The 116,611-nt window shown below is 43.3% G+C and overlaps 3 protein-coding genes and 3 long non-coding RNA genes across 7 annotated transcripts; 1 reads left to right on the top strand and 5 right to left on the bottom strand.

Annotated features, from left to right (window-relative positions):
• Positions 1-7,190: 7,190 nt before the first annotated feature.
• Positions 7,191-8,333, bottom strand: LOC120905666. The gene is made up of 2 exons (XM_040316661.1): positions 7,613-8,333; positions 7,191-7,198 (listed from the first exon to the last, which is right to left on the bottom strand). The coding sequence occupies exons 1-2, from the start codon at positions 8,331-8,333 to the stop codon at positions 7,191-7,193; spliced, it is 729 nt and encodes a 242-aa protein (XP_040172595.1).
• A 45,358-nt stretch (positions 8,334-53,691) lies between these two features.
• Positions 53,692-83,162, top strand: LOC120906557. Of its 2 annotated transcripts, none has more exons than XM_040318316.1 (5): positions 53,692-53,868; positions 54,157-54,220; positions 80,958-81,230; positions 81,297-82,071; positions 82,579-83,162. In XM_040318316.1, the coding sequence occupies exons 1-5, from the start codon at positions 53,699-53,701 to the stop codon at positions 82,962-82,964; spliced, it is 1,668 nt and encodes a 555-aa protein (XP_040174250.1). In that variant the 5' UTR covers positions 53,692-53,698; the 3' UTR covers positions 82,965-83,162. The 2 variants fall into 2 exon arrangements, with proteins under 2 accessions (XP_040174250.1, XP_040174251.1); XM_040318317.1 differs by having other exon boundaries at positions 53,781-53,868; positions 54,135-54,220.
• Positions 83,163-89,581: 6,419 nt separating this feature from the next.
• On the bottom strand, positions 89,582-90,081 carry LOC120906422. Its single transcript, XR_005740087.1, has 3 exons — positions 90,011-90,081; positions 89,847-89,944; positions 89,582-89,768 (listed from the first exon to the last, which is right to left on the bottom strand). It is a non-coding gene; the product is annotated as an uncharacterized LOC120906422 (long non-coding RNA).
• Positions 90,082-90,607: 526 nt separating this feature from the next.
• Positions 90,608-91,294, bottom strand: LOC120906200. Its single transcript, XR_005740058.1, has 2 exons — positions 91,169-91,294; positions 90,608-91,097 (listed from the first exon to the last, which is right to left on the bottom strand). It is a non-coding gene; the product is annotated as an uncharacterized LOC120906200 (long non-coding RNA).
• Positions 91,295-92,952: 1,658 nt separating this feature from the next.
• On the bottom strand, positions 92,953-93,486 carry LOC120906411. Its single transcript, XR_005740085.1, has 3 exons — positions 93,370-93,486; positions 93,173-93,263; positions 92,953-93,107 (listed from the first exon to the last, which is right to left on the bottom strand). It is a non-coding gene; the product is annotated as an uncharacterized LOC120906411 (long non-coding RNA).
• A 6,186-nt stretch (positions 93,487-99,672) lies between these two features.
• On the bottom strand, positions 99,673-100,785 carry LOC120905673. The gene is made up of 2 exons (XM_040316675.1): positions 100,617-100,785; positions 99,673-100,552 (listed from the first exon to the last, which is right to left on the bottom strand). Exon 2 carries the CDS (start codon positions 100,540-100,542, stop codon positions 99,673-99,675), a length of 870 nt encoding a protein of 289 aa, XP_040172609.1. The 5' UTR covers positions 100,543-100,552; positions 100,617-100,785.
• Between the last annotated feature and the right edge of the window lie 15,826 nt (positions 100,786-116,611).

The raw sequence follows: 116,611 nt of genomic DNA on the forward strand, positions 1-116,611 counted from the left end.
GGCCTCGTGCTTGGGTATATAATATCAATTGGTTTCCGTGCATATTCCTTGCTCCCTCTGGTTGTTATTTTCCATGCCTACATCTAGCTTGGCCAATTTATGTGCTGGTCGTATGTATGTGCTGTTCACTGTTTGCACCGTAGCTTGCCTAACCTGTCCGTCTTTAGCTACAACCGTCGATACAAAACGGCCCTTTGGCCAGCAGTTCCTAGGTAAGTTACTACAAGCCTGTAACTTGTGCACCGGACATATGTGCACACGATTGCCAAGACGGTAGATCGTTCTACGGCCCTTCCTAACCGAGTGTTTATCAGTTTCCTCGCAGTTGCTATACGGTGGTCCCACCGACGGATAGAAGCTACACTTATTCGCTGGTTTACTAAATCGCTCCACGGGCGCCTCGTCTTGCGGTTTCTCGTGTTTCACGGAAGGATCGGACCATTTTGTCACCGGATAGAACCGACGATCGGTCGAAGCATTGTTGCCCACTCTTCCGCGGCGTTCTTCAGCTAAGTGTGCCTTTACATTTCCGTAAGCCTGGTCGTCTACAACGGGATTAAATATGTTATTTCTTTTTAGACATACATACCGCTGCGTCACCGCAGCCTTGCAAGGCGTTCCCGGGTCGACGGAAAGATCGATCTTCGGTCGAGCGCTTTGTCGCTTGGTGTCCCACTGTTGTCCAGCTTTCGGCATGGTCCGTTGCTTGCTGCAGGTGGGTGTCTTCATGGAGGTGGCATGTTGATCGTCTCCACCAACGCAAGGACCGTAAATGACTCAACCCAAGCTGGTGTTCCAAGCGACCGGTTCACTGTGTTTACCCTTCACGGTCTTCAACGGTTGTCCCAAATGGCAGTTATCTGCTCCGATGAGTATGCGCGGTTCAGCCCGCGAATATAGCCTCACAGGTTGTAGAGATGGAAAACTTTAAACACCTTTGTAATAGCACACTTTTGTTTATTCGTGACGCTTTAAAAATTGATGCTGCCCACGTTGCTCTTTCCTATCTCAAAAAGATCGTCTCTTTTCCGGAAACTCCTCTCTTCCTTTTTTCACTCGGTCGGGCGAAACAACAATGCGTTTTCTCTCCTGCGTTGCCCATTTCGCTTAGTGTGTTTCGCTCGATGCGTTTTCTATTTCGCCTGACCGTTACCCAAATAGCAAATCTGTAGCAACATCCCCCCGCCCATGAACCGCTTGCGTTCACTCCTATTTTAGTGTTGTACGTCTATCAATGCCAGTTTAACTGCAGGCCTTCTCACCAACCCGGTGCTGGTTTTTACCCATGCTTGTCGAACATGATCGTCTTTTCCCTTTATCAGCTTTGTTACAAGCCCCCTCCTCCACGTATTTCTATTACCACTTTCTATTACAAATACCACATCGCCTTCTTTGATATCTTTTATATTAGTGAACCATTTATCTTGTCGTGTTATAACGGGCAGATATTCCCTCAACCACCTTCTCCAGAAACTATCCAACAAATGTTGTGCCAGCTTCCAGCTGCTCCTCAATGTGCTTTTGATATCGGTAGGGTGTACTTCTATCTGTTTAATGCCTGATGAGCTCCCCAGCAAAAAGTGATTTGGAGTCAACGCTTCGTGGTCTGCTGACTCAAGAGGAATATAAGTAAGGGGTCTAGTGTTGATCATTGATAGTATTATCGTTTCTAAAGTTTCGTCGTCGGGTTTTCTAGGTGAATCTATAACTGTGCCTACTGCCGATTTCACGGACCTAACCATTCTTTCCCACACTCCTCCCATGTGAGGTGCACCCGGTGGATTAAAGTTCCAACGCGTGTTTGCGTTGGTAAAAACGGATGATAATTCTTTGTAGCGTTGCCTCTCTTCCAAATACAGCTGTCTACTAGCACCTTGGAAGTTTGTACCATTATCGCTGAAGATTTCCGCTGGTGCTCCCCTTCGCGCAACGAATCTTCGCACTGCCATTACACTCGATTCTGTCGATAAACTATGTACTACTTCCATATGAATGGCTCTTATACTTAGACAGGTAAAAAGAGCGATCCAGCGTTTTGCGTTGCTACGACCTACTTTTACATACACCGGACCAAAATAGTCGATTCCTACGTATGTAAAAGGCCGAACAAAAGGTGTAACTCTTTCTATAGGTAATGGTGCCATAGGGGGTGTACACGATTTAGCGTGTTTTATCCTGCAAAATATGCATTCGCGAAGTACACGTGCTATCAGCGCCCGCAGTTTTGGCACATAGTATTGTTGTCGTAATTCGTTCACAACTGTCTCTCGATTACCATGCTTGTATCTTCTGTGGAATTTGTCTACCAGTAAAAACGTTATTCGGGACTTTTGTGAAAGGATTATGGGATATTTTGTTCCGTATGGTACGTATGGTGAGGCTCCTATTCTTCCTCGCATTCTCATAACACTTTGTTCGTCCAAAAAGGGACACAATTTATATATCGTACTAGATCTTGGTATCTGCTTCAAACTAAGCATTTGTTTGATCTCCGCCTCGTAGTGTTCTTTTTGTGCCCATATACAAAGTGTTATCTCCGCTTTTACATATTGTTCTTGATTCAGTGCATCTTCACATTTTATATTTCCTTGAAATTTATGCTTCAAGTATTTTATAAGCCAATGTATTCGTGCTATACTTCCTACAAGCTTTTCCCACCTTGAGAATCGTTCGATCACTACCATTTGTTGCTGTTCTGCATGGATGTTAACTCCTCTTAGCTCGTTGTTTGTTGTATATGGTTCTATCTTTTGTGCTGGCCAACATTCTTCTGTTTGTTTTAAAAATGACGGTCCTTTGAACCATGGTGAATTTTCATCGAAACTAGGCTCCTTGCTCCATTTGGTCGCTAAATCTGCCACATTTAGTTTGGACTCCACCTTTCGCCATTCACTTACATCGGTTGAAGTAAGTATCTCAGCAACTCGAAAGCCTACGAACTGTTGGTATCTTCTATGGTCGGATCTTAACCAGGCTAAAACTATTTCGGAATCGGTCCATAGCACACGTCGTTTGACTTTCAGCCGGTGATTCGCTTCTACGTTGTTTAGAAGTCGTACGCCCAGTACCGCGCCTTGAAGCTCCAACCGCGGCACGGACATCAGCTTTAAAGGCGCTACTTTCGCCTTTGCTGTGACAAGTGCAACCATGGGCTCGTCTCCAGTAATCACTCGGAAATATGCTACAGCTGCATAAGCGGATTTGCTGGCATCTACAAATATATGAACTTCTAGATTGTTATAGCTTTCGTAGTTACCTCCATTAAAGTAGCACCGTGGAATATTTACTTCGGATAATCGGGGTAACATGTCGATCCAACGCCTCCACTGTTGGTTTTCACTTTCGTGTATCATTTCATCCCAGTCAATTCCAGCAGCCCATATCTCTTGCAGCAGTATTCTTCCATGTATAAGGAAAAAGGATAGCAGTCCAAGAGGATCGAACAAGCTCATTACAATTCTCAATGCCTCTCTCTTTGTGGGGATATGTGTTTTCAGCAGTATTCTTTCCATTTCCGGCCTTATTACAAACGAGTAAGTTAAAACGTCTTTGTCCGGTTTCCACTTCATACCCAGAACAGATTCTACTCCTTTGTCGATCTCTATAGCCTTATCTATGTCCGTTGCCTCTTGACTCACACCTTTCACTATTGCCTGATTGTTCGATAAAAAACGACGTATTTCGAATCCTCCCTCAGCATGGATTCTTTTCACTTCCTGTCCTACATCAATGGCCTCTTCCACCGTCGCAAAACTGTCGAGGTAATCGTCCACATAGTGATAATCTAATATGGCGGTCAGCGCGCGCTTAGAATCGTTACCTACTTCCCATGCATTACGATTTTTAATATATTGCGCTGAAGTTGGAGAACAGGCTGCTCCAAACATAGCCACATCCAGTACGTATACAGAAACGTCTTCTGTTGGGTTTTCTCTCCATAAAAAACGCTGGTATTGCCGATCAGCAGGCCGAATTAGTAATCGATGAAACATCTCTTTTATGTCTCCCGTTAAAGCGTATGCGTATTTTCTAAAGTTGTATAGTACAGATATCAGCGAATTTAAAAGGTCGGGGCCTTTCAAAAGCGCAGCATTCAGAGATACTCCATGTGAGGCAGCTGCTGCATCCCAAATAAGTCTCACTTTGCTCGGTTTTCTCGGATTGATCACTAATCCTAGTGGCAAATACCAACATTCGTCGATTTTCGTATCTTGTAGCTCATTAATTGTAGCTTGGTGCGCATATTCTTTATCGACATATTCCCTTAACAAGCTGCGAACTCTCTCATATAACTTTTGATCCTTTTGTAATCGTCTCTCCAGTCCAAGCAACCTTATAAATGCCATATCGTAGCTTGGTGGAAATTTTGGTTCATCGGTTTTCCACAGTAGTCCGGTCTCGAACCGCTTTCCTACTCTTTTAGTAGTACTATTTAAAAGTGTTCGAGCTCTTATTTCTTCTTCTCCCTCAATTATTACTGTTGGGGGTGTAATGTTCATTTTATCATGAATAATAAAGTCTCGCACTAGTTGCGTTAAGTCGTCGGAACCTTCTTCACTATGGTACCCTATGACACCTAGTCCTGGTGATGATTGTGTACGACCATATATTCCCCAGCCTAATTTACATTTCGATGCTATTGGTTCGTTCCAAGCCCCCTCTCGAATTTTTAATGGGACTATTAGGCTTAAATCATTTAATCCAATCAGCATTCTTGGCACTATCCTTTTGTAATCTTTAATCGGTAGGCCACTTAAATGGGGGTATTTTGTTTTTAGTTCTTGATAGCACAACGTTTGTTCATGGAGTTTTAAGCTCGATACTGTTCGTACGTCTTTAACTTGGTATTTATTTTTTTGTTGGCCGTAAATTGTTAAACTGTTAATCTTCATGGAATATCGCTCTGTCCTTGCTACTTGTCCCGTCCACATCATTTTTAACTCGTGTTGAGTTTCGCTTATCTGCATTTGTTGAGCTATTTCTTCATCTAGTAACGTCAAGTCTGATCCTTCATCCAACAGCGCATAAATGCTCACTGTATGACCGCTTTTCTCGAGCGTAATAGGTATAATTCTAAATAAGGACAAACTTGTTCTTCCTATATTCGAATGAGTACCACAATATCCGCTATTGCTCGTCGTTTGCCGTGGAGATTCATTATTTTGTTGATCATCTATTAAATTTGTTCGATGTAGTAACGTGTGATGTCGGAGGCGACAGCCCGATATTTCGCATTCAGAAAAGCTTCTACATGGATAGTTACTATGTTTGTTGAGGCACATTCGACACAATGACAAACTGTTTACTCGCCTCCACCGCTCGTTATTTGTTAATGATCTAAATGTGGCACAGATCGATACTCCATGGCCTCCTCCATTACATACCGCACATGTCCTCTGTGACCATATTTGCGTATTATTGTTATGGACATTGACGTGTCCTCTTCCAGTGACCGTTTTATCATCTACTATTTCGAAAGCTAAATCCAACAGATGATTCATGAAGCATCCGAACATACCGATGTCTTCTTCTTTACGTTCCTTTAATTTATATTCTGCCCATTTCAATTGGTACTCTGTAGGAAGCTTGTGCACTACATCGTGCAACAGTGTAGGGTTGTTATGGTGATTTTTCATTCTTGCTGCCTCGATATGCTGTACCAAACCATCGACTACGCTTCCGAACCTAATTAGACTCTGCAGGTCATCTCTTCTTGGAGAAGGTGTCATCCTAACCCTGTCGATCAACGATCGTATCAAACCATTCGGTTGGCCGAACCGTTTTTTTAAGAGGTTAATCACGCAAGGAACATTGTCAGGTATCAACAAGCGGCCTTGCACTAATTCTAGAGCTTGCCCTTTTAAACACCGTTGCATCCTAATAAGGTTTTCGTCTAATGAAAAACCGCATGTTTTGGTGGTTCTTTCGTAGCCGGCGTACCATATGGCCCATTCTTTGGGGTCACCCGAAAACATCGGCAAATCCTTGCCGATTATATGTCGCGCTGCAATCTGTTTGTTTGTTGGTTCACTTTCTTCCTTAACGTCATTTTATCTTGGCTTGTTACTTTTTCTAGACGCATCATCTAACCATTCTTCTACTTTACTTTCTGTCGTCATAGATCGCACACTGTCTTTATCCAACCCATATCTTGCATTTCTAGTGGCACGCAATTCATCCAACTCTCTCTCTTGCTTCTCTTTCTCCGCACGTAAACGCTTACTCAATTGCAACCTGAGCAATGCAATCTCATTTATCAGTAATTTCTCTTGCAATTCTTCTTCTTCGTCGTCTCCCCTGCGCACTGTCTCATTCGTATACCGTGAGAGTACATCGTCCTCACACCTTCGTTGGCTTGTACCATCTCGTCTCCGCCTTGCCTCACCCTCATGTATTGACCGCGTGTCATTACCCTCGGGGCGAGTACCGGCTTCGAACGACGAAATCCGTTCGACGCTCATGAGAGAATGAGAATCATGAGATACAACTGTCAAGCATTTAAAGACGTTTATATCTACGATTCAAGGATGGTCATGTTTTGAATTTTGATTTTTTTGCCGTTGGTATTGGATTTCATTCGTTACATCATTATTGGATGATTTGTTATCAATAAGAAGGCAGCTTGACACACTTTCTTGAAATTTGAATTTAACTTGGACAGGATTGGATTTACTTTTTAAAAATGTGTAAAAATACTGATTGATTTTATTTTAAAGAGTTATAAACGTTATTTATGGTGAAAATGGTGAAACTGTTTTGCGATATTTTTCTATAAATTTTTCAGACATTTCAAATGAAAAACATAAAATTTGACCTTTACACGAATATATACATATATATATATATATATAAATATAAATATATATATATAAAATATAAATATATAAATATATGTATATAAATATATATACATATATATATATATATATATATATATATATATATATATATATATATATATATATATATATATATATATATATATATATATATATATATATATATATATATATATATATATATATATATATATAATATAATTATATAACTTTATTATTATAGATATTGGTATGTTTATATATATTTCGATATATTTTATGTCTTTAATATAAAATTTCAAAACTAATGAAAACTTTTTTTTATTTGGAATAGATAACAAAACATTTTCAAAATGTTACATATCTCTAAGTTCAGTTCACTTCAATCATTTTAAGCAAAAATTAAAGCAAAACGTTACATTGAAAACAACATTCGTTCCAAATCCGCAGCGCAAAACCTCGCGGATTTCTCCCCATACAAACGGGAACGTTCGACCCCGGCAGGTAGAACTCATTCTTTCGCGCGCTTCTTACGGTCTCTCAATGGTACGTTATTTTAAAATTGAGCGCCAAGTGAGCGCCTTCTGACAGCCGCGGCGAACGGATCTCGTCGTTCGAGGCCCATAGTCGCCCCGCCTGTCTTCGTCCCGTTATACCACTACACACCGACCGCGCGTCGTCACTAGGTATTCTCTCTCTCGTTCCACGACCTATCGACCGATCGTTGAAATGATCCTGCTGTCCTATCACTTCGCTACGCATAGACCGCATGTCGTCACCACGCTTCCGCTCACCCGTTCCACAAACTATCGACCGTCCGCCGATTTCCTCTCGCCACTCCGTTACGCCGCTATTCTTCGTTAGCGTATCGACATCACGCCGTCGAACCGCTGCACTACGCACGATCGACCGCCCGTCGATTACCTCCAGCCGCTCCGTTCCATCACTACGCATCGACCGCGTGTCGTCACCACGCATCCGCTCACCTGTTTCACGAACTATCGACCGTCCGCCGATTTCCTCTCGCCGCTCCGCTACGCCGCTATTCTTCGACAACGTATCCTCATCACGCCGTCGAACCGCTGCATTACGCTCGATCGACCGCCCGTCGATTACCGTTGGCCGCTCTTCTACACCACTTGTCGATAATAGCTTCTCGTCCTTGTACCGCTTCTTTGTCGCACCAGTACTACTCGCCACAGCGGAGTTAGAAACGCTTTGCTCCTCTTTCAGAGAGCGCTTATCATCGTCGTACGATCGTTCCTTTGCCGACCGCGTGGCGCTCCTACTCTTAAACTCTCCTTTAACGTTTCCGCCGACCTGCTCTGCGTGATTCGTAACTTCCATCGAATCAACTGTGGTCTTCACTCCAGAATTGCACTTTTCACACATCCACGGGTTGTGCTTAATTTCATCGTCGACTCCTGCACACCCATAATGTTGCCACTCTCCACACTTGTCACATGACACCATATCCTCCGCTTCGTCAGGGTGATTGCAAGCAACGCAGTTCATCTTTCCCAATTCTTGATGCTGATCAATTTTTAAAGAAATTTGTAAAGATGGAAAACTTTAAACACCTTTGTAATAGCACACTTTTGTTTATTCGTGACGCTTTAAAAATTGATGCTGCCCACGTTGCTCTTTCCTATCTCAAAAAGATCGTCTCTTTTCCGGAAACTCCTCTCTTCCTTTTTTCACTCGGTCGGGCGAAACAACAATGCGTTTTCTCTCCTGCGTTGCCCATTTCGCTTAGTGCGTTTCGCTCGATGCGTTTTCTATTTCGCCTGACCGTTACCCAAATAGCAAATCTGTAGCAACACAGGTAGTCCCCTCAGGTGGGGGTACTTGGCGGCCAGTTGAACCACGTCGACTGACTGTGCTGGTAGCGCGAGTTGCTTCACGGTGTGCACGTGTGTCAATTCATCCGTCGGTGACTCGTCGTAGCCGCACAGACGTATTTGCAGCCTTTCCGAATCATCCTCTTCTCTGGTCACTCCTCCCGTCCATTTTAGACTCAGCGGATGAGGTGTGCCAGTTAGATCAAGTTCGTCCCTCAGTCCTTCATCCATGAGTCTCGATGTAGACCCATCATCAAGAAAGGCGTACGTATCTACACGTCCAGCTGGTCCATGAAGAGACACCGGCACGTATTTGAGGATCGCCCCATCATTTGTTCCTGCATGGGTTAGAACGTTAGCGAAAGACCCCGGGATGTTACCTGTTGGCTCAGTTTGTTGATCCTGGTGGCGGCTGATACCGGATGATGTGTCCTCCGCGTGCAACAGCTCGTGATGTTGAACGCTGCATCCATCTACTCCACACTGTGGAGCACGGCATTTGCCAGCGTGGTAACCGAGGCATTTCCTGCACATCCTTCGCTCGTTCACAAATGCTCTCCTTGCTGCTACTGTAGTTCCCAGGAACTTCTCGCACTGTGACAGCGATCCGCAGCTCTCACCGCAGACAACGCACGCTGACATCGACACAGGTATGTCGATCTCTGGCGTCCGGCCACTAACGTTCATCTCTTGCAAGACTGTCACGTTGCAGTAGGCCGGATGTGCTCGCCCCGTGCCGTTCGATTCCATCTGGATTGGTCGAGAGATCAGGCGGACTTCGACGATTCTGGAACGGTTGGGGTTGGAACTGCTGTCGTTTTGGGAGCGGGTCAGGATGTCGAGGTGCCGCATCGTGTCCCCCCAGGACGGGCGTCATATCAATGACACGGCACAAATCGCTCGCCAGCTCACCAATCCACCTTCCTAACTCCATCAACGTTACCTCACGCATCCTTCTTGTGGTCCTCGCCCAATCGATACAGATGACCGGTGGCAGCTTCTTCACAAGTTCCTTCAACAACGTTACGTCGTACATATAGGCATGCAGCCCCGACGCCCTAACTGCTCCGAGCAAACGTTTCACAGCGAACCCAAACTCCACCAAGCTGGGCAAATCGTTCATCTTGGGAGCAGCCATACACCTTATTTTCCGTATGACGGACTCAACAATCAAGTCGGGCCTTCCATAGCGAGGCTTGAGGGTCTCGATCGCTTCGTTCAACCTGTCCGGGAAGGATAAGAGGTGTCCAACCGCCTCCAACGCGGGCCGTTTAAACGCGTGTTGCAGCCGGATTACGTTCTCATCATCCGTATAGCCACAAGCAGTGGTAGTGCGTTCATACGCGGTGATAAAAACCGCCCAATCATCCACATTCCCAGAGAAGGGTGGCAAATCTCGAGATACAGGTTGGCGTGTTGCTATCTGGCTCTGACTTAAGAAAGTGCCGTGTATCTGTGGTCGTGTGTTGTGCAGTGTCGTGTGACCCAAGTGCTCCGTATTCCCAAATTGCAGAGAGTTTTCCGGGCGGTTCGCGTACGCTTGATGCGTAATGACCCGTACTGTGTCGCATTCGGTTGTGTCTCGTACGATGCAATGTCTCGCGGATGCGTCGCGTATGCATGCTGCATGTGTGTCGCGTACCCTGCATCCTGTTGTGTTGCGTACATGCCATGGCCATATTGTATCGTGTGAGGATTTAGTGTGCGTGTGATTCTCGCGTCGGGGTGTTGAACCACAGGATGTTGACCCCGCGAACGGCCTCCCTTGTCGCGAATGGGCTGGCGCATGGAATTCTCCATGTCGCGGACCCACTCTTGAAATTCTTTCTCTTTTCGTCCCAAAGTGTTCGGGGGCTGCGCGATGGCGGTCTCGCCAGTTTGCGCTTCCGCAATATCGAGCTTTAGCAGCTCGCGTTCAAGCACAATACGCCGTCTGTGCCGCTCCTCACTTTCCCATCGTGCACTTTCAGACGCTGACAGCGTCTCTTCCTCGTCGCGATCTGGATTTGCCGGACCGTTACCACTAGCCTCACCTGTCTTCCTCGATGCTCGTTGTTGAGGGGTCTTACTTCCTTCTTGAGGAACGCGCCTCCGGGCGTCATCTTTTGACGAGGTTGGCTGGTACTGCTGCAATTTTTCCGCCTTACTTGCTGCCCACTCGTACACATATTCCACAGTGGAACCTTCCGACGGGGAGAGAGTCTCGCGCAATGCTCCTGGGGTGGACTATGCTCCGCGGGGGCTAGTGTAAACGTTGACACGTTCTGTCCCTTGGACAGTCCCTGCGGTAGCCGGCTCTGCCCTTGGCATACCACGCAATTGCTGCTGCTCCATTGCACTTTTTGGTCACAGGCACTTCGACACACACCGCGCGTGATTTATTTTTTCGACTCGCGAAACTACACGACGAACGAGGAATGCCGTACACGAAATCGTTTGACGAATTTCCAAATCCAATTTATTTTGGATTTATCGAACCAAAATGTGTTTGGATTTATCGAACAAAATTTTTTGGAATGTTGGGAACCAAGGCGCATTAAATTTCTTGCCAAAACGATTTATTATAGTAATATTACGCGATGAAAAATTTGTCCGTTTTTCCGCGATTGGTTTAGAAAAGGGCTCGTTCCTATCTTGCGGCCCTTTTTAACGCTTTTTTCTGTTACGCTTCGGGCCTTGTTCGTGTACTGGTCGCTCGTTTTGAAACGTCCCGTTTATGACAGGTAGTTGGAACGCGAGATTCCAACACTCTCTTTAGTGCATCGGTATCCGTTATGTTACCCTGAGTAGGTTCCGCTTCTCCAGAACACCCAATTAAAAAATGGCTCGGAGTGAGGGGTTCGTCATCCTCGTGATCGAGGGGAATGTGGGTTAGAGGTCTATTATTTATCATAAATTCGATCTCTATCAGAGCACTTCTTAAAATATGCTCAGGGTATGGCTCATGACTAATCGAAAGCAAACTCTTCACTTCTTGTACCATGCGTTCCCATGCTCCGCCAAGATGTGGTGACGCGGGTGGATTGAAATGAAATTCTATTCCATCCGTAGCGCATTTTTCTTGCAAAATTCCTATTTCACGGCATGCTCCCACAAAATTCGTTCCGTTATCGCAATACAAGTAGCCGAGCTTTCCCCGTCTATGTTTCATTGAGCGCAGGCATATAAGAAACGAACTTGTGCTAAGATCATTTGCAAGTTCCAAGTGCACGGCTCTAGTAGTGAGGCATGTGTGGTGATCTTGGGTTTGACATCCCTGATTTGCGCGACGAAACACTCAATCGAGTTCGACACCTCAGCGCGAACAGTATAAATATAAGCGAATTTTAGTTTGTAAGAGGACTCTGGAAAATACACTTGATCAAAGCAGAACGCTCGGACACATCCCATCACTTGCTCCACCACTGAAAGAAATAAAATACGCAGAATCATACATTGGTGACCCCGACGTGATCGCCTGGAGCTCGACACAAACGTTCTGAGTTCGGCGAAATTTCAGTGCGCAAGTAATAAAACGGTCGAGTATAACGGAGCACATACATTACGTTTTTGTTTGACTCCAGTGACATTCAAGTGCACTAGTTCGAAACGCCGAAAGATAGCAAACTAGAATGGTTTGACTATCACGTGAGTTCGGCAAGCTACTTTTGTGCAGTGTCTATTGCTTGTGCCAGTGTCCATTCAAAGATCCACACTAACAGCCTTCAAACCATTAGAAGAAAGGCTCTCGCAACAACGGTTAACCAAACAGCCACCGTGCGCATAACGTCCACCCGTGTGTGCACAAACGCAACGGTGCAGAATATAACGCGCCGCAGTCGTTCGTGATTTTTCAGAATCGATGCGCAAGCTGTGCGTGGTAGAGTGCGTAGCGGATTTACTGTTATTGTGTGTGTATGCGTGTGACGTTACGTCTATTCAAACGTTGTCACAAATCGTTCACGTGTAGCTCTACTCAATGTTACATAGAGAGTGCAGTGACACGAGTTCATCAGAGAGCGGTTCTTTAAAAAAAAATAATTTAACTGATTTTACCTGTGAAGACACTTTTGCACCGCGATCATCACACACCAAAAGTGTAAAAAAGCAACAGTGTTTCCCATCAATGTCCCTTTTCCACACAAGTATCCACCGGGTGTCGAGATTTTTCACGGACAACATACTGCAAAAGCGAGGAAATTTTCATCGATGCAGTCATCAGTTGCAGCCAACGCAAATTTCATTCCATCGTGAGTTTCGTGTCACATCACAAAATTCCCAACGGTCAAAAGCCGAAGATTTTATATTGACCTTTCGTTTTTTCTATCTGTCTCTCGCTCTAATTTGAGTGATTTTCCCTTCGTGAGTATCCACGAGCTCCCTCGTGTGGTTGTTGTTGTTGGAAGTTGAAACCGAAACCCCCTCGTGCGCTGCCAAAATCAGCGAAGAACGAAATCGAATGGCTCAAGCGAAAAAACGAAAAAAAAAAATGATGAACGAGTGTGCTGTGACAATAACACACACGCACGCACAAGGCGACACCCGAAATCTGGTGCGATACCGGCTTTCAGTGGAGCAAGTACACACATGCACACATTAGGCCACACCAGCGCTCTGTTCTAGTGCAGGTAGTTTTCTGCAGTCCACGGTGATACTACACACAGCCACGCACTTGGCGATACACGCTGTGTGGTGGACGTTCAGAATTCAGTGGTGCAAATACACACATGCATACATTTGGCGACACACGCTCTGCGGTGCGGTGAGATTTGTGTTCTGTGTCCAGTGGTGCAAATATACACACACACGCACTACACACGCAGTACGGCGCGGCTGGCTTGGCAGAAGCGCATACACACATACAGGGTTTCGAATCATATAAGGGAATAGTTCTATCACTTAGGGGAATGTTGCAAATCGGTAGGGGAATATTGCATGCAAGCTGTGGATGTTTGCAATCACTTAGGGGAGTTGTGCAATCGATTAGGGGAATGTTGCAAGCGTACTGTGGAGCTGTCATCAGATTGTGGGTGCCGCTGTAAATACCTTAAAATATTTTCGTCAATCTTACTAACTTATCATGTTTAATTATGGCTCCACAGCAGGATTTATTTAGTTTCTCATGTGTACAGCAGAATCCCACACGAAAACAACTCCAAACGATGTTTAAAAAAAAAAACATCATCGGTATCAATTCGTAGCTTTTTACACCGGCACCCACAATCTGATGACAGCTCCACAGTACGCTTGCAACATTCCCCTTAACGATTGCACAACTCCCCTAAGTGATTACAAACATCCACAGCTTGCTTGCAACATTCCCCTACCGATTTGCAACATTCCCCTAAGTGGTTGAACTATTCCCTTATATGATTCGAAACCCTGTAAACGCAGTAGGCTTTACTTTCAGTCTAGTGAGGTTGGTCCTTCTGTGGTGTTTCAGCGCTTGGTGGTCAGCGAATAAACCCCGTAAAAAATGGAGTTTTGTTTAATTTGAGGTAAGTAAAAGTGATCAAAATTATCAACCAACATCCCCCCTTCTAATTAATATCATTTTTCTTCCATTTCATGAGTGTTTCACGGCGAACAGAGACAACAAGACCTGTGGCTGTGTCGTGGTGTTGGAGATGGTGGCCCGTAGAGTGCAGCGAGAGGAACCAGGAGCAACAGTGAGGAAGAGCAGTAAATGGCAATTTTATTTTTTTATTCGTTGTGCGAGTGTTAAAAGTGTTTTTTTTTAACAATGTGCGTTAATTTGGAATTAAGTTCAAAGTTTATAGTGAAAGTGATTTTGATTTTTGTTAGTCAATAAATCGTATTGTGTTGATGTAATTGTGTGCACAGTGTAATTTCAGAAAGAAAATCTGCGAAAAAGGGGAGGGGGCTTCTAAAACGAATATTCGTGCAGACCCCCGTTCGGGTTTTCCTTCGGCTTCGGGTTTGCTTCGGTTTCGGGACCCGACGGATCACTTGAATAATTTCGCCAATTCAAGTTCTTATTCAAGCGCGTATTCAAAGGATCTCTGAGTGCTGGTGACCGGTGGGTTGCAACCACCGAAGCAAACCTTACGGGTGACAACATCAACGACAGAACGAATGAGAGAAAAGGAGACAATCATCGCAGTATTCTTCCCGTGGCGCAAGCAGCAGCGCATCGGAAGCCGTGTTCCCGTGCGCCCCCCTCGCACCCCCTCATCACAACAGCATCGACTCATCGGCACGCGCCAGCGTTGATCCATTCCCGTCCGGCAAAATGAGTGTATTTTTTGAGCAATTTGAGTGACGCTGTCGAAATACAGTGTCTTTTCGACGAATGAGTTACACCCTCGCGCGAGCCCTCCCCCTCCCCACCCGTAACGCACGGTGCGCTCTGCAGTTCTCAATGTGTTTGTGTTCTTTCGAGCCATGCTACCAACACATCAAAAGCTTCTTGTTTTTCGCTTTCTTTCATGCACTTATTCTAAAACTAAACACAAACACGGTCATTTTTTATTACATTAAACACTTTATTGAAACATAAAGTACACACTAAAGTACACATTTAGAATCCTTCATACTCACGAATGACGTCATACCGGGTCGAGCCAGGCTGCGGGAAACTTGTCGACAATCTGCGTTGACTCTGTTCAGCAAATTCTTACCTGTCGATCCACGCACTGCATGTGCGTCTGTGTACACTGTTTATTCACTGCACACTTCACCAAAACACACCAGCGCACGAGACTTTGAACGAAATGCGCACCAACGCACAAACACTGCGCGCGGGACTTTGAACAAAACCCGCACAACCATCTCCGGCAAAGCGTCGCGCTGTACTGGTGGTGTTGTACGCGTAGGAGGGGGGGGACATACGGAGCGATGGTTCGATGCTGTAGTGTAAGCGAGACAACACGATGTGACGAGCAGATCCAAGTTGGTGAGCTCGCTGAAAGAAGACACACACACATTCACAGACGGCTCGTCAAAGCACGGTATTTGTATTGGTGTTAGTGAAGCGCGCGTGTAAAACAGAATGCGAACTCTCATCGCAGCGCGCTTCTCCGTGCTTCCTCAAGCTTCCTCATACCCCTCGGCCTGAATCACTCAAAATTTGGGGTCTCATTGTTTGCGTGGTTGTCTTCTGCAAGTGTTCTTTGATGAAGAACAGAATTCAGCGAATCGACGTCAACAGGCAACCCAGTCCGCAAAAGCCGAAGTTTTGTATGGGATCGTGTCGTACACATATGAACCCACTTACGTACCCACTTGCAGAAGAAGTGTAAATGTGGTTTCACGCACACATAGACACATTCGACCCGAACGATCGCGTTCACACATACTATAACGCTCCGATTTCTTCTGCACCTCACGCATAAAAATGTGTTTGCTCCACCCCCTTTTCGGATTGCTTACAGAAATGATGAGGCACACATGTTTACATTTGCTGTATGCACACATTCGCATGCGGTTTATTCCACACTTTTTCTCTCCCTTCCAACACGTGCTTTGGCATACTCACACTGTGTAGACGGCAGAACGGTCTCCTCCTTCCAAATTTACCGTTCTTCCTCCCCTCGATCTTTTTTCTTCTTACCGCGTCCTGGGTACCATCAGAGCAGCGCGCTGGCTTTAGTTTTTCCTCCTCTCGTTCTTCCTTTCTCCTACCGCGCCCGGGGGCTGCGCGCGTTTCGACAGGTTCTTAGCGTAATCCAGTGCGTTGTTTTGTGGCTGAGTTGTGCTGAGCGCTTGTTGGAACCTTATAACAGCAGTTTAGGATGGTTCCAACGACCTGTCAATATTATCGTTAGGAAGAGAGAAAATAGGAAAATAGAGGAGGAAAAGAGAGAGAATATGCAACAAAATAGCATAAAAAGGGCTCGAAAGACAATCCGCGAGATTATTACCAAATAACCAGCGGAATAAAGAGACCAATTTTTTGGCAACATCTTACGATTAAAACTAAAACTATCGAAGTGTTCGGCATTAAATTATTTTTCCACTTCGTTTTCTAAAAGCGCTGTCAAGAAAAGTAAAGCAATAATTAATGTATGTAGTACGTATTACTTTGGATAGTTTTGCGTATATGATGAGAGCAACACTTACCTTAATATTTTAAAACTGGAAAACAATTTCTTTCCGTCAACCACTTTGAAGATTGTTGATGATGCCAACAGGTAGGCGTTGATGAATGGTGCATGCATCTGTAACTTTGAAGACGATAAGCATTAGTTTAATTAGTACATTGAAGCACATATGAGATCAAGAAACTTACCTCAACAAGTTAGCTAGGATGAATCATTCCACAATGGAAGAAGAAGCAACACTGCGCAAAACGTAAACAAGGAAAGTAGGGGACACAAGAAATCGCACATCACTCCCACACATCCTTCCACAACGAAAGTTCTGGACAGACTGAGGATGCCTAACAACCGGATGAGTGCGATAGCAGAACAATCATGGTAGAACGAGAGATATGGGTAGACTCGGTGTAGCACAATCCAACGGTAGATGTGATGATGAAAGCGACGCGGGTGATCGAGACAGATATTCGGCCAGAGCATGGACTCCGTTCGACGAAATCCGTTTCGGTGCTCAGTGCAAAAAGCACTCTCTCTCTCTCTTGTTGGCTTGCTCACAATAGAGCTGGTCGATGTGACATGGCCCGGTCGACAATATTTGTCCAGGATGCTCGGTTCCTGGCTGCAGCCTCCCATCCATGCAGACACCCGATCTCTGTCAGGTCTCGCTTCACCTGGTCCAGTCATCGAGTTCGCTGTGATCCCCTGCGCCTTATGCCGAACTAGGGATCGCTGTCGAACACCTTCATGGTGGGGCATGAGTCCGGCATCCTCATGACATGCCCCAGCCATTGTATCCTGCCAGCCTTTGCCACCGGATGGTCGGTTCGTCATACAGCTCAGCAAGCTCGTGGTTCATCTTTCTCCTCCACGCTCCAAGCACAAACACACCGCCAAAGATGGTCCGGAGGATGCGTCGCTCAAAAACGCCCAGAGCGTTTGCATCCTCCGCTCGGATGGTCCAGGACTCCGTAGAGGACCACCGGGCGAATCAATGTTCGATATATATCACATTTCGTGCGGGCTCGAAGTCTTCTGGATCTCAGCAGTCGGTAAAGCCCATAGTATGCATGATTCCCCTGCACAATGCGTCTCCGGATTTCGCTGATGATGTCGTTGTTCGAAGTAACGACCGTCCCGAGATAGCAAAACTCCTTTACTACCTCGAGACTGTCGCCGTCACGCCGAATACACTGCTTCCTAGATGGTCTGAGTCACCGGCAATCAGGGACTTCGTCTTCGTCGCATTGATTCTCAATTCAATTCTCGCTGCTTCGCGTTTGAGTCGGGTATACGCCTCACACACCTTCTCTGTTGTAATGCCGATGATGTCGATGTCATCCGCGAAGCCAAGAAATTGGAGAGACCGGTAGAGGATCGTGTCACGGATGTCGTTGTCTAGCCCCGCGCCTCGAATGACACCTTCCAGGGCGATGTTGAAGAGCAGACAGGAGAGTCCGTCACCTTGCCTCAGACCCCTGTGAGATTCGAGCGATTCCGACGTCAAGTTCGATACTCTCACCTTCCACTGCACCCCGTTCATGGTGGCCTCTAACAGCTGGATCAACTTCTCAGGGAAGTGGTATTGCTGCATGATGCTCCATAGCTCCTTCTGGTCTATGGTGTCGTAGGCCGCCTTGAAGTCGATGAACAGGTGGTGTGTTGGGATCTGGCGCTCTCGGCACTTCTGGAGGATCTGCCATAGAGTGAAAATTTGGTCGGTGGTGGATTTGCCTCCAACAAACCCAGCTTGGTAGCTGCCGACAAAATTTGTAGCAAGGGGCGCAAGTCAGCAGAACAGGATCTGGGACAGGATGTTGTAGGCGGCATTCAGGACTGTGATGGCTCGGAAATTAGAACAATCCAACCTGTCGCCCTTTTTGTAGACTGGGTGAATAACACCCAACTTCCATTCCTCCGGTAGTTCCTCCTGTTCCCAGATTTTCACGATCAGTTGATACATTTTGACGGTAAGCCTCTCCGGCCCCATCTTGAAGAGCTCGGCCGCCAGACCATCGCTGCCGGCAGACTTATTGCTCTTAACCTGCTTGATGGCGCTGGCAATCTCATCCAGAGATGGCGAGGGCACCTCGTCGTCTGCACCGATGTTGTCGCTGTTGTTACTGCTGTGCTGCTGCTGTGGTGATTGCCTTGTTCTGCCACTTGCGCGAGCCTCTCCTGCCTCTGCTCCATTCAGATGTCCTTCGTAGTAGTACTTCCACCTTTCGATCACCTCCCGCTCGTCCGTCAGGAGATTTCTTTCCGCATTCCGGCACATTGCGGTTTTAGGAGCAAACCCGCTCCGTGCCTTTTTCACTCTCCTGTAGAACAAACGGGTGTCCCCCGACTGAGAAAGCTGCTCCAGCAGCTGTTCGTCTGACTCTTCAAAACGGCGTTGCTTGGCCTGGAAGAGCAGGGTTTGCTGTTTCCTCAGTCGTCTGTAGATCTCCACGTTCTGAAGGGTTTCATGCCGTAGCATGCGGGTGCGCGCTGCATTCTTCTCGGATAGTGCTCGTCTGTACTCTTCGTCGAATCATTCCTTTTTCTCTCTACGTGGTTAGCGGCCGATCTTGTGTTCGGCTGCAGTGGTGATGGCTCGTTCCACCATACGCCTGTGGTCTGGGCATCGCCTGTGAGGGGCATCGCGGCGATGTTGTTGTCGGCCGGTAGCGCTTCCCCGAGCGCTGTCGCATACCCCTTTGCCACATCAGCACACTTCAACCGGTTCAGGTTGAGTCATGTGCTTGGAGGAAGCAAAGTTTATTAGCCTGGGGCCGTTGTCATTAGTCAGCTGGTGGGCGCAGAAGCTTCCAATCGTTGGTTTATATGCCTCCTGCTGTCCGACCTGAGCATTAAGGTCTCCGATGACGACCTTTTCGTCATGTTTTGGGCAGCGGTCGAACTCCCTCTCCAGCTGCGTATAGATGGCCTCCTTCTCGTCATCGGTGCTCGTAAGGTGCGGACTATGCACATTTATAATGCTCAGATTGAAGAATCTTCCACGAATTCTCAACCTGCACATCCGTTCGTTGACCGGCCACCACCCGATCTCTCTCTGCTGCATCGCACCCAGCACCATGAACGCAGTACCGAGCTCGCGCGGCTCTTCGCCGCTCGAAGAACACGGTTGCAAGTGAACCGCGGAGTCATGTTCCAACGGGAACCGCACTAGAAGCAGGGTTCCACTACAACCGGCGCCGATCGCGTACGGAACCTCCACGTGCGGTGTCATATTGATTGAACACCTACCAGCACCGAGACACTTATCTAACAAATTAGTTTTGGTCCAGGCTTTCGCGAATAAAGATCCTCAGTTTAGTTAACCTTTTTTTAACTTACTCTGACAACCACTCACATTATTCTTGTTTTACATGTTCATCTCTTAGTTTAACGTAAAAGCTAGGGTTTGGTTATGTTACATTTTTTAAAAATTGCTATCGTAATCAGACGTAGTCCGCCAAATAATTGTTAGTTTTGTTTTCCTATTTTTTCCAAAAAAAATCCAGTTAACTTTGAAAAGCTATAACTAAAAAATGGTAGTGAGCTGAAACAATCTATGCACAGTTGTAGAATCTGCGTCAGGTGATGCAATTTGCAGTAAAATATTGCATCGATTTTGGATAACGCATTCTAAAGTTATAACCTTATCAATAAACGATGCGCAATCTCAGATTGCGCATAATTTATCTGTCAAACGGATCGGTTTGACATATTTATCTGTCAAAAAAAAATTATATAAGGTAACTGTACCAGTTTTCGGCAGTGTACCTATTTTCGGCAGAGTAGCTAAAAACGTGAAATTCTGCACAAATGCGGTAAAAAATTTCACAAAACACAATTTTGTAGTGAAAGTGTATATATTTGATATTCACATACGAAGTTTCACACCATTTCATTACATATTTTTCAAAATATCAAATAAATTGTGCTTTTTTTCGGCATCTTTGCTGTCAGAAAATGGTTCGGCAGGTTTTGTGATTAAGAGAATCAGAACAGTAAAACAATGAAAAAGTGGTGTATATTAAAGATTTTATGCTTATTTAATTTACTCTAGCTTGTTCGGAATTTTAAAATCACGATAAACAAGTTAATTTTCACTTTAAATGCTGCCGAAAATAGGTACACAGTTAATGTTCATTTTTGACACCTCAATGTTGTGGGCTCCTGCCGAAACTCGAAACAATAACATACCTTGGATTTGGCTGAATATTTCTTTAAAAATTGATCAGAACACTACAATGCGTATATCGACACATAATATGACCTTTCTTGTACCAAATATCACCAATTTTACGACAAACAATCCACTAACTTAAAAGAAAAATAAATATTTGTAAGCCAATTCGCACCGTACGCTATAACCATCAAACTGTCAATGACTGCTCTGTTTAAATGACGCATCAAAATGGCTGTCAAAACGGGCCAAAATAAGCAACAAAGTGCTTTTTAACATCAGTATTAGGAAAGTAAGAGTGTTAAATTGCTTTAAACATTTTTTTTGTACATATTTACATTGATAATAACATTTTCTGACCCGTATTCGCGCTGCCGAAAATAGGAACACAACCTGCCGAAAATAGGAACACAACCTGCCGAAAATAGGAACAAACTGCCAAAAATAGGAGCAAAAGCAATGTTTGCATTTTTACGAATATTTATGAATAAGGGCTTTGAACCGGCAAATAAAAAATAGTGTAACATACTATGATAGTTTATCAACCAGAATAACATCATTTTCATGAAAAATAATAAAAAAAATGTTTATTTGTTAGCAGTTTTTGTGAAACTGCTGCATTAGCGTGCCGAAAACTGGTACAGTTACCCTATCTCGGACATATTTACTTACTTACTTTACTTATCCGGCACTTTACTTATCCGGCATGCTCTGTAATGGGATGGGATCCGAAGCCCCTTTGAGGGATAATACAGGCTCTCCTAACCAACTTCTATTCCGACACGTCCTCGTCGTGCAGAGTGGTAACATGTGTCACCACATATCCAAGCTTGGGTACACGGGCTTGACCCAACCCCTTGGGCGGATGGTGGCATATGGCGAACCAGGAGGGGGGTGGGTATCCCGGGAAACCGGGTGCCTGAACATCGGGGGGGCAACCCGACGCAAAAAAAAACAGTCACGTGGGCGCGGAGCCAGTCACCCAGTCCCATGAATATACGACTACGGAAAGCTACAGAAGATTTCGAAACGGATCTCGGACATATAATCTTGAAAATTTATGCGCAATTTTGGCGCAATCTGAAATTGTATGGAGATGACGTTTATAGCTCAGGGTTGGCTACGCGAAATGACTTATGTTTTGATAAAACGAATATATTATCGCAATCTGAGATTGTGCATCGTGTATTAATACGGCAAGCCTCTAAAGTCGTTGGCTACCCGGGAAGCCCGGTTGCCTGGAATAGGGGTTTTCCAAAAATTATTCTAAAACACAGTGTTGTGAACACCGTTTGTTTACAAACAGAAAGCCTGACAAATCTTTTACGCTCGTGACTGTTGTAGGGTTTTTCTGACGGCTTACCAGGATAGGGCATAGGGCTAAGCTGCCCTCCATTTGTAACCGCGGTTTACGATGGTGGTGGGGAGAGAGAGAGAATATAAATAGAGCCGAAGGATGCGTCTTCGGCCTCTTATAACCACAAAAGTCAAAGGAAGGAATAAAAACTAATTTTGTGATTTTTCCCCAGCAGAAATATCCACATTTTTTTCCTTTTCTTAAGTGACTTTCGCAACATTTCACAAAATTAGTTCTTCACAGTGATAAATACACAAACTTTGGACTCGTTTACCACACTGAAACGTATATAAATCTTCAACCGAAGTAGTACGAACAAACGCGCGAAATAACTCGTAAATCTTTCCGTTGAAAGTATAGTGAAGACGCCGCGAACGTGCAGTGACGAGTAATCGTTTATAGTATTCCGAAGTTACGCGCGCGATACGATCGTATATAAATCTCGCCACCGGGAGTAGTGCGAATCCGCGAGCGACAAAAACCGTGAAGGAACGTCGTTTGGTTGCGATGATGGACGAAAGAGCAGTACAGGACGCAAGCTGTGTGGTGGTGGAGACACAGCAGCAGCTAGGTGAAACGTCCAACATCTCCCCGGAGAGGCGCGTGAGCGTCGTGGAAGATGCTGCAAACAAAGACGAGTCAGCCTCGCAGCCCGCGGGACTACCCCGCGACCTGGAGGTGAGGAGGAAGCGGCTTGAGATCCGTAGGAAACAGTTCGAGCTCGAGAAGGTTCAGAAGGAGCTCGAACTCGAACTATGCGAACTGGAACTCGAGGAAGAGATTTCAGATCGAGGCAGCCATGTAAGCGATTTTGTGCGGAAAACAGAAGTCTGGATGCAAAAGACGAAGGATATTGGCACAAACTCGATGGTTCATCGCGATGGCGGCGATCGCATCGGTCATTCACCTTCGACCACGGTGAGACATAACTTAGCAACAGCGAGTGCTATGCAGTTAGCCGATGAAGCGACACCAACCTCATCACGAGAGGAATGCGCGATGGCGGGCGCAAGCCGGTGTCATCAACCGTCGTCCCCAGCGATGTCCAGCTTCCCCCCGGATTACGACCGGACCTTGGCAGAAGACCAAGCCGCTGCCATGGAACGGGAATATGCACAATGGAGACGCGCGGTGGAAGACTCCATCAAAACGCATCGTACCAAGCACTTTGGCCAGCCAAACCAGGCTGGCGCGATGGCGATGGCGGCGCCACACGGCGTCAACTCGACGTTGAAGCCGACACCCGCGAATCAAAATGCCGTAATGGGGAACCTTTTGACACCAAGTCAAAAGGCCGCGCGGGATAGCACACCCAAGGAGCTCCCTGTGTTCTCAGGGTCTGTGGAGCAGTGGCCGCTGTTCATAGCCGTTTACGAACGATCCACCAAGGCTTGTGGTTTCACTGATGACGAAAATCTCATCCGACTCCAGCAGGCACTACGCGGACCAGCTCTAGAGTCCGTGGATCATCTGCTCTTGCTACCGGATGGACTAGCGGAAGTGCTAGACATTTTACGAACGGAGTATGGTCGGCCCGATCTAATAGTGGATAGCCTGGTGGAAAAGGTGAGAAGTTTGCCTCAAATTAGAACCGATCGCCTTGAAACGTTAGCAATCTTCGGGAAGGCGGTGCGTAAGATGTGCGCCACCATAAAAGCTTCCGGACTGAAAGAGTACGACTGCAACGTGACGCTGTTAAAGGAGTTGGTAGCAAAACTGCCGGCCGAACGACGATTAGAGTGGGCCCGCCACAAGGCGAAACTATCGAAGAGAACTGTAGGAGAATTCGGTAAATGGTTCACGGAGATCGCGGTAGCGGCAAGCACTGAAGTGAATCCCTTCGAAAAACACTCGCACCACAATGATTTGTCGCGATCACTACCAGCCCGAAGGACACTAGCAAACAACCATCACGTGAATGTTCACAGCACTAGGACTTGCAACCTGTGTCACGACTCATGCCGCACACTGGTCGACTGCGCCCGTTTCCGCGAGCTTACTGTGCAGGAACGCCGCGCACACGTAAATAGACATCGTTTGTGTTGCACATGTCTTGGGGCACATAGAGGCACATGCTTCGTACGAACACCTTGCGGTACTGAGGGATGTCGGGCGATTCACCACAGTTTACTGCACGCTGAAGAGGAAACACCGCGGCCCATCACTTCAAAACACCATACACAGCACTCGGTTAACACTCATTTTAGCACTAGCACTCGCCACCTTTTCCGATATGTCCCGGTAATAATCCACAACCGAGAGAAAACCGTAAACACCTTCGCTTTCTTGGATGAGGGTTCATCGGCAACGTTTGTTGATCGAGAGTTGATCGAAGAGTTGGGCATGGAAGGTACTGCCCATCCACTTAGCCTAAAATGGACTGATGGCACAACTCGTAAAGAAAGCGACTCGCTGATGTTGTCGCTTCGTGTATCAGGCGTACACAAAGGTGCTACTACGTACGAGCTACCCACCACGTACAGCCTAAAAAAGCTTGCGCTGCCACCACAGACGCTATCGTTTGACGAGCTTACCAGAGAGTTTCCGTACCTGCAAGGACTCCCAATTGCTTCCTACACTGATGTTGTGCCACGTATCCTCATCGGCGTGGACAATATATATTTAGGAAAACCATCGCGGTGCGTCGAGGGTACATTCGACGAACCAATTGCCGTAAAGTCAAGGCTCGGATGGTCGGTGTACGGTACCTGCTCTGCATCCGCGCCCGTTAAACCCGAGGTGTACAGCAATTTTCATCTCTGCACCTACAACAAAGAGGAGAATGAGATGCGAAACATCGAGGTAATGGAAATCTCTCCATCTGACGCCAGCAATATCAACGCTTCTGACCAGCCGGTTCCTGAACGGGGTGAGCGTATAAATTGGGCGATTTGTGCCACTGAACCGCGGGAGGATCGTCGCCAGCTGGAGGTATGTGATGCGGTGCCGTTTCCTCCAAATCGCGTGCTGGATGTAGTACCTCTACAAGGAGAAAAGACGGATGAGAGATCGCAGCGGGTAGTGGACCTGTTTTCCAGCCGTAAAAGGAAGGTATCTTATGTGACCTTGTTAATCCGCAGCCTTGTTGCGCTGTTCGAAATATTTTCTCGATTTTTTAAGAATGTTTTGCAGGACCGTACATTTTCCCATATGCATCTACGCAGTTTCGACTTAAACAAGGCAGCAACTGATGATAATTCATCACGGCCGATACGACCATCGTACGATGATGTATTTGTGAATACGGACACGGCCTGGAAGAGATGGAGAGGAAGAGATAATCTTCAACACTTAGACGCAAGGTTGCATGGTATCACCGGGAGCCAAACAACAAGGGAAAAGTTGCGCGAAAACTTACCATGGAACGTTAACCCTACTAGAGAAATGTGTGAGGAACCGTTTAATACTCGCAAATCTGGGCAGCAACGTAACTTCGCGGCATAAGACGACCGTATAGGGCACAAACAAAAGAAGTAGAACCGCGTGGGTTGACAATGACAAACATTACGGGCAAGACAGGAAACAAACGTCAGGGAAGTGTAACGCTCGGGAGCGTTACACTGGTGGGGAGAATGTTGTGAACAGCGTTTGTTTACAAACAGAAAGCCTGACAAATCTTTTACGCTCGTGACTGTTGTAGGGTTTTTCTGACGGCTTACCAGGATAGGGCATAGGGCTAAGCTGCCCTCCATTTGTAACCGCGGTTTACGATGGTGGTGGGGAGAGAGAGAGAATATAAATAGAGCCGAAGGATGCGTCTTCCGCCTCTTATAACCACAAAAGTCAAAGGAAGGAATAAAAACTAATTTTGTGATTTTTCCCCAGCAGAAATATCCACATTTTTTTCCTTTTCTTAAGTGACTTTCGCAACACACAGGTTAATTATACTCAAAACATTCCAGAGAAAGATGGTTGTGGATTACACACATATTCCAAATCTCAAGTCAATCGAATTTCGAGAAACAGAGAAATAAGCAATCAAAATCGAATTGGCTACCCGTGTAGACGGTTGTCTGGAAAAGGGTTAATAGGGTAGGGGAAGCTTCGGCAAAATTTCAAGTGCTGAGCATAAACGAAGAAGTGCCACATAGGGGTAAGCAATGATATGCTGTATTTTGTATGTGAACACTTCATTTTGGATGGAATAATCGTATGTTCAAATGGAACATAATTCATTTTGTACTGAGCGCCGAAACGGATTTCGTCGAACGGAGTCCATGCTCTGGCCGATTGCTTTGCAATACAGTGAGCTCAAGAAAGGGTTTCATTTATTGTGGCACCTAAAATTACCAGTGAGCAATCTTTGAACACTTTTCAATTGTCAAAGCAGGTAATTCTGAGAGATTTGAAATTGGCGGATCCCGGATTCTACAAGCGTAGTGGAATTAATATCCTTGTAGCAGCCCACTGTGCAGTTCGCGTGGCTCGTACGCAGAGTACGAGCTGTCATCAAGAGAACTGTCAGAATTCCATAACGTGAACGACCATTCTGTTTGGCGCCCATTTTGAGAGCAGACCGATTTGGAAAAGTAAAAATAAAGAAAATTGAACTAAACGCTAAAGTGGTGACCCCGACGTGATCCGTCAATATTTTTCACAATTACGAACGAATACAAACAATGGAGAACGAGAACGCAGCTGTACCGTGTGCTCAGCATGTTTATGCTGGTGAAAGTGTAGCATCATCATCATCATCATCCGCGGCTGTTGCAGCAATTGCTACACCGCGTCTTAACCCACCAGTTATGGCCGACACCAACATTGACGCATATTTTATGTCCCTCGAGTTTTGGTTTGCTGCATCTGGAATCACCGCCCAACATGACTCTCAACGGTACAATATCGTCATGGTTCAGGTTCCCCCGCAGAAACTTGGTGAACTTCGCACAATTGTCGAGAATACTTCAACTAGTGGAAAATACGCATATATCAAATCAAAGCTGACGGAACATTTCGCTGACAGCCAGTAGCGGCGTTTGCATTGTGTGTTGTCTGAAATGCCCCTTGGAGATTTAAAGCCTAGCCATCTTTTTAACGAAATGAAGCGAGTTGCCGGCGATTCTCTAGGGGATACCTTGCTGCTAGACTTATGGGCAGCTCGACTTCCTGCTCACGCCCAAGCAGCAGTAATCGCTTCGCGTGGTGATGCCGCTGACAAGACGACTATAGCTGATGCTATTGTCGAATCTATGAGCCTGCGAAATATTAGCTCTCGATTCGACAAGATCCATCCTAATAACCCCCAAGGTCGTTCCCGTTCTCGCGCACGTAGTACGGATGCTGATCGCGCTAGAGACACATCAAATGGGCCATGCTGGTATCATCGTACTTACGGAAGTAATGCTAGAGTATGTCGCGCACCTTACTCTGTAGGTAATTGGCCTTCTTCCAGCCAGCAATGACGCCACTCTGCTGATGCTGTGGAGAAAAATGGCGAACTTTCCTCGGCAGCCACAATCTGTCGACTAAAAATTGCAGATTGTTCTACTCATATGCAATTTCTTATCGATACTGGAGCGGATGTTTCCGTTGTTCCAAAAGGATTAAAATCAGCCAGAGTAAAGCCTTCGTCCATCCAATTGTTCGCCGCTAATGGAACTGCTATTAAAGTATACGGTGAAGTGTTACTGAAAGTAAACCTCGGCCTTCGTCGTGAATTTGTGTGGTCGTTTCTCATTGCTGATGTCTCAACGGGTATCATCGGAGCAGATTTTTTACGGAAGTTTGATCTTCTTATTGACTGAAAACGTGGCCACCTCATAGACAACACTACCAATTTAGAGTCACGCGGTTTTCTTATCAGAGATATTGACATTTCGGTGAAAACTTTTTCCGCGGCGTCGCCATTTGTAGATCTACTAACTGAATTTCCACAAATAACACACCTCGCCCCTATGGGTACAACAACTAAGTCTTCTGTTATGCATAGAATTGAAACGACTGGCCAACCTGTATATGCTAGACCTCGAAGACTTTCACCAGAAAAATTCGAAGCAGCCCGTAACGAATTCGAACTTTTGATGAAATTGGGAATATGTCGTCCATCAAGCAGCAATTGGGCTAGCCCTCTCCACATAGTCAAGAAAGCAGATGGAACATGGCGACCATGTGGAGACTATCGTGCTCTTAATGCTCAAACTGTTCCGCACCGATATCCGTTGTCGTATCTCCAGGATTTTACATCAATGTTACAAGGTAAATGCATATTTTCTAAAATTGATCTTCAAAAAGCATTTCATCAAGTTCCTATACATCCGGATGATATTCCGAAAACAGCTATTACGACGCCGTTCGGAATGTACGAATTTTTATTCATGACGTTCGGTTTGCGTATCGCGGCTCAAACCTTTCAGCGATTGATACATGAAGTTGTGCGTGGCTTAGAGTTTGTGTTCCCTTATGTCGACGACCTTTTTGTAGCGTCCAATTCTCCCGATGAACATAAACAACATCTGAGACAGTTGTTTGAGAGTCTAAATGAACACAACCTGACCATTAATGTAGCGAAATGTGAATTTGAATTCGCCCATTACCTGATCGTGTACTAGACATCCAAAACTTTAACCTTCCGTCGACAGTAAAGGAACTTAAACGATTCCTGGCAATTATCAATTTTTATCGAAGGTTCATTCCGCATGCCATTGAAGCTCAAATTCCATTATTGAACATGATCCCGGGAAATAAACGAAACGACTGCTCTCCTTTGTCCTGGACTGACAACACTCTTGCAGCTTTCGATCAATGTAAACAACAACTGGCACAAGCCACTATTAACAAGCCATTATCTCATCCTGCTAAATCTGCTGAGCTTTCTCTTTGGGTTGATGCCTCAGACATTGCCGCTGGTGCTGTAATACATAATAGTGGAGAGAAACGTTCAACCCCTGGGATTCTTTTTTCAAAATATTTGATAAAGCGCAGCTGCGGTATAGTACTTACGATCGAGAATTATCAGCAATATATTTGGCAGTGCGTCACTTTAAGTATATGCTGGAAGGGCGCAGCTGTCATATTTACACTGATCATAAACCCATTATATATGCATTTCGCCAAAAACTCGACTAGATTTCATAGGCCAAATAACTACTGACATACGCCACATAAATGGTACAGAAAATATCGTCGCCGATCTGCTGTCTCGCATATCAGCTATACACACATTGCCTTTGATGGATTTTGTTGCGCTGGCAAATGATCAAAAAAATGACGAGGAACTCCGCAAGATATTTCAAGGTACAACTGAATCGTCGCTGCAATTAAAATTAATTGAGATTCTAGGCAGCAACACACAATTATATTGTGATTGCTCAACTAATCGTATTCGACTGTATGTCACACCATCATTTTGAAATATTGCGCTGCGAGCGGTACATAATTTATCGCATCCTGGGACACGAAGCACAGCCAAATTGATGACCGAAAGATTCGTTTGGCCAAATATTCGAAAAGATAGCATTGCCTTTGCGAGAAGTTGCATACAATGCCAACGTTCAAAAATATGAAGGCATACTCAATCACCATTATCCCAATACCCTTCTCCAGACGATCGATTTTCCCATATTAACATCGACATAGTCGGTCCTTTTCCAATCAGCAAAGGAAATAGGTACTGCTTGACTATAATCGATAGATTTACTCGATGGCCAGAGGCTTTACCTATTCTGGACATGACTGCTTCTACAATACCTGATGCTCTAGTTTCGGGATGGATTGCGCGTTTTGGCGTACCCAAATATATTACTTCTGATCAAGGTACACAATTTGAGTCATCACTCTTCTTGGAATTAAACCGCCTGTTAGGTTCAACTCACCTGCGTACAACTGCATACCATCCTCAAAGCAATGGAATCATCGAAAGATTCCATAGAACATTTAAAGCAGCTCTTCTCTGCCACGATAATGAACACTGGTGTGGAAATCTCGCAGTGATACTACTTGGCTTAAGAACAACATACAAAGAAGATATTAAAGCATCACCAGCTGAGATGGTTTATGGTACCACACTTCGTATCCCCTCTGAATTTTTCAACGATATTGGCGAAACAACAAATGAAGCTGAGTTTGTAGCTAATTTACGAAATGCCATGTGATCATTACGCCCCAGACAAACCTCATGGCATGGTTCTCGGAACATTTTTATTCCCACCGAACTAAAATCATGTAAATTCGTCTTTATTCGCAATGATTCCATACGACCAACACTTTCACCACCGTACGAAGGGCCTTATGAGGTTATGGATCGAACAGAAAAAATCTTCAAGGTCAACGTGAAAGGTCGTACAGTAGCTATATCAATAGACCGCCTCAAACCAGCTCACATCCTACAAGAATCTTCTGCAAGTGTTCCTGCTCCACCTACCAGTTCTTCTGAGTTACCACCGACTAGGACCACTCGTTCAGGCCGAAGAGTGGTGTTTCCTATCCATCTTCAACAGTACGTATCCTAGTCTCGAAGGGGAGTACTGTAGCAGCCTACTGTGCAGTTCGCGTGGCTCGTACGCAGAGTACGAACTGTCATCAAGAGAGCTGTCAGAATTCCTTGGCGCGAACGACCATTCTGTTTGGCGCCCATTTTGAGAGCAGACCGATTTGGAAAAGTAAAAATAAAGAAAATTGAACTAAACGCTAAATCCTATTGGGACAAGAAGTGTTTTACGAACTGCATAAAACAAACCAAACAATAAAGTTTTGCGAAGTGGACGGTTTGAAATTTGTGTTAATTCAGTTGGGATGGGTACCTTTCGGACAATTGGGTTATTGTGAGCAAACAAAAGGTGTTCATAGTGTATTGATTTGAAACAGCCTAACGGTGGCGATGGAGAAGTTTTGGTAACTAGAGGAGGTAAAGGATGCGTCGAAGCCTTCCTTCTCGGTAGTGAGTGTAAGTGTAATGTAATGGGTAATGGTGTGTGAAACCAGTTTCGAACAAAGTGTTTCGCGAGATGCTAGTGATCGTTGCGTGGTTAAACTTCCATATGAATAGCTATTATTATTAATTCCATGAATAGTTTTGCGGCGTTTGAAGCAATTTCAAAGAAAAAGTTGAAGTAGGCATGTATTGTGTATGCCCAGGATACATCACTGCAGAGCAAAAGGAGAAGGAAATGCCCACCGCTGAAAAATATCAAAGTCTGGTGGGAACTTTGCTCTACATTGCCGCATGCACACGTCCTGATCTGACAATCACAGCCTCCATCCTTGGTCGGAAAGTTAACAACCCAACGGCGATTTATTGGACCGAAGCCAAGCGAGCGTTGCGGTATTTGAGAGGCACCGCAGGGTTAAAGCTGAAGCTAGGAAGAGTCGGTTATCTCGAAAGCTACGCCGACGCCGACTGGGCTGATGATCGTTCGGACCGAAAATTTTGGATTCTGGTTTAAGCTTAGCGGCAGTAGAATTAGTTGGATAGCAAAGATGCAGGAGTGTGTTACATTATCTTCAACTCAAGCAGAATATGTCGCGCTTGCTGAAGCTAGCAAGGAGCTGTTGTGGCTGTTGGAGTTCATGCAGGACTAGAAGAAGATATATAGCACCCTGTGAGGATATATGAGGATAATCAGAGTTGTATAAGTATGCTCCGCGCTGAAGGAGGAACCAGAACCAGGAACCAGCACGAAGCAATTATTATACACACGAGATATAACTTCATTCAAAATTTGTTCAGGTCAGGAGTTTATGATGTGAACTATTGTCCGACAGAGGATATGTTATCAGATATGTTGACAAAACCTCTGGCAAGGATAAAGCTACAGAATATGAGAGAAGGGGTAAATTTACAGAAGAAAAAAATGTCCTTGAGGAGGAGTGTTGAAGTAGGCAAGTACAGGCGGTCCCCGAGATACACGGTACCTCTTATACGCGGAATCGGAGATACGCGGTTTTCTAAATTGGATAATTCTTTGAGCAATTTGTGCTGATTTGACACATTGCCTAATAATTTCGAATTGCCGTTTTGATCGAATGTTAAAAACTATTTCAAAAGCTTTGAAACTGTTATATTCAGTCAGAATCATATCAAATAATTCATAAAGTGACTAAAACCGCACCTACTTAAAATTACACGAAAACTAGTGATATTTTAGCTGGAAATCACGAGATTCAACTTACGCGGAAATTCGAGATATACGGTATTTTGTGGCCGTTTTCGGACCCCATTAACCGTGTATCTTGGGGACCGCCTGTATTGTGTATGCTATACCAAAAGGGGAAGCACGATATATAGCAGGCTATTAATAAGTTACGAGAAAATATAGTTCAGTTACTAATTTCCCTCAGAACAAGAAGGTTGACTTATATTTATTCTATCAGAAAATTGAGCTGTGACGTTCAATTAAAATTCGGCTACGGTGAAGTGTTACGAGAATATTGCGCGAATGGTTATTTGAAGAGGGTAGCAAGTGTAGATTCGAGAGTGGTTTCGCAAGAGTAGTACTTCCAAAAAAATTCAACCCATTTTCAATGGATCAGCGAAAACCGCAAGTGAATATGCGTTGAACGATCTATTGCTTAGTGGACTAGTGATACAGTTATCATTATTTGCGATAATGTTGTGCTTCCATATACATGCGATAGCATTATCAGCCGAAATCGATAAAATATATTTGCAAGTGCAAGTGCATCCAGACCATACACCATTGCAAAGAGTCCTGCGGCGATCGTCAGTGGAAATGCAGCCTAAAGAATACGAGCTTCAAATGGTGACGTTCGGTTTGGCTCCCTCTTCTTTTCTTGCAACGCGGATTTTGCAGCAACTGGCAGAAGATGATGGTGCAAGGTATCCTAATGCGCAGCGTGTCCTCAGAGAAGTTTTTATTTAGACGATCTTCTTAGTGGCTCGAACAGCCTTCAGGAAGCAAAAAACCTTCGTGCAGAGTTGAGTGCATTGTTGCGTGAAAGAGGTTTTCAATTGCGTAGGTTTGAAAGGTTTCAAAGTGGGTGTCAAATGTGGGTGATTGTGAAAACCTCAGGTTTGTTGTGGCGACCGTGTTCAGATGACATAAGTGTGGAGATCAGGAAACCGAAAGAAAGTGAATTTCTAACAAGAACAGCAATTTGTTCGCAAATTGAGCGTCTCTTTGATTCGCGGGGAATCATTGCGCCTGTGATTCTATGGGCTAACATTCCGTTGCAGCAGTTGTGGATCTCAACAAGAGATTGGGACGAACCGGTTAACAAAAAGATCGAGAGCAAATGGAAATGTTTTGCGGAGCAATTGTCTTGTATGCAGTGTATACGTGTTCCGCGATTTGTGCTTTTGTCTGGTCAGTGTAAACTCCAACTCCAAACATCTCGGATGCGTCGGAAAAAGTTTATGGTGCATGCCCTTATGCTCCAACGGTGGATGATGGCGGTTGTGTGAAGGTGTCTTTGGTGGCAGCTAAATCCAAAGTAGCACCGTTGAATCGTGTAAGTTTAGCGAAACTCGAGCTGTGTGGTGCTTTGCTAGCAGCAAAGCTGTGGAAATCGGTTTACAGGGCCTTCAAGCAACCGAAAATTCCGTGTTTTTTTTTTTTTTTGACAGATTCCTCAGTGGTATTGTGTTGGCTCCAATCTGCATCTTATGTTTAGGCTACCTTGGTCATGAGTATCACGAGATTTTCACCAAAGAAAATAATGAACATATCCTTGGTAGCTTGATGCTCATTACTGATATGAATAAAAGTGCGCTAATAAAAATGCTGAACACGACATGTGAATTCTTGAGTCCAACGCGATACTCTGACTGACAAGCTTAGCTTAATGCCAGCGCAAGCATAATCATGTTTTTTTCTGGCTGTGAACAGTGCTGCCAAATGCCACTGTTTCGATCTTCAACACTCATGACTGAAACGAAGTTCAAATCAGTTCACGTACACAACTGAGATGATCAGTAACGATACTCAAAGTCAGCGCCTACACGCACGGTACAAAACAGCCGAACTCATACAAAATCATGAAAAAGTCTGCGCCCTTTTGTTCCGGCGTCCTCGTGAAGTTTACCGAGCCGAACCGAATAGTTGTGTTCGATAAACATGTCCCATATAACAATGGGGAATTATTTCTATGGCAAACGGGGTATGAGGTAGCGAGAAACAGGTTGCGACGAGCGAGAGGCTCTGTTAATTCAGAGAGAGAGGAATGAAATAACGGGGGAAGCGAAGAGCAACACATAAGGAGAGCGAGAATGCCATGGCGAGGAGTAACAAAAGATGAGGAAGAAATAGAAGAAGCTATGTAGGAAGCAAACAGCAACATATACGGAGAGCGATGATGCTATCGGTGACAAAGAAAGAGAAAGAGTGATATAAAACAAGGAGCGTGACAACACATGAAGAGAGTGTAGCTAAGGGGATAAGAGAAGAGCCACATATACGAAGAGCAAGAATATTTGCGCTTGCTATAGCTTGCTCAATTTTCATCCATGCCGCTCTCATTAAAAAGCCGGTAGGTCTTCGCTGATGATCGTTTGAATCAATTAAAAAACTTTTTGCGCAACGGTACCGTTTGTATTTACGGCCGTTTTGTACGTAAAATCGGAAAGTTTGAATGACTACCTTTGTCCATCGACGCATTCGCCTGGAACCGTCCGAAGCCATCCGCAACCGTCACGAGCTGTTTGGAATCGGCTTCGGATGGATCCAACGAATACGACGGCTGAAGTTACCGACTAACGCAACCGGCCAGTCCTGGTCGGCTACAACAGATGACACCAAACATTACCGAGATTGCATCTACCTTTCACAACTTGCGATTATTGTGGAGTAATTCGGCAGCGATTCCGGTGTTTTTTTTTCAAATTTATCCATCGCTAGTAGCTTGGCCCTAAATAGCCACATTCATGATTCTCAGATAGAGAAGAAAACAAAGTCAAATTCGACAAAGACTTGCGAGCGCGCTAGGGTTTTTCTTCTCGAGACCTTCTAGCGAACTCAAAGAATCCTTTCGATCTCCAAGACTCGCTCGGCCACTTATTTTGCGTAGAGATTGATGGCAAGAAACAAGAACGCATTGAATAGTATTTCGTTCACTCATAGCGTAGGCAGGTACACTGGTGTACATAAAAATAGGAACTTTTTTCTGTGACCGAAAGACATAGTTCTTGTCAGAAATATTTGGTAGCCCTGAAAAGGACTGTTTAAGTGGTTGTTGGGAGGAGGTGTTGCGGTGTTCCACAGAGCGAAAACACATTCTAACGGTCAATGTGGTGACCGTTATTCGCTATCACTTCCTGACAGCGTTTGGCCATATCGCCGATGAGCTTACGGCATTCGCTACTGGGTATGTTTTCCCACATAACCTTGCAGCGTGTCCATAAATCATCGGCTGAACGAGCAGGCTTGTTCTTACAGGGTTTCCCACGATTTATTGGTCAGTTCCCATGATTTTTTGGTGCGTTCTCACGATTTTTTGGTCGTATCCCATAGATTTTTGGTTCGTTCCCATAATTTATTGGTATTTTCCGATTGGACATCAATACAATTGCACCAAAAAATTCTGGGAAACGACCAAAAAATCGTGGGAACGCACCAAACAAACATGGGAACCCACCAAAAATTGATGGGAACCAACCAATAAATCGTGAGAAACCCTGTAAGCTGATGCTTGAGAGTTGACCACAGATTTTCAATCGGGTTGAGGTCAGGACTCAACGCAGGCCACGGTAGAACTTGCACATCCTGGTTTGCCAAATAACATTTAACTGTTCGCGATGTGTGCTTAGAGTCGTTATCATGCTGAAAGATGTAATGCTCTTCGTCTCCGAATTTTTGTCGGGCGTATGGCAACATCTTACGACTAAGTATTTTTCTATACCCTTCCGAGTTCAGTGTCCCGTTGATACGGAACAAAGGACCCGGGCCGTGCCAGGAGAAGCAACCCCACACCATTACGTGGCCGCCTCCGTGACTTAGGGTTTTTATCGTATTTTTCGGATGATACGCCTGATTAGGAAGGCGCCAGACGTATTTAATGCCGTCCGAACCATCCAGATTGATTCTGGACTCATCCGAAAAAATGATTTTGCTCCACCAAAAGATGGATGCAGCTAAATGTTCTTCGGCAAACCGAATGCGCGCTTTTACGTGGTGCGGCTGCAGCTTACGAACCTTCCGCGGTCTCCGGGCACAGAACCCAGCGGCGTGTAAACAGCGAGACACCGTTTTTGCCGAAACTTGCAAACCAAGCTCCTGCTTGATTTGAGCGCAAGTTTTGAAAGGATCCGCCCTGATCATCTCAACAATCTGCGCGTCAACGTCGGCCGTTGTTTTTCGCGGACGACCTGTCGATTTACCCGTAGCCTCGCTACGAATGGCGTTGTCCACAAACGTCCGCGAACGGCCGAACGCCTTGCAGATTGTCTTGATCGGCACGTTCTCACGATATAGCCCCTGAATGTGTTTTCGCTCCTCTGGTGTGCAGTGTTTTCCGCGACCCATGATGATTTTGTGGAATTTTTAAATAGCAACCTTTCACCTTGACCACTGATGCAAGAATGAAGCGCAACACGGTTTGGCTCTCCTTTTATACTGCCGCAAAACGCTGCCGGCACTCAAAACTCAGGATAAGTAGCGCACCAAAAATGAGAGTATAAAAGCCAAAATTCGGCTATTGCAAATTCAGTACGCATCGAACTGTTGGCGATGACACACCTAGTGAACACAAAAAAAACACACAAATTTTTTTTCCTATTTTTATGTCCACCAGTGTACGTGCAACCAAGATAGCCGAAAACATTGACGATGGATCCAACACAACGCCGGTAAAGTATTAAAACCTAAATGATTACGTTCTTCTTCCAATATTCTCTTCAATCACAGCAAAGAAACGCAGCGAAAAAACACGTGCGAGAGAAACGAAGATCCGCCCTCAGATTAAAAGCCACAACGCACCAAGAACAGCTGTGCACAATACACTCATAAATACAAATACAGAGCGAACAGAGCGGATACAGGTACAAGCCACGCACGGCCGTGGCCCCATCCCCTTTTTTCGCAAACCGCCGTTTGCATATGACGTCATATTCACCAAACCTCTTGTTTTGCTGAAATCAAGAGGTTATGAGGTGAATTGGTGGTGAAAATTGTTATATGGGTTCTGTGGCATGTTGAAATCAAATAATCAAAGTTATTTATGAAAGTTCGACACATAGCTGACATAGGATCAGACTGGCCAAAACGAGTTCTATAACGAGGGACGGATATGAATTGACGTGTACGTAGATTCCTAGATGGCGCGTTAAATTCTATCGTAGCTAATAGAGTAGGAGCATCAATGTGGTGGTTAAGTAGTCCTGATATAAAAAGGCATTTAGGTTGCTCACGGCGCTTTTTCAACGACTGAATCCCTAAAAGCAGACACCGGGAATGGTATGACGGTAACACATCGCCCTGTCGCCATGGTAAGAGTCTTACAGCATATCTAGTCGCTTTTCTTTGGATGGCCTCGATTCGATTACTCCATTGTTCGGTACAGGGGTCACTAACAATACTGCCATATTCTAACACAGATCGAACGTAGGCACAGTAGATGGTTTTTACGGTCATAGGATTACGGAAACCTTGCGTTGATCGAATAATCCAACCCAGTAGTTGGTTCCCTCTAGACACTATATTCTCTAGGTGATCGTTAAATGTTAAACGTGTGTCGAGAATGATCCCAAGGTCGCGGAACCCGTACCCCTGAGGTGCCAAACACCTCTCTAGATGTATGATCGTTTACCTTGATCTTGTATGAGCGTTCTGTGAGGTAGGAATGCAACCACTTAACTATTTGTTCCGAAAACCCCAATTTGTGCAATTTGGCAATTAAAGTGTCGTGTGAGATGAGGTCGAAAGCAGCTTTGAGATCGGTGTAAATAGCATCCACTTGACCTCCGGAGTCGAGATTACGTTTGCAGAAACTAACGAATTCAGTGAGGTTCGTTAATGTTGAACGTTTGGGTACGACCCCGTGTTGGTTATCCATAATGTAATTCGATGTAGTGGAGAGCATAGGGCTGTAAAGCAGAAGCTCAAAAGCTTTTGAAACCGCACAAAGTGATGTGATACCGCGATAGTTTGAAGCACATAAGCGATCCCCTTTTTTAAATATTGGTACCATGCACGAGGCCTTCCATAAGCGAGGGAAAATACCGGAACTCAGTGACGTGTTGTATATGTTTGTTAATACAGGTGCTAGGGACTGATAGCATTTACTGATGATGAAACTCGGAATGCCATCGGGACCAGGAGCTGTAGATGGTTTAAGGCTTTTGAGGCACTTTTCTACTGTGCGTATATCAAACGTAGGAATGGTGTAATCAATCATGTTTAGAGGTGTGTAAGACGTGGCCCTTGAGATCACCGTTTGATCTACAAGTGGTGTAGAGAAGGCATCGGAAAATCGTTCAGCAAAAATGTTGCAAATATCATCGGGTGACGTGCCCACGGAATCATTATATTTGATTGTGCTTGGAACTACGTTTGAGCGTCGTCTGCTGTCCATGAAGCGCCAAAATTTTCGGGGATGTCGGAGAAGGTACCTTTCGATTGAAGATATATATTGCTTATATCTTGATCGGTTATACTGACGGTATGCATGTATAGCGTTGTTACGATTTTCCCCAGTTATATTACTTCTCAAAAAACGGTGTCGACTAATGGCTTTGTTTTTGGCTCGTTTGAGGATGATAAGACTGTTATTACTCCATGCTGGAGAGCGTTTCTGGTGCATAATTGGCATACAGGATTGTAGTTTGCATCTTTCATGAAAATCGTAAAGGCATGAAGAGCGTCGTCAACAGATGGAAAGTTGGAGCAGTTAAAAGTAGAACCGAATAGAAATATTCTTTCCTCCAGTTCGACGATATTAGCCTTTGAGTAATTTAATCGTTGCTGATATGTGTTGCTTGGATGGGAGCTAGACTCATGAGGATCATAGTGACGTATTGTCGATTCGAGTGCAGGATGATAATTGTCGAGCTTGAGCAGGGCCGGTTCGGATTTAGACATGGCAGAACAGATCTCAGCGGCGTTGGAGTTAGCAAAAATTAGATCGAGTTGTCGGTCCATGGAGTTTCTAACGTTGCTTAATTCATAAAGGCCGTTTGCTGCCATACCATCGATGAAAATATGATTATTTCGAGACTTAGATGACGGTTTATAGTGCATGAAAGTGGAGCGCAATGGTACATCCTCGACATCGGCTGGATTGAGTTTGGACCACGTAATGTCCCATTTGTTAAAATCTCCAGCGACAAGCAGAAGATTGTTATCTCTCATGCGTGATGAAATTTCGCGTATACTTTCCAGATGTTTGTTAACAATTATGTCGTTATATGCGTTGTACGGTGGAATATACATGGCACCGATATAAACAAAAATATTGCCCAATCGAATTTTGACCCATAACTGTTCCATAGTTCGATCCGTCGGTGTAATTTCGCAAGATGAGAGAGAGCGAGAGCAGGCTATTAGAACACCACCACTGATGGAGAAAGTGCTGTTGGTGGTGGTTCTATCGCATCGGTAAATAGAATAGCGATCGTCGTTGAATAACTCATTGTTTATGTTATTGTTCAACCAGGTTTCAGTTAATATTACGATTTTGTATTCAGTTTCTGAAAGTACTAGTCTAAGATCATTCAGTTTTTTACGCAAGCCTCGAACATTTTGGTAATAAATTGGTAGGTATGTTGTTGTTGTGTTGTTGATATTCAATTGCTATTCATCTGACGGACCGACTTCTGCAGAATCATCAGTCCGTTTAGTGTTAACTCGTCGCGGTCTTTTTTTAGGAGCGGCTAAACATTCAGGAGGAGATCTGATAGGTGTAGTGGTGACAAGCATTCGCTCGTTAAGATCCTGCTGTGGTTCAGTTGTAAACAAACCTGCATCTGTAGTAACCCCATATAACAATTTTCACCACAAATTCACCTCAAAACCTCTTGATTTCAGCAAAACAAGAGGTTTGGTGAATATGACGTCATATGCAAACGGCGGTTTGCGAAAAAAGGGGGTGGGGCCTCGGCCGTGCGTGGCTTGTACCTGTATCCGCTCTGTTCGCTCTGTATTTGTATTTATGAGTGTATTGTGCACAGCTGTTCTTGGTGCGTTGTGGCTTTTAATCTGAGGGCGGATCTTCGTTTCTCTCGCACGTTTTTTTTCGCTGCGTTTCTTTGCTGTGATTGAAGAGAATATTGGAAGAAGAACGTAATCATTTAGGTTTTGATACTTTAACGGCGTTGTGTTGGATCCATCGTCAATGTTTTCGGCTATCTTGGTTGCTCGTACCTGCCTACGCTACGAGCGAACAAAGTACTATTCAATGCGTTCTTGTCCTTGAGATCGAAAGGATTCTTTGAGTTCGCTAGAAGGTCTCGAGAAGAAAAACCCTAGCGCGCTCGCAAGTCAATTTGTCTGCGTTTTCTTCTCCATCTGAGAATCATGAATGTGGCTATTTAGGGTCAAGCTACTAGCGATGGATAAATTTGAAGAAAACACCGGAATCGCTGCCGAATTACTCCACAATAATCGCAAGTTGTGAAAGGTAGATGCAATCTCGGTAATGTTTGGTGTCATCTGTTGTAGCCGACCAGGACTGGCCGGTTGCGTTAGTCGGTAACTTCAGCCGTCGTATTCGTTGGATCCATCCGAAGCCGATTCCAAACAGCTCGTGACGGTTGCGGATGGCTTCGGACGGTTCCAGGCGAATGCGTCGATGGACAAAGGTAGTCATTCAAACTTTCCGATTTTACGTACAAAACGGCCGTAAATACAAACGGTACCGTTGCGCAAAAAGTTTTTTAATTGATTCAAACGATCATCAGCGAAGACCTACCGGCTTTTTAATAAGAGCGGCATTTATGAAAATTGAGCAAGCTATAGCAAGCGCAAATATTCTTGCTCTTCGTATGTGTGGCTCTTCTCTTATCCATGTGTTGTCACGCTCCTTGTTTTATATCACTCTTTCTCTTTCTTTGTCACCGCTCATTATAGCATCCTCGCTCTCCGTATGTGTTGCTGTTTGCTTCCTACATAGCTTCTTCTATTTCTTCCTCATCTTTTGTTACTCCTCGCCATGGCATTCGCGCTCTCCTTATGTGTTGCTCTTCGCTTCCCCCTTTATTTCATTCCCCTCTCTCTGAATTGACAGAGCCTCTCGCTCGTCGCAACCTGTTTCTCGCTACCTCATACCCCGTTTGCCATAGAAATAATTCCCCATTGTTATATGGGACATGTGTGCGTATCAGGTAGCAGCATTTGTACTGCTTACCTGCCGTATGCCGCTTTGATACCGAGTGAGACGCATAGACAACGTGTCTAGAGGATATGTGTAGCCGTGAGGAAACTTTTCTGTGTCTCTTTAGCCTTGTCGTTGCCTTTAGATCCTGATGAGTGAAGCATACATACCTTACGGGTACGTTCGGGGTATAAGCCCTGTCCCTCTCATGTTAATGGTAAAAAAAGAATCGTATGCAATCGGCTCTGCATTCGGGCGTGGGCAGGCCCGTGGGCGTCATGTGGATGCTCGCAAACAGTTGCAGAATCAATCTCATGGTTGGTGACATTTAGTTTAGCACCCAACTTTTGGTCACTCACTTGGTCACGACATTTTTGTTGGCGATAATCCCGACATTCTTGGAAAATACTTGGCGCGTGGGCTCTAGCAACAACATGAGCACGCTTTTTCCCTCTTTCTGTTTTGATTATCGGTCGGGTCAAGCAGAGCGAGAAAACATGCTCATTTTGTTTCTTGGAACCACTCGCTTGCACTGCATATCTCACATGACCATTGCGATGATCACCGACTGAAAATGTCGCGACCAAGTGACTGACCAAGAGATGGTTGCACACAATGTCACCAAGCATGTGATGGTCGCACCAACTGTTTGAGACTCGCCTCTGATCATCACAGTAGAGCTCGTGACGCTGACATGATTTTGTTTCAGCCGGAATTTGGCATGACTATGACAGTAACATTTTGCAAAACTAATCACAGTAAAAAAAAGTCGTGACATAGTGACTGACCAAGCGATGGTCGCAAACATTTCATGATCAGGTATTGGTCACACCAATCGTTCTGAGTATCACCTCTGATTATCACAATTGAGTACGTGACGCTGATATGGATTTTGTTTCAGTCAGATTTTTTTATGATATTGACAGTGACATTTTGCAGCACTGTTCGAACTGCATTTCTTGCTGGATAAGTTTTCTTCGTATTGGAAAACCGTTCGTGTTGCTGCGTATTGTTTCCGATTTGTGAAAACACGTCTTGGAAAGGAACACGATCAAGGAAATTGTTCTAATAAGGAGTTTTGTGATGCGGCCATATTATTAGTGAAAATTCTGCAATGGGAAGAATTTAATGATGAGTTGCTAGCATTACAGAACAGTGACAAAGTGTCTTCGACTTCGCGCTTGAAGTACTTGCGACCGTTTTTGAATCCAAAAGGTGTACTCCGTGTTGGTGGCCACTTTAAACATGCTACCATTGGGTATGGTGCGAAGCATTATTTGATTCTTCCTACGAAGACGAACTTCACTAGAATCTTGGTGAAGGCGTATCATCAGTTGGCGATGCATTCTGGTTCTCGTCAAACTCTGGCTTTGGTGTGGCAGGAGTTTTGGATCCTAAATGGAAAAGCAGTTGCGAATGCTATTTGTCGCAGCTGTGTGACGTGCTTCAAGGCAGACCCTTTGGCTATCGTGCTGCCTCTAGAACAACTTCCGGCTGAGAGGATAACTCCATTTAGGCCATTTCTTTCGTCGGAAAGGACTACTGTCGACCGGTGTTTCTAAAGCCAACGCACCGTAAGGCTGCGGCTTTAAAATTTTTATTCCATTTTTGTTCGTTTTAGCACCAAAGCTGTTCATATCGAACTGAGGAAAGAATTTTCGACGGGAGCTTTCATCTAGGCTTTTCGTCGGTTCATTTCTCGGCGCGGGCTTCCGATTCATGTGTACTCGGACAATGGATTTAACTTTCAAGGCGCGTAGAAGGAACTGTTGGCTTGGCGATTGACAGCTATCATTTGGAAATTTCGTTGCAGTATTGACTCAAATTGAATCGCAACTCAATTTAAGACCCCTTACACCATTATCAGAAGATTCTCGCGAACTGGATGTTCTTACTCCAGGCCATTTTCTTATAGGGATGTCATTGCTAGCACTACCCGATCAGAATGTGTTAGAAGTTCCTATGAATAGGTTGAAACTAAAAGAACAGTTGCATCAAATTGGCAAGATCATTGGCGAAGATGGGGTGTAGAATATATGGGAGAATTGCATAATTCTTATCAGAAGAATAGGGCAGTGCACCAGCTGAGTAAGAGACAAATGGTAATGCTGAAGGAAGAGGATAAGGTTAGCGGAGAGTGGTCTTTGGCGAGAATCGTAGACACTCATCTACTAGACATGGGCAAATTGAATCAGAACTGAATGATGCATTCCAATCCTTACACTGAGTGAACGAGTACCGCACCGCCAGATAAATGGAAATGATTCTTCCGCACGCTAGCGGTGCGGTATTGATTCTCCGTGCGGACGCTCTCCCTGTCGACTTTGAAAGTGTGCGATACATCTTCGTACACTAGTGCGATATTGATTCTTCGTGCGGACATTCTCCGCGCGCACTATGAATGTGTGTGATACATCTCCGCACGCTAGCGGTGCGGTATTGATTCTCCGTGCGAAAACTCAACGAAGGAACAACAACAACGAAGGAAACAGAACAACAAAGGAAAACAGAAAACAGACCCAAATATTTTTGGTCCCAACATATACCTTCGCGCGCTCCTTACGATCTCTAAATGATATGTTTTTATAATTGATCGCCAAGTGAGCGCCTTCACACATTCGCGGCGAACTGATTTCAGTCGTCAGAAGTAGCTACGCACCCCGAACATTGTTTGTTAAGAAAAATAAGCATCCCAAACTAAAATCTTTTTTAGTGCAGTTCAGTTAAAAAATACTGAATTTTCAGTTATCGTTTCAGTAAAAAAAGTTTACTGAATTTTTTTTTATAAAATGTTTTATTGAAAACGTGCTTAGGTTCTAATCAACATTAATATTTACAAAGAACAACGCAGAACTTCTATGTCAATCACAGCATCATTGTTTCCAATGATGTGGATGACGTAGTTCGCAAACAAACTTAGGATATAGTTACGTTTACCTGCACTAATGCCATTTAGTACAGGCAAACGCAACAAACCGAACAGTAACGTTGATGAAGACGGACATCCTGAAATTACAACGCTAATTCGCTGGTGCAGAATCTGCCAAGCATCAGCAACTCTTTTGCAGCCAGTGAATTTGTGTTCCAGGGTGTCTATTGCAGGACAAAACGAACATGACGAAGATGAGACGCGGTTCATTCGATGCAGCAGCTCTCCATGGCTGATCTTGCCGTTTACCAGCAAGAAGAGCGTGCTGCGTTGAAGGGACGATAGACAGGAACGATGAATATGGCGCCAGAGTAGCCGCCAATTCACTGACGGATTTTCCAAGACTACCTTCGGCTCAAGTAGCACTTCCGTCAGTGTTTGGCGAATCCAGCGTGTCCTGATGGCGTCTGATGGTGGTTGGTAGCCAAGTTGCTGTATGACGATACGCAGACACGGGTACGTTGACGAAACAGCGGCGATGTTCGGAGGATTCCCAGCACAAGAAATGTGCTGACCTCCGACTCGTAGACAATCCTGTTCCGTAACATACCGGTTCGTCAACAGCGCCTTGGCCATGATGGCAGGAAGGTGAAGGTTAAGCCCACCACGGTTGCGAGGCAGCGCCAGTTGCTGCAGTGGGACTCGGAAGCCTCCGGATCTATCCCAGAGGAACGTGTTCACGGTGCAGGTCACCTTCGCTATGTCCATTGCACGGGCGCCACAAACCGATGCAACAAACCACAGCTTGGGGAGTAGGAAGGTGTTCAGCAGAACAACCTTCTGCACCACGTTTAAGTCCCTCACGCGATGAAGCCACACCAGCTGTCGGAAATGGTGGATCAACAGGTCCCAGTTGAGGCTCATAGCCTCTCGTACATTGTTGGTAAACAATATACCGAGGAGCCTAAGCCTCTCCACGGTACGGAACCAAGGGACCTGAATGGCATTTGATGTGGTGTATCCCACGTCGAGCGCGATGGTTTTGTCGACGTTGAGGCGGGCTCCGGAGACTCTGCCAAACGCTTCAAAAGCCTCACGCACCAACTCGATTTTTTGGGATGAGGTAGTCACCACCGAGATGTCGTCGGCGTACGCATTGACCAGGTCATCCTGGTCGCAGCATATGCCTTCTAGTCTGGTGATGAGGGGATGAAGGTATAGGATGAAAAGATGCATGGAAAGTGGATCCCCCTGACGAACGGATCGTCGGATGGAAATAGGGGGAGATAGGGATCTGTTGACTAGGATACGGGAGGAGGACTGATCACCAAACCTTCTCAAAAGCCCCACCAGCCCAGGATTGAAACCCATAGAAACCATGTTATTAAAGAGGAAGCCTCTATCGACGCGATCGAACGCCTGCGAGAGATCAAAAGAGACTAGTTTACCACACTTGCGTTTCATCTTCAAATCAACCACCCTCTCCTTAACAGAGAGTACAGCTTGAAAAATGTTGCAAGGTTTGTTGCAACACTTTTGCGCTGTCGAGATTATCCCCCATTTCTCGATTATACAATCGAGACGGGGTTTAATAACCTTCGACAAAAGCTTGTAGTCTGTGTTAAAGAGTGATATAGGTCGAATTGAAGACATGGCATCCCCACCCCCCTTTTTCCTCACCAGCACTATGACCCCGTCGACGAAGCTTCGAGGAATTTCTCCGCGGAGTGCCTCATTGAGCACGAGCCCAAGCTCGCGCTCGATGACGTCGAACGCGCGGAGATAAAACTCTTTGGGTATTCCATCTGGGCCAGGGGACTTTCGAGACTGGGAGTTTTTGATCGCATAGAGGATCTCACCAGAAGTGATTTCCTCCATGCAATCATTATTGATCTCAAAATCCTCAGGAATGACGCGTGTGCATGTAAATGTGTCGTCTGTTTGTGTGTTGTCTGTTTTGTCTGTGGTGTATAGCTCTGAAGAGAAGCTCCTAATGTGAACATTTATCGCGTCTTTATCAGTTAAGGATGTCCCGTCTTCAATGTTTAGTTTTTCGATCACAGTTCGCCTCCTCCTCCTTTCCTCAAGCTGGAAGGTCGAAATGTTTTCGCCACATACGCGGGTTTCATTGATACGTTGAAAGTCCTCGGAAAAACGTCTCTGAAGGAGAAGCATTTTACCTTTTATACGATTAATATTCGTCAACTCGTTAGGGTCGGACAGATATCGCTCGTATGAGGACTTCAACCCTCTGTAGAGGAGTTCGTAGTGCAAGTGGAAACTTCGGAATCTCTCATTTGTTTTCCAGCGGAAAAATGATTTTATTTTAGGCTTCGCGAACTCCATCCACCACGAGATCCACGTGCCGTAGTTTCGACGCTGTTTAGTCCAGTTATTCCACTTGCATCTGAACTCCTCCAGGTTTCCTTCTGTTAAAACGTGTGGCCTCAGCTGCCAATAATCGTTGTAGGTCAAACGATTAGGCGGGGTTGGGAGGCAGAGGCGCACTGTGAGTGCCTTGTGATCCGAAAAAGAGAGCACATGCATATCGGTAGTCCTTAACTGTGTTACCAGCGAAGAGGAGACATAACAACGATCGATGGGTGACCCCGAACCACTAGTGATGTAGGAAAACTCCACAGAGTTGCCTCTGAGAGCCTCCCAGCTATCATATCCATGCTGTTTACAGCATTTTGCTGAGCAAGGCTGAAATTCCCCCCACCCGTGACATCCTTCGACTTCAACACATAGTTGAAATCGCCCGCAAAAATGACATGAGGACATGCATTCCGCAGGTAGAACGCCACGGTACGGTTGAAAAATTCCTCCCGCTCCGCCCTACGCTGGCTTCCTGAAGGAGCATAAACATTACACAGAGTGGCTATATTCTCCAATCGTGGGCAGATCAGACGTGAGTCTAAGCTGCGCTCGACGTGAGAAAATTTTAAATTGTCCCGTAAAGCGATCGCCGTACCCCTCCTCGACGCGTCAACATTAGACAAAACATTGAATCCTGGAAGCGCTAGGTCTGTATGATATACTTCCTGCAGAAATATAACATCCAGATCCATCGTCCTGATAAATGTCTTAAGAGCTTCTAATTTCGTTGCGCTGGATATGGTGTTGATGTTAATAGTAGCTATATTATACCTACTAACAACTACTAACACTACTAACAACTGATCCTAAATTATTGGTCACCGTATCCATCGCAACGAAATTCAGAGGTTGTTAGTGGTAGTGGCCTTTTTGGATGGTCGACCAGGCTTACGCTTGGCGACCATCGTAAAGCTGTTCATGGATGAACTTGAGGCGTCACTCTCGACATCTGACTCAGTGGTTCGCTTACGTGTTACCGTTCGCGGTTCATCTGTAGAAGGGCCAGGAAAGGGGGCAGGAAGGACATCGAGCGGTACCTTAAAGGCCAGTGGAGCACTTGTTGCCGCTGGGTTAGCGACGACAGCACCAGGGACTTCGGCAGTAGCAGGAGCGGCGGCAGCAGCAGGATCATCCGTGTCTCTAGGAGTGGAGAAAGCCGCAGGAGCGCCGGCAGCGGGTGCGGCGTTAGCTGCATGAGCGTCGGCAGCCACAGGAACGGCGGTAGCCACAGGAGCGGCGGTAGCCGCATGAGCGGCGGCAGCAGCAGGAGCAGCAGCAGCGGATGCGGCGGTAGCCGCAGGAGCGGTGATAGCTGCAGGATCGGCGTTAGCTACAGGAGCAGCGATAGCCGCAGGAGCGGCGGTGGCCACAGGAGCGGCAGGAACGGCAGGTGATAACGCATCATCGATGCGCCGATCATCCGCGGAGACGACAGCATCCGTTGTGGGAGCGAGAGAGAGAGCTGGAGGGACGTGCTTATTGTTTGCATTGCTTATCTCCCCCTCGGCTCGGCTTCGGGCTGGAAGGCCAAACGGTCACCGGCACGAGCGGAATGATCAGTCGTGCGGCGATCTTCGATGCGTCGCGTGGGTGCTTATCTTCCACGTTTGCGTGTGTAGGTGTCGCCGCCGATAGGAACCTTGAGCGGCTCTTCTTCTTTTTATTCTGGCCACTATTGCCTGCTGCAGTGTGTGACGCTGCTTGTGGTGTGGGTGCAACTGTTTTTGCACTAACGGTACTGGCGTACGTGGCCTTTACTTGTGCAACGTTCGCAAACCGATTTTGCCGGTTCTGCACACAATTCAGACCGTGGTGCACCGGTGCAGCACAGTTTCGGCAAGTTTGTGCCTGTCCACGATAGGACACACCTGTGACTTCCCCACAGAGTGTTACGTAGGAGAGGATGGGCTTTAACAGCTTCATCCTCAACACACGCACACCGTTGAGCGCACCAGCTAACGGTGAATCGGGGGCCCATGCGCCCTTGGTGATCGATAAGACTTCACCGTATTGTGCCATCTCGGCAACAATTTCATCGTCCGCGATTAGATGAGGCAGATCGCGCTCGGACACGCCTAGCGCCCCATCTACCATCTCAATGTTGATGGGAAAGTCTTTTCCTCGTGCGTGATGGAGTGCTTTGCTCTGTGTTCCTTGACGATGGCCTCCGCAGCCTCCACCCTTTCCATCGTCACAAACACACAGCTCTTCGCACTATTTAGCTGGGCGACTTGCACTTTTTTTCCGCCGATTCCCAGCCGCTCGCACATGAAATCGACGGTCTCCGAAGGAGACGGTCGCTTTGGCACCAGCGAGAAATCGATGCGGAACGTTCCGTGCGCATATTGCGATCGCTTATTCGCCATCGCGGGGGCTTGCAAAACTAGATCAAAACACTACTGCACTCGTTGACATTTGCAGCCGAACTGCGAATCGTTCAGTAATGTTGGGTGCTCTCCTCTCTCAATATGAAGCTGTTAAAAGGTGACGGAATATTTCTTTCAACCTGAGTTTTTCATTGATGCGAAGAGGTTGCCAGTCCTTCAGTTCATATTTATCCATGTTTTATGTTGATTGAAACAGTTTTCAGACTGTATTTTTCTGCAACAAAATTTTATGGTTCAGTAAGCGCTCTCAGACATAATTTCACATAATTTCAGCAACCATAGCAAAGATTTTACACACTAACACAAATTAATACCGCAAGCCAAAATCACTGATTTTCCGCGAGCCGAAATTTGAAATTCTACCGAGTTGCCTGTAAGCGCATATCAAATCAAATTTGTGGACATCACGAGTAAGCGGGCACCGAAAGTTTTGAAGTTTTGACTTAGAGGTCAATTTCACAGAATGAATTGCAGCATTTTCAGTCATTTGTTTTACTGATATCCAGTCAAAAGACTGATACTGAGACTGATACTGACTGTGAAAATTTTCAGTAAAATGCGTATTACTGAAAGTCATTCCGCGAATTGTTTTACTGAAAATCAGTAAAAATATGATGAATATGCTGAAAATCATCAAAATATTCTACTACTGAACCGTTTGAATAAAACACATTACTGAAGCAAACTTTGACAATTTTTCGGTGTACAGTGGTCGGAAACATACATTCCTCACTACGTACGATTCAAAATTTTTTTCGTGAAAAATTAGGTTATCGTACTGCTTTATTTTTTTTAAACATTATTCGTTATATGCTTATAAATGTGCAGTACCAGACTATGGAAAAATGAAAAATTTGCTTCAATAAAATAATACTTTTTCCGAAATTGATTAAAATCACTAAAAAAATAATTCGTCCACTTCAGTCATTAGAAAGAAAATATGTTTTGAACAAATATAACACCAATATAATAATTTATATGCATTCCTCTGGCATTCCATAAAATTATCTAGATAGCGGACAGGGCAAGCATGTGTTTTGTTATACAAGCATACAAGCATGTGTTTTGTTATAATCATCGTACCACCAGAAGATATCGTCGACTCAAGGAGTATGTTTTCCTTGAGTATTTTAAGATTGATATTGTTTGCAAGGCAGCGTTTTGTACAATACCATGAACGTTGGTTCAAAATTATGATATATTTGTGTTATTATTCGTTTATGTCTGTAACACCGGGAAATATGAGTCAATGTAGCTTGTGGAAACCAGTTACGTTTACCATAAATTTTAATGAAACAGGTTGAATAGTTTTTATCGAACCGGTAACAGTGCAAGTGTGCTCCAGCATAACTTGTTTTGAATCATCACTGGTGCCATCTGGTAGGAGTGTGTGTGAATCTGAGAGAGAGTGTAGAGGAACCTGGGGCATTACGGCCTGCTGGAGCAAAATGGTTACTTGCGATATTGGCAAATCCGCACGCTCAAATGCACTAATATGGGTGATTTTACGATACATACCAGCTTTTTCATACTTTTTTTTATCAAGGGCCTGCAAAACCTTCTCGAAATTGCTTAAATTATGTTATAGATAAAAGTTTACATACAATAAGACTGATACGGTAAAAACAAAAATTCAAATTTCATTAAGATTCGGCGCATTTTGAATATGTATTCAATTCCGCTGCCGTGGTTTTGGGCTCGTTTTTATATGAATATTGGCCGTTGGCTATTAAAATCATGTCAACACTGCATAAACAGCCAAACAACCAAATTCACTAAATTCATTAGGAAATTTCAACCTATATTATTTTGGCTTGAAAGATATGTTTAAAAGAAAAACAATTCATGGCAGACTCGAACAAGTTAGCTCATGACCCGTTGAATTTTTTAGCCCAAGCATGACTATTTTATCAAGAATGGCTAAACATTTCGTGAAAAGGTTAACATTTTAAACTTTTAGATTTTGTAATCCGTAAACGTAGAATGTTTCCATTTTGCCAAAAAGCTGAACTCTGCACTTTAGAATTTTATTGAGCAGGTACGATTTACATTAATCCTGCCCTGGAGCATCATGTTCAGCCAAAATTGAAGACGATTACAAGAATAATCAAGAAATGGAAGACCTGAAATTTTGATGCCTTAGATATGATTCTCAATCACTCGCCTTTTCCTAATTATCTAATTGATGGTCTCCAACTTATGGGCGGCAGACCACTTATGGTCGGTGGCGCAAATAGACGTGGTCTGCGAAAGACTTTAACATAAAACATAAAACTTGTCCACTTGTATTCTATCAGAGAGTTTAAGCTGGGACTCGAACCATATCCTTGTTGATGGCCATTTTCCTTTTTTGATTGATGGTTCTTATTTTATGTACAGCAATTGTTTATCCGCAAGCTCCGCGAGTTGAAATCTCATCCGAAATCTTTTTTAAAGCAGCACGGAAACTCAAAATGACCGCTTGATGGAACTCAAATCGCGGCTACACGACCCGAAATCTTTTAGACGTAAAGATTTCAGATTTTTGGGTTTACGCCTCCACTTTTCGGGTTCTGTACCGGTTCCTTAAGAATCGTCCATGATGCTGCTGGCGGAAGTGTTGCTCCGTGGCAGCGCTCAACGCCGGTGCTTTACACCGAGTCGGGTATATTTTTCCTTCGTCGACCGGAGAGTGCCTCCGACTATTAAGAAACGAGCAATTCTGAGGTTAGTGTTCGAATGCGCTTACTTTATTTAGGTTCTCATCTCTTATATGCTATTTACTTGCTGACCGCATATAGGTCAGCTAACTGTAATTATAACTTTTTTGATAACAAGTTTTATTTATACTTAATGCGACATGTACCTATGGTTTATGAATTGCGTAAAGTTACTTCCTCGTTTGAACCGTGAGAACGGTTGACTACCTGTTTATGTTTGTTACGTTTCTGAAGCGCGCGCTATTGCTTGAACTCTGTTTTAACTTGAAGTGTTTTAATTTGAAGTGTTTTACTTCGCTACATCCGCATATATGCTTTCACTTCAAAATGAGGTCGTACGCAACAGTTCAAGTTTTCCTGGTTTTGGACATACCGTTCTGATTCAAATTACGGACCGCTTGATATTCCGGATATTCATTGCGTTATTATTTAATTTCTTTACATTTTGACCCTGGCCATGGCATTTTTACAAGTTTAGATGATTACCATGATGTACTAGTTTCAATAAGAATGGTTTTTGACTCCTAGTAGGGCTTGATGACACAGTAAATAAATTTATTTTCTCATTCAGTTCATCACTACAGGCATTATTATCAGTTTTACTTCAAACCGATGCGATCGTTACTTCTTCGATAAGTCATTGAAAAACAATCCCATAAGTGGTACAGGCAGGCCTTGACCAACAACGGTTGTTGAGCCAAGAAGAAGAAGAAGAAGAAGAAGAAGTAGACGAAATTTTGAAGCTGTCTAGAATTTGAATAGAAACGTTCGTAATTTGAAACATGAGCTCGATACTGTCCGGAATATGAATCAAAATATCGCTGTAAATTCATGATTTTTTGCAATGTTTGGAGTAAGATTGAAAAGTTTTTTTTTTCAAATGTAGAAAGTTTGTATAAGTAAAGTTAGTTATATAGAGGTTTGACCGATAAAAATTTTATTAATAAGGAAATATTACACGCCTTAAATCTCTGTTATTCAAAGCAATACCGTACATGAAATGTGTCATAACATGATTGTTTTTCAGAAAAGTTTAATTAATCGATTATAATCTAAGATCAAAGTTAAGTTTTTTACACATTTGTTCAATAAGTCAACAACTACAAGACGCTTACTTTTGGCTTTGAAAATATAATGCTCGTTATATTGCCGTGTTTTGCGAGCATTATTCTCACCAACTCTTTCAAATGCACCTTACCCTCTAGATTGCGCTCCTCTTTTTTTCTATTCGTAGCAAGGGTGTTTTTTCCTTCATCCTCTATTTCTTGAATTTAGCGCAATGCACTTGACATGATCCAAGTAGTCATGCTCAGAAAACCATGAACGTTACGTACAATTTCTGGAGATACGTTTAGTAAGATGAGTCTATTTAACGAAATACCTAACGTAGTTAAGTATTAAGAAATACGAAAAAAAGCATATAAAAAAATAAAAACACTTTTTCTATGCACTAAAACCAAAATAAAATTTCATTGAAAATGTGCAAATTTTTCATTTTATTTTTTACTATGTGAAATATAGAGCAGCATCTTTATCATGGGCATCTTGCTTCACATTCTTGTAGCTATTTATGTCGTTGAATAGAAACGGAAAGAGATAAACAGCTTGGAAACATGGTTTCATGAAGCTAGTGCTATTCACTCAAGATAAAAAAGAAACGACGAAAACATAACAAGAAAACACAGAAAGAAGAGGCAAAAATGCTGAGAAACCATAAATGAAAAAAATATGAAAGGAAAAGGCGAAATAAGTGCACGAAACGGCAAAATCTTATGAGTTTAAAAAATTTAAAGTAGTCTCACAATTTTCAATCGTTTACCGGTTTGTATCCTAGAGCTCATGATCGAGAAAACGAGGGTAGTTGAGTGCGAGCATATTGTAGAAGAAACAGGAAAAAAATGACGAGTAATAATAACATTGATTTGGTAGGTTGAATAGGAAATGGTTAGCAGAACGGGTAAGCAATATGGAAGCAAGGCTATAAAACCGATCGGAAGTGCGGGAAAAAGCTTAGTTTTGGTCAGTTTACCATTCCAAGCAGTACAGGTGTCGGAAGTGTGGTCGTTAACGCTGAAGCATACAGTGCATACGGTGTTGAAATCAGTGCATCAGTGAGTAAAATCAATACTATTTGTGTGAAATGAATAAAGTCTTCAACGAACATGTTATTAAAAAAGTGGTGCAAAGTTCTCAATATATATAAATAAATATATATATATATAGACGTATACAAATATATAAATATATATATATATATAGACGTATACATAGATATATAAATATATATATATATATATATATATATATATATATATATATATATATATATATATATATATATATATATATATATATATATATATATATATACTTACAGTCTACAAATTCAAAATCAACAGGCTTTCTTCAATCAACGCTATATCAAAATTGCGGCGTATCGTCAAATTTACGCCACCAACAAAGGTTCGTGTTAGACAACTATAACTATAGTGTTGGAAAAATCATACAGTTCAAGGAGAATGACTTTGTGATTAAAGCGTTGTGAAAATATTATTATGTTCCTGTATTGTGAGAGTTTTTTTTATTTTTACTTTTAGAATCACTTTAATTATGTTTGTTTCAATTATTTTTATAAGTACCATTATTTTTAATGTATAAAATTATGTAATAATGTTTCTGGAGGAAATAAGAATCATGATTTTATTATATTATAATTTAAAAATAGCTTTTTTGTAAAATTAATATAAGGATAATAATCTTAATATTTTATTATTATTTCTCTAATTTTTATTATTTTATTTTACTATTTCAATTATCTGTTTTTTAAATATCTCATGATTTTATTTGTTTTGAAAATTTCAATTATTATGAATATTTTTACTATATTTCTTACTTTTATTGTAACCATAACAACATCTTAGACCCTTTTCGACAACTTGCTTGTGCTTGTGCTCATGAAAGCTTGCTTGAAATCTTACAAATAATTATTTTGTGAGAAAAAATATTGCTTAACAGTGGAATGTCCCTCGTAACTTGTATCACTAACGTTTTTTTTTTTCAAAAACAAGCATATCTAAATGATCTCGCATAATAAGCAACATCATTTCTCTTCTTGATTCACTTGATAATGTTTATCCAAATCACGTTCGGTTATCTATGAGAATTTCTTTATTTTTGGTCTAGGCTGAGACAGATGGGAGTTTGGTTAGTAGAAATCTATTTTAAATCGTTATCACATCACAATATATCTACAGTACGATAAATCTCACTTCTGAATAAGATACTTTTCCTTAACATTAGCCGATGAAAGGCGATTTAACATTATTATTTTGAGGTGCAGCGATTTCAAACTGTTTTCTGATGTGTCTCATGACTTGAACGACAAAATGAATTTACACATTTGCGAGATATGCTGAAAAAAATCAAAACAATTGACATTTCGACAATTTTTCAAAAATGGATGAATAATTATGGCAAACAAAAATTGAAGTGCATATACAGTCCCAGTTTGATAACTGCTTATTATGTCCTTTAGCTCATATATATTCCTTACTTATATACTTTTTATACCAACACATTTGTTGTCCTGGAACCAATTATTAATCTTTTCATAGAAGCTATATGGAAAATAACTTCCCGCTTAATTAGAATTTGCATATAACGAGCAAGTCACTGCAACGGATCAATCTCGATGATTTCTGGAATATTGAAAAGCAAATATTTTAATAAATCAACCTTCTTATCAATTTCAAGAAATTAATTTACTGCTTTTCAAAGAGTAAGCAAAGTCTCCTTAGAATACCAACTACAATGCGTAATAACTTTTATATAAAATCAAAGCTTACTTTTTACACAGTAGTGTGAGAAACATCTGAAAGAGGTAAAAATATTTATTGTGTTTTATAAGTATATTATCTACTTTCTACTTCGCAATAATAGGCAAAAAAAGATATTTGTCATGTGTGCAACACATGTACTGAGTAAATACAAATCAATGAAAAGTAGGTTAACATGAGTAACGATTCTCAACTTAGTAATCCATCGGCTCCATCCAGCTTCAAGCTATGTAAATCAAATACTTATAGTTTAAAAAACGTTTGGAATATGATAAAGATGGCAAAATTAGATAAGAAAAGTTTCAAAACATAATGGAAAAGGCCTATGCTAATCATTTGTGCTAGTTACATTGTTTGCTGTAATGGCGAAGACACCATAAATTGATAGAAAATGGAATCAACAATGAGCTAAGAAGAAAGTGCAGAGTGCGAGTTACCTGCATCTTCTTCAGTTGTTTTTTATCGACCATCATATTTACTATAACCTTCCCCGAGTGCGTATTGTTCCCTCTTTGATTTCGTTTTTGAAGAGGAACGATTAATTAGAGGAGGGTTTCTGGGTCACTAGTAACATCCATTTATTTTGATTTTTTCTGCCTATTTGGGAAAAGTGTTTCACGTCGACGTTTTTGGGTCATCATGCAGTACAAGGTTTTGTGTAAAACTTTCCTTTTCTACAATTCCTCTTTCGGAAAAAGCATTATTGCCGAGTAACTATACACATTGAGGAATGCGTTATTTTTAGCGCACTTGTGCCTATCTGTAAAAGTGGAACAGGTAAACAAGCAAAACAATGACTGTCTTACTGAACCATTCTCTGGTCCGTAAAATGTGAATAAGTATGTATATGGCCGGAAGAAATAGGAAGTGGAAGAATGTTTTTACTATCAATGAAATTTCGGTTGATTTTGAATTAACCTTGAGTAATACGATTATCATTGACAACACATACAGTGCCTACCACAACTATATGGACAGTCGTTTTTCGCGATGTTTGTAGTAAAACCTTTGTAGACTTTTATATTTATATTTTGGATCGATTTTTCAATACGTTAGTTAGCACAACAAAAAACATTATTTCGAGGTGTCTTTATAGTTATGGTACGACCAAAACTGTTTTTTCGTAATAAGTCGTGTAAAAACGTTTTAAAAACTTAAAAAAAATACACGAAAATGTGAAATAGTATTCTACACATCTCATACATTAACTGTTTTTATTTTTTTTTAATCTCTTACGGATTTATATATATATATATATATATATATATATATATATATATATATATATATATATATATATATATATATATATATATATATATATATATATACAGTGGCCGGCAATATAAAGTGGCCACTACTTACAATTTTACATTTTTTACATTTTTTCCGTGAAAAATGAAGTTATTGTACTGCTTTACTTTTTGAAACATTGCTCGTGATATGCTTAAGTATGCGCAGTACCATAGCATGACAAAAATGAGAAGTTTGCTCCAAGAAAAAATATTTTTTCCAAAATTGATCAAAATCACTGTGCCAAAATAAAGTGCCCACTTTATTCATTCTACAGAAAATATTTTTCTGAACAAATATAACACCAAACTTATAATTTATATGCGTTCCTCTCGCATTCTTTACATGTTCGAGGATCTTTAGCGTATTTTTTTTCTATTTTTTAAAGGTTTATCTAGTTCTGCATCTTGTTTTTGCATCTGGTTCTTCTCAAGCGTTATCAAGAGCTTAAAATTTAAAATTATTTGTTTGTGACACCAGTTTTATCCACCTTCGCACATAGAATCTGCCACAAATTCTCGATGGAACCAAGATTTAGACTTCATGGAGGACATGCAAGGTGTTTTATACGATACTAGTTAAGGAAAGATTTTTTGTGTTTTGTGATTATTGATTGTGTGTGTTGAGATGTTAGCCTGTAGGAACATGTTTTTAGTTTTCAAACCCCATTTTTTTAAAGAAATATCCCAAAGTATTGATGAAGAATGTTAAAAAAGGTATCAGCCATAGTTGTACTTTCGATTCACACCAGTTTTCCCGCTACTCCTAAAGATAAACACCCCCTAGCTATCACATTGCAATTTTCGTAATTTACTGCTCGTTAGATGTGGCGTCCTTCAAGTTCCTCGCCCGAGCTGCAGCAAGACTAACAAAGCCAATTGGCTTCAATACGATCAAGAACATGCAGATGTATCGTTAGATTGTTGAAAAACTGATATTTGGACAGTTGAGTCCAAATTAGAACTGATGTTCAAAAATATCTAGACGCGATCCAACAAACCAATATGTATGAAGAGTGCAATGTGATGACCAGGGAGGGGATTTTTATACGAGAAGTGGGGAGCATGGTTTGAATCGACGGCATAATGAAAGCTAATACCTATATAAGCATCCTGTGTGAATTTATCTGTTTTCTGTGAAAAATACGGAGTTAGTAAATAAATTGATGTTACAACAGGAAGACGACTCAAGTTATACACGAAGAATTATTTTTTTCAATCAAATCGAATAAAACTTCTTTAATGGCTCCCACTTAGACTTAACTTTAATCCTATCGAGATTTCGTGTGCAAATTTTGATGCAAATGTGGTGAGAATGACGTGATTATGAAAAACAAAATATGTTAAAGCTCTGAAATACTCCTAGGAAGAACAAATGCCAAATACGTGCAAATAAAACAAAATAAATTATGTCAAAGGTCCTCGAACACGTGAAGAATGCGAGAGGAACGCATATAAATTATAAGTTTGGTGTTATATTTGTTCAGAAAAATATTTTCTGTAGAATGAATAAAGTGGGCACTTTATTTTGGCACAGTGATTTTGATCAATTTTGGAAAAATATTTTTCTTGGAGCAAACTTCTCATTTTTGTCATGCTATGGTACTGCGCATACTTAAGCATATCACGAGCAATGTTTCAAAAAGTAAAGCAGTACAATAACTTCATTTTTCACGGAAAAATGTAAAAATGTAAATTGTAAGTAGTGGCCACTTTATATTGCCGGCCACTGTATATATATATATATATATATATATATATATATATATATATATATATATATATATATATATATATATATATATATATATATATATATATATATATATATATATATATATATATATATATATATATATATATATATATATATATATATATATATATATATATATATATATATATATATATATATATATATATATAGTGAGTAAAGGCTCGATGAGGTCTTTATTCGTTCACAGTTTGCACAAAAGAGAGCGTGGCTAACGGTTACGACGAACGGCCGAACCGATGTTAGCTAACACGCACGTACACACGTTCGCTTAACAGTGTCGTACGTAGTGGCGGATTCAACGGTACGCGGACTGAGCGGCCGCGGGGGGCCCGTCTATTTACGGGCCTTGAGGATGGTAATTTCAGCATATACAACAATGCGTACAGTAGTCTCATCGAGAACTTTTGTGCCCAATAGGGGCCCCATGGACGAAGAAGCTCATACTTGGTGTTTGGTACATGGTGTCTAAAAATGATATCGAGCTAGCCCTTGTTTTTTTTTATTATATCGTTTCATAGACTTGAACAAACGATCAAGCTTAATTCGTAATTCGTTGTTAGGCAGTGTGTTTGTGATCTAGGCGTTACTGTGAACTTTAGTTTAAATTTCCGTTTACACGTTGACAATACTGTTAAGAAGGCATACAAGATGCTAGGTTTTATTTTTCGACAATTCCAATAATGTAGTCATGTCTTAAGTCTTATGTCGTTGTTTATTTGTCTTGTGCGCAAGTGGGTGAAGTACTGCTCAGTACTTTGGTTCCCGAATTGTCTGATTGATGAACTGACATCATTTGGAGTCAATTTAGTAGATGAATGAATAGTATCATTATATAACGCTACTGCTATTCTTATAGTGGATTTTATGTCATAGCCTTCATATTTGTGTTTGTTGGTATTGTGAATTTCGGTAATTGTACTATGTGTTTTTTCGATCGATTCTGAACATGAAGCTTATTTTAATACTACACATAGTTTTTCAGTTGGGTTGATCTGAAAGCTGTTTCGTGGTCAGTTATAATCTCTTTCGGTATATCGTATTGAGCATAATATTGGGAAAGCTTTCTCTGTACCTGTATAATATTTTTGTTCTTTATATGAAACATTTGAAGATGTTTCGAAAACGAGTCTATCAAAGACAAAAAGTTCACATTGCTAGTAATCTAAATATACATTTGAATCCTTTCTAAGGATTTACTAGTTATTGGTCGCGGAAATATCTTTATGTTGTATGGTTTGCGCTCATACTTTAAATTGTTTATAAATTGTTTGATCTGCTTTTGCATACTCGAAGAAATAAGCACGCCTAAGTTTACTTTCTTACTTACTTACTTATCCGGCGCTACAACCGCTTTGCGGTCTTGGCCTGCTTTAGTTTACTTTCAACTTCTTAAATTCCGCGATGTGTTCTTTCTTGTTCTGTAAATGTAAGAAAATCTTGCCTTTGAACATCAGATTCATATTCGACTATAGTTTGTGTCATTACAAATTGTGGCCTTTGACTGAGAAATTATTTTTAAACGTTTCTTGAATTAGCTGAATCATTGTTTCTGGTGCTACAATCGCGTTTGTTTGCCAATATGGATATTTTATAAATGAAATAAGATACCTTCTGTTTCAAATCTACTTTTAGTTACTATTGTTCTTTGAAAATTTCGGAATGGTGTTTCCGTTACCATCGATGCGCCTGTATCGGACATTTTGAAAATCATCTGATTTCTTTTATAGTGAACAGGCCTTTCTGATATATGGATGAAATGATCGCTTGACTCGGCTGAATGATTGGTCCCATCCGAAACGGTGCTTTCAGGTCTATTAGTTTTAAAGGAGTGCCTCTGAACCAACAAAGAATTTTGTGTTGATGTTTCATTAGCGTTGATTTCTTGTGGTATTCGACTAAGCGCGTCAGCTACAATGTTAGTTTTTCCTTGTCTGTACTTCACTTCATAATCGTAATCCTCTAACTCTAATCGCAAGTTGAGTATTTTTGAGTTTTTAAACGACGTTTTAATGAACACTAAAGGTTTATGATCGGATACTAAAGTAAACTTGTTTCCATATAAATATGGTTTGTACTTCCTTATTGCCCAAATTATAGCCCAAATTATAGCCCAAGTAAGGATGCTCCTTCTCCGTAGTTGAATAATTACATTATGTTTTATTTAGCGTTCTGCTGGCAAAACGGTCACTATCAAGCATTTCTTGAATGTGTTTATCTACTACTGATTTGTGTGGGAAATGATGAGTAAATTGGTAAGATTGGTTCGTTATCTTTTGTAACTGTTTTGTGTTGGATTACACTTGTAGAGGAAAGCTTCTCGCCTTTTTTCAATAACACCCAAGAAGTTTGAATAATTGTGTTCAACAAACATTTTTTCCAATATTGTAAGATGTTCTGTTCGGATTAAAGATGTTATTATGTGTTTATCTAATTTTTTACAATCACGTATTGGAATAGGAGTGATAGTTTCGTAATTGTTTACTTTAAGATCGAATGTTCTTATTTCTTGAGGGTGTTTTTTACGTAAACTTAAAACGTTTATCGTTGATTTTCCCTTTTCGGCTTTATATATACCTGGCTTAATTAAACACCCTTTGTAAATAATTTGAAATGATGGTACAAACCATTCACCATTCTGTATTGTATTGATTGTAATTAAATGATTGTACATTTTTTGTGATGGAAAATATTTACTGAAAGGAATTGTACTGGCATGAATAGTAATAGCTTCCTTTGGATAATCGATAACAGTATTATTTTCTGCAACATATTTGGACCCTATAATTCCATTCAAATTATGGAAATTCACTAAGTAATATGTTTGATTAGGTAAGCCAAAACCAAGGATGTGTCCCATATTGTAAACATGATGTTCACTAGTTATATTTTTGAAACTTGTATTATTTATGAGTACCAACAAGTGCCCTGGGATTATGCCATTCCTCGAAATGTTTTTGTTTGATCCACTGTCTTTTAGAATATTTAAACTTCTATTTGATTTCAATTTTTTACAAGTTGAATATGGAAGAAAGTCTAGGCTGGATTGGTTGTTTTGGTGACTTCCCAAAAATTGTCAAAATGTCATCTTCTTCATACTCTGAAGCTTAAGCAACAAGTGAAGGTATTTCATTATTGTACATAATATTCCTGTAAATGTTCCTTTTAGTTGATAGATCAACTTCATTTTTTTCTGTAAAAGTTTGGTATTTTATGTCTTTGCACGAAGCCGTAATTTCTTTCGACGAAAGAACCCGTACACGAAGCACTTACACACGGATAAAGATAAACACGTTTTATTTGCAATTAAAGTATACTTGCGGTGATCTCCGTTCACGTTGAGATCAATATGATAAGAGAGCGATCGATCCGCTGATCGATCGCTTTATAGATGCTTCTCGCAGGAAGCAGGATAGCGCATTCTCTCGTTGCCACGTGCCAAACGATAACGTGTCGGCCCGTGATTGGTCGAGCTGGTGCGTGGGAGAAACGCATTCTCCTAGACGTATGCGGGAGAAACGCATGCGAGAATTCGCATGCCGACGTGTCGGAGTCGACATCAGGATTACAATTCGATTTGACCGTTTATTGCGACAACCATCCTCCCCCCTTTGGGAAGAAGACTTCCTTCCCAAATATTTCACGCTATTAGGTGGTCGTGTTTGTGTCCTGACTGTGTTGCGTTAGCTCCCCCCGTGGGGAGGGCGCACGCACGATAGACGAGAGGCCACCACGCTGGATGCCACAGTGCGATCACGGAGCGACACGAAGCAGGAACGTAGCACCGCTCAGGAACGATGAGGACCGGAGCAGGTGCGAGGTCGCACGGTGCAGTCACTGGACGGTACAGTGCGATCACGGAGCGACACGAAGCAGGAACGTAGCACCGCTCAGGAACGATGAGGACTGGAGCAGGTGCAATCACGGAGCGGCACGAAGCAGGAACATAGCACCGTTCAGGCACGATGAGGACCGGAGCAGGTGCGAGGTCACACGGTGCAGTCACTGGACGGCACAGTGCGATCACGGAGCGACGTGAAGCAGGAACGTAGCACCGCTCAGGAACGATGAGGACCGGAGCAGGTGCGAGGTCGCACGGTGCAGTCACTGGACGGCACAGTGCGATCACGGAGCGACACGAAGCAGGAACGTAGCACCGCTCAGGAACGATGAGGACTGGAGCAGGTGCAATCACGGAGCAGCACGAAGCAGGAACATAGCACCGTTCAGGCACGATGAGGACCGGAGCAGGTGCGAGGTCACACGGTGCAGTCACTGGACGGCACAGTGCGATCACGGAGCGACACGAAGCAGGAGCGTAGCACCGCTCAGGAACGATGAGGACTGGAGCAGGTGCAATCACGGAGCGGCACGAAGCAGGAACATAGCTCCGCTCAGGAACGATGAGGACCGGAGCAGGTGCGAGGTCACACGGTGCAGTCACTGGACGGCACAGTGCGATCACGGAGCGACACGAAGCAGGAACGTAGCACCGCTCAGGAACGATGAGGACTGGAGCAGGTGCAATCACGGAGCGGCACGAAGCAGGAACATAGCACCGTTCAGGCACGATGAGGACCGGAGCAGGTGCGAGGTCACACGGTGCAGTCACTGGACGGCACAGTGCGATCACGGAGCGACACGAAGCAGGAGCGTAGCACCGCTCAGGAACGATGAGGACTGGAGCAGGTGCAATCACGGAGCGGCACGAAGCAGGAACATAGCTCCGCTCAGGAACGATGAGGACCGGAGCAGGTGCGAGGTCGCACGGTGCAGTCACTGGACGGCACAGTGCGATCACGGAGCGACACGAAGCAGGAACATAGCACCGCTCAGGAACGATGAGGACTGGAGCAGGTGCAATCACGGAGCGGCACGAAGCAGGAACGAATGGGCATGGTGAATGGGGTGCGATGATAACCTGATAGTTACTTCTCACTCCCATTGCTTTCGACGTGCAGCATCGTATGGTGTTTCTTGGAGCATACTTGGCATCGTTTCTCGCAAGGGCATTTTGCTGCAGCATGTTGTCGGGAGAAGCAATTGATGCACTTACCTAAGGCCATTATGTAATTGGTACGCTCCAAAAACGACCGCACGCGCAGTTCCGGACACAACGTGGACCCGTGCCCTGTTTTATCGCACGCATAACACCGTCGCACCGCCATCCATGATTGGTTTCTATTGCCTACTGTTCCGATATTCGCATGTCGGCCTTCTGCGAGCACAGTAGCGGACAGCATCGCGCGCTCCGTCCGCGCCGGTGGGTGGTTCGTAGCGGGACGTTCCGTCCGGAAGTTGTTTTCTGGCTTGGCCTTTGGTTCGTAGTAGAGGGTGTTGGCCAGCTGATCTAGCTCGTTGCGGAGTACTTTCCACGTAGGGATCTGCTGAGAATCCAGGCGGCGAATGATCTGAGCAGCGGTTTCCTCGTCCAACTTGCTCAAAACGAAGCTCACTATCATTCCGTCTTCCACTGCTGACGCGGCTTGATCCATTTTGCCAGCAATCTGGCGCGCTGACGATGTCGATGTTTCAACGGCGTCGATAAGCCGCATCAATGCCGTTGAAGACGCTGCTGTTAATTTGGGTAACGCGTACAGCTGCTGAAAGTGGCCGAGAAATGCCACGCGCTTCTTGTAGAAGCGTTCCTCAAGACGTTTCCACGCGTCTTGGAAGGTCATCCCAGCATTTTCAAATGCTTCGCAGCTGTCACGGGCTATTTCACACCGTTCAAAGCATTGGATAAGGAAGGCGTAGCGGTCTGCATCTTCTTCCAATCCAGCCACGCGTTTGTTGAACCGCCCCGCGAACGCGGGCCACTCCGATGGCGATCCCGAAAATTTGGGTAGATCTAGCCGTGGGAGATGGTTCTTTTTTGCAACGGCCGGCAGCATCGTCGTGTCGAGTGCTGGCGTCGTGACTATGTTCCCCGGGTGCAGCTCGGCCAAGGCGCACTTTGCCGTCGCGTACGCCTCGGTGAAGGGGACCCGTCTTGGATGCGGTCCCGCGAGACCCTCGAGCTGCAGGAGAGCGTTTCTACCGTCGCTCCATAGCGACTCTAATATTTCGGCCTTTATAGAAGCCATGGTTTTGGAAAGCTTTCCTTCGCGAGCCTCATCGAGTATCGCTTTAACTGCACCTTCTAGTGCAGTTAGCTGGCGCGCTACCTCGATGCTGTGCTCGCTGTCACCCGGCGTCGTCATGACTGAAGCACTTGTAATATTTTATACACTTACACGAAGCACTACACTCGCGTTGAATCACGTCGGGGTCACCAAATGTTTTTGCACGAAGCCGTAATTTCTTTCGACGAAAGAACCCGTACACGAAGCACTTACACACGGATAAAGATAAACACGTTTTATTTGCAATTAAAGTATACTTGCGGTGATCTCCGTTCACGTTGAGATCAATATGATAAGAGAGCGATCGATCCGCTGATCGATCGCTTTATAGATGCTTCTCGCAGGAAGCAGGATAGCGCATTCTCTCGTTGCCACGTGCCAAACGATAACGTGTCGGCCCGTGATTGGTCGAGCTGGTGCGTGGGAGAAACGCATTCTCCTAGACGTATGCGGGAGAAACGCATGCGAGAATTCGCATGCCGACGTGTCGGAGTCGACATCAGGATTACAATTCGATTTGACCGTTTATTGCGACAACCATTTTATTTGTTCAACAGGATTGACTGGTGAATATGTTTGTCCTGTCCTATGAATATTTGTATAAGTTTTTTTGTATTCACGTTGATTGGAAAGTTGTTCGATGCTTTGTTAAAGGTCCCTGTCTTTTGAAATTTTGGTTGTGTTAATTGTGACGATATTTTTTCGTTTGCGGTGAATTTGCAAAGGAATGCGTAAGCACTTTCAATTGTACCTGGCTTAGCAGCTTGCGCATAACGTTACGATTGACGTTTCCTCAAAGAGCAAGTCACAGTCTGATCGCACTCCAAAATTTCGACCGTTTTTGCGCGTGTTTTTCAATCTCATATCGCTTCTGCACGCGCTCAACTAGTCCATCTCTGGTCGATTTATCATCCAGTGATAAGGTTTTCATCAAGTGTACAAACCCCGCAGCATAATTTCCATTCGAAGATTGTATCAAAACCGCATCGTGCCGGGATCACATACTCTCAACCTCGCGTGTGTTAGTGTGTTGTCGTTCTTTTTCTTTCTTCATCATGGCAGAATCCTGCCCCTCCTGTGCTGCTTCTGTAACAAGTGATGACTCCTATAAGTGTGTTGGCTTCTGTAATACCACTTACCACTTTGGCTGCTTGAGTGTGTGTGAGGTGGTTATGTCCGAGCTGAAACGTCCTGACTCACAAACTCTTTGGATCTGCACTAGCTGCAATGAATCACGCGCCAGTAAGGGTTTTTCACTTAATGGAATGCTAGCTGCTCTTTCAAACCTGAAGCTGGAGCTTCTTGGAGAATTTGATTGTCGTCTCACGGATACCTTGGACGCAGTCAAGAAAGATGTTCTAGCCGCGTTCCACGCAACAAATGCTAACACGCACACTACATTACTTACTGCTCCCCCTGGCTTACCGCTTCTAATGAATAATTCTGTGGCCACTCCTATAAGCTCTCGCCCCCCGGTGAGCTCGATCGTAACTCACAAAAAGCACCATCCCGAAATCCACCTAAGCGGAGGCTTGTTGATTTTACGCCGCCGGTTACCAACCCTAATGCCCCACTGCTCACGGGTACAGCGCCTATATCAACATGACGTCATCATAAATAAGCTGTTTCCCCGCAACCGCGATCCTAGCACTCTCACTTTTATCTCATTTAAAGTAGGGATGTCGCTTGAGTTTCGAGAAAGGGCACTCTCCCCTCATACCTGGCACAAAGGAATAATATTCAGAGAATTGCGCACAAAACTAGACGAGTTACGCCTCTCTCTATCTGAGCTTGATATGGATGTGTTGGTGTTAACTGAAACATGGCTCGATGGCTCAATTCCGTCCTCTCTTATCTCGGAGGATGCGTATGTCATCTATCGCTGCGACCGAAATTCTCTCAACAGTAACCGTCGCCGTGGTGGTGGTGTACTCTTTGCCTGCTCTTCCGTGCTGAACACGTCAACTTTATCACTGCCGTTCGACTCGCTGGAGTCTGTTTGGACAATTGTTAAGCTTCAAAACCTTGCAATCTATATCGGCGCCGTTTACATCCCACCCGATTTGCGTTCTTCCGAAGTAGTCCTTGACGTTTTACATGAGAGTGTTAGTTTCGTTGCTGGCAAACTTAAACCAAATGATCTTATGGTGTTACTTGGTGATTTTAATTCACCATCACTCTCCTGGCAACCGTCGGCATCGTGCGTTAATCAGTTCATTCCTACTGGTGTATCTCATGAAAATGTTTCTCTGCTTGATGGAATGTCGGTAAACGGTTTGCTGCAATTATCCGGCATAAAAAATATACGCGGAAGACAATTAGATCTTCTATTTGCCAATGCTGCCTTCTTGGAGTGCTGCTCCCCCGTCATAGCTTCACCTGTTCCACTCGTCGCGCTAGACAATCATCATCCTGCTCTTGAGACAAGCGTGCTCCTTACGCACTCTCGCCCTGCATCCTCCCATCGAATACCTACGGCTCGTATGTTCAATTTTAGGAAAATGGACTACCAAAAGCTTCATCGTATATTAGCCGATACCGATTGGTCCTTTATTGATGCTGACTGTGACATAAATCAAGCTGTAGCAGCGTTTACTAATGTAATCACTTCCGCCTTCCCTTCCTGCTGTCCTCACCTTAAACCCGCTCCTAATCCTAAGTGGTCGAACAGAGCTTTACGTCTATTAAAATCGGACAAAAACCGCGCTCAACGCGCCTACCGTTTAAATAATACTTACACAATCTTTGTGTATATAAATATGCGGCTAAGGCTTATCGTCTTCTTAATCGCCATCTGTATCGTCGCTACGTTAGGCGTCTTCAAATGCGCTTCACTATTGATCCTGGGTCATTCTTTCGTTTTGCGAACTCTCGGCGAGGCTCTGCTAGCCTTCCATCCACCCTGTTTCTTGATCTGTCCTCTGCTACGTCCAATCCTGATATATGTAACCTGTTTGCCAAACATTTCTCTAGTGTATTTGTCGATCCTAGTACTTTTAAGGTTCCTTTGGACGTAGGCTTGTCTTACACGCCCTCTGATGTGATATCATGTAATTCAGTCGTTGTAAGTGAAAGCCTAGTAAAATCCGCTTTATCCAAACTTAAAACTTCGTTTTCACCAGGCCCCGATGGCATCCCTGCCTGTGTTTTGAAAAAATGTGGCAATACCCTCACTCCTATTCTCACTCGTCTTTTTTCTCGCTCGCTTAGTGTAGGGATTTTTCCTAGTCAATGGAAACTAGCTTGGCTTGTTCCCATTTATAAGGAAGGTGACCGCACACTAGCATCAAACTACAGAGGCATCTCTATTATTTGTGCGTGTTCTAAAATCCTCGAGTCAATTGTCCATTTATCTGTAATGCCTTGTGTAAAAAATTATATTTCTACGGAACAACACGGCTTTATGCCCAATCGCTCAGTGTCCACCAACCTAATGTGTTTTTTGTCTTCTCTATATCACTATCTGTCTAGTGGTAAGCAAGTAGACACTATCTATACCGATTTCAAAGCGGCATTTGACAGTATACCTCTATCATTACTTGTTGCTAAGCTTCGAAAACTAGGTTTCGGTGGCTCTATATTGCCGTGGTTCAACTCCTATCTTGAGAATCGTTCATATGCAGTTAAAATCTGTGGCTCTTTCTCTGAATGTTTTCTTAGTTCTTCGGGTGTCCCTCAAGGTAGTGTCCTTAGTCCCTTACTGTTCATTCTCTTCCTCAATGACTGTACTTCGATCCTTCCTCCTAACGGCTTCTTGCTATATGCGGATGACGTTAAAAATTTTCTTCCTGTATCTTCTACAGCTGATTGTCTAGTCCTTCAATCCTGGCTCTGTAAATTCTCTACATGGTGTGCTTCTAACGGTTTAGTCCTGTGTCCTGAAAAATGTTCTGTCTTGTCTTTCTTCCGATCTTCTACAAGTATAACTCATGCTTATAGTGTCTGTGATGCCCCTATTCCCCGTGCGTCCTTGTCTAAGGATCTTGGCGTCTTCTTTGACCCGAGTCTTTCTTTCAAGGAGCACACGGACTATGTCATCAACAAGGCCAACAAAAGTCTTGGTTATATTTGTCGCATGTCCACTGAAATTCGAGATCCTTTTTGTCTTAAGTCCCTTTATTGTTGTTGGGTCCGTTCCGTACTGGAATATGCCTGTGTCATCTGGTCTCCTGTTCAACTATCTCTGCTCCAAAGGGTTGAGAGGATCCAGAGACGTTTTACAAGGATCGTATTTCGTAGGTCGCTGGGTCATCACTCTATTCCGCTTCCTTCGTATGACGATAGATGCACTCTATTAGGCCTTGCCAAGTTGGAGCACCGCCTCTCGGTCGCTCAGGCTTCTTTCGTCGCTGGCATATTGCTCAATACGATTGATACTCCTTCACTTCTGTCGCGCTTACATTTGTATGCACCTTGTCGCACCTTACGTTATCGTTTTCGTCTCCAGTTACCTATATGTCGTACACGTTTTGCTCGCAATGAGCCTTTTGTAAGAGCTATGTCGTCTTTTAATAGTACTTCTGATCTGTTCGATTTCAACATATCCTATCCTGTCTACCGATCCCGTCTTCGCTCCTTTTCCGTACCATAAACTCCTTCCAACTCCTTCGTGAATAATTGTATACTATAGTCAGTAAGCACTATTGCTGTAACCCAACGTGGCCGAGCAATTAATAAAATAAAAAATAAAAATAAAAAATAAAAAAATAAAATTCATCGATCACCGTTCATCCGCTGCTCAAAATTTTTGGCGCCCACCGACACGACAACTGCCACTAGATGCCCACAATCCATCGCAACACACTTCACATCAGAATCAACAATCAACAATCTACGCAGAACCACCGATCGAGACACTACTCACGATAACATCAGACGAATAACCTCCGTTACTCCGCTTCACGTCAACAACACAGTCCATCAAGCCACCGTATCATCTCACTCTCTCACCATCTACTATCAGAACGTGAGAGGAGTATGTACTAAATTACTCAACGTGAGACAAGCCCTGGCTGAGAACAATTTCGATGTGTACTAGACGCTAGACGACTCCGTGCCTTCCTCTCTCCTTTGCGACAATAATTACGAGATCTACCGTTGTGACCGTTGCTCAAATACCAGTTCTCGCGCTCGTGGAGGCGGTGTTCTGATAGCATGCTCATCCAAGCTCACTTCGTATTCAATTTCGCACACCTTCACGTCACTGGAGCTCTCATGGGTATGCATCAAGTTCGTTAATTTCTCTCTGTTTATTGGTGTCATCTACATTCCACCTGATCGCAGCTCATGTGTAGAAATACTGGATTCACTAAATTACGGAACGTATGAAACCATCCGATCAGTTACTATTACTCGGAGATTTCAACATATTCGGAAATACGATCGCTGCTGAGTTGTACTCTTCAGTGCTGGAATCACCCCTACCCCTTGTGGCGCTTGATCAACATCATCCTGCACTTGAACTATCCGTTAAGTTTGCAACTCCCGTCACCCAACAACATCAACCTAAATCACACCGATCTCGATACCGAAGATTTAACGATTCTCGATGGATCCAGGGTCCTTTTGGCGCTTTGTCAAATCCCGCACTTCTAACTCGGAATATCCCTCTACCATCTTCTTTGACGACGAAGTCGCTTCCAGCACTCAGGACGAATGCAAACTTTTTGCAAAGTACCTGTCAAGTGTGTTTGTCGATCCTACCACCCATCAGTTCCCGGTATCCGAAGGACTTTCAACAACGCCTCCCGATGTTTTCTCATGCAACAATGTGCCTAATACCACGCAAAGTGTCCTTGCCGCCATGAGTAAATTGAAACCTTTGTTCTCTCCTGGTCCCGACGGTATTCCATCTTCTATATTAAAACAATGTGCAACGTCTCTTGCTCCCCTTCTATCCCGTATTTACTCCAGATCAATCCAAGAGGGTTCCGTTCCCACAATATGGTAATCTGCTTATCTTATTCCCATTCACAAAAAGAACGATCGCTCTTTATGTTCTAATTACCGCGGTATTGCTATACTATGCTCAATGTCCAAAATTATGGATTCGATTGTTCATTCGTACCTGTTTCCAATTGTCTCCAGCTATATATCTCCTCTCCAGCATGGCTTCATGCCCAAAAGATCCACAGTTACAAACCTTATGTGTCTATTATCTGTTATATCTCCGGCTCTTTCATCCGCAAGCCAACGTGTCTGCGATAGTTTCTCCGAAACACTCGCTGGTCTCTCTGGCGTACCTCAAGGAAGCGTGCTCAGTCCTTTGCTTTTTATACTGTTTGTCAACGATTGTGTATCTGTGGTCCCTCAAAATAGCTATCTTCTCTACGCCGATGATGTAAAAATCTTTTTACCTGTTGCCTCATCTCATGACTGTAATGTCCTCCAGCATGTGGTGGACAAATTTTCTGATTGGTGTTGCCTCAATGGTCTCCGTTTATGTCCTCAAAAATGCTCTGTTATATCGTTTGGTCGTTCATCCCACAAAGTTCTCTGGAACTACTACATTTGTGGCTCTCAACTTGTTCGCGTCTCATCATTCAAGATCTCGGTGTATGGTTGGACGAAAAATTACTGTTCAATGTACATGTCGAATTTGTCCTAAAAAAGCCAACAAAGCTCTTGGATTAATCCTTCGTTTTTCATCCGAGATCAGAGATCCAATGTGCCTTAAGTCCTTGTACTGCTGTTGGGTCCGTCCCACTCTTGAATACGCTGCAGTTGTTTGGTCTCCACCCGGTATCACTGCCATGGCAAGGCTAGAGAAATTCCAACGAAAATTTACCCGTATCGCCATTCGTCGCTTCCTTCCCGATCAGTCGTCTATTCCTCCATATCATGTCCGTTGTCGCCTGCTTAGTTTGGAACCTATACAGGTCAGACATTCTATCATCCAGTCCCTTTTTGTTGCCAATCTTCTCTCCTCTGATCTTGATTCCCCATCTCTCTTGTCGCGTATACCCCTTTATGTTCCGTCTCGACCCTTACGCCCCAGAGCTCCCCTCTACATAGAATTTCGCCGAACCCGTTACGGCCAAAATGACCCACTCCTACGAGCATTGGCCACCCTCAACGACCACTCCGATCTCTTCGACTACCATATCCTACCCTCCCGTTTCCGCTCCCTCCTTCGCAACACTATCACCCTTCCCACTCCATAATTCGTTAACCCGTACATTCCTTCCTCCCCTTAATTTTTAAGCAACATATTGTTAAGCCTTAGGCGGACAATTTAATTAAATAAATAAATAAATAAATAAATAAATAAATAAATAAATAAATACATAACCAAAGTAAGGATGCTTGAGCCCTGCAATAAATGTGGGTAATACATCTTTTTCTATAAATTTACAAATAGCTGTCCAACTTTCATTGTAAATGCTATTCTGCTTTGCGATAGTTTTAATGTTAAGTATTAATTATTTTGTTTTCTTGTAATACACATGAATACTCATATGATCACTTTGTTTGTTCGACTAAAGCTGGGCTTTATATGTGGCCAGTTCTTGACGATCACCAATAGCTTCTATGTAAACATTGTTGTAGCGTGAAGCGGTATAGTGCGCTATTACGAGCGGATTCCACCCCGGAAAAACAGACCAGCATCAAACCATATTGCTATGCAATTGGTGACTCAAGCCATGTAGGAATACACTAGTATAATAAATACACTAGTGCCTCAAACGTAACAATTTCCAATTATCTAAGAAATACGTAAAATACTGAATACTGAAATACTAAGAAACATGAAATGCACACCTGCCCCAAATTCCGCTCTAAATATATATATATATATATATATATATATATATATATATATATATATATATATATATATATATATATATATATATATATATATATATATATATATATATAGGGCCGGTCTGGTGGTACAGTCGTCAACTCGTACGACGTAACAACATGCCCGTCATGGGTTCAAGTCCCGAATAGACCGCGTCCCCATACGTAGGACTGACTATCCTGCTATGGTAACAATAAGCCACTGAAAGCCAAGCTATATATATATATATATATATATATATATATATATATATATATATACCGGTTTATATATATATATATATATATATACATATACATAAGCACTTTTGGAATCCAATTGGTCCTGTACAAAAAAGGGCGCCAGAGAGTCCAATGTTCTATAAGAAAGATCCAAGATCCTAAATGTCTCATAATTATTAAAACCCTTGATAAATTTGTCGAACTCGAAGTCTATTTTCCCATATGTTACGCTAACATTGCTTTTACTTGACAATAAGACGTAAACGTGATATACTTTGTCTATGTCATAAGATTTATTCATGTGCGGATCAATGTCTACATCATCTTAACACTTTAAGCGCCGCGTCATATGAAATCGCATGACGGCTTTGTTCACCATTCAGCTTTGTATCTGACGCTCAGCAATTCTCTTAATAACGAATGAAGTACGAAAGAGACAACGAGAACGACATGTGCTACGCCGCTTATCGCAATGAAACAAAAGTGTGATAACAATCGCACGAGAAATTGTCGCTCTCATCGCTCTCTTGCCATGCGCTACGTGCTCACTCGTAAAACTGTGACGTCAGGCCGGCGGTCAAAGTGTTAAAGCAGTTAAATTACATTGTACACAATGTTCCCAAAATAATCGAATGCTAATACTTTTTGCATTAGTCGAACATCTCCGTTTCTAGCCAAATTATTACTAATTGTCCTGTTATATAGGGTTTAGTCACAAAATTAAATATTTGATGTGATAGCGCTAACAAAATATTACTATTGTATATCTTCCTGTAGAAAATATTATATTTTACCAGTAGAGAATTTATTTTGCATTTGATAATGTAGAGGGGTTTCAATTCCAACTAACAACTCGCCACATCCTATAAGATTTCCTCGATTTGAAAAGCCGATTGTCAACCACCGTTTTTGGTACACTTTCCATATTCATTGAAAGATTCTCAACTTCGATTAAATAGATGTTAGCTGCGGCATCTCTGTCCGCGTATGGCTGTTATGGCTGTCCACGTATAAAAGGTACGGCACGTATCGAAGACTAATTAATTAATTAATTGAGCCCCGGTACCAAAATCCATGCGATTTTTCGCTAACGGATTGACTAAATGGCGCCCAGTTAGACGATCCGATAAAAGCACTTTTCAGGCTTAACGGATTGAGCGAGATACACCGTCGCGGCGTCACGATACATGTTCCATACATGTGTACTACATTTCAAGAGCCCCCCTCGCTTTTTTCGGATTGCAATGAGTTCAAACACACTTATGAATCCGTTGTTAATTTTTTTTTTATTTTCCACTTTATTTTTCTAAGCACATTCTTTCATACACACACACACCCTACCCCCTGTGCAAAGCGACGGAATAAATCATTCCTTTTCGCGCATTTTCTAATGCCTTCTTTTTCCCTCCTACGGCAAATTTGTCGAGCAGCGTTTCGAGCTACCCGTCCCTGGCTCCGCTTCCTACCCCTCGACTGAGCGCGCTGCCGAAGGCTTAGATGTGTTAGTGCGTCAGACGGCCAATCGCTGTCAGCCGTCGTCCGTGCTTTTTCCCTCCATAGCGCTATCTCTTTCACGCGTGTGGTCAAGGCTCGCGAGCTGTTGTGGCGCTTAAAAAAAACCGTTAACAAACATTGCGGCGATGAAGGTGCATTTTCACAAATCGCTGCAAATGCAATGAGTTCAATCGCTGCAATGTAAAAATAACTAACGAATAGCTAGCGCACGCAACACAGGTGGCCATGGCCGTGCATAGGAAAGCTTAAACCTAATTGCATAAAGCATAACTTTATGTGACACTATGCTTTTCCTTTCGTATGTCGTAGATTACATAGATAGGCTAAGCCGTCTGCGCAAGCCGCTGCATTCTTCCCGAATGTTATGATCCATCGGTCAAAGAAAGGCAGGTGTTCATGACGGTGTTTTTTTTTTATTGTGGAGCTGCATCCTTCCCCCTGCCTGCTGCGTATGCATCGAGCAGGATACAGTGTGGCAGTATGCAAGTTGCACGCTGGATAGGAGCAGGCCCGCGGCACCACCATCATTCCGCACATCTTAACAGCATGCCCGTCGTGGGTTCTAACCGCGTATGAACCGTCCGCCGTAGCTAGGGGTGACTATCCGGCTACGTGGTACTCAAGTCCTGAAAAGGCCGGCATGATCGCGTAGGCCATTACGCCAATAATAATAATAATAATAAGAAGAAGAACTTAGCATAGCAGTCCACACTCGGGGAAGGTTTTTGTTTTGACTTTGGTGCTGCCGGGTCTACTGCTGTGGCGCGACAAATGAACGGAATGAACAAGACCAAAACATGAACCTACCGATCCGAACCCATTCCAAGGCAGTGCCGGTCGCACGGCGTCATGATACCGACTCAAAACCAACAAGCCACCAGATTCTGGACGGACAGGTGCAGTATCATACGCGCTCCGTAATAAACAAATCCAGAATCCTCTTTTGTATGGATTCAATTCAAAATGTTGTTTCCACTGCGGCCGCTAGCTGAAATGTGCTACATATCACACGCACGTTTGCTTCGATCGTTTGTCTTTTTAATACCCCCAACAGCAGAACCGGTCGCAAAGTTGGTGGTGCCAATTAAATGGTTGTATTGTCTCGTAGGTAGCGGTAATCGATCGGGCGGCGTGCAGTGCGTTTTCTAAGAATGCAAGGAGTGTGTAGACGCAGCCGGTGACAATGCACGCATCAGAATCAAACAGTTTTGGGGTTCCCGCACGCACACACACACGTGCACGCACGCATGCACGTGCGTACGCGAGAACGCACCCCCGAACGCGCGTACACGCACGATCGATTTCCGCTACCCCTTTTCGGTAGAATTGCTGGCTTAACTTGTAGCGCATCCTCATCCAAAGCACCGGGAGGGGAGGGGGATCGCGGCATGATAGAGTGGACGGTCACTTTCCCCGCGTTGTGTGTGTGTCGCGACCCGAAAACTCGAGACAGATTTTGGCACATAAAAAATATATTTTATTGCCAGTATAGATCGTGCTAGATGATGCTTAGAAGGTCGTTGAAGCATGAAACATGTTAAAATTAAAAAAAAAAAATTAGATTAGTGTTAGACGTTCTCCTACGCTTGTTTTAAATAGGCTTCTTCACCCTCGATTGTCACGGGCATGGAATGGTCTCATCAGCAGCGGCACGAAATAAAATAAACCATCCATACACCGATAATACTTAAAATCCCAAAATGCACCAGCTTCTCCCGCATCGTCAAGGTCACACACAATAAATAAATTCTATACCAACTAAATACAATACACAACTCCAATGTACATATATACCAACGCATACACACAATCAGCTGACGGCGAAAGGGGAGAGGAGGGAGTAAGAGGAAAAGGAGGAAGGAATGGGCGCCAAAATTTTTGATTTTTTTGGCCGTTTTTTTTCTCTGCGGGTCTGAAATAGTTCATCCATTTCTTCAACAGATGGCGCTCGTTCCGCACCTAAAAAGTGCAAGAAATACGTTGGCTATCGTAGTTTTGGCTGAAGTTTAGCGTCCCGCTGCGCAAATTCGAACAGTTTCCAGCGCAGGAAATGTACCAAATTCTGCGCTGGCCAGCGATCACTTTCCCCGCGCTGTGTGTGTGTGTGTGTGTGTGTGTGTGTGTGTGTGTGTGTGTGTGTGTGTGTGTGTGTGTGTGTGTGTGTGTGTGTGTGTGTGTGTGTGTGTGTGTGTGTGTGTGTGTGTGTGTGTGTGTGTGAGTGTGCGTGCGTTTGGAAACCCCAAAATTATTTGATTCTGATGCGTACATTTTCATCCGCTGCGGCCACAAAGTCCATGCATTTTCGATCTCGCTGCCTGAGATACAATACAACCATTGACATTGGCATCTTTGCAATCGGCTCTGCTGTTGGGGGTATTAAAAAGACACATGATCCAAGCAAACGTGCGTGTGATTTGTTGCACATTTATTTCTAATTAAGCTAGCGGACGCAAGTGGAAACAACATTTTGAATTGAATCCATACAAAAGAGGATTCTGGATTTGTTTTTTACGGTGCGCGTATGGTGCTGCACCTGTCCGTCCAGAATCTGGTGGCTTGTTGGTTTTGAGTCGGTATCATGACGCCGTGCGACCGGCACTGCCTTGGAATGGGTTCGGCTCGGTAGGTTCATGTTTTGGTCTTGTTCATTCCGTTCATTTGTCGCGCCACAGCAGTAGACCCGGCAGCACCAAAGTCAAAACAAAAACCTTCCCCGAGTGTGGACTGCTATGCTAAGTTCTTCTTCTTATTATTATTATTATTATTGGCGTAATGGCCTACGCGATCATGCCGGCCTTTTCAGGACTTGAGTACCACGTAGCCGGATAGTCACCCCTAGCTACGGCGGACGGTTCATACGCGGTTAGAACCCACGACGGGCATGCTGTTAAGATGTGCGGAATGATGGTGGTGCCGCGGGCCTGCTCCTATCCAGCGTGCAACTTGCATACTGCCACACTGTCTCCTGCCCGGTGCATACGCAGCAGGCAGGAGGAAGGATGCACCTCTACAGTAAAAAAAAAAAAACACCGTCATGAACCAGCGGTGGATCTAACGGTAGGCGGACTAGGCGGTCACCAAAGATCTCTAGTCTGTAGTATGCCGTATGTCTACAATTGGACAGAGTATTAGCGATAAGGGCCCCCGGAAAGATGGTCGTTGGGGCTCCGTGACTGGAGAACCATTTGCACCTCCCCTCCCCCCATGGCGACAACAATTTTAGGGCCAATGACCAATGATCGTAGGGATCCCATGGCCGAAGCTCACCACACCTTCCTCCCTCCGCTGACAATTTAAGTATACTGTTCAATCTCCCAACGGCTATGTGCCAGTACCCCCTCCTCCCGGTCATCAGCTACCATTTACAGGGGCCTCAACTCGTCTTTCCGCATAGGGCCCCCGATTTCCCTACTCTGCCACTGTCATGAACTCCTTCCTTTCTTTGACCGATCGATCATAACATTCCGGAAGAGCATAGATTCGGCGACAGTTTTGCATACACACATTTGCGAACTGCTCAGCATATCTGTATAATCTACGGCATACGAAAGCAAAAGATTAAGGTAACAAAATTATGTTTGATGCTTAACACGTTCAGCACAATGACATGCCCCAGGGACTGCTTGTGAACTTTCCAGTATGCCGGTTTCACAATCAGCTTGCGTTCTAGATGCTGGTGGAAAGGAAAGTTGATGAAAATCAGCGCCAGGCTGAACGTGTAAATGCGAATTAAGGTTCTGCGCGTTACACAGCAAACCCTCTAGCATGAGCTAGCGTTTCCTTAGTCATTTTTATATTGCAGTGTTTGAACTCATTGCGATTTTTTTGTTTGATTTGTGAAAATAAAACCTCATCGCCGCAATGTTTGTTAACGGCATTTTTAAGCGCCACAACAGCTTGCGAGCATTGACCCGCGAGAAAGAGATGGCGCTATGGAGGGAAAAAGCACGGACGACGGCTGGCAGCGATTGGCCGTCTGATGCACCAACACATCCAAACCAGCGGCAGCGCGCTCAGGCGAGGGGAATGAGACGGAGCCAGGGACGGGCAGCTCGACGAGCTGCTCGACAAATTTGCCGTTGGAGAGAAAAAGAAGGCGTGATAAAATTCTCAGAACGCGATAACGCCTTCCGTCGCTTTGCAAAGCGGGCAGTGGATACCTGATTCCTGAAACTATTTCATTGTTTGGCGGGTTGCATCGATCTCCCGGCCCAGATAACCCAGTTAGGCGGCGGGATCACGGGACTATCTTAAGCTGAGAAAACATGCTCAAGTTTTTGATTGTATTTTTTTTAATTTTAAACAGTGAATACATTTTCCAAAGTGATTTTTGAAAAAGAAATAGCACAATTGCTTGTATTTCAGTTAGCCGATCGCTGTATTGTCAATTTTCTCAAAGATTCTCAAACCGATTTTGTGCTGTTTCGACAAACGTTGAGAACGCAGGTTTCTCAGAAGAATTCATGAGTGCTTGAGAAAATGAGCGTTGAAAAACCCCATGGCTCCGCGGTCTAAGGCCGCGGGGCCATGGGGCTTTCTCAAGCTGAGAAATCATTCTCAAACACTCATTTAAGTTTCTCAAGCACTCAAAACTTGTTCTCAGACGCGAGCCCGTGGCCGTCGTCAGTTTTTATCACTTTGAGAAACTGATATTGCCACTCATGCTTTATTTGGAGCTTTAAATAGAAAATATATTTTTGATCGCATTTTTTTGTCAATTATAAACATTGAATACATTTTCCAAAGTGAATACCGAAAAACAAACAGCATAATTGCTCATATTTCAGCTAGCCGATCGCTGCATCGTCATCTTTCTCAAAGATTCTCAAAGATTTTCAAAACCGATTTTGTTCCGATTCGACAAACGCTGAGAACGAGGATTTCTCAAAAGCACTCATGAGTGCTTGAGAAAATGAGCGTTGAGAATCCCCATGGCCCCGCGGCCTAAGGTGCCTTTGAGAAATGGTGAAAATAATGCTCTCAAAACATGGCTAAAAATTGGCGTAGGTATTGAGCTTGCGTCTGAGAACTTATGTTGAGAAACGTTTATGAGTATATTTTATCGGGATGAGAAAGCTCCATGGCACCATGGTTATTTGGACTAATTTTGCATATATGTAAATACCTACGCGGTCATGTAGGCCTATACTGGCTTTCAGCACTTTTTTGAACCACGCGGTCCTTGCTTCTATAGGATGGTCCATGTTAGGCTTTAGCGCATGACGGACACGTTATTAAGTCGCACAAGTAAGTTCTTTATATGTTTTAGCGACCAATTGTTAACTATTTTACTTGTTTTTAATATATTTTATACAGAGATTGACAGCAAATTCATACGGTTAAATAAAAAAAATACCTTTAACGATCGATTTTCTTATTTGTTTCGCGATACCACCTACTGTCATGGTGTTATGCTACAATATTTACATCCGTGTGATAGATACTAGTAACAGTTCATACGATTTAGTGCACAACCTGACCCGTCCTGGAAACGGGTGCGAGCTTGTTCGAATCGATTCTGACCCGTGGGTGCAGCGAGTGCGCTAGTTCGGAGTCCGGCCCGTAAGCGTAACGAGTTCGAGTCATCGATTCTGACAGGCTAGCATCCAATGCCGGAACAGGTAGCGACATAAATCGCTTGACCCACCACTAGGCATCTCACTGCAGTGATCAAGTTTTGCGATGATCTCAAATCTGTCGCATCGAAATTCTCGGGACTATATAGTGTGCGTTTTGCGTTTTGAAAGTTAATACATATTTAGATACCCATTTTGAATTTAAATTTATTTCAACAACATATAAAAAAAATTAAATGCGTTTTACAATACCTCAATACCAATACCTTACAATGGCCTGGTAAAAAAATAGATCAAGGCAGTTGCCCACGCACAGCCCTTCCACTGAAAACGATGATGAAGAAATAAGTGAGCACACACAACCTTTCAGTTTCAGTACCAAATAGCAAGTCAAGAAGTTCCAGATGGCCTTACTGTATGCGTGTCTTATTTCTAGACTTTTGCTGTTTATCGCGCCAATGCACGTCGCCAGGGAACTTTAAAAGGGTCACAAGCGTTTTGAGCGGTTTGCTCATTTTAAATTCGAAAATACAGTCTGTTCCCGAGTTACGCGGTTTCTGCGTTCCCGACGAATCCGCGTAACTCGAATATCCGCGTAAGTCGAATTTCACGTTTTTTGACTAAAATACTATTTATTACTCGCAGTTTTTGATTTAAATTAATACTTTTATACACTTCATCATTTATTTGATATGATTCGTGCAGAAAATTGTAATATTTCTGGCTTTTATGCGGTTTCAATTTGTTAGCAAAAATGCAATTTATACCGAACTTGAAGTAAATTGTACTGATTTGACATTTAATCTGTCAAATTTAGAAAACCGCGTATCTCCGAATCCGCGTAAGTCGAGAACCGTGTAACTCGGGAACAGACTGTACTATCCGTTCAGTTTAAAAACTGTGATCGTCGTGGCGATCGCTCTTAAAAAGAAATTGAATTAAATGAATTTCATAAAATAAAGGTGTCCCGTTTGCAACAAAATTTGATTAACATGCCAAAACAATAATCTATCAATGAGTAGTACATTTCCTCCCTTTCATTCAAATGTTTTAGGAAATATCTCGAGATATGGCGGTATTGACGGTAACGATTGCAGCTTTGCTCGTTATGACATCAGCTGAAAGTATCGAACGTCGTCGTCCTTTTCATCGCCGTGGTTCTACGACTACGACCAGCTATCCCTTGACAATTGACAACGAAGGGTCAGAGAGCAACTTCAAACTTCGCGGAAAAGATCCATTTTCAGCAAAGGATTCAACTCCAGTAACGAAAAGTATCGGTGATAGTTCTTCTGGGAATTTTAAATTAGACGGCAATAAATTAACGGTAAGCATGATGAAAACATCGCTATGTTCCAGTATAGTTATTTTTTTTTAATCTTTTTAATGACAGTCGTTCTCCGAGTACACATTTGGTAGCAGTAAACAAACCTATAGTGGTCCAGATGGTAACATTTCGGATGGATCTATATCCGATGAAGACAAGAACTTCAGCAGCTACAAAAATCATAAAAAGATATCATTGCTTCCTACGACGAACGCTAGCAGTAAAGATCGGAAACCAAACAATGGAGCATTTGATTTTCTGAATGGTGATTTCGTAAAACCTAAAGTGACAGCTGGTAAAGCACACATGCTAGAAGCAACCTCAATAGCCGCTCAAGTTGGCAAGACAAAAACTTCATCTGCAATCTCTAGCAAGTTTTCAATTTCACATCCCTCGCCTAGTAGTAACAAGGCATCTGTCAAACTGGCCCACTTAGATGATTCTGCCGAATATGAGGTGTATGCCAGTCTTGACCACTCTTCAGGAAAGACCAAATTTGGCACATCTCCTACTTCTTCGGCAACTACAGGCTCATATAGTTTCGAAGGCAATATTAAGAAAGTACCTCTAAAATATGAAGAGGGTGTTACTGGAGGAGTTGCTGGGAATGGCAGACAGAAATCAAAATTATCAACAGACACTTTTGGTAGCGGTTCACTTGTATCTGCGAGTAATTTCCATTCAAGTCTTGGGAGTTTCGACAGTGACAATTACAGTACGGGAAAGAAGCAGCAGCAAAGTATTTCAAACTCACCTATTAACAAGTACAACTTTGCTGAACCGCCATCATTGGTCAAGTCAACTTTAAATACTCTCAAACACTTTGGCGCAGGATTAATAGGTAATGATAAAGGGGCTGTCCGTGTTCGATACGATCTGGAAAACAAAAATAACTATAAAATTGGATCCAATTTTGGAAAGGGTCGCTATGAAACTGACGAAAACTATGAAAATTCGGAAGAACCAGCACATAGTAAAGGAAAGTTTTCCGGGAGTGCTGGGTCAGTCAGTGTCGGAGCAGTGGAATTGGGAAGCAAGTTTGCCTCAGATTTCGACGTAAAAAATATTAAACTAGTTAGCGACGGTGTCGGATTCAGTAATATTGGCCACACACTTTCTGGCTCACTGAAAAACCACATTTCCCCACATTATAAACATTCCCAGTCAATACTTAACATGCAACATCATCAACAAAAGCAAACACATCATCAGTCGGCGCAGTCACTTGCACATCTACACACAAATACACTCGGCAATACTGGTAGCCTAGACAATCCTAAGCCACTCGACTTCCGACCAAAATTTAAATTACAAGATGTCCCTAATTTATATCCCGCCGACCATCTAGGTGCTGGAATAGAAGCTAAGGGCCAGATTGAGAACTTGCTGAACGCTGAGCATGCACTGAAGGACGAGTCTCTAGTGACACAGCTACTTGGTGACGGTAGTCCAACCAGTCGACCTCATTACCATCACTTTTTGAAGTCTCAGGAGGATAACAAACTGGAGAAAGAGGCTCTACGACAGCAGATTGAATTTCTAAAGGCCCAGGCAGCAAAACGACCCGTCGATCACAGTAATGTTAACCAACCGGCGATTGTTTCAAACGCGCAGAAATTTCGACCGCTTCGTCGCATTCCTTCTCACGTTCGACTTGGCATAAAAGCTCCTTATCCACTTCCACGTATTCCACATTACAATGATCGTCCGTATAGCATCAGTTTCAAAATATAAATCTGACTCACAACTGGCGTATTGGTAATGGTATCGCCAGAAGTATTTGTTGTTTTAACTCTCCAACTCGTATTCCCCTCTACTCCTAAGATTGCGAACATTTATTAAAATGTGTTACATTTCTTGTTAAATTATTATGTTCATATTATTTATTATATCGTTTGATATAAAGTAATAAAAAGTAAATAGTATTCAGAACAGTTTGTTTTCAAGATAAGCAGCACGCAACATATGCTAATTCAATGTTATGAGAATTATGTTTAATAATACATACAAATATTCAGACAGGACGTCTTTTCAAACAAAAGATGAACAAACAAAAGATAACCATTCACAACGATGGGTGCTGGATGAAAAATGCTCGTTAGCACGATTGAAGCATCACCATGATCACTTCTCGACATGAATTAAAACTTATTTTTCTAAACCTAGAACTGAAATGTAATCATCAAATTATTCCTAAAGCTCTGAGCCTATAGAAAATGATCACTTAGTACAGGCTGTACAACAATCAATTTGCAATATAAAAAAAAAGAAAAGATTTCATCATTCAACGCAAGGTGTTTTATTGAACTTTCAATAACAATATATAAATAAACGAATACAATTTTGGAGAGCAAATTAATTCAACGACTTATCCGCCATTAGATTCTTCACATTTCATATATCGTCTGATCTGGCTGTTTTCTACATTAATATACTCTTGTTAAAAGTCGTTTAGTAGATTTCTGATTTGTTGTACAATTTTGGTTGAATTGTTTTCAAAACATTTACTTTGGACCAAGATGTAACACAGTTCATATGTTGTATATAATTGTTACCATTTTAAAAATTTTCGTCAGCAATGACAGCTGGTCAGTGAGGATACTGAGCCGTTATGACGATTGATAGTAGAAAAAAATCTAACCAGGCATATTATTTATCTTTTCATAAACATACAAATTTATTTATTAATTTATTTATTTATTTACGTTTTTATTTATTTACTCATTTGTTTGTTTGTTTATTTATTTATTTACCTATTTTTTCAATTCATTTGATAGTTCTTTTACTTCTTTAGTAACAATATATAATGATATGGTGGTATTTCAATTATTTCAGGCACCATTCTTTATAAATATTTGACAATGAAAGTCTGTGTTTTGTGCCTTCACCTGACATTTATTAGTTACATCATCAATTTGGCGGCAAATTTCTAGGCAAAAAAGTATTTATTTTTTTGGAGACATCGGATCATGTTCTGGTAATATAGCATTTTGCAGTAGGAACCTCAGTGATTTTTTTTTCTTCCCGGACTATGTTGGACTTTCATAGATGTACTACTCCTTTTTTTTTGCAACACTGTTATTTCATCAGTAATAACTGTAACAATTAAGTAGGTACATATGAAAACAGCTGCGTAATAGGAAAGGATGCTCTGATACCATAAAATAACGATAAAATAAAAAAAAAAACGATTGCAAAAGATCGTTGAAGCGTTAAAATCATGCTGAAAATATTTAAAATTATTATGATAAAGGGGCTCTTTCCGTTTCAAGTTAGACTCCAACGGCAAATTTGTCTAGCAGCTCGTGGAGCTACCCGTCCCTGGCTCCGCCTCATAACCCTCGCTTGAGCGCGCTGTGACAGGTATCGATGTGTTGGTGCAAAGTGAGTGTAATATACGGGTGCCCACGTTATGTTGACAAGTAAATACTTCTTATCCCGAACAATGGGACCTATCGCCAACGACGTTAACCACCAGTCGATAAATATATCGACCAATATAATAACAAACATGGCGGATTGGTATCGCAAAGCGGCAAATTTGTCGACCGATAAAACGGTGGAAGCAACTGTCATTACTGCCTTACCGTATTAATACACGATGCGCAATCTCAGGATGCGCATATATTCGTTTTATCAAAACATAAGTCATTTCGCGTAGCCAACGCTGAGCTTTAAACGTCATTTCCATACATTTTCAGATTGCGCCAAGATTGCGCATAAATTTTCATTTCAATTTCATTTTATGTCTGAGATATATAAATTTTTTTTGACAGATAAATATATGCGCAATCTGAGATTGCGCATCGTCTATTGCTACGGTTAGCAACAGTCGGTAAAAAGTCGAGCAGTCGTTAAAAAAGTCGGTAATTTGCATCGCGAACGAGAAAAATAGTCTATATCGATCGATATGATTACCAACTGCTTCGAAGCAGTTGATAAACGCGCAGAGCGCACATTCCTCGTGAATCAGATTCTGATTTAGAGTAATAATCTTGTATTGAAATATATAATGTATGTTAAATAAAGTATTAAATATTTCTCAAGATTTTTATGTTAAAAAATTGTCTCAAGTACACAAAAAACTTAATGTAAAATATTAAAATTGAAATAATTGGCGTTATTAAGTAATTAACAACTTGTTACTAAAATACGTTATGTTGACAAGTAAATACTTCTTCTACTTGGCGTTACGTTCTTCGTGGATATACCAGCCAATACAGACTCTCGAGACTAATTCAGAGTCACGCTGCTGGATAGTCTATTCTTACTTCGCAAGACGTTCCCCAAATGAGATTTGATTCCATGACAGGCATGTTATTAAGGCGACCGTGATGATGACTGAACTACGGTGCTGCCCTGTTAAGCTTGATGACTTAAAAATAACTTAATAGTAAGGGAAAGAGTTATGCTTGTTAATTTCAATGCTACCTTAAAAACAATACTTTAACAAACAATACAGACGGAACGGTCGAGTAGCACAGTTATCAACATGCACGTCGAGGGTACGAGCCTAAGATACTTCGTCCAAGGACTGACTATCCGACTGCGTGGTACGACATAAGTCTCGAAAGCCTATATTGGCCGACATGCCAGCCTAAGACGTAACGCCAAGCAAAAGAAGAACAACAGATAGGCAGCTCAAATATTGCAGACGATTTTTAAGATCATATTTGCAACTTTTTAATGCAAATAGTAGCCAGCGTTTCCGACTATCATAGCACTCCAACTTTATAATTTTCACTGCATTTTAATGCACGACTGTTACCTATTGGTTTATTATCAAATTGAAATAAAACCGACAAGCGTTTGAGAATGATTTCGTTATTATAGAGGGTGGGTCAGAAAGACTTCATTCCAAGCTCGTAAACGTCCGCATCCGCTAGGCGGCAACCGGAGCCATCGGAATCGTTGAAACCGCCCGGAACTATCCGCAGCTGTCCTGAACCATTCAAAAGAGCCTAGAGTTGATAGTTGGTATCCTTCGGGGCCGTTGAAGCCGTTTGGAGCCGTGAAACACCGGAGCCATCCGGTGCCAGTTTTGGCTGCAGACTAGTTGCTCCGAACGGCTCAACACGGCTCAGAACAGCTCCGTACGGCTTTGAGCCTTACGACGAATCGGTTTTCGACTGGCAACTCGGAGAAGCTGATTTCGGGGCCAGAATGACGATGGTCAGAAACCATTCAGAGTCTGCACACATACTATTAGTTTATCGCATAATCCACGTCTTGTGGACGCACGCATGTCGTAGGCGATGTAAAATATAGCACGCCTACGAAAGGTACAACATTTAAAATATAAAAAACACATTTTAACGTAAAAAACAGCTTTGAGTTGCTTTTCGTTCCAACTAGTGTGCTCATTCGTAAACAAACCCAAATAAACAACCCAGTCAGACAAATCAGACTTAATTTACCCCTCCCGCTGCGCAAGCTACCCCGCTGCGCAAATTCGAGCAGTTTCCTGCGCAGGAAATGTACCAAAGCCTGCGCTGGCCAGCGCAGATTTTGGATGGTCTCCCGCGCGGGACTTCAGCGATTCCTGCGCAGGCCTGCGCAGGGTTAGCGCCATCTGTTGGCGAAATGGACGAACTATTTATGGCGGTGGAGCAAAAAAACGGTCAAAAACGGTGCGCGACTTCGGGGACGCGTGCTCGCGCGCGCGCTTTCGTGGCTGCGTGCTCGCGTGCACGCGTACGTGCATGTGTGCGTGCGGGCGTGCGTGTGTGTGTGCGTGCGTGAGTGCGTCCGTGCTGGCGTGCGCGCGTTTATGCATGTGTACGTGCGTAAGTGTATGAGTTTGAGCGCGTGTGTTTTTGTGTGTGCGTGCGTTTGGAAACCCCAAAACTATTTTATTCTGATGCGTACATTTTCTTCCGCTGCGGCTACAAAGTCCATGCATTTTCGATCTCGCTACCTGAGAGACAACACAACCATTGGCATTGGCATCTTTGCGATCGGCTTTGCTGTTGGGGGTATTAAAAAGACACATGATTTAAGCAAACGTGCATGTGATATATTGCACATTTATTTCCAATTCAGCTAGTGGACGCAAGTGGAAACAACATTTTGAATTGAATTCATACAAAAGAGGATTCTGGATTCGTTTATTACGGTGCGCGTATGGTGCTGCACCTGTCCGTCCAGAATCTGTTGGCTTGTTGGTTTGGAGTAGTTATCATGACGCCGTGCGACCGGCACTGCCTTGGAATGGGTTCGGTAGGTTCATGTTTTGGTCTTGTTCATTCCGTGTATTTGTCTCGTCACAGCGGTAGCCCGGCAGCAACAAAGTCAATACAAACTCTTACCCGGGTATTGACTTCATAGTCAACATAGGGTGGTATAGTCAGCTCTTGCTAAGGCGGACGGTTCATACGCGGTTAGAACCCACGACGGGCATGCAGATGTGCGAAATGATGGCGGTGCCGCGGGACCTCTCCTGTCCAGCGTGCAACTTGCAAACTGCCACACTGTCTCCTGCCCGATGCATACGCTGCAGGCAGGGGGAAGGATGCACCTCCACAATAAAAAAAACACCGTCATGAACCAGCGGCGGACCTAACGGTAGGCGGACTAGGCGGTCACCGAAGATCTAGTCTGTAGTATGCCGTATGTCTACAATTGGACAGAGTATTAGCGACAAGGGCCCCCGGAAAGATGGTCGTTGGGGCACCATGGCTGGAGAACCATTTGCCCCCCCCCCATCCCCCTCATTCCAGCAATAGTTTTAGGGCCTGCGACCGATGATCGTAGGGGTCCCATGGCCGAAGCTCACCCCACCTTCCTCCCTCCGCTGACAATTTAAGTATACTGTTCAATCTCACAACGGCTGTGTGCCAGTACCCCCTCCTCCCGGTCATCAGCTACCATTTACAGGGGCCTCAACTCGTCTTTCCGCATAGGGCCTCCGATTTCCCTACACTGCCACTGTCATGAACTCCTTCCTTTCTTTGACCGATGGATCATAACATTCCGGAAGAAAACACATTTGGCGAAAGTTTTGCACACACGCACACTCACACCCATGCGCAGGCGGCTCAGCATATATGTGTAATCTACAGCATACAAAAGCAAAAGCTTAGGGTAACAAAGTTATGTTTAATGCTTAACATGTTCAGTTCGATGGCAGGCCCCAGGGACTGCCAGTGAACTTTCCAGGATGCCGGTATTATAATCAGCTTGCGTTCTAGATGCCGGCAGGGACGGGAAGCTCGACGAGCTGCTTGACAAATTTGCCTTTGGAGAGAAAAGGAAGGCATGATAAAATTCTCAGAACGCCATGATTTCTTCCGTCGCTTTGCGCAGCGGGGGCTGTCTGACTGGGAAAGCCCATTTGACAGGTGCCAAATCTACTCGATCGGTATTTCAGCACAGTGAGCCTATCCGAGGAAGTTTGAGTCGAATGTTTTATTTTCCAAAATGTTCAAGTTTTCAGTTTATAATTCTCGAAATAAAAATTGGTTTAAAGCTAGTTAATACAGCAAAGCAATTAACAATTTTATTCGATTTTGCTCTTACCAGATCAATTTCATTATTATTAGGACACTGGAATAGTTTATCAAAAAAATATACCCAAATTTGACGCGTTGTTAGCGCCTAAATGGCTGCAAATTCATAGATTGTAAGATTACAGGAAAAGGGTACATAGGATTACGTTAGTATTAATGTTAGCAGGACTGTCAGGGTTATGACGAAAATATAAAAGGATTAGTAGCAATCAGACAGTCGACTCGGCAACATACTTTTTGGAAACAGTGTATATATCACAGTAGTTTATGAGCTATCGTTCATTGGTCCTTCGAACCGGATCCGAATTACGGATATTCTTGGCTAATTTTTGTGGTTTATGCTATATAGTTACCGAGCGCCAAGTGGGAGTGCAAAGAAATATTGGATTTCTTAGCAGAACGGTGTGTTCTCCACTCCATTCGTGTTGATGCTACTGCTGCAGGAGCCGGACACTCATCGTTGGTTTGTGTGTGTGTGAGAGAGAGGACGTGAAGCCACTAAAGGACCCAGTCCGCAAAAGCCGAAGTTTTGTATGGGATCGTGTCGTACACATATGGACCCACTTACGTACCCACTTCCCAAGGACGCAAAAACCGACGGCGGCCTATGTAATCTGAACTCCCTAAAAAGCTCTCCACAAAGCTCTCGTTTGCAGGCTTGTCGAGAGCTTCGCCACAGGCGCCCGAACCATCCGTCACTCACACATCTAAACGTTCTGGTTTCTTCAGCCACTCGCGCATACCAATGTGTTTGCTCCACCCCCTTTTTTCGGATTGCTTATAGAAATGATGAGACTGTTGACATTTGCTTTAAGCACACTTTCGCATGCTGTTTGTTGAATAATATCCCTCTCCCTTCCCACATGTGTTTTGGGATACTCCCGCTGTGTAGACGGCAGAACGCTTACCCCCTTCCAAATTTACCGTTCTTCCTCCTCTCGTTCTTCCTTCCTCCTACTGCGCTCGTGGTACCATCCGTGCTGCGCGTGTTGAACCGGCTTCTGTTAAGTAATGACGTCCTCACCGGGGGCTGAATGAAACAATAACGAATATATGTAGTATGTATTACTATGGAGAGATTAGCGCATAGGATTAGATCAAAACTTACCTTAATATTTTAAAACTGGAAAACGTTTTCTTTCCGTCGCTCACTTTGAAGATTGTTGACGAGGCTAGCAGGTAGTCGTTGATAAATAGCGCACACACCTGTGACTTTTTAGACACCAAGGGTTAGTTGAATGTACCTGCACAAGCACACAGCAAGAAACTTACCTCAACAATTTGCTAGGATAAATCATTCCATAACTGAGGAAGAAGGAACACGGCACAAAACGTAAATGAGCAAAGTACATCGCACAAGAAATCGCACCTCACTTAAGTATCCTTCCACAGGGAAAGTTCTGGACAGACTGCGGATTCCTAACACCCGGATGAGCGCGATAGCAGAAAAAATCATGGTAGATCGAGAGAGATGGGTAGACTCGGTCCAGCGATATCCGCTGGTAAATGCATGTGTGTGTGACGAACGAAAGACTTCAAACCCCGCTTCCCCCGTATTTCATCCATAATTTTTCGTCACACGCACACACCTCTACATGGGCGGCGGTTTGCCGTCCAAAATCTAGAGAGAGAAGATAGGGCCTCTCGATTTGGCACACAGCAAAATCTCTCAACAACTTCGGCTCTGCTACTTGGGTTGCAGTAGAAGTGTAAATGTGGTTTCACGCACACATAGACACATTCGACCCGAACGATCGCGTTCACACATACTATAACGCTCCGATTTCTTCTGCACCTCACGCATACAAATGTGTTTGCTCCACCTCCTTTTCGGATTGCTTATAGAAATGATGAGGCACACATGTTTACTTTTGCTGTATGCACACATTCGCATGCGGTTTATTCCACACTTTTTCTCTCCCTTCCAACACGTGCTTTGGCATACTCACACTGTGTAGACGGCAGAACGGTCTCCCCCTTCCAAATTTACCGTTCTTCCTCCTCTCGATCTTTTTTCTTCTTACCGCGTCCGGGGTACCATCAGAGCTGCGCGCTGGCTTTAGTTTTTCCTCCTCTCGTTCTTCCTTTCTCCTACCGCTCCCGGGGGCTGCGCGCGTTTCGACAGGTTCTTAGTGCAATCCAGTGCGTTGTTTTGTGGCTGAGTTGTGCTGAACGCTGTCAATAAAAATGAAGCAATAATTAATGTATGTAGTACGTATTACTTTGGATAGTTTTGCGTATATGATGAGAGCAACACTTTCCTTAATATTTTAAAACTGGAAAACAGTTTCTTTCCGTCACCCACTTTGAAGATTGTTGATGATGCCAACAGGTAGGCGTTGATGAATGGTGCATGCATCTGTAACTTTGAAGACGATAAGCATTAGTTCAATTAGTACATTGAAGCACATATGAGATCAAGAAACTTACCTCAACAAGTTAGCTAGGATAAATCATTCCACAATGGAATAAGAAGCAACACTGCGCAAAACGTAAACAAGGAAAGTAGGGGACACAAGAAATCGCACATCACTCCCGCACATCCTTCCACAACAAACGTTCTGGACAGACTGAACAACCGGATGAGTGCGATAGCAGAACAATCATGGTAGAACGAGAGAGATGTGTAGATTCGGTTCAACGCAATCCAACGGTAAATGCATGTGTGTGTGACCAACGAAAGACTTCAAACCCCGCTTCCCCCGTATTTCAGCCATCATTTTTCGTCACACGCACACACCTCTACACAAGCGGCGGTTTGCCGTCCAAAATCTAGAGAGAGAAGACAGGGCATTTCGCTTTGGCACACAGAAAAATCTCTGAAAAACTTCGGCTCTGCTACTTGGGGAGCTGCGTATCCGTGGGCTGTCGGTAAACAGCAAAAGACGAACTGTGCGACGACGATAGGTGCGAAGTTGTAATACGGTGAATAGCTGAATTTAGTGCGTGCGTGAACTATCCAGTAATAACATATTTGTGGAGAATTAGTGTCAGCGCAGAACATTTTCGAACGCGTGAACAATGACCACGCAAACAATGAGACTCCAAATTTTGAGTGATTCAGGCCGAGGGGTATGAGGAAGCTTGAGGAAGCAAGGAGAAACGCGCTGCGATGAGAGTTCGCATTCTGTTTTACACGCGCGCTTTACTAACACCAATACAAATACCGTGCTTTGACGAGCCGTCTGTGAATGTGTGTGTCTTCTTTCAGCGAGCTCACCAACTTGGATCTGCTCGTCACATCGTGTTGTCTCGCTTACACTACAGCATCGAACCATCGCTCCGTATGTCCCCCCCCCTCCTACGCGTACAACACCACCAGTACAGCGCGACGCTTTGCCGGAGATGGTTGTGCGTGTTTTGTTCAAAGTCCCGCGCGCAGTGTTTGTGCGTTAATGCGCATTTCGTTCAGTCTCGTGCGCTGGTGTGTTTTGATAAAGTGTGTAGTGAATAAACAGTGTGCACAGACGCACATGCAGTGCGTGGATCGACTGGTAAGAATTTGCTGAACAGAGGCATCGCAGATTGTCGACAAGTTTCCCGCAGCCTGGCTCGACCCGGTACTTTACACTATGACGCCATTCGTGAGTATAAAGGATTCTAAATGTGTACTTTAGTGTGTACTTTATGTTTCAATAAAGTGTTTAATGTAATAAAAAATGACAGTGTTTGTGTTTAGTTTTAGAATAAGTGCATGAAAGAAAGCGAAAAACAACAAGCTTTTGATGTGTTGGTAAGCGAGACAACACGATGTGACGAGCAGATCCAAGTTGGTGAGCTCGCTGAAAGAAGACACACACATTCACAGACGGCTCGTCAAAGCACGGTATTTGTATTGGTGTTAGTGAAGCGCGCGTGTAAAACAGAATGCGAACTCTCATCGCAGCGCGTTTCTCCTTGCTTCCTCAAGCTTCCTCATACCCCTCGGCCTGAATCACTCAAAATTTGGGGTCTCATTGTTTGTGGGGAGGGGTATGAGGAAGCTTGAGGAAGTAACCCGCTTGGCAAAATGTCGCGCGACATGCATGCTTGAAATCGATGCTTGTTAACATTTTATTTCAAGCATCGTGAGTGTCCCAGCGTGAGCGCTGAGCGCACCTCCCCTCATTCTCAATGCCGCGTTTTTGGGTAATCCTCGCTCCCACCCTTTCTTTCCTTCTCCTCAACGGACCCACCATTCCCGCGAGCGTAGACCGATCAAAAAATTCCAGGAAATTCGGACAGTAAGTGTGCAGTTTTTTATTCACAGAGCTATTCGGGAATATTTCAATTCTTGATGGTGCGTGCTAGACGAACGAAACGTTGGCTGCTTGCTCCACCGATGGCGCGTGCTGTTGGAAGAAAAACACTTGCGGTTTGATGCGTTTTCCTGAGGAATGAAAGATATATCTAGCATTAGAATGGTGAACAAAACTAGGACTATTTAAAACTTACCGATCACGAAGATATTTGAAGTTAAACGGCGACTCTGTAAGCCCGATTCACTTTCTTTGATCGGTTATCAGGTGCTTTGGTAATGAAATTGCTAGGTGTGATAGAAAATAATAGAAGAATAAACAAACATTAAAAGCAATACGATTGTTAGAACACAAACATAATTTGCAAGATTCTTCTTTTATGCATACACTTACCCGTAGATCAAGTAACAAAACAAACTGCATTTGCGCCTGCGTTGACATCTTTCACGATTTACTTAACCACTTTTCTATTAACATTTAATAATTTTCACTGCATCCTCCGGCACCGATCCTTCCCAAATGAAATTTGGATTCGTTCTGGCAATGAGTTTCGAACGATCAAAACACAACGCGAGAGTGAAGAACACAAAGTAAATGGCACTATGAACAAGTGTTGATCATTTGGTCAAAATAAAGTATAATGGAATTTATTTTACTTCAAATGAATTGATTTTATTCTGATTTACATTTCAACTATTGTTATCAGCCTAGTTGTTAATGTTTAAAATTTTGATGAAGTGAAAACATCATTACCAGATAAATGAAACAATTATCGATGCATTTTGACCATATCGAATTATGATCGTCTTTACACATAGTGTCATCTCTTGCGCTTCAGGGTCTCACGCTCACGCTGAAGTACCTGGGAGTGGACCTCTGCCGCAAACAGCACCACAGCCGGCATCTGGAAAGAGTGGTCAATAAGGCTTCACGGATTACGAACGCCTTGACCTGCTTGATGCCGAACAAGCGTGGTCCGAGCCGCAGTAGGAGACAGCTCGTAAACGTCGGCAACAGTATCATCCGATACGGAGTTGCTACCTGGGGGCGACGGGTGCTCGACAAGGAGACCCATCGCTAAACGGTGCAAAGGGCGCATCGACCGGGGGCTCTCCGAATCACCAGCGCCTTCCAGACCGTTTCTTATGATGCCGCTTGCGTTGTCGCCAACACCACCCCGTTAGTCCTCCTCATGCAGGAGGATATCCGCTGCCACGACGAAAAGGTAGCGAGTGGTGGTGTTCAATCGGACATACGGAAACGGCAACGGGAGGAGACGATGAGGCGCTGGCAGGACCAGTGGACAACGGGTGCAGGGCAACCAGGAGCACCAGGACTGAAGACGAGGAGGCTGATTCCAGACATTAATCTCTGGGTCAGCCGCAAGCATGGGGAAGTCGACTTTTTCCTCACCCAGCTCCTCACGGGGCACGGGTTCTTGCGCTCCTATTTCGTCGAGAAAGGCATCCTGGAAGGCTCGCCCAACTGCCCTGAATGTGGGGACGCCGCGGAAGACGTTGAACACGTGCTGTTCCACTGTCCACGGTTCGATCGGATCCGGAATGAGATGCAGCAGGGTGCCATTCCCGAGTAACAATGGATAACATTGTCTCGGAAATGTGCGCACGCAGCGATACGTGGGAGGCCGTCCGCGCCGCCGCCAGGACAATCTTCTCCACTCTCCAAGCGAGATGGGATGTTGAGCGTCCACCAACGGCAAGGCGACGCAGGCGGGCCAGACGGCGGGCAAGGGACGCAAATGGGGGTCCCTCAGGCCCTGCGGCACGGCAACAACCCGCGCCGCAAGGGCCACCGTAAGCTGAAAAGTTACTAATCTTTTATCTCTTTCTTTTCGTTTCTTGCCAGCTTTCTTTTTTCTTTTCTCTCCTCTATTTTCAGCTTTCCTCTATCTCTTTCTCCTTTTTCTTGTTTCCTCTGTCAAAATTTCGTTCCAGGAGAACTGCCAGGAGGGTCTCACGCTCAGAGCAAAAATTCTCGTAAATTCGCAACGGTGGGAGCGATCGGCTATGGAGAGGTGGAGGAGTGCGAGTATGTGTCTCATGCACACCGCGAAATTTTGGTCAACACCTCGATGGTGGGAGCGTTTTTCCATGGGATGGGGTAGTGGAGTGCGAGTGTGTCGCATGATTCCTTCGAAACTAGGGCCAGGGGTAGCGAGAGGCATTAAAATGAGTTACTCTTTGCCAAGCGGGAAGGAGAAACGCGCTGCGGTGAGAGCGCGTTTTGCTTTTTGAGTGCGCTTGTCACTAACACAAAACGAACCCAGCGTATTGGAACGAGCCGTGTTTGATTGTGTGCGTATGTCGACGGCTATTTCAGCTGGAGAACTCGTTTTTTCTATGCACCCATTTTTTGCCGGTCAGTCTGTCTCATTATTACTACCACATTCGACTTCATACAAAGTGGCAAAGTTTGACGTTTCGAATGTTGATGTTTTTAATTCCCTTGATTCTGCGTGTCAATGTGTAAAAAACTTGTTTTTGTGAAGTGTTTTAATGAGTTTAGTGTTACTTCGACGTGCATTGTTAGTTGAAATATGAAAAGTGTTGGAAAACAAAGAGTTGTAGTGATATGTATGCCTGTTTGTACATCGGCCAAAGTGGTTAACAACTTGTTGCATCGAGGTATAAGCTCTTTTTGCAAATGCAAAAGTATTATGCCATACTTAAATATTATGTAAGATATGTGAGAAAAGTGTTTGTATTAATGATTTACACGCGTTGTTCCATTTCCCTCCCCGCCCATCCATTTGTGTAACGATTAAATAATAATAAGCCGGTCTCATGGTACAGTCGTCAACTCGCACGACTTAACAACATGCCCGTCATGGGTTCAAGTCCTGAATAGACCGTGCCCCTATACGTAGGACTGACAATCCTGCTATGGGGGGTAATAAAACAAAGTCACTGAAAGCCATCCCCACAAGTGGGTACAGGCCAGGCCTTGACCGACAACGGTTGTTGAACCAAAAAAAAATAATAATAATAAAAATCGTGGCATATTGTTGTGCATATAATGTGTTTTATGTGCGGCTAGTTAATTTCGCTGCCGTGTTTAGCATACCGGACATGCAGATCGTGGGGTTGCGAACGCCAAACGAAATCCGAGGTGCCGCAATAACCGGGATCGAACGTGTACATCTTGGCTGGTCCGTCTTGGCTTTGTGATGAGCGGGTCGATCCGAACTTACCGGGTCAGAGTCATCCGTAAGTGACCAGTAGTCGTTCGGGTCGACCCGAAAGGTACAAGTAGGTAAAGTAGGTCGAAGCACCGGGTCGGAAATGCTTATACTTTTACGTACCTACTGATAATTCGGGTTGACCCAAACTCGCTGCACCCACAGGTCGAATTTTTTTTCCTAATGTGATCTAGCAATCCTTACTGCAACCATGGTTCGGGATCGATTCCGTCAGACTCCGGATCGTATCGTAAAATTAATCGTGTGACCCACCCCAAGTAAAGTTGAACCCACGAGAGCAGTAAGGACAGTTAATACTTTTGTTAGAAACCCGGTTATGAATGCCCGCCTGGCTGGTTGAATGCGGTCTACAAGATGAGGGAGCATTACCAGACTCCTTGTTTCGTAATCTAGACGCTGATGGCAATTATGAAGAGCAAGCCGTGTTGGCCTCCATCAGATGTACTCGAGTCACACCAAAACCTGAATATTCAAGCGAGACCACCATACAATGCATGCATAAATTATATTATGGCATTACATAAACGATCAAATTTTATTATGAGCGTGATTATTACAATCTAAATTAAAACAGTTCGATCTGGATATAGTATATATAGTAAACTTTTAATAAATAATTTGAAATTTAACAAACCCTGTTTTTCATACAAACGCATGCTTTCAAATTGAACTGTCAACCAAGTATCAAATGTTCAATTAAAAAGCATGCCAACTAATAAGCGTTCAACTACAGTCAGAATTCAATAGTTGAACGTTGTTTAAGTTGGATTGCTTTTTAGTTGAACGCTTGATAGTTGGCTGACAGTTCAATTTAAAAGCATGCGTTTGTATGGGAATACCGGTTTTTGAAAATTTCACAAAATTCTCATGGCCTGCTGAGAAAAAAATCATGATTTTTTGTATGGAAAAACGTGTCAACTAAAAAGCACATATTCAACAGTCAGGATCCACATCCATTTTTAGATCCATAGTAGGCAATGATAAAAAGCATCATGCTGAATTGTTTGGAGAGAGTAGTGAAGCTGAGTCAAGTAATATTCAGACAGCAACGTCAAATGTAGAGTTAAGTGAACACCCCCATTGTGGTAAGTGCAAAATTAAAAATTTAAATTTGTGACCAATGGAAATTAAACACAATTATAATACTTATTTTTTATCTACTCATTGCAGAGAACCATCCTTGTCCATTTGATGAGTACATCTTGCAAGAAGAATACGTCAGTGATTTGATTACTATCGATGCATTCGACGATACGGAAGTACATGAAGAGGTCGACGAAGATTAAAATGAAGCTGAGGAAACTATTCACAGTACACAAGAGTCTCAACACGAGGAGGAACCATTTGATGAGCTTATTCGAAATTGATCATTAAAAACATACCAAACACTTCAAGCTCTAGATCGACTATTAGACATTTTACGTAAAAAACGGACTATCAGCTACCGAAAGATGCGCGCACGTTGCTTAAGACAAGGCAATGTGGAAATGAAACGTACCCCCTATAGCAGGGGGAGAATTTTGATTCCCTGGGGTACGATCGGTTCTCAAGGATCACTTTCGGTAAGAAAGCAATAGTATTAAATACGATGGTTACTTTTTATTAATATTATATGTTTTTTGTCTGCATTTTGTATTTTTACAGCGATGTGCCACCAAGAGTCAGCAAATTTTCGTTGAACCTATTCAATTGATGGACTTCCACTGCACAAGAGTACTGGAAAATAGTTTTGGCCCATATTAATGAGCATTCAAGAAATGCCGGAAGTTCCAGTATTGATGGTTGGCAACTTTTTTGGTAAATCGAAACCAAAGATATGAAGCGTAAATTAGTAGCTAATTAAACAGGTAATAGCAGTTTAGTGTTTGTTTCATTTCTTAGAACATTAAATAATAAGAGGTAAGATGTAATTTAAACTATTTTTTAGAAATAAAATCGAGCATATGTAATTGATTGGAAGTTCGTTTTTTATTTTCAGGCTTTTTTATTCACATGTTAATACTATGTACTAACGATGTTCGTTTTATCACTGTCTTAGAATCATAAATGTTTGTAAATCGATATGTTTCTGTTGCATGAAACAAAATAGAAAAAAGGTTTAAGTAAACGTTTCATTACATATAATTATCACAACCAGAGTTATCACATAAATATTCCTTTGTTTTCTTGTAGTTCTAAAATATGTTTACCCTGATATTTCCCGATCACAGTAAGTGATTTAACTTTCACGTTCGATAAAACAAAAGTATACCGGAAAAAAATTAAATAAATATCATAGCATATTTACATTTTTCGTTATTCTATTCCGATTTGATATCATTAGATAATAATAGAGTTTATGCACGTGTTTAAAAAAATAGTAATTTATCGCTCATCGCCTAGTATGACATACACTCTTTCGCTCGTCTTTCATGTTTATGCGTTCATGTGCATGCTTAAGTTTACGCTTAAAAAATTCGTGTACTTAATTCATGTCCACTTCAATTCCCAAATGGTTAGTGGCGACAGCTTTCATAAGCCGCAATACATTAATGTATCGTTCGAAAGGAATTTTTGTTCCAGCCGAACCGTCCCAGCTGCACGTTGCAAAGATTTTTTTTTTCAAATAAAATAATTATAGCCTGGTGTAGCCTATTGTTTGCATCTTGACGGTCGATCTGAGAATCTATTTTATGTATATAAGAATAGAAAAAAAAAATTCATCAGCTCATAATCTTTGTTCAAGGTCATCGAACTCTTGAATGCTCGATATAACAGTGAGTTCAAAGGCCTGAGTATTTCTGCGCGTTCCTTGCATTGGTTGTACGATGGAAAGTATGTCCATCGTAAAAAACCAAAATTTGTGCGTTACGAGCATCCAACCTAATGAGCGTATTCCGGCAGCGCACGCAACAATTATGTCCATGGCACTCGGAGGGCAATGGCATACTTGGGGAATCCAAACTCCCTGCAACTGTGTCACGCAAAAGCACAGCTGAAGCCAACGGTTGCTGTCGCCCGACAATACCAGTCGGTTCTGGTTGTGCAGCAGACACCGTCGGCTCGTTCTCGTTAAAACAAGCCGATGTGTTTTGCAATTGTGAATCAGCCGCATCAACACTCATATCATCTGACAAGAGTGAGTCGAGCAGCTGTGCCACAACTGCATCATCACCACCGGAAGCCGCCGCTTGCACCGACGAATGGGCAGTTGAGCTCGGCTGCAGCTCCCCGATGCGCCGAGCAATTCCGGGCGGTCGAGCCGCAACAGCAACACCACCACCGGCAGCCGCTTGCACCGTTGAACGTGCAGCTGAACTCGGCTGTTGTCCGTCGATGCGTCGAGCGATACCGGGTGGCCGTGTCACACTAGCAACTCCACCACCGGAAGCCGCTTGCACCGTTGAACGTGCAGCTGAACTCGGCTGTAGTCCGTCGGTGCGCCGAACGGTACCGAGTGGCCGTGCACCAACAACAACACTACCACCGGCAACCGCTTACAACGACGAATGGGCAGCTGAACTCGGCTGCTGGTTCCCAATGCGTCGAACAGTTCCGGACGGCAGTGTCACAACAGCAACACCACCACCAGAAGCCGCTTGCACCGTTGAACGTGCAGCTGAACTCGGCTGTAGTCCGTCGTTGCGCCGAGCGATACCGGGCGGCCGCATCACAGTAGCAACACCACCACCAGAAGCCGCTTGCACCGATGAACGTGCAACTGAACTCGGCTGTAGTCCGTCGATGCGTCGAACGGTACCGGGCGGCCGTGCACCAACAACAAAACTACCACCGGCAACCGCTTGCAACGACGAATGGGCAGCTGAACTCGGCTGCAGATCACCGATGTGTCGAGCGATTCCGGGCGGCCGTGCACCAACAACAACACTACCACCGGCAACCGCTTGCAACGACGAATGGGCAGCTGAACTCGGCCGCTGGTTCCCAATGCGTCGAACAGTTCCGGACGGCAGTGTCACAACAGTAACGCCACCACCAGCAGCTACTTGCAACGGCGAATATGCTACTGAAGTCGGTTGCTGCTCACCAAGGCGTCGGACGATTTCAAACGGCAGTGTCACAACCGTATCACAACCACCAGCAGTCGCTTGCACCGTTGGACTTGCAGCCGTACTCGGCTGTTGTCCATCGTTGGGTTGCTCTGTTCCGGTTGGCCGTGTCACAAGAGCAACACTACCACCGAATGCAGCCGACACCGTTGATGAAGCAGATGCCGTGGCTAGTTGTCCCTCTTCAAAACGCGAAACTGCTCGCACATCTATACAAGCCGGGATCCGGCCTAAACAAAACAACAGTTCATCCCGGTTTCCTTCAACTAGACGCGCTTCGTTCCCCGGTGAAGACATGATGTTTTTGCTGCACATAAACACAAAAAGGAATTAATTTTATGGTTGTTTAACTTTTCATCACAATAACTTACACTTCCTATCTTTTTATTTCAGTAATACCCTGTAAACTATATCATATATCGATTTATAACACTGTCCTGATGCTGTTGTTTACGTTTTGAAGCCGGTTTTGTGAATGATGCGCTGTCAGCCTAATAAAAAATGGAAGTGTAGAAATGACACGCACACTATTACCTTAGCATGCGGCTCGAAAGAACACGAACACATTGACAACAGCGGAGCGCACCGTGCGTTACCCACGCAAACAATGAGACCCCAAATTTTGAGTGATTCAGGCAGAGGGGTATGAGGAAGCTTGAGGAAGCAAGGAGAAACGCGCTGCGATGAGAGTTCGCATTCTGTTTTACACGCGCGCTTCACTAACACCAATACAAATACCGTGCTTTGATGAGCCGTCTGTGAATGTGTGTGTGTCTTCTTTCAGCGAGCTCAACTTAGAGCTGCTCGTCACATCGTGTTGTCTCGCTTACACTACAGCATCGAACCATCGCTCCGTATGTCCCCCCCCTCCTACGCGTACAAAACCACCAGTACAGCGCGACGCTTTGACGGAGATGGTTGTGCGCGTTTCGTTCTAAGTCCCGCGCGCAGTGTTTGTGCGTTGATGCGCATTTCGTTATAAGTCTCGTGCGCCGGTGTGTTTTGGTGAAGTGTGCAGTGAATAAACAGTGTGCACAGACGCACATGCAGTGCGTGGATCGACAGGTAAGAATTTACTGAACAGAGTCAACGCAGATTGTCGACAAGTTTCCCGCAGCCTGGCTCGACCCGGTATGACGTCATTCGTGAGTATGAAGGATTCTAAATGTGTACTTTAGTGTGTACTTTATGTTTCAATAAAGTGTTTAATTTAATAAAAAATGACAGTGTTTGTGTTTAGTTTTAGAATAAGTGCATGAAAGAAAGCGAAAAACAAGAAGCTTTTGATGTGTTGGTAGCATGGCACGAAAGAACACAAACACATTCGGGGCGACTATGGGCTTCGAACGACGAGATCCGTTCGCCGCGGTTGTCAGAAGGCGCTCACTTGGCGCTCAGTTTTAAAATAACGTACCATTGAGAGACCGTAAGAAGCGCGCCAAAGAATGAGTTCTACCTGCCGGGGTCGAACTTTCCCGTTTGTATGGGGAGAAATCCGCGAGGTTTTGCGCTGCGGATTTGGAACGAATGTTGTTTTCAATGTAACATTTTGCTTCAAATTTTGCTTTAAATGATAGAAGTGAATTGAACTTAGAGGTATGTAGCATTTTGAAAATGTTTTGTGATCTATTTCCAATAAAAAAAGTTTTCATCAGTTTTGAAAATTTATATTAAAAACATGAACATATACATATACATAAATAAATAAAATATATCGGAATATAAATATACATACAAATATCTATAATAAAAAGTTATATATATATATATATATATATATATATATATATATATATATATATATATATATATATAGATATATATATATATATATATATACATAGATATTTTAATATTCAGGTAAAGGTCAAATTTAATGTTTTTCATATTTTTATTTCAACTCATATGTTTTTCATTCAACTCTTTAAAATAAAATCAATCAGTATTTTTATACTTTTTTATAAAGTAAATCCAATCCTGTCGTCCCTCCTTAATTTGAAATAACTTTAATTCAAATTTAAAGAAAGTGAGTAAAGCTACCTTATCATTCATAACAAATCATCCAATAATGATGTAACGAATGAAATCCAATACCAACGGCCAAAAAAATCAAATTTCAAAACTTGGCCATCCTTGAATCGTAGATATAAACGTCTTTAAATGCTTGACAGTTGTATCTCATGATTCTCATTCTCTCATGAGCGTCGAACGGATTTCGTCGTTCGAAGCCGGTACTCGCCCCGATTGAGAACTGCAGAGCGCACCGTGCGTTACGGGTGGGGAGGGGGAGGGCTCGCGCGAGGGTGTAACTCTTTCGTCGAAGAGACACTGCCACGCAAACAATGAGACCCTAAATTTTGAGTGATTCAGGCCGAGGGGTATGAGGAAGCTTGAGGAAGCACGGAGAAACGCGCTGCGATGAGAGTTCGAATTCTGTTTTACACGCGCGCTTCACTAACACCAATACAAATACCGTGCTTTGACGAGCCGTCTGTGAATGTGTGTGTGTCTTCTTTCAGCGAGCTCCACGCAAACAATGAGACCCCAAATTTTGAGTGATTCAGGCCGAGGGGTATGAGGAAGCTTGAGGAAGCAAGGAGAAACGCGCTGCGATGAGAGTTCGCATTCTGTTTTACACGCGCGCTTCACTAACACCAATACAAATACCGTGCTTTGACCTGCCGTCTGTGAATGTGTGTGTCTTCTTTCAGCGAGCTCACCAACTTGGATCTGCTCGTCACATCGTGTTGTCTCGCTTACACTACAGCATCGAACCATCGCTCCGTATGTCCCCCCTCCTACGCGTACAAAACCACCAGTACAGCGCGACGCTTTGCCGGAGATGGTTGTGCGCGTTTTGTTCTAAGTTCCGCGCGCAGTGTTTGTGCGTTGATGCGCATTTCGTGCGCCGGTGTGTTTTGGTGAAGTGTGCAGTGAATAAACAGTGTGTACAGACGCACATGCAATGCGTGGATAGACAGGTAAGAATTTGCTGAACAGAGGCAACGCAGATTGTCGACAAGTTTCCCGCAGCCTGGCTCCCGGTACTTTACAGTATGACGCCATTCGTGAGTATGAAGGATTCTAAATGTGGTGTGAAAGTGTAATTTTTGTTTCAATAAAGTTTTTAATGTAACCAAAAATGACCGTGCTTGTATTTGTTGTTAGAATACAGGGTTTCCCACGATTTATTGGTCAGTTCCCATGATTTTTTGGTGCGTTCCCACGATTTTTTGGTCGTATCCCATAGATTTTTGGTTCGTTCCCATAATTTATTGGTATTTTCCGATTGGATATCAATACAATTGGACCAAAAAATTCTAAGGAACGACCAAAAAATCGTGGGAACGCACAAAAAAAATATGGGAACCCACCAAAAATTGATGGGAACCAACCAATAAATCGTGGGAAACCCTGTAAGTGCGTATTTACGATCGTGGCAATGCATGAAAGAAAAAGAGAAACGAAAGAAACAAATATCTTTGGATGTGTTGGTAGCATGATTGGAAAGAACACAACACATTGAGAACTGCAGAGCGCACCGTGCGTTACGGGTGGGGAGGGGAAGGGCTCGCGCGAGGGTGTAACTCATTCCTCCAAGAGTAACCCACGCAAACAATGAGACCCCAAATTTTGAGTGATTCAGGCCGAGGGGTATGAGGAAGCTTGAGGAAGCAAGGAGAAACGCGCTGCGATGAGAGTTCGCATTCTGTTTTACACGCGCGCTTCACTAACACCAATACAAATGCCGTTCTTTGACGAGCCGTCTGTGAATGTGTGTGTGTCTTCTTTCAGCGAGCTCACCAACTTGGATCTGCTCGTCACATCGTGTTGTCTCGCTTACACTACAGCATCGAACCATCGCTCCGTATGTCCCCCCTCCTACGCGTACAAACCACCAGTACAGCGCGACGCTTTGACGGAGATGGTTGTGCGCGTTTCGTTCTAAGTCCCGCGCGCAGTGTTTGTGCGTTGATGCGCATTTCGTTATAAGTCTCGTGCGCCGGTGTGTTTTGATAAAGTGTGAAGTGAACAGTGTGTACAGACGCACATGCAGTGCGTGGATCCACAGGTAAGAATTTGCTGAACAGAGTCAACGCAGATTGTCGACAAGTTTCCCGCAGCCTGGCTCGACCCGGTATGACGTCATTCGTGAGTATGAAGGATTCTAAATGTGTACTTTAGTGTGTACTTTATGTTTCAATAAAGTGTTTAATGTAATAAAAAAATGACCGTGTTTGTGTTTAGTTTTAGAATAAGTGCATGAAAGAAAAGCGAAAAACAACAAGCTTTTGATGTGTTGGTAGCATGGCTCGAAAGAACACAAACACATTGAGAACTGCAGAGCGCACCGTGCGTTACGGGTGGGGAGGGGGAGGGCTCGCGTGAGTGGGTAACTCATTGGTCGAAGGGACACTGTATTTCGACAGCGTCACTCAAATCACTCAAAAAATACACTCATTTTGCCGGACGGGACTGCTAACGGGGGACGGTACTCAAAACACTCAAAAAATACACTCATTTTGCCGGACGGGTGTATTTCGACAGCGTCACTCAAATCACTCAAAAAATACACTCATTTTGCCGGACGGGGAGGGACACTGTATTTCGACAGCGTCACTCAAATCACTCAAAAAATACACTCATTTTGCCGGACGGGCACTGAGGGCGGTGGCAACGCTCATCGGATGCGATTTTATCGGACGAGATTTATATGGGATTTGACAGATAACGTCGGACGTGCGATTTCGTCGTCCGACGTTATCTGTCAAATCCCATATAAATCGCGTCCGATAAAATCGCATCCGATGAGCGTTGCCACCTCCCTGAGGACACAACATGCTTAAAATTTTTAATTTTGCCAAAACTTGCTACCGATTTACCATCAGAAACAATGGACGTACGAGGTTGGAAGTTACCAAAAGATGTTCGATTAGCGGACCCTACATTCTATGAAAGGGGCTCAATAGATATGTTTGATCGGGGCAGACACCTTTGTTGAAATGATAAAGGCAAAAAAGATAAAACTTGATCATGATTTACCAACACTACTTGAAACAGAATTAGGTTGGATTGTGAGTGGTGCATACAAGCATAATAATTTAAATCAATCAATGGCATGCACAATTGTTAGTCAAGGGGGAGAAAATGACATAGCTTCTTTGATGAACACCTTTTTTAATATCGAAGAAGTTCAAGATCAGAATTTGTGGAACGTTGAGGAACGAGAATGCGAAGATCATTTTCTAGCAACAACAAGGTGTGATGAGAATGGAAGATACGTGGTGCGATTACCACTCAAGGGGGAGAGGGAATTGGGAGAGTCCAAGGAAGTAGCCTTACGGCGGCTGATTGGACTTGAGAGAAGATTTGAGAGGGAACCGAAGGTGAAGGAAGCATATGAAGCATTTATGCAGGAATATATCACTTTGGGGCACATGAGTGTCAGAGAAAATGAAAATAGTAGTGACGGTTACTATATGCCGCACCACGCTGTTTTCAAGCAAGATAGCACCACGACAAAGTGTCGTGTAGTTTTTGATGGATCGTGCAAAACGTCAAATGGTCGATCTCTCAATGATATATTAAAAGTAGGTCCAACAATACAGCAAGACACTACGGATTTTTTATTAAGATGGCGACGTAGAGCCATAGCGGTGGTCGGTGATGTTGAAAAAATGTAGCGACAAGTGTGGGTTCTTGAGGAGGATCGAAAGTTCCAACGAATAGTTTGGAGATCACATTCAAGCGAAAAAATAAAATCATATGAGCTTAATACAATAACTTACGGAACGGCATCAGCGCCATTTCTTGCTATACGAACCCTAAATCAGGTGCTAGAAGACAATAAGGAAAAATACCCACTAGCAGCATCGCGTATAAATGACTTTTACGTTGATGATTTTATTTCTGGTGCGGATTCAGAGAATGAAGCAAAACAATTGTGCGAAGAAACCAAGGCAGCGTTAACAATGGTTGGGTTTCCTTTACGAAAATGGGCTTCTAATTGTCCCCATATATTACCATCTGAAACCGAAATTGATAATGTACAAAGGGTATTTGAATTGAAGTCAAGAGAGGGTGCAGTATCAACATTAGGACTTGTGTGGAATCCGATTTTAGACACTCTAGGTGTAAAAATTAGTAAACCAAAAACTTGTGAGATATATACAAAAAGATCGATTATAAGAACAATCGCAAAAATCTATGATCCATTGGGGATTGTGGATACAGTTAAAGCAAAAACAAAACAATTCATGCAAAGAGTTTGGTCATTAAAAAGAGAAAATGGTGACTCATACGGATGGGATGAAGAAATTCCACAGCAAATGAGGCAAGAGTGGGAAGTGTTTGAGAGGCAGTTAACACATTTACAAGAAGTACAAGTACCGAGATGCGTAACGATAGTAGGAGCACGTATGATTCAAATACACGGATTTTGTGATGCTTCTGAAGAGGGTTATGGAGCTTGTGTATATGTGAGAAGCACGAATGGAGAGGAAATAGTTTTGCGAGTATTTGTATCGAAATCAAAGGTCACTCCATTAGCTACAAAACACACAATAGCTAGATTAGAACTATGCGCAGCTCATTTATTAGGAAAGCTATTGGTGAAACTCAAAAGGGCCACAGAAGATCAATACGAAACATTTTGTTGGACAGACTCTAGCACAGTAATTTATTGGTTGAAATCGTCTCCAAGTCGTTGGAAAACATTCGTGGCGAATAGAGTATCACAAATACAAAATGCAACAAAATAATTTGAATGGAGGCATATGCCTGGGATTCATAATCCAGCAGATGCGGTTTCGGGAGGTAAAAATCCCACAGAGGTTGTTGAGGATAAGCTTTGGTGGCATGGACCAGATTGGCTAGTCAAAGACCCAGAACATTGGCATAAAAATATAGAGTCAGGAAACACTTGTGAGACAGCGAAAGAAGAAAAACAAACGAAAACTACATTAACATGTATGGTGAAAGAGGAAAGTTTTATAAACAAACTATGCGAGAGAGTAGGTTCATTCACAAAACTAAAAAGGATTGTCGCATATTGTCATCGTTTCTTCGATCGTAAGCGAATCAATCGCAAATCTTATTTTGAGATGAGGGAACTAAAACGAGCTGAAAAGACAATCATTCGATTGGTTCAAAATGAAGTCTATGCAACTGAATACGAGTGTATCAAACAAGGGCAACAAGTAGTGCGAAAATCACCATTGAGAGCAATTACACCAATATTGGACAAAGATAATGTCATGAGAGTAGGAGGTCGGTTGTCAAACGCCGACATAAAAGACGAACAAAAACATCCTGTTATTATTCCAGGAAAGCACAGGATTGCAGAGTTGATTGCCGACAAGTACCATAAGATACTTCGTCATGCTGGGGCTCAACTGATGATAAACACTATGCAGTTAAGGTTTTGGATAGTGGGAGCGCGCAATGTAGCGAAACGTACAGTTTTCAACTGTGTGAAATGTACTCGTTGTAGACCAAAACTGATTCAGCAGCCAATGGCTGAGCTTCCAGAGCAGAGGGTGGGAGAAGCTAGACCGTTCTCAATTAGCGGTGTGGACTACGCAGGACCGATAATGGTAAAGGGCACACACCGAAGGGCGGTGCCCACAAAAGGCTATATTTCAATATTTGTTTGTTTCGTAACAAAAGCAGTTCATATCGAACTTGTATCAAATCTAACCTCTTCTGCATTTTTAGCTGCACTGCGTCGATTCGTTGCGAGGAGAGGGCATGTTACGGAATTGCATTCGGATAACGGTACAAACTTCCGAGGTGCGAACAATAAGTTGCGCAAACTGTATAAATTACTAAATTCTGATACACACCAAGACGAGGTTGTAGGATGGTGCGCCGAACGAGACATGAAGTGGAAGTTTACACCCCCAGCTGCACCACATTTTGGAGGTCTGTGGGAGGCCGCGGTGAAATCTATGAAGTTTCATTTAAAGCGCGTGTTAGGTAAGGGGATTTAACGTTTGAAGATTTATCAACCTTATTAGCCGAAATAGAAGCATGTCTAAATTGGTTGAGAATTCGAGAATTTGAGAAGAAAAAACGCGGCATTGAGAATGAGGGGATGTGCGCTCAGCGCTCACGCTGGGACACTCAGGATGCTTGAAATAAAATGTTAACAAGCATCCCGCTTGGCAAAGAGTAGCTCATTTTGATGCCTCTCGCTACCCCTGGCCCTACCCCCCGACAATGGCACTCAAATTCTTTCATTTTCTCATGCCCTCTCTGTCACATTCGTAGCTCGATCTCCCTCTTCTGGGACTTAGCGTTCTGAGCATGCGGTTTTTGCAACGGTCATTTCGTGCTGCTTCGATCTCATCACCTTCTTTCCCCTCCTACCCCTCTTTTTGATCATCGCTTTGGGGCTAGCAAATTTTTGACGTGTCAAATGAGAGTAAAGCTAAAATGTAAACAACAAGTGTTCGCGTGTGCGGTGATTTTGTAAGTATTTTATGCAAATTATATGATATTTATCATTAAAAACGTTTTGTTTTGTAGAATAAACATAAAATCAACCACGGAAGTATGATTTAGTTGTGGTGGAAGAGAAAAAAAATGCTTGGAGCATGGAATAAAACCGGATGAAATTTCTAGCCTTCACGCACGATGCCGACGCTGAGGTAAGGTGTGCTTGTGTTTAATTTCGATGATTGTTTCATTTTAGGGTGTGATTTTTTGGATATAACTGTTCCTGGCGGGGATAGTCAATAGTCGATACACTCTACAGCTGTGAAGGGGTGCAGAAAAAGGGGCTCGCTACCACCCTTCCCACAGTCGGACGCATTTTCCGTGGATGTAAGATTTGTTCCTGTGTTTTAATTGAATGGTTTTTAATGTATGTGACCTTCCTCCCAGTAGGCTATATGCGCCAAATCTAAATCCGTATTGGGAAGGAATTGGCATAGGCGGTGCCGGGGACTTGGTGAAAATGGTACAAAACGGCATCGAGTACGGTGATATTCAACTGATCTGCGCAGCGTGTCACCTGATGCTGGCGCTGGGCATGGCACGGAAGGAAATGGCACAGGAGTTCGACGTGTCGAACAAGGGCGTATTGGATTCGTTCCTGATCGAGATCCCGCACGATTTTCTGAACGGCGACGTTGAGCGATAGATGCTTGAGCTCATTCGTGACTTGGCCACAAGGATACGGGCAAATTGTCGGCGGTTGCCGCCCTGCGCCATGCCGTTCCGGTGATGCTAATTGATGGAGCGGTCTTTTCCCGCTGCTTATCTGCTCTGAAAGATGAGCATGCTCAGGGCAGCAATCAACCGGCCGGGCCCAGCACGAAAGGTATCGTGTGCGCAGGGCTTCATGTTGCAGCGCGAAGCGGAGATGGATCCCAAACAAATGGACCCCAAACTACGATTGTATTGAATTGATGTGGCGCGGCGGTTGAATCATGTTCATCAGCAAGAATCGGAACACTTTTGTGCGCAATCCACATATTACCACGCGTGCTCCATTCTATTGCTCTGCAGCTGCTTTGCGACTGCCAGTGACTTGCTAAGCTCGTTAGGCTAGCTGAACGAAAATAGATAGTGCACAAATATTTGGCTGAAAACATGATAGTTCATCGTACTATAGGAACACGCCATCACGCAACTGCCACGAAAACAAGCACTAAAATAACCGAATTGTTGGGCCTAAAGAACATGATCGTTCAGTGCACCACAATGGGAGGGTTGTTTTTTGCTAGTGCTTTCTATTTCATGATGTTCTCGAACGTATACCACATAAACAATTACATCGTCAGGCAAGTACACTTTGGAGACTACGATTCGATACACGCTCTAATGCTAATATGTTTTATGTATTTTCAGGTTGTAGTATAAGTCATGTATGGATGGATTCCTGTAGAAGTAAGTGGTCTAGCCTTTTGTGGTAACACGTCTTCGCTAAATCAACTCAATCGACTGGACAATAACGGTTTCAGATTTTGAGAAAAGTAGCAATTAATTATATATTAAGTAATGGTAGTAAAAAACTGATAAAACTGATTAAGGTAGTAAGCATAAACTTTATTAAGTTTTACTTCTGGAAATAATTTTAAACTAAATTGAAGCGTGATGCATCGCATCGTGCTAATTAATTATCCTAACATACTTAACAAATCAGCATTTTTCAGTCAGTCACAGTCGACGCTTGTTACAACCTTTTCTGCATTTTTGGATTAACTGTCGCATAGTTCTTTAGTAAATTTTACTTTTATTTGCGACACTGACAGTTTGTTAACAGTTTCGTGTTTTCGGAAGCGGAAATATGACTTTTAATGTTAAGCTCTTATTACGTTTCAGCATTCTTCAATCCATTAAAGTCACAAAAAGAGCATGTAAGACTTTTTAAAAAATAAAACTAGTGATTTTCCAATTTATTCAACTTCCACAGTAATGAAAACATTAGCAACTTAATTATACTAATTCATAAAATTATTTAATTCACATAATATGTCTTCTTTGAAAACAAATCACCAAAATTTATATTAAAACTACTAAATCTATAATTCATATTATTTACAATATTTACAAAGATTCTGATTTTATTCCTCTTTCTTCTTTTTCGTGAGCTTCCCTCGACTGACGCTTTTAATGACCCCGGTTCTTTGGGCAGCAGAACCAGCGTTACGGAGCTTCTTGCTAAATTTTTTTCTAATTCTGCTATGTCCTGTATACTTCCAATTTCCTTAAATAATCGTAATATATTTACATTTGTCCTAAATTATACTTTTGTTTTTTTTTACGTCCTACTCCTAGTCCACTCCACGAGCACTCCATTAAAAAAACTCTATTAAAAATTATGTACAGGGCTTCATGCATCCTTGGTATGCTTCCTACGGACTTAAGTTGTTTAAAAAGCCACGTTTTTATAAAAGAAAAACGCTCCGTCAACATCAAATCCGCCTCAAATTTGGCTAGCTCGTTTTTGTCACTAATTTTGGCAAAGACAAACCCATCTGCTTCATCCTCTTGCACTATAACTGCAACAGTATCCAAAGGCTGAATTGGATGTTGACGTTGCATTGCTAAAAGTTCATCTAATTTCATATGTAAATCTGTTGTTAGATTCGTCAATATATGTATTTTCCTGTTATTTTCAACAGCCAGGCTTCTGCAGTAACATTCCTGCTCACATCCACATCCGGCAGCTGCCACACTCGAAGCGTTCATCGTAACCTGCAATGATAATATAAGTATATTCCACATTTCGTTTAGATGAAAGTTATGGGGTTATTTATTGATATAAAATGTGTTTTAGTTGATCTTACAGGTTACAAAGGCGAAGAATTTACGACGAATCTCGACCAGTACAGAACAACAGCTGACGTTCTTCAAATAAGTAATGCAGCTTCAAATACAGCTGAAAAATGAAGGTTTATTAGTTGTACACCGATCTAAATTTTACGCATTTTGATCCTTTATTTAAATACTTACAGGTTATCAGCAAACACAAACAGTTTCTTCGTAACAGTTCTGAATTTTATTTTAACATGCACAAAAGCGACGCGGCTATCTTTCAATAAAAAGTAAACAAAAGAGTTTCGTTTTAATTTAATTTTGACAGCGGGTGTGGTGATGACTCGAGCAGGTTGGAACATAAAATTCTTTGGATGGGATTCAGTGCGATCCGTGACGTCACTGAGCGCCGGTTCATTTAAAGCTTCTTCTCTGAGTTCTGCTTATACCAACAAGCAGAGTTTAAGCAGAGAAGAAGCTGTGGCGGTTTCCATACAAACTCTCTCTGAGATTGTTGAAAGGGGTATGTAGAAACGCTCAAAGAGATAAGCGCTCTCTCGAACAACGGTAAACGCTTCAATCGATCAACAGCTTCGATCGGTCCCGCTGCGCAAAGCGACGGAAGAAATCATGCCGTTCGGAGAATTTTATCATGCCATCTTTTTCCCTCCAACGGCAAATTTGTCAAACAGCTCGTCGAGCTACCCGTCCCTGGCTCCGCCTCATACCCCTCGACTGAGCGCGCTCCCGAAGGTTTGGATGTGTTGGTGCGTCAGACGGCCAATCGCTGTCAGCCGTCGTCTGTGCTTTTTCCCTCCATAGCGCTATCTCTTTCACGCGTGTGGTCAATGCTCATGAGCTGTTGTGGAGCCTAAAAATGCCGTTAACAAACATTGCAGCGATGAAGTTGCATTTTCACAAATCAAACCAAAAAAGCGCAATGAGTTTAATCGCTGCAATGTAAAAATGACTACGGAATCGCTAGCTAACGCTGGTTTGCTGTGCAACGCGCTGAACCCTAATTCGCATTAACACGTTCTGCCCGGCGCTGATTTTCATTAACATTCCGTTCTGCCGGCATCTAGAACGCAAGCTGATGGTAAAACCGGCATACTGGAAAGTTCTGTGGTAGTCCCTGGGGCCTGCCATCGAACTGAACGTGTTAAGCATTTAGCATAACTTTGTTACACAAAGCTTTTGCTTTCGTATGTTGTAGATTACACAGATATGCTGAGCCGCCTGCACAAGGGTGTGAGCTTGCGTGTGTGTGCACAACTGTCGCCAAATGTGTTTTCTTCCGGAATGTCATGATCGATCGGTCAAAGAAATGAAAGTGTTCATGACAGTGGCGGATTAGGGGAACCGGGGGACCTAGGCGGAAAGACGAGTTGAGGCTTCTGTAAATGGTAACTGATGACCGGGAGGAGGGGGTACCCTACGGACAAAGAGCGGGATATTTTATCATGGTGTGCATAAAAACCTCGAATTAAGCGGAGAAACGGTGTGAAAAACAAGGATGCGAGAGCGCGTTTTGGTTTCTACACAGTTTTGGCACTAACACAGTTACAAATTTGTAAAGGTGTGCGTTTACTTTCCGCCAGCTCGCTCAGTTTGATCTGCTCGAAGCGCTGTGCTGATGTCGGTGTCTCGCTTGCACTGTTGCACCGAAAGTTCCTCTGTGTGTTCTCGTTCTTGCTACCACACGAAATCTTCAGTACAACTCAAGGATCCGCAACAAGCAGCAGCACGTGTGTCAGCCTAAGTCCTGGACGCTTGGTGTTATGATTTTGTGAAGTGTTCAAGTGTTGTGCGCATTGAAATGAAGCTGCGCGAAAGATTCGTTATGTATGTTATGTAGATCGCACAGCTTCATTTCGTACCTTTTTTACAGTAATCAACGTGTACAACAGTGTCGTGATATCTAAAACTTTCATCGCCAATGTGAACTATAATCTCTTTTTCCATTTTACTTTTGTTTTATTCTCTCTTTCTTTTCCTTTTACTGCTATTTCCTGTTTTTCGGTATGCTTGGTGCTTCTATGACCGCTCTCATCAACATTCGTCCAAAAACTGATCGCTGAGTCGTTCTTTCTCTCCGTCGTCTCCAAAGCTCTCTCCGATTTCGTTCGTCTCTTGTGGTCACCCTACGGACAAAGAGCGGGTAATTTTTATAATGGTGTGCGTAAAAACCTAGAGTTAAGCCGATGGAAGATTTCCTAGACTTAAAAAAGGGGGCGGGAACGGGTACCACGGTTCTCTCCCGCTCCCATATAAAATACACGGTGCGCTCTCTCAATGCTCGCGCCCATGCGCGCCCATCCTTTCGTGTGTTTGTGTTAGTTTCTTTCGTGTTGCGCTGTGTGCGTTTCTTTCGTTCAGCGATCGCTCACACTTGCTGCGTATTTTTTTGTTATCTAAAGCTAAACAAAAAAACAAACACGCGTAGATTTTTTTTCATCACTTTATTGAAAATTTACATTTTATTTTTACACGATTTCACACATTAACGTAAGTTGTTACACAACATTTGACTAAAATAAAATTGATCGCTCCATCGATGCAAAAGTTGAAGAATATCTGCGTAGATCCTGTTGCACACGTTGATTACTGTAAAAAAGGTACGAAATGAAGCTGCGCGATGTACATAACATGCATTACGAATCATTCGCGCAGCTTCATTTGAATTCGCACAACACTTGAACACTTGAACACTTTACAAAATCATAACATCAATCGTCCAGGACTTAGGCTGACGCACGTGCGGCCGCTCGCTGCGGATCGTTGAGCTGTACTGACGATTTCGTGTGGTAGCAAGAACGAGAGCACACAGAGGAACTTTCGGTACAGCAGTGCAAGCGAGACACCGACATCAGCACAGCGCTGCGAGCAGATCAAACTGAGCGAGCTGGCCGAAAATGAACGCACACATTTCCACATGTGTAACTGTGTTAGTGCCATCGCTCCAATTCGTTTCTCTCGCACTCTCGTTTCTCTGCACTTTGTGCTTCCTTTCTCTGGCTCCGTCTCTAGTCCTAGGTTGCTTATCGTTTGACACTTGCCCATACATAAATCTTTTATATTATTTTATTACATCTTACATTCGCCTCTACTCCTACTCTTTTGATCAATTTGATACAAAACCATATCCCTCAGCTTATCCGGCTTCTTAATATCCCTTCTTGGTCTTTTTTGTGAAACAAATTCTGGACTATCATCCGATATCTGTACTTGCCCTTCTCCGGAGTTATTTCGTTTCGAGAGTAAGACTGTTGGATTTGTCTTAGGTAATGGTTGTCTTATTGCCTTCTACATTCTGCCACGTTCCTGGTGTATTGTACGTCTCGATCGTTCTGTAGTACTACCTTCGCACCCTGTTGAGCCAAAACTGTAAACTCGTCCAAGGAAAAAGTAGCATCCGTCTTATTTTTCTTGGGAATTGAAATAAAAACCGTATCCCCCACGGCAATGTCAGAATCTTTTGCCCCTCGATGAGAGTCTGAATATTTTTGCTTATCATTTTAGAGAATGTATCCTGCTCACGTACGTTACATATATCTACCTGGTTAGCTAATTTGGATTCCCAAAGGCTCGGGAAGAATCCCCGATATCGCCATCCTACTATTAGCTCGAAAGTTGTTATACCTAGACGGGCGTGTGGTTTCATGTTATTATGTACATGTTCGTAAGAGTTTAACACTTTGACCGCTAGCCTGACGTCACAGTTTTTGAGTGAGCACGTAGCGCATGGCAAGAGAGCGATGAGAGCGACAGTTTCTCGTGCCATTGTTATCACTCTTTTGTTTCATTGCGATAAGCGGCGTAGCACATGTCGTTCTCGTTCTCTCTTTCCTACCTCATTGCGTGCGAACAGACGGCGTCCACGGGCCTGCCCACGCTCGAATGCAGAGCCGATGGCAAACGATTCTATCTTCACCATTAACATGAGAGAGACAGAGCTTATACTACGAACGTACCCGAAAGGAGTGCATGCTTCACTCATCAGGATCTAAAGGCAAGGACAAGGCAAAAGAGACACAGACAAAATTCCTCACGGCTACACATGTCCTCTAGACGCGTTGTCTATGCGTCTCGCTCGGTATCACAGCGGCATACGGCAGGTAAGCAGTACAAAAGCTGCTACCTGATACGCACACATGTTCATCGAACACAACTATTCGGTTCGACTCGGTAAACTTCACGAGGCTGCCGGAACAAAAGGGCGCAGACTTTTTCATGATTTTGTATGACTTCGGCTGTTTTGAACTACGCGTGTAGGCGCTCGCATTCGTTCTCGAGAGAATCACTGAGCGTCAGATGCAAAGCTGAACGGTGAGCAAAACCGTCATGCGAATTTATATGACACGGCGCTTAAAGTGTTAAGGCTTCCTTCCAACTGTCTCCTTCAAGTTTGGCTGCTGATTTTGTTTTTTGATTCCCTGATTTTGTCTTTCGACGGTTCCATTAGATTGTGGATTAAGGGGTATTGATTTGTTTACTTTGTGCCTTTCTCTTCCCAGTAAAGAATAAATTCACTACTTTGAAACGGTGGTCCATTGTCGCTGTGGATAGTTAGAGGTAAACCCTAGGAAGAAAATATTTTGTTTAGGGCTATGATGGTACTCTTAGCGTCTATGTTATTCATCTCATTCACGGCTATATATATTGAGTAAGTATCGACAACTACTAAATACTCGCCTGCTCCACAACAAGGAATTGATAAAAAATCGATTTGAAGGACTTGCCAAGGGCAAGTCAGGCAACGTACGATTCGTAAGAGGTACCGGTGGGTTCTTTCTTGATATTGCTAAACATGTGGTACATTTCTTCACGAAGTTTTCAACGTCCATACTCATGTTAGGCCACCAAAAATAGTCTCTCAAAATGCGTTTCATAGCAGAGATACCTATATAACCTTTATGAGCAATTTGCATTATTTCTGATCTTAATTCTGATCAATCTAGGGTTGGACGTTGCAGTATTGTTCTAGATATAATTTTATTTTTAACAAATAACTTAAAAACTAGGCGGATTGCGCGCGCGTCCGATCGCTGCCGTTTCCGTTCGTGGAAGAAGGTTCCCGCTGTTCGGGCGATCACCTTTC

This window comes from Anopheles arabiensis, chromosome X (genome assembly GCF_016920715.1).
Source record: "Anopheles arabiensis isolate DONGOLA chromosome X, AaraD3, whole genome shotgun sequence".
Lineage (NCBI taxonomy): Eukaryota > Metazoa > Arthropoda > Insecta > Diptera > Culicidae > Anopheles > Anopheles arabiensis.

Bases quoted from the DNA above. Each gene is read 5' to 3' on its own strand.
- LOC120905666 (XM_040316661.1), bottom strand. From the start codon at position 8,333: ATGAACTGCGTTGCTTGCAATCACCCTGACGAAGCGGAGGATATGGTG.
- LOC120905673 (XM_040316675.1), bottom strand. From the start codon at position 100,542: ATGTCTTCACCGGGGAACGAAGCGCGTCTAGTTGAAGGAAACCGGGAT.
- LOC120906557 (XM_040318316.1), top strand. From the start codon at position 53,699: ATGGTTAGCAGAACGGGTAAGCAATATGGAAGCAAGGCTATAAAACCG. The intron at 53,869-54,156 runs GTGAGTAAAATC...CAAAATCAACAG, and splicing joins GTGTTGAAATCAGTGCATCA to GCTTTCTTCAATCAACGCTA. The intron at 82,072-82,578 runs GTAATGATAAAG...CCGACCATCTAG, and splicing joins CTTTGGCGCAGGATTAATAG to GTGCTGGAATAGAAGCTAAG.